Source organism: Watersipora subatra, chromosome 2 (genome assembly GCF_963576615.1).
Source record: "Watersipora subatra chromosome 2, tzWatSuba1.1, whole genome shotgun sequence".
Classification (NCBI taxonomy): Eukaryota; Metazoa; Bryozoa; class Gymnolaemata; order Cheilostomatida; family Watersiporidae; genus Watersipora; species Watersipora subatra.
The window spans coordinates 3,243,651-3,379,443 of record NC_088709.1 but is presented as its reverse complement, the minus strand read 5'-3'; the positions used below and the strand labels follow the sequence as shown (position 1 = coordinate 3,379,443).

The 135,793-nt window shown below is 37.4% G+C and overlaps 7 protein-coding genes and 1 non-coding gene across 9 annotated transcripts; 4 read left to right on the top strand and 4 right to left on the bottom strand.

The window, feature by feature from the left end:
* Positions 1–1,879: 1,879 nt before the first annotated feature.
* Positions 1,880–19,529, bottom strand: LOC137387257 (titin-like). The gene is made up of 8 exons (XM_068073602.1): positions 19,380–19,529; positions 18,861–18,974; positions 14,901–15,083; positions 14,073–14,249; positions 11,140–11,326; positions 10,156–10,731; positions 8,707–10,056; positions 1,880–8,607 (listed from the first exon to the last, which is right to left on the bottom strand). Exons 1-8 carry the CDS (start codon positions 19,527–19,529, stop codon positions 1,880–1,882), a joined length of 9,465 nt encoding a protein of 3,154 aa, XP_067929703.1.
* Positions 19,530–28,562: 9,033 nt separating this feature from the next.
* Positions 28,563–80,563, top strand: LOC137387819 (set1/Ash2 histone methyltransferase complex subunit ASH2-like). 2 transcript variants are annotated; one of them, XM_068074328.1, is made up of 16 exons: positions 28,563–28,658; positions 29,600–29,656; positions 30,431–30,520; positions 30,635–30,723; positions 31,126–31,205; positions 31,823–31,990; positions 33,341–33,486; positions 33,755–33,772; positions 34,810–35,036; positions 37,415–37,492; positions 38,686–38,775; positions 41,920–42,113; positions 70,298–70,390; positions 71,043–71,141; positions 75,565–75,624; positions 80,364–80,563. In XM_068074328.1, the coding sequence occupies exons 2-16, from the start codon at positions 29,628–29,630 to the stop codon at positions 80,451–80,453; spliced, it is 1,551 nt and encodes a 516-aa protein (XP_067930429.1). In that variant the 5' UTR covers positions 28,563–28,658; positions 29,600–29,627; the 3' UTR covers positions 80,454–80,563. The 2 variants fall into 2 exon arrangements, with proteins under 2 accessions (XP_067930429.1, XP_067930430.1); XM_068074329.1 differs by lacking the exon at positions 33,755–33,772.
* On the bottom strand, positions 42,784–63,371 carry LOC137387820 (uncharacterized). The gene is made up of 10 exons (XM_068074330.1): positions 63,323–63,371; positions 59,938–60,415; positions 55,619–55,799; positions 55,172–55,317; positions 54,884–55,073; positions 53,786–53,821; positions 53,533–53,696; positions 43,713–43,760; positions 43,525–43,568; positions 42,784–43,121 (listed from the first exon to the last, which is right to left on the bottom strand). Exons 2-10 carry the CDS (start codon positions 60,372–60,374, stop codon positions 43,033–43,035), a joined length of 1,335 nt encoding a protein of 444 aa, XP_067930431.1. The 5' UTR covers positions 60,375–60,415; positions 63,323–63,371; the 3' UTR covers positions 42,784–43,032.
* A 151-nt stretch (positions 80,564–80,714) lies between the features above and the next one.
* On the bottom strand, positions 80,715–92,868 carry LOC137387821 (ras-related protein Rap-1-like). The gene is made up of 7 exons (XM_068074331.1): positions 92,731–92,868; positions 91,942–92,005; positions 91,731–91,799; positions 89,836–89,892; positions 86,039–86,179; positions 83,084–83,224; positions 80,715–81,128 (listed from the first exon to the last, which is right to left on the bottom strand). The coding sequence occupies exons 1-7, from the start codon at positions 92,739–92,741 to the stop codon at positions 81,033–81,035; spliced, it is 579 nt and encodes a 192-aa protein (XP_067930432.1). The 5' UTR covers positions 92,742–92,868; the 3' UTR covers positions 80,715–81,032.
* Positions 92,869–100,514: 7,646 nt separating this feature from the next.
* LOC137386833 (nicotinamide phosphoribosyltransferase-like) lies at positions 100,515–110,592 on the top strand. The gene is made up of 10 exons (XM_068072996.1): positions 100,515–100,666; positions 102,147–102,323; positions 102,453–102,518; positions 103,354–103,482; positions 104,109–104,267; positions 105,394–105,524; positions 107,435–107,654; positions 108,163–108,423; positions 108,794–108,916; positions 109,833–110,592. The coding sequence occupies exons 1-10, from the start codon at positions 100,607–100,609 to the stop codon at positions 109,944–109,946; spliced, it is 1,440 nt and encodes a 479-aa protein (XP_067929097.1). The 5' UTR covers positions 100,515–100,606; the 3' UTR covers positions 109,947–110,592.
* Positions 110,593–113,014: 2,422 nt separating this feature from the next.
* Positions 113,015–113,086, top strand: Trnad-guc (transfer RNA aspartic acid (anticodon GUC)). Its single transcript has one exon. It is a non-coding gene; the product is annotated as a tRNA-Asp (tRNA).
* Positions 113,087–114,059: 973 nt separating this feature from the next.
* LOC137388919 (proteasome subunit alpha type-5-like) lies at positions 114,060–127,795 on the bottom strand. Its single transcript, XM_068075416.1, has 8 exons — positions 127,724–127,795; positions 121,398–121,632; positions 121,111–121,178; positions 120,875–120,982; positions 118,301–118,359; positions 118,097–118,199; positions 117,207–117,293; positions 114,060–114,447 (listed from the first exon to the last, which is right to left on the bottom strand). Exons 2-8 carry the CDS (start codon positions 121,618–121,620, stop codon positions 114,370–114,372), a joined length of 726 nt encoding a protein of 241 aa, XP_067931517.1. The 5' UTR covers positions 121,621–121,632; positions 127,724–127,795; the 3' UTR covers positions 114,060–114,369.
* Positions 127,796–128,085: 290 nt separating this feature from the next.
* Positions 128,086–135,358, top strand: LOC137388918 (synaptophysin-like). The gene is made up of 8 exons (XM_068075415.1): positions 128,086–128,168; positions 128,494–128,575; positions 129,154–129,216; positions 132,177–132,304; positions 132,585–132,786; positions 133,018–133,209; positions 133,365–133,482; positions 134,526–135,358. The coding sequence occupies exons 2-8, from the start codon at positions 128,561–128,563 to the stop codon at positions 134,654–134,656; spliced, it is 849 nt and encodes a 282-aa protein (XP_067931516.1). The 5' UTR covers positions 128,086–128,168; positions 128,494–128,560; the 3' UTR covers positions 134,657–135,358.
* Positions 135,359–135,793: the final 435 nt, after the last annotated feature.

The window sequence follows — 135,793 nt, the reverse complement described above, 5'->3', positions numbered from 1 at the left end:
TTTGTACATATGTGAATTAAACAAGTTATGAAAAACTATTATAAAAAGGCTTGCCGTTAAAAATGGCTGAGCGATCGAACGAGCAAATTTGGAATACAGAATAGGAAAAGGCAAATGCTGCGAGTCGCCATGCTTTAAAGGTTGACTTGCAACAAAATTCACATTACAGTTATTTGGTATCAAAAGATTTACCATGTCTTACTCTGTTGTGTTGTAGGTGCCAAATACGTGGAAATGTGATTACAAGCTCTTAAAAGTTCAAAAACGAAAAGCCGCCGTAGATTGGAATCTCATTATTTATCTGGCGTATTCATTACAGTTTGGTTATTGTCTTGTCACGTGATGTTCTCACGTGAATTGAAAGGCCAATAAAAAGCTCAATATAAACTTATCATAGCACTAGTTTATGACAAACACTTCGGGTTGTACCGAAGACCCCGTATCAAATATAGATGCTCGCTACTTTACAGTTTTATTTCGGCTTGGACTAATCGTCAAGTCGTAATCTGATCATGTGACCCAATACTTCGAAAATCATTTTTGCAGCACTTTTCGATTATCACAGGTGACCAACAGGCTCGTCATGATTATCAGACAATGATATGTACTCCTTCGAGCTAAGGTTAAAAAGTTTAACGATTTTTTACGGTAAATTAAAAGATATCAGTGCTAAAAGTGACAGCATTACAATGACGATAAAACAGAGGCGTAAGAACAATAGACATGGTTTTATTGAATGCCTGAAGTATATTTGTGAAAATATTTCGACGAATGAGGTTGCATGAAAGTGTTAACAGAAACAATCTTGTAACAAGTACGTCCCATTTGAGCCGTTTTGGAAAGCGAATCCAAACTACGGCGGTCTCGTGTGGCTGCGATTAACTGTTCGTTTTTTAGCTTTAAAGAGTTTGTAATTTTGCACCTACAACACAACAGAGTAAGACATGGTGAATCTTATGATACCAAATAACTGTAATGTGAATTTTGTTGCAAGTCAACCTTTTAGATATGATACATACACTGATGCTATCACTAGTCTGTTCAGCGTGTGTCCATAGTTGCAGCCATACTAGGCCTACCATGTTTTAGAGCATTGTCACACTGTGAACAGAGTTTACAGGTGAGCGTGAGTTTATCAATACAAAAGATTTAACTGAAAATGACTTTCAAACTAAATAGCTCAGATATAATCTGCAAATGCATAAACATTAGCTGTTAATGTATGACAAGCACAAGAACTATTGCTTATTTCTAATTATTATTGATGTAACAAAATCATTAATAGTACGATTATGTGAACACTTTTCTATTGATCACTCGCTCTTAAAGTTGGTAAAAATAAAAAAGAAGTAGAGATGAAAAAATGTCATAAACATCATTAGACAAGATCAAAGAATCAAAGATTCTAAATTGTAAAGATAAAAGAATGTCCAAGTGGCAGCCAAATAAAAGTGGCGTTCAAATGAAGGCGTTGAATTAGAGGTTTTACGGATATAACATATAGATAACATATAGGATATAACATATAGGATATAACATATAGGTAACATATAGGATATAACATATAGGTAACATATAGGATATAACATATGGTTAACATATAGGATATAACATATAGGTGACGTATAAGATATAACATATAGGTAACATTTAGGGTATAACATATAGGTAACATATAAGATATAACATATAGGTAACAAATAGGATATAACATATAGGTGAGCAAAAAATAGTGGGAAGGAAACTTAACAGTTCTGCGCATTAATTTAGGAGCAACCGGACAGTCAGGATCGGCAGGTAATCCGGGAGCGACTGGAGCAACAGGTTCAAGTGGCCGAAGAGGTGAAAGCGGATCCAGCGGGCTTGCAGGATCGCCAGGTCAACTGGGTCCAACTGGTCTCACAGGTGCTTCGGGCTCAACAGGCTCAACTGGTTCAACTGGACCAACTGGCACAACAGGTCTCGCAGGTTCAACAGGAAGAGCGGGAGAAACAGGAGCTACTGGTCTACCAGGATCAACTGGTTTAACAGGATCAACTGGACTGACAGGCTTAACTGGTCTCACAGGCTCAACAGGAATAGCGGGAGAAACAGGAACCATTGGGCTAACAGGTTCAACTGGACTAACTGGTTCGACTGGTTTAACAGGATCAACTGGACTAACAGGTTCAACAGGCCTAACTGGTTCAACAGGTTCACGTGGTCTAACAGGATCAACTGGACTAACAGGATCAACTGGACGAACAGGATCAACTGGACTAACAGGTTCAACCGGTCTAACAGGATCAACTGGTCTAACAGGATCAACTGGACTAACTGGTTCAACGGGTTCCCCTGGTCTAACTGGCTCAACTGGTCTAACAGGATCAACTGGACTAACAGGATCGACTGGTCTAGCAGGATCAACAGGTTTAACGGGATCAACAGGTCTAACTGGCTCAACTGGTCTAACAGGATCAACTGGTTTAACTGGCTCAACAGGTTCATCTGGTCTAATAGGATCAACTGGTCTAACAGGATCAACTGGACTAACAGGATCAACTGGACTAACTGGTGACCCTGGACTAACAGGATCAACAGGTCTAACTGGATCAACAGGTTCACCTGGTCTAACAGGATCAACTGGTCTAACAGGATCAACTGGACTAACAGGATCAACAGGTTTAACGGGATCAACAGGTCTAACTGGTTCAACTGGTCTAACTGGCTCAACTGGTCTAACAGGATCAACTGGTTTAACTGGCTCAACAGGTTCACCTGGTTTAACTGGCTCAACTGGTCTAACAGGATCTACTGGTTTAACTGGTTCAACAGGTTCACCTGGTCTAACAGGATCGACTGGTCTAACAGGTTCAACTGGTCTAACTGGTTCAACTGGTCTAACAGGATCAACTGGTCTAACAGGTTCAACTGGTCTAGCAGGATCAACAGGTCTAACTGGTTCAACTGGACTAACTGGATCAACGGGTCTAACAGGTTCAACTGGTCTAACTGGTTCAACAGGTTCACCTGGTCTAACGGGATCGACTGGTCTAACAGGTTCAACTGGTCTAACTGGTTCAACTGGTCTAGCAGGATCAACAGGTCTGACTGGTTCAACTGGCCTAACTGGTTCAACAGGCCTAATTGGTTCAACTGGTCTTACAGGATCAACAGGCCTAACTGGTTCAACTGGTTCAACAGGTTCATCTGGTTTAACTGGATCAACTGGTCTAACAGGATCAACTGGTCTAACAGGTTCAACAGGTCTAACTGGGTCAACTGGTCTGACAGGATCTACTGGACTAACTGGTGACCCTGGACCAACAGGATCAACTGGTTTAACTGGCTCAACAGGTTCACCTGGTTTAACTGGCTCAACTGGTCTAACAGGATCTACTGGTTTAACTGGTTCAACAGGTTCACCTGGTCTAACAGGATCGACTGGTCTAACAGGTTCAACTGGTCTAACTGGTTCAACTGGTTCACCTGGTCTAACGGGATCGACTGGTCTAACTGGCTCAACTGGTCTAACAGGATCAACTGGTTTAACTGGTTCAACAGGCTCAACTGGTCTAACAGGATCAACTGGTCTAACTGGATCAACAGGTTCACCTGGTTTAACAGGATCAACTGGTCTAACTGGCCCAACTGGTCTAACAGGATCAACTGGTTTAACTGGTTCAACAGGCTCAACTGGTCTAACAGGATCAACTGGTCTAACTGGATCAACAGGTTCACCTGGTTTAACAGGATCAACTGGGCAAACTGGCTCAACTGGTCTAACAGGATCAACTGGTTTAACTGGTTCAACAGGCTCAACTGGTCTAACAGGATCAACTGGTCTAACTGGATCAACGGGTTCACCTGGTTTAACAGGATCAACTGGGCTAACTGGCTCAACTGGTCTAACTGGATCAACTGGTCTAACTGGATCAACAGGTTCACCTGGTTTAACAGGATCAACTGGGCTAACTGGCTCAACTGGTCTAACAGGATCAACTGGTTTAACTGGCTCAACGGGGTTACCTGGTCTAACAGGTTCAACTGGTCTAACTGGATCAACTGGTTTAACTGGTTCAACAGGTGTTCCTGGTCTAACAGGATCAACTGGTCTAACAGGATCTACTGGTTTAACTGGTTCAACAGGTTCACCTGGTCTAACAGGATCAACTGGTCTAACAGGATCAACTGGTCTAACTGGATCAACAGGCTCACCTGGTTTAACAGGATCAACTGGTCTAACTGGCTCAACTGGTCTAACAGGATCAACTGGTTTAACTGGCTCAACAGGGTTACCTGGTCTAACAGGTTCAACTGGTCTAACTGGATCAACTGGTTTAACTGGTTCAACAGGTGTTCCTGGTCTAACAGGATCAACTGGTCTAACAGGATCAACTGGTCTAACTGGATCAGCTGGTTTAACAGGATCAACTGGTCTAACAGGATCAACTGGTTTAACTGGTTCAACAGGTTCAACTGGTCTAACAGGATCTACTGGTCTAACAGGATCAACTGGTTTAACAGGATCAACAGGTCTAATTGGCTCAACTGGTCTAACAGGATCAACTGGTTCAACAGGTGTTTCTGGTCTCACAGGATCAACTGGTTTAACAGGATCAACTGGTCTAACAGGATCAACTGGTCTAACAGGATCAACTGGTTTAATTGGTTCAACAGGTTCAACTGGTCTAACTGGATCAACAGGTTCACCTGGTTTAACAGGATCAACTGGTCTCACTGGATCAACTGGTTTAACAGGATCAACTGGTCTAACAGGATCAACTGGTTTAACTGGACTAACAGGTTCAACAGGTCTAACTGGATCAACAGGCTCACCTGGTTTAACAGGATCAACTGGTCTAACTGGCTCAACTGGTCTAACAGGATCAACTGGGTTAACTGGTTCAACAGGCTCAACTGGTCTAACAGGATCAACTGGTCTAACTGGATCAACAGGTTCACCTGGTTCAACAGGATCAACTGGGCTAACTGGCTCAACTGGTCTAACTGGATCAACTGGTTTAACTGGCTCAACAGGGTCACCTGGTCTAACAGGTTCAACTGGTCTAACTGGATCAACTGGTTTAACTGGTTCAACAGGTGTTCCTGGTCTAACAGGATCAACTGGTCTAACAGGATCAACTGGTCTAACTGGATCAGCTGGTTTAACAGGATCAACTGGTCTAACAGGATCAACTGGTTTAACTGGTTCAACAGGTTCAACTGGTCTAACAGGATCTACTGGTCTAACAGGATCAACTGGTTTAACAGGATCAACAGGTCTAACTGGCTCAACTGGTCTAACAGGATCTACTGGTTTAACTGGTTCAACAGGTTCACCTGGTCTAACAGGATCAACTGGTCTAACAGGATCAACTGGTTTAACAGGTTCAACAGGTCTAACTGGTTCAACAGGCTCACCTGGTTTAACAGGATCAACTGGTCTAACTGGCTCAACTGGTCTAACAGGATCAACTGGTTTAACTGGTTCAACAGGCTCAACTGGTCTAACAGGATCAACTGGTCTAACTGGATCAACAGGTTCACCTGGTTTAACAGGATCAACTGGTCTAACTGGCCCAACTGGTCTAACAGGATCAACTGGTTTAACTGGTTCAACAGGCTCAACTGGTCTAACAGGATCAACTGGTCTAACTGGATCAACAGGTTCACCTGGTTTAACAGGATCAACTGGGCTAACTGGCTCAACTGGTCTAACTGGATCAACTGGTCTAACTGGATCAACAGGTTCACCTGGTTTAACAGGATCAACTGGGCTAACTGGCTCAACTGGTCTAACAGGATCAATTGGTTTAACTGGCTCAACAGGGTTACCTGGTCTAACAGGTTCAACTGGTCTAACTGGATCAACTGGTTTAACTGGTTCAACAGGTGTTCCTGGTCTAACAGGATCAACTGGTCTAACAGGATCAACTGGTCTAACTGGATCAGCTGGTTTAACAGGATCAACTGGTTTAACTGGTTCAACAGGTTCAACTGGTCTAACAGGATCTACTGGTCTAACAGGATCAACTGGTTTAACAGGATCAACAGGTCTAACTGGCTCAACTGGTCTAACAGGATCTACTGGTTTAACTGGTTCAACAGGTTCACCTGGTCTAACAGGATCAACTGGTCTAACAGGATCAACTGGTTTAACAGGTTCAACAGGTCTAACTGGTTCAACAGGCTCACCTGGTTTAACAGGATCAACTGGTCTAACTGGCTCAACTGGTCTAACAGGATCAACTGGTTTAACTGGTTCAACAGGCTCAACTGGTCTAACAGGATCAACTGGTCTAACTGGATCAACAGGTTCACCTGGTTTAACAGGATCAACTGGTCTAACTGGCCCAACTGGTCTAACAGGATCAACTGGTTTAACTGGTTCAACAGGCTCAACTGGTCTAACAGGATCAACTGGTCTAACTGGATCAACAGGTTCACCTGGTTTAACAGGATCAACTGGGCTAACTGGCTCAACTGGTCTAACTGGATCAACTGGTCTAACTGGATCAACAGGTTCACCTGGTTTAACAGGATCAACTGGGCTAACTGGCTCAACTGGTCTAACAGGATCAATTGGTTTAACTGGCTCAACAGGGTTACCTGGTCTAACAGGATCAACTGGTCTAACTGGATCAGCTGGTTTAACAGGATCAACTGGTTTAACTGGTTCAACAGGTTCAACTGGTCTAACAGGATCTACTGGTCTAACAGGATCAACTGGTTTAACAGGATCAACAGGTCTAATTGGCTCAACTGGTCTAACAGGATCAACTGGTTCAACAGGTGTTTCTGGTCTCACAGGATCAACTGGTTTAACAGGATCAACTGGTCTAACAGGATCAACTGGTTTAATTGGTTCATCAGGTTCAACTGGTCTAACTGGATCAACAGGTTCACCTGGTTTAACAGGATCAACTGGTCTAATTGGCTCAACTGGTCTAACAGGATCAACTGGTTTAACTGGATCAACAGGTTCACCTGGTTTAACAGGTTCAACTGGACTAACTGGATCAACTGGTCTAACAGGATCAACTGGACTAACAGGATCAACAGGTCTAACTGGATCAACAGGTTCACCTGGTTTAACAGGATCAACTGGTCTAATTGGCTCAACTGGTCTAACAGGATCAACTGGTTTAACTGGATCAACAGGTTCACCTGGTTTAACAGGATCAACTGGGCTAACTGGCTCAACTGGTCTAACAGGATCAACTGGTTTAACTGGCTCAACAGGGTTACCTGGTCTAACAGGTTCAACTGGTTTAACTGGATCAACTGGTTTAACTGGACTAACAGGTTCAACAGGTCTAACTGGATCAACAGGCTCACCTGGTTTAACAGGATCAACTGGTCTAACTGGCTCAACTGGTCTAACTGGATCAACAGGTTCACCTGGTTTAACAGGATCAACTGGGCTAACTGGCTCAACTGGTCTAACTGGATCAACTGGTCTAACTGGATCAACAGGTTCACCTGGTTTAACAGGATCAACTGGGCTAACAGGATCAACTGGTTTAACTGGACTAACAGGTTCAACAGGCCTAACTGGCTCCACTGGTCTAACAGGATCAACTGGTTTCACTGGAACAACTGGTTTAACAGGATCAACTGGTCTAACAGGATCAACTGGTTTAACTGGACTAACAGGTTCAACAGGCCTAACTGGCTCCACTGGTCTAACAGGATCAACTGGACTAACAGGTTCAACTGGACTAACTGGATCAACTGGTCTAACAGGATCAACTGGACTAACAGGATCAACAGGTCTAACTGGATCAACAGGTTCACCTGGTTTAACAGGATCAACTGGTCTAATTGGCTCAACTGGTCTAACAGGATCAACTGGTTTAACTGGTTCAACAGGTGTTCCTGGTCTAACAGGATCAACTGGTCTAACAGGATCAACTGGTCTCACTGGATCAACTGGTTTAACTGGATCAACTGGTTTAACAGGATCAACTGGTCTAACAGGATCAACTGGTTTAACTGGACTAGCAGGTTCAACAGGCCTAACTGGCTCCACTGGTCTAACAGGATCAACTGGACTAACAGGTTCAACTGGACTAACTGGATCAACTGGTTTAACAGGATCAACTGGCTCAACTGGTCTGACAGGATCAACTGGTCTAACTGGATCAACTGGTCTAACAGGATCAACTGGTTTAACTGGTTCAACAGGTGTTGCTGGTCTAACAGGATCAACTGGTCTAACAGGATCAACTGGTCTCACTGGATCAACTGGTTTAACAGGTTCAACTGGTCTAACAGGAACAACTGGATTAACAGGTTCAACTGGTCTAACAGGATCAACTGGTTCAACTGGTTCAACAGGTTCACTTGGTCTAACAGGTTCAACTGGTCTAACAGGATCAACTGGTTTAACAGGATCAACAGGTCTAACTGGCTCAACTGGTTTAATAGGATCAACAGGTCTAACAGGATCAACTGGTTTAACTGGACTAACAGGTTCAACAGGCCTAACTGGCTCAACTGGTCTAACAGGATCTACAGGTCTAACTGGTTCAACTGGTTTAACTGGCTCAACTGGTCTAACAGGTTCAACTGGTCTAACTGGTTCAACTGGTCTAACAGGATCAACAGGACTAATAGGTTCAACTGGTCAAACAGGATCAACTGGTCTAACAGGTTCAACTGGACTAACTGGTGACCCTGGACTAACAGGATCAACTGGTTTAACTGGTTCAACAGGTTCACCTGGTCTAACTGGTTCAACTGGTCTAACAGGATCAACTGGACTAACAGGATCAACTGGTCTCACTGGATCAATTGGTTTAACAGGATCAACTGGTCTAACAGGATCAACTGGTCTCACTGGATCAACTGGTTTAACAGGATCAACTGGTCTAACAGGATCAACTGGTTTAATTGGACTAACAGGTTCAACAGGCCTAACTGGCTCCACTGGTCTAACAGGATCAACTGGACTAACAGGTTCAACTGGACTAACTGGATCAACTGGTTTAACAGGATCAACTGGTTCAACTGGTCTAACAGGATCAACTGGTTTAATTGGTTCAACAGGTGTTCCTGGTCTAACAGGATCAACTGGTCTCATTGGATCAACTGGTTTAACAGGTTCAACTGGTCTAACAGGATCAACTGGACTAACAGGTTCAACTGGTTTAACAGGATCAACTGGTTTAACTGGTTCAACAGGTTCACTTGGTCTAACAGGTTCAACTGGTCTAACAGGATCAACAGGCCTAACTGGCTCAACTGGTCTAACAGGATCAACTGGTTTAACAGGATCAACTGGTTCAACTGGTCTAACAGGATCAACTGGTCCAACTGGATCAACTGGTCTAACAGGATCAACTGGTTTAACTGGTTCAACAGGTGTTCCTGGTCTAACAGGATCAACTGGTCTAACAGGATCAACTGGTCTCACTGGATCAACTGGTTTAGCAGGTTCAACTGGTCTAACAGGATCAACTGGACTAACAGGTTCAACTGGTCTAACAGGATCAACTGGTTTAACTGGTTCAACAGGTCTAACTGGATCAACTGGTTTAATAGGATCAACTGGTTTAACTGGACTAACAGGTTCAACAGGCCTAACTGGCTCAACTGGTCCAACAGGATCCACAGGTCTAACAGGATCGACTGGTTTAACTGGCTCAACAGGTTCACCTGGTCTAACAGGATCAACTGGTCTAACAGGATCAACTGGTTTAACTGGCTCAACAGGTTCACCTGGTCTAACAGGATCAACTGGTCTAACAGGATCAACTGGTCTAACAGGATCAACTGGTCTAACAGGATCAACTGGTCTAACTGGTTCAACAGGTCTAACTGGTTCAACTGGACTAACAGGTTCAACTGGTCTAACAGGATCAACTGGTTTAACTGGACTAACAGGTTCAACAGGTCTAACTGGCTCAACCGGTCTAACAGGTTCAACTGGTTTAACTGGCTCAACTGGTTTAACAGGATCAACTGGTCTAACTGGTTCAACAGGTCTAACAGGATCAACTGGACTAACAGGTTCAACTGGACTAACTGGTTCAACTGGTTTAACAGGATCAACTGGACTAACAGGTTCAACTGGTTCAACAGGTTCACCAGGTCAAACAGGATCAACTGGTCTAACAGGATCAACTGGACTAACTGGTTCAACTGGTCTAACTGGTTCAACAGGTTCACCTGGTTTGACAGGATCAACTGGTATAACAGGATCAACTGGACTAACAGGATCAACTGGTTTAACAGGATCAACAGGCCTAACTGGCTCCACTGGTCTAACAGGATCAACGGGACTAACAGGATCAACTGGACTAACTGGTGACCCTGGACTAACAGGATCAACTGGTTTAACTGGCTCAACTGGACTAACTGGTTCAACTGGTTTAACAGGATCAACTGGACTAACAGGTTCAACTGGTTTAACTGGTTCAACAGGTTCACCAGGTCTAACAGGATCAACTGGTCTAACAGGATCAACTGGACTAACTGGTTCAACAGGTGTAATTGGTTCAACAGGTTCACCTGGTTTGACAGGATCAACTGGTATAACAGGATCAACTGGACTAACAGGATCAACTGGTTTAACAGGATCAACAGGCCTAACTGGCTCCACTGGTCTAACAGGATCCACTGGACTAACAGGATCAACAGGTCTAACAGGATCAACTGGAATAACAGGTTCTACTGGTTTCAGAGGTTCAACTGGAGCAATGGGTGAAACAGGTTCTACAGGTGTAACTGGTCGCACTGGTTCAACTGGATTTACAGGAGACACTGGTCTCACAGGACTAACTGGTTACACTGGCTCAACAGGACCTAGACTTAAAGGTACAATAACGCTTGTTCATTTATGGTATTTGCGTTGCTCTAACTTAGTTGATCATAAATCACCTGAGCATGTTTATTACGGTCCTCATTAGCTCATAGCATTTCCTATTTATCTCAGCCTTTCATTCACTATTTGAACACATGATTGGCATATAGTTAAGCAGCTCTGAGTGTACTAAGCACCGTTGGTCCTGTTAGACAGCGTCACTTTATATAAACTTAGCTTATCTCATGCTTTTCCCTTTCCCATATTTTAAATGCTTTCACAAACACAGTTCATTTCAAATCATGAAGAACAATAAACATGTAATATTTTGTTTTGGTAATCAGGACAACCAGGAGCAACAGGACCTCGAGGAGCTAGCGGAATTTGGGGTCCAAAAGGAAGTCGGGGAGCACAAGGCCCACCAGGTATGAGCAAAGCTAGAGCTATGTAAACCCGTCTCCATTTTCTATCATCTTGTGTTAGCAGACCAAAGTCGCCAAGCTTGATTGCGTTTTTTGCAATAGCATAAAGCAAGTACTAGCAATAGCATGAAGCAGTTTCTACTCTATATAGTGATACTCTCGGTCCCAGGAAGTTTGAGTTATATTATATTTTATTGATTTATATTATAGTTTGTATATGTACATGTATCTACTGATAAATACATGGACTTCTGACAGTGTTCTGATAACTTGAACGCTCTGATAACTCGAACACGTTCGCTCGGTCCCGTGAAGTTTGAGTTATCCAAGTTTGACTGTATATAGATCTCAGTGTTTGTTTGTCGTCAGCCTGTCATTCGTGCATCGATTATAGAAACGAAAAATCTCCTTCGCACTGAAATTGAACTCAGAACATCCAGTTCTGTAGACAGGCGTACTATCCATTACACTATGCATTCAACTGGCTATACTATAGAATAATTACCGTATATGCATCATGCTTATTACACCCGCTAATATTCAATGCCGATTGGTTAAAATAGCACGCTTCATGCTCAAGCTAGCCTGCTCGAAAATCATGATTTCGTGAGAGATCATGGAGAAATATTTTTTCCTAACGCTGGCTTCAGAGGGATCGACACGGCTTTCACCATAGTAAAGATTTAGACTAGCTTAAGTTACTCAAATTCATTGGGTAAAGAAACTTAGCTAATTAAAAATAAATTTTAAACGGAAAACCTTTCTTATCATTGTGCAACACCGGCCATTCATCTAGTGATATTATAAAGCAAGTCTTAGTGATAGCATAAAGCAAGTCCTAGTGATAGCATAAAGCAAGTCCTAGTGATAGCATAAAGCAAGTCCTAGTGATAGCATAAAGCAAGTCCTAGTGATAGCATAAAGCAAGTCCTAGTGAAAGCATAGAGCAATTCACGTAATACACTGAGATAGCTCAAGTTTTGGGTTTTTTCTGTAGAAAAGTGTTAAACAACTAACTAGTTAGAGTAGAACTGAACTATAGGTGGGCTTATGAGCAGTAGCCAATTGATCACTCCGTATCATAAACTAGTTGGAAAGTAGCCAATCGATTACTCTGTATTATAAACTAGTCAAGCCGTAGCCAATCAATAACTCTGTATAATAAACTAGTCAAGCTGTAGCCAATCAATAACTCTGTATTATAAACTGATCAGGGAGTAGCCATTCAATCCTGTCTCACAAGCAAATTAACAATGTAACTCAACATTTCCATAGATGACCATCCTTTTAAAGTTGTCTACCCATTCTTTAATTCTAACGTTTTTCGGAGTTAGCTTGTATATTCCTAACGGTTAGTCATGTTATAAGAAATCTTTAAAACCCTATAATAATAAATAATATAATAATAATAATAAAAGTATAATAATAAAATTCATCATGATATGCTTGATGCCTAGTATAAAATAATGCTTTAAAGAATTTTATTACCAACTTGCTGTACAATAAAACTCGTCAGGCCGACTATTTAAAGATGTTGAACAGATATTCTCATATTTCAGCAGGAATGTATCACCATGTTTTTATAGGTGAGAGTTTGCAATAGTCACTTAGCGTGTTTGTTATACATGTATATAGTTGCAGAACGTAGCCAGTTTTGAAACACCCCAGAAAAGTTCAGGTTTTAAAGCCTGAGGGATTGAGATGGGTTGGTCAATGCTGATCTTTGTTCAACCTGCTTGTTCATATTATTGACTCCAAATATATAAACTAATTTTGTCATTTTAAAACCAAATATTTTTTGGTTGCAATATCATATCATGCTCATGCAAGATTGTGAAACCAAATGAACAGATTTGATAAACATCTGCTATGCTCGCTTTAGGGCATTGGGGTCCACGTGGCAAGCAAGGACCACCTGGACCAGTTGGGGCTAAAGGATCACGCGGACCAAAAGGACCAGCTGGCCCTCCTGGACCGGCAGCATACCCATCAGCATACTAAGACAGGCAACGCCGTCATTTGGTAGTAGGTCAGTGTTAGGCAATTATTGTTCTTAACAGCTAGAGCAGCAAGTGCTGCCATTGCTGCCGGCATGTCACAAGTCTGTGTCTGCTAGCTGCTGGTGAATTCTTTGAATAATAATATTCGGTGTCTGAGAAAGGACGACTCCATAATCTCTACATGAAGCAATGGGCTGAGATTACACCGTGAATACTTGCATAGTTGCTAGTAATTACTAAAATTATATGAGAGTTAAACCTTCAAAGGGTCATTTAGAGTTCATATAAAGGTCATATAGAGTTGTATCCATTGAAGACAGCAACTGTGAAGCTAATTGTTGACTCATTATTGTGCATAACATTAGATGGAGTTGTTCTCCCTCTACAGCATATTTCTACCGGCACACATGGCTGTGGTTTGTGTTTTTTTTAGACTTACACAACAAGGCGAAAGGAAGATGAAGGAGAATCTATAAAAGTTTTCGTTAGTTAAATAATTAATATATTAACAAAATAGGATGATGTATAGTTGGAAAACATATTCTACAAGACTCTGTCTGATACTATCCAACATGGAATGAAGATACACTATATAATATTTTATGTGAATACGTTAAATCGAGCTTTTTGAAATAGAATTATAGCAAGTCTGATCTTGGTTCTGTACTCAGTAATACCCACCTCTTATAATTCATTTGTTATCTAAATTTCTCCTTTTAGATAGAATAACAAAATAATACATTTTACTGTTAACTGATTGTCAAGTTGATACGCAAGGGAAATTACATTGGGCATACATACTGGGGCCATACAAGCATTTCCATGAAAAGAAAACACTTGTAGCACTAAATCTATACTTACTTGTTCATTGCACGCCAGAAACCATGAAACATCAACTGTCCTCTCTAATAGCGCACCACTGGAGATTGCCTCCCCCGCACCAGACTGCATAACATTGACATACGACATACGGGGAGACATCTTGAGCAGTCCTATGTCTATGTTTAGCTGTTCAGCTAGATCTTTCAACAAAAGCACCTGTGAACAGTAGCAATGCATTACTAGAGTGTGCCAGTCGCATTGGCTAGCGCAGCTGCAATTGATAGCGAGTATTTTATAGAGAACTTAGCAACATTGTTAGCAGCAGGTATTAGAGAACAATTGAAGTCTATTGTGTCAAATCTCAGCTGTTGGATGACTCACCATAAATGAAGGTCAGACAGATCATACAACTGTAGTGAACAGATAAAAAATAAAAGCAATTTTATAAAAGTTCTCCGCTTAGTGTGACGGGACTTGTCAGAATAAAGGTTGACTAACATGCTAAATAGATTGGAATGCGGCACACCTAAGCAGTGCCAAGGCACTATCTACGCGCTGCCTGACCCTGAAACACAAAATAACACAAAATATTTGACACCAAATATGGGTTAGTGAAGACAATTTCTATCTTGTATAATTATGTACTTAGACAAAGATGTTTTGGGCTGACTCTCCTCAACAATTAGTGACATAGGCTAGAAATGCGCAGCAATAAAATAAAAAGCCATCAGTGTAAGTGCGTTGGCATAAGTGGCAGTTATAAGCAAGGACTCGCAGTGAGCAGCTTTAGTGTACAAAGAATAATCATACCCATCAACATAAAGTTATAGCTATAAATGTGAAGTTGATCTCTACACAAACACTTACCCTTTGCTCATTCTTTAAAATTGCTGGAAGACCAAACCGGAGAACAATGGATATAGGGTTGTCTTGTACCTTACACCGGGTATACATAGCTGTTATTACATCTGGGGTATGGTCGGTGCCTGATACCTCCAGAATTAAGGTTAGTGTTTGACAGTGAATGCATTGCCGGTTAGTTGTTATTATCTACAACAGACAAATATTAACCAAATTATAAGGTTGGCCTGAAGTCATCCCAGCCAAGCTAGGTTAGAATATCAGTAACCTTATGTTACTAGCTCTAATGTATACAATGCTATCAATTGATCTGTTACTAGCTCTACGATATACAATGCTATCATTTGATCTGTTACTAGCTTTACTCTGTACAATGTTATCAGTCGATCTGTTACTAGCTCTACTGTATACAATGCTATCAGTTGATCTGTTACTAGCTCTACTCTATACAATGCTATCAGTTGATCTGTTACTAGCTCTACTATATACAATGCTATCATTTGATCTGTTACTAGCTTTACTCTGTACAATGTTATCATTTGGTCTGTTACTAGCTCTACTCTATACAATGCTATCAGTTGATCTGTTACTAGCTCTACTATATACAACGCTATCAATTGATCTGTTACTAGCTCTACTATATACAATGCTATCAGTTGATCTGTTACTAGCTCTACTATATACAATGCTATCATTTGGTCTGTTACTAGCTCTACTCTATACAATGCTATCAGTTGATCTGTTACTAGCTCTACTATATACAACGCTATCAATTGATCTGTTACTAGCTCTACTATATACAATGCTATCAGTTGATCTGTTACTAGCTCTACTATATACAACGCTATCAATTGATCTGTTACTAGCTCTACTATATACAATGCTATCAGTTGATCTGTTACTAGCTCTGCTATATACAATGCTATCATTTGATCTGTTACTAGCTCTACTATATACAATGCTATCAGTTGATCTGTTACTAGCTTTACTCTGTACAATGTTATCAGTTGATCTGTTACTAGCTCTACTATATACAATGCTATCAGTTGATCTGTTACTAACTCTACTCTGTACAATGTTATCATTTGATCTGTTACTAGCTCTACTGTATACAATGCTATCAGTTGATCCGTTACTAGCTCTACTATATACAATGCTATCAGTTGATCTGTTACTAGCTCTACTATATACAATGCTATCAGTTGATCTGTTACTAGCTCTACTTTGTACAATGCTATCAGTTGATCTGTTACTAGCTCTACTCTGTACAATGTTATCAGGTGATCTGTTACTAGCTCTACTATATACAATGCTATCAGTTGATCTGTTACTAGCTCTACTCTGTACAATGTTATCAGTTGATGTGTTACTAGCTCTACTCTGTACAATGCTATCAGTTGATCTGTTACTAGCTCTACTATATACAATGCTATCAATTGATCTGTTACTAACTTTGCTACATACAACGCTATCAGTTGATCTGTTACTAGCTCCACTATATACAATGCTATCAGTTGATCTGTTACTAGCTCCACTATATACAATGCTATCAGTTGATCTGTTGTTAGCTCTACTATATGCAATGCTATCAGTTGATCTGTTACTAGCTCTACTGTATACAATGCTATCAGTTGATCTGTTACTAGCTCCACTATATACAATGCTATCAGTTGATCTGTTGTTAGCTCTACTATATGCAATGCTATCAGTTGATCTGTTACTAGCTCTACTGTATACAATGCTATCAGTTGATCTGTTACTAGCTCTACTTTGTACAATGCTATCAGTTGATCTGTTACTAGCTCTACTCTGTACAATGTTATCAGGTGATCTGTTACTAGCTCTACTATATACAATGCTATCAGTTGATCTGTTACTAGCTCTACTCTGTACAATGTTATCAGTTGATGTGTTACTAGCTCTACTCTGTACAATGCTATCAGTTGATCTGTTACTAGCTCTACTATATACAATGCTATCAATTGATCTGTTACTAACTTTGCTACATACAACGCTATCAGTTGATCTGTTACTAGCTCCACTATATACAATGCTATCAGTTGATCTGTTACTAGCTCCACTATATACAATGCTATCAGTTGATCTGTTGTTAGCTCTACTATATGCAATGCTATCAGTTGATCTGTTACTAGCTCTACTGTATACAATGCTATCAGTTGATCTGTTACTAGCTCCACTATATACAATGCTATCAGTTGATCTGTTACCAGCACCATTCTGTACTAATTCCATAAACTTTACCTCTATTACCTTGTAACTGGAAGAAAAAGAAGGAAAAGTAAAAATGAGATAGTGCTATAAGTTACTAAACTGATAATTATCAAGCGATTGGTTGTTATTCATCATTTTTTTTAAATAAATACAGTGATACAACTGTGCGCAATACACTGCAACACAATATATAATGGACTGCCATTATATAGGTAACTCTGATTACAGTAGAAGCTTCTATAACATAAACCTTCTATAGCATAAACCTATAACATAAAGTCCACCTAACGTAAAGAATTAATGTACAGTTTTTGCTTTGTGTTACATAAGAAATTCTATATATCGCAAAACGCCAAGTCGGCGCAAGTTTTCAAATTTGGGAGCTCCATAATTAGCCTTGAAAATATCGTTTTCTCTTTTAGCTCACCTGGAGATAAAACGGCATATAGAGAAATATCTATTGTATATATTGAGACCATCATAATCTAGCTTGCTGTGAGAGACCTTCAGGTATACAGATAAAGAGAATATGTAGCTAGAAAATTATATATTCAGAAATACTTAGAGCCAGTCAACCAATCCGAATGACACAAATTGAAATCTCATTGAATCTCGTTGAAATCAATCTTTCCTCTAACCTCGGCTTTGGGCAAAATGACGGACAGATGCCGCTCTTACTATAATGAATATATTTTTGTTTTATTTTAGACATACGCAATACTTTTTATTTTTTTCTTTCCATCGTAGACATTGCTGACTAGAAGAATATGAAGAAATTGATCGATTTTAATTAATATTGAAAGTGTCAATTTAAATCTTAAGTTTAAAGGTTCCCTTAACTTAACACAAAATTACCGTAATACTCTAAACCACGAGAAAGTGATAAATAAAGTTTTTGATACAAACCAATAATACCACAGTTACTGTACAGTCATGAAATTAAAACGGTAAGTTTGGTTTTTTTCCTTTTTGAAGGGCGGAAGGGGTGAGTTCGGGAGGATCTTGGAATGAACTACGAAATTTGCATGTATTTCACAGTTCATATAACATAAAATCCCTATAATGTAAATGTTCTCAGACTGGATTATTTATGTTGTAGAAGTATCTACTGTATATTGTCAAGCGCGCGTGACATTGACTGATCAACATCCCTTCATAGCTACAAGCTAGTAGCTGATCTAGTAGTGAGTAGGCATAAAACTATAGTGATAAGTGCTATGCTTAGTGACAAAGGCAACAGCTTGCATTTCGACAATCAGCAGCTGGTTCTCTTCACCGAAGGCTGCCAGGCTAGAATATTACACGCAGTCAATTTCGTTTACCTGACTCCCTGATGGCCTGTGCTAACGCAATATACTTATTGAACTAAAGTCATTAGTTGAACACGAATAGATAAATGAGTGAAATTTTGACTGCACTCGCCTTGATGTTATCATCTTCACAGATATCAATAACTCTCTATAATTTGATGCAACTTTAGCTGCTTCTAAATCCACATTTTATAATCATACTAATGGTTCATTAGACTAAATAGTATTGCGAAAATATATGAGTTGTGCAATAATCATGAGGTTTCAGACAAGACAGAGCACGGCACTAACATATTTTTTTGACTTAGCAATACTATGGTAATATGTTTTCTTATTTTTGTAGTTAGCCAAAAGGACAGTCGGCCACTCGGCTACACTCTACAAATAAGGCTGTAGCATTGAATTGATAACAAATAAGAGAAACCTGAGTGTGATGAGCCAACTCCAAATTATCCAGAGGAACACCTCGCAGGCAATGACATGCCTCGTCATAATAAATCCAAGGAGGCCCTCCTTCAATCCTTTTAACAAATTCCACCTGTAAAGCATTTATAGATGACAACCCTAACACTCTTAGTCACAATCTTAGGCACAAGAACTAGTCCAAGTTTGGGCAAGTTAATAGGAATGCTGAAACTGAAATGACTAACAATATGCTCTGAGGTAAGAAGATACAAGCTTTTGTGATTGTTAAAAAATAAAGATCGCTGCCAGTGTGAACCTCTAAAAAGCAGAATAGATAGAGCCTGTGGTAGAATAATAATTATCCTCCAGTTGTCTACATGTGTCACAGCTATGCGAACATACAAAGGAACATCATAGGGAATATCACAAATTATGTGGAACAACAATGCGGAACTAGCGTCTAACTTTAGCGAAACCCATCACTTTGGCCCATCTCATTTACAGTTACTTAAGCTACAAATTGACAAGTACAACTTACCGTCTCGTTTTTAGCGAGAGAGTATTGGAAATATTTGCCTCTGGGCACCAGCAGATGCCGTCTGTCTACTGTGTCCCGACTAATTTCTCCAGATCCAATCCGTAGAGAAGTGCTCAGAAAGAGCACTAAAGGCAATACTGCTGACCCCATCTCTCTTCATCACTGGCTACAACACATTCTTTGATCAACAGCATATACGGACCAATTATGGCTGCCCTAATTGACAATCTTAGTCAAGTCACACTTTATTAAAAAAGGGATAAAGTGGCGATTTAATAACAAAAAGCTGTAGCACTAATGCTATGAATACCTTAATATCTAAAATTTTAAATGGTTTTTACTGTAAACCACACCTAAAGCAGGATATGGGTACATCACATCACATAAATAGATACCAAAATTTCAACTCCAAAAACGAAAGTTAATTTTACTAGCCAATAAGTTTATTAACTAAAAGCATATAGTTTATTTAAAAAAGGAACCTTAAAACCAACGAGTGTTCTGAAAAAGCATGCAATCAATTAAAAAACAACAATCTTTTCTGTGAAAGCATTATATCAACTAAACTATATTGTAATAGATTCTACTACTATATAAATGATTGAGTACCAAAAAAGATTTTTGTAAAATTTTTAGCAACTCCCATAGACTTTGTAACTCACCATGTTTCTCATATAAAAGACTACCTGTTCAAGAAGGCCAAATGTCACAGCCCTTTGACTATTTAAAACAAAAGGCTGATATATAAGTTGAGAGACCTTTTACCTGCAGTGGCAAATACAGGCAAACCTGGCTATCAACTCAGTCAACTGGCAGCGATTTGCAACCCCTGTTAGTACTTACATTCCGTTTATCTAACCATCTACCAAGAGAGAGAGTTATTTGCTCTCCAACGGTTTGCAGGCTGACATAAAGGTTAATTAGAATGCACAAAACCACAGCACTTGACTCTGGTAAACAACTGCACTTGACTCTGATAAACAACTGCACTTGACTCTGGTAAACAACTGCACTTGACTCTGATAAACAACTGCACTTGACTCTGGTAAACAACTGCACTTGACTCTGATAAACAACTGCACTTGACTCTGATAAACAACTGCACTTGACTCTGGTAAACAACTGCACTTGACTCTGATAAACAACTGTACTTGACTCTGGTAAACACCTGCACTCAACTCTGATAAACAACTGCACTTGACTCTGGTAAACAACTGCACTTGACTCTGATAAACAACTGCACTTGACTCTGGTAAACAACTGCACTTGACTCTGATAAACAACTGCACTTGACTCTGGTAAACAACTGCACTTGACTCTGATAAACAACTGCACTTGACTCTGGTAAACAACTGCACTTGACTCTGATAAACAACTGCACTTGACTCTGATAAACAACTGCACTTGACTCTGATAAACAACTGCACTTGACTCTGGTAAACAACTGCACTTGACTCTGATAAACAACTGCACTTGACTCTGGTAAACAACTGCACTTGACTCTGATAAACAACTGTACTTGACTCTGGTAAACACCTGCACTCAACTCTGATAAACAACTGCACTTGACTCTGGTAAACCACTGCACTTGACTCTGGTAAACAACTGCACTTGACTCTGATAAACAACTGCACTTGACTCTGATAAACAACTGCACTTGACTCTGATAAACAACTGCACTTGACTCTGATAAACAACTGCACTTGACTCTGGTAAACAACTGTACTTGACTCTGGTAAACAACTGCACTTGACACTGGTAAACAACTGCACTTGACTCTGGTAAACAACTGCACTTGACTCTGATAAACAACTGCACTTGACTCTGATAAACAACTGCACTTGACTCTGATAAACAACTGTACTTGACTCTGATAAACAACTGCACTTGACTCTGGTAAACAACTGCACTTGACTCTGATAAACAACTGCACTCGATTCTAGTAAACAACTGCACTCGACTCTGGTAAACAACTGCACTCGACTCTGGTAAACACCTGCACTTGACTCTGGTAAACAACTGCACTCGATTCTAGTAAACAACTGCACTTGACTCTGGTAAACAACTGCACTTGACTCTGGTAAACAACTGCACTTGACTCTGGTAAACAACTGCACTTGACTCTGATAAACAACTGTACTTGACTCTGATAAACAACTGCACTTGACTCTGATAAACAACTGCACTTGACTCTGGTAAACAACTGCACTTGACTCTGATAAACAACTGCACTTGACTCTGATAAACAACTGCACTTGACTCTGATAAACAACTGCACTTGACTCTGATAAACAACTGCACTTGACTCTGATAAACAACTGCACTCGACTCTGATAAACAACTGCACTCGACTCTGGTAAACAACTGCACTTGACTCTGATAAACAACTGCACTTGACTCTGATAAACAACTGCACTTGACTCTGGTAAACAACTGCACTTGACTCTGATAAACCACTGCACTTGACTCTGGTAAACAACTGCACTTGACTCTGGTAAACAACTGCACTTGACTCTGATAAACAACTGTACTTGACTCTGATAAACAACTGCACTCGACTCTGGTAAACAACTGCACTCGACTCTGGTAAACACCTGCACTTGACTCTGGTAAACAACTGCACTCGATTCTAGTAAACAACTGCACTTGACTCTGGTAAACAACTGCACTTGACTCTGGTAAACAACTGCACTTGACTCTGATAAACAACTGCACTTGACTCTGGTAAACAACTGCACTTGACTCTGATAAACAACTGTACTTGACTCTGATAAACAACTGCACTTGACTCTGGTAAACAACTGCACTTGACTCTGGTAAACAACTGTACTTGACTCTGATAAACAACTGCACTTGACTCTGGTAAACAACTGCACTTGACTCTGGTAAACAACTGCACTTGACTCTGATAAACAACTGTACTTGACTCTGATAAACAACTGCACTTGACTCTGATAAACAACTGCACTTGACTCTGGTAAACAACTGTACTTGACTCTGGTAAACAACTGCACTTGACTCTGGTAAACAACTGCACTTGACTCTGGTAAACAACTGCACTTGACTCTGATAAACAACTGCACTTGACTCTGATAAACAACTGCACTTGACTCTGATAAACAACTGTACTTGACTCTGATAAACAACTGCACTTGACTCTGGTAAACAACTGCACTTGACTCTGATAAACAACTGCACTCGATTCTAGTAAACAACTGCACTTGACTCTGGTAAACAACTGCACTTGACTCTGATAAACAACTGCACTTGACTCTGGTAAACAACTGCACTTGACTCTGATAAACCACTGCACTTGACTCTGGTAAACAACTGCACTTGACTCTGGTAAACAACTGCACTTGACTCTGATAAACAACTGTACTTGACTCTGATAAACAACTGCACTCGACTCTGGTAAACAACTGCACTCGACTCTGGTAAACACCTGCACTTGACTCTGGTAAACAACTGCACTCGATTCTAGTAAACAACTGCACTTGACTCTGGTAAACAACTGCACTTGACTCTGGTAAACAACTGCACTTGACTCTGATAAACAACTGCACTTGACTCTGGTAAACAACTGCACTTGACTCTGATAAACAACTGTACTTGACTCTGATAAACAACTGCACTTGACTCTGGTAAACAACTGCACTTGACTCTGGTAAACAACTGTACTTGACTCTGATAAACAACTGCACTTGACTCTGGTAAACAACTGCACTTGACTCTGGTAAACAACTGCACTTGACTCTGATAAACAACTGTACTTGACTCTGATAAACAACTGCACTTGACTCTGATAAACAACTGCACTTGACTCTGGTAAACAACTGTACTTGACTCTGATAAACAACTGCACTTGACTCTGATAAACAACTGCACTTGACTCTGATAAACAACTGCACTTGACTCTGGTAAACAACTGCACTTGACTCTGATAAACAACTGCACTTGACTCTGATAAACAACTGCACTTGACTCTGGTAAACAACTGCACTTGACTCTGGTAAACAACTGCACTTGACTCTGGTAAACAACTGCACTTGACTCTGATAAACAACTGCACTTGACTCTGATAAACAACTGCACTTGACTCTGATAAACAACTGTACTTGACTCTGATAAACAACTGCACTTGACTCTGGTAAACAACTGCACTTGACTCTGATAAACAACTGCACTTGACTCTGATAAACAACTGTACTTGACTCTGATAAACAACTGCACTTGACTCTGATAAACAACTGCACTTGACTCTGGTAAACAACTGTACTTGACTCTGATAAACAACTGCACTCGACTCTGGTGAACAACTGCACTTGACTCTGGTAAACAACTGCACTCGACTCTGGTAAACACCTGCACTTGACTCTGGTAAACAACTGCACTCGATTCTAGTAAACAACTGCACTTGACTCTGGTAAACAACTGCACTTGACTCTGGTAAACAACTGCACTTGACTCTGGTGAACAATTGGACGTAAATCAGCTCGTACCAAAACTAACTCTGATAAATAAACAAACTGGCAATAAGTCATTCCATTGGTATGAGATAAAAAATTGAGAATAGCCAATTTTTAGTAAAAGCTAATAGTAAATGAAATATGCTGGACCTACAATAGTAGCATATACAATCTTTTACAGCAAAAAAAGCACTTACTGTACAATATGACAGTTAAACAGTTAAAGATGAACCTCCCCAATTCGTCCATCATACATAATATGTTTTTATAGGCTCAAATAGAAAAGAACCTTAAAAGGTGGCTCATTGCTTTTTATGTTAATATAAAACCTTGAAAGGTTCAATTTTAAACTACTTACTAGACAAAACAATAGTAGGTGTATTATGGTGTGGGCACACGCATTACAAGTGCAAGCATGCTAGGTGTATTACTGTGTGGGCACACACATTACAAGTGCAAGCATGCTAGGTGTATTACTGTGTGGGCACACGTATTACAAGTGCAAGCATGCTAGGTTTTTCCCAGAACATTGATGGAAAGTGCAAAAAACTTTACTCAGTGAAGTGCAGGCAAATATTCGTAACAATAAGCCAGAAATTATGATGGCATTTTTAGTTTGCTGGTAACTAATGCTTTACAGTTTGCATATACAACAAGATTTTGGCTAACCAATTAAAAGTCGATATAAATCGATAGCTTTATTATGTAAGAGCACTGCAACTTTAGGCCCCACAATAAAATCAACACTCCAAGTCATCTATTGTATCCTAGTAGACAACTAGTAACTTTTCTCCGAGTGTGGTGGCTACATACAACAATTCTAATTTCCATTAAAGCTTTAATATAAATAACAAAACAGATTATTGCTCATACCAAAAAACACTGTTTTTTTCTGAGTTTAATAGGTATTTCAGGCTGATGGTTTTGAGATTCCATTTAGAACAACAAAAATACTTGTATATATAACTGCAACATGTCCTATTAAAACTTAAGTATACTAAAACCCCTACGATTCCAGAAATTGTATGAAGCCATCCAATACTTGAGCAACCTTTAATACAACATGTGATGTAATTTAATGGTTTATAGTCCGAACCTCGACTGGTTTGAAACTCGACGAGTTTGTATATCGACAACGGTTGGTCCAATCTCGACAGCAGTTTTACTATTTTACCATCTACTATTTTCATAGTAAATGAGCGATTTATATGTAAAAGATTTATTTGCGCAAAAATATCTTGTGATCCATTTGATGCAGCACTTCCCAGCTTATGTAGGCCTAACAATATTTTGCCCAACCTAAATATAGAACAAATGCTAAAACAAGTAACAATCATAAATATGGTTGACTGTTGTGCTAGCAAAATGTTTGATTTGAAATCTAAACTTCAGTGAGTAGCTTTGATTTTTATATTTTGAAGTGAGAATAGAACTGCAAAAAGACATTTATTATTTGTTGAAGATTAAATTATTGTAAAACTGCATCAGCCTTTGTCGATGTTCGGACCAACCTTTGTCTAGATTCGGACCAACCTCTGTCGAGATTGGGACTTGTCTAGGTTCGGACTTGTCGATGTTGGGACTGTTTCCCCTTTAATTCATGTTTATAAACGGATTGATTAATATTTATTTAAACCGAAAAACTTGTAAACAAAATATAAAAACCTGAGTATATTACTCTATTGCTAAATCTAATGCTAAGGCTGTTTGTTGAATCAGGCTTTCAAGTGTTGATTAAACTAGTTATTTACAAATGTTGTTGGCAAAAAATTTCAAGCTTGAAAATGTGCTTAAATAGAAAAAAGAACACAAAATATGTTTCCTGCAGTTAATTAATAAAATGAAAAGTAACAGTTTTACAGATCTAATAACTATGAGTGCAAAGCTTACAGGATAGTGCCACACACTATGACGTCGATTCATATAAGTATAGTAAAAAAACAAAAACATTGGTTGAGCTTATCCTTTAATGAAAAGCTTATTGTTACAAAACTACACGCAGCAATATATAACTGCAGACATTTTTTTAAAGTTCTAGACACAGTATTCATGCCGAAATACATTCACTGAATGTAATCTTAATTACCGATACAGGAACAAAAATCAGCAATTCAAAGATTTAGGCGTCCTAGGCAACAATGTTCTGGTCTCTTTACACAAAGAGTTCATAAACTTTTTAAAAATAGTAAGTAATTGTTTAAAACTAAATAAATAAAAATTATTAAATATTTTAATTTAATAAAAAAATGTGCTAAGCAAAAAACCAAAATAAATTGACATTACGAGAATAGCTGTCGGCCTTCACGTTTAGTCAAATCTCTCCAACCAACTTTACTTGGTCGTTTCCATTTAGTGCATTTGTGGATATTTTTAAACATTCTCCCAACGTTTTAGTTTATCATTCGACTATTTTTTTAATCAATTTTACCAGCACTTGATTTTGCTTAGATTGTATAAACCTTTAAAACTTGCAAAAATATTTTTTATGCTGTTTTGGCCAACAACATTAAGATACAGTTCTTGTGACAGCTGTTTTGTGACAATGACACTTGATACTGTACAGCAACATTATAGTAAAGTGTAAGAGGATGTGCCGATTTTCATATTGCAGCCTTAATAAACTTTTCAAGCGCTCAGATTTTATTGACAACATTTTTAACTGGTCTACCTTTTTAACAACACTAAACTCCAATATATGAACTCACCTATTTGCATAACAAACTAAACAATAATTTTGAGTAAGCTAACCGTTTTTACAGTATTTATTTTATGGCTATCAATTTACTAGGGCTGCTTGCAATAGTAATAAAACAGCTGATATCAAAACAATAATTGAGGCTTCTAATACCATTTGCTAAACTTGTCCTTAAGTATGAATGGCAAAGACCTATGCTCAAATCCATCTTTTTAAAGCCAGAATCAAATCTATTGAAAACCAAATTTTTTAAAAATAAAATATAATCATCTATGCATGTAAATTAGCATTTAATATGTTAAATCACTTACCTAATGTTTTCCATTCAAATCCTAAACTAAATTTAAATTATGGTTTGGAAGTATTCGACAAATCATGGAGGAAACCTAAAGAAACCTCTTTGCAGCAAAACCTCTTAGAACATAAGCTAGGGTCATTTCAAGTTTTTTCCATTTTATTTGTCAATTAAACAATGATGTGATAGTAACTCCTTGGTAATTACTTATATTCTTAGCTGACATCTTTTATTATCGTTAAGCTATGCAACTGTAGATTAACAAAAAAAAGTTATCATATAAAATGGTAATGCCAAAATTAGGGAAAATTTAAAAAGTATATGGTTAAATTTCAAGACTTGGCTTTCCTACTGTCTGTTATTTTGCAATTTAAATTCTTCAGGCATGTGTCTACCCTAATCATTGTCTGAGTATGGTATTTAACTTTATGATTAGCCTTACTCAGCGCTTGAAATGTACCAAATTCTTTCAAAGTTCAGGATTTAAAACAATGATCGAGATGTTGGTATATGGGAGGGGTAAGAAAATGAACCCTCCCTCCTGCTCTCCCCTCCCACACCCGCAAGTTGGCACAGCATACTTTTTTAATTTTAGGAGCTATGAGATGCACAAAAAACAGCAATTTCAGTACCTTTTGTTCAGTTATAGGATTTTTAGTTTAGAGATAACTATTCCACATATATGCAGATTTATTTGAACTCGATAAGCCATGATAAAGCCATTCAGAAGCAAACATACAAGATGCTGTGAAATGGGTAAAATTGGTCACTGTATCGATTTTTTTATTTGGTTACTTACTTAGCAGCCATATCATAAAAAAGTAAAAATACATCAAGAGAAAAACCAATAAGATTTCTATAAATTTAAAAAAGAAAGAAAATAAAATAGGGTTATGATCCTTTTTACAATATAAATTATTATTCACTATTGTATTATGTAATCACTTAATATATATATTCAGAAATGAATGGTTGTTTTACTTTTCTCGATTTGAGCATTACATAGATTGCTATTTATGGTGAGAACTAAACTGCAGATATTTTGGTCTATTACATTATTCCAATATAACACAGCTATTAATGTTTGCCTATATAGCAGCACTTATTTTAAACCTTTGTTATGTCGAGTGATGCGAAAAAAAAAATTATTAATATTTTATAACATATAAATGACTTACCGGTTCATTTTTCACTTCAACTAAAAATTGCAGCTTCAAGTTTGTTACCAGACTCATATTATTTTTCTTAGATGTATTCTCATGTGACACATAAACAAATACTTGCTATTTTTAGTGGTTCTCATTATTAGATGGTTCTTATTCAGGTGTACATGCATACATAGATGTACACATAGAATATACATAGGTGCACACATAGAATATACATAGGTGTACACATAGATTGTACATATGTGTACGCTTTAGGTGTACACATGTGGTACACACCTTACAATACTCATCTGGTTCATGCATATATGCATGAACCAGATCAAACCAGAACACCTAGAGCAATGACCTTGTCATTTTATAGCAAGCATAGTACCCAAGCTGTTATTGCTGATAATTTCACAATAATTGGGCTTAGCAGTTGGGGTAATTTTGCTTCTGTTTCAGGACTGTTAGTAAAACAAAACTTCATTGAAAGAATATTTCTAATAGTTAAAGCTGTTTGCATAATCCCTGTATCACTTTGTTTTCAGAATTAATTTTAAATCATTTTTGTATTTGTAGGAATCAAATCGAATGTATATAAACTTGAATCACTACAAAGGAGATTTGTGTTGGCCATTGGAGTATTCCATTTGATCATCACTGGTTTAGGTACAGTCTTGACAGTTTAAGTCATCAGCATATTTAATGTATCTAGATTCTCAAAGTTAAGCGCTACTTTTATTTTTTTTAATGAAAAATGTGGTGAAGTTTGTTTTGCGAGTTTGTATACACACAGATGTTTTTGTTCATTGAGATAAGAAAATTTTAAAAAGCTTTCGCTTGAGTAAAGCCTATGGCAGTGTATCAAAGCATCTCTGTAATACTCTCCGTTTGAATGTAACATTTTCTGATTTGTTTTAGTTTAGATGCGGGCTTGAGATATTTGGATGAAACTAAAAACCTGGTTAGAAAATTCAGTAGCTCAGTTTTTGCAACCAAATACAGGTAGTAAATAAATAGTTGTAAATTAATTGTAGTACTTGAAGCGAAGCAGATTTTCTTTAGCTATACTCTTAAATACTTCACAATATCTAGCAAATTATGATAATAACAACAACTTGAAGTGTTTCTGTGCTTTCTGAAAGTTTGACTGATTATGTTGGTCGTAATTTTGTTATTTCTGAAAAATCAAACTGCTAATGTTTTTTATTTCACCAATGGTTTTCGACTGTAAACATGCTTTTGAGGTGCAGTTTTCAAGTCATAGCGCAATCGTTTGTAATTGCCCTGCACCTTTCATATGTTAGTTACAGGCCACCTTCGCTGCATGTTTAATATATCAAAAGTAACATCGGCACAGATTTTACTCCATATTACTTTCAGTTTAAGGGTTCAACTATTTCCAGTTTATTTGTTAAGGTTTGCGTTTTGATGGCAATTTGTACATTTTTTAAACATCCGGTAAGCATTTGAATATGAAAGAAATAAATAAAAAATATAATGAAAGAACGGTTTATAGAGACTTACCATTACCCACTCTATATTGATTAGCTGTCGTGGAATGTCAGCTATTTGCTGTCTATAAACTATCAACTCTGACACTTTTATAGGTAATTGAACAACCTTTGCTGAGGTTAAATGGAGAAGCAAGAGTCAACCTGTTACTGGTAGGTTTCTGATCTTTCCTGCGCCTATTTAAAGACAATCATTTTGTTTTGAAACTTTAATGTTAATATATAACTTCAATGCGCTTCTCACTATCAAAACATTCATGTAATTAGAACACACCTTTCAACTTGATTGCTGTGTTAATAAATTGAACAATATTTCACTCGCCTACATTCATCCGAATCAGCATCACTTACATAACCAACATCTGGAGATATAAGAATTAATTTATTAAATGTTTTGCTTTTCTGCTACCCTTTAAACTCAGCATGTTTAGTTTTTCAATTCTCTTTGGATTCAGCAAGGAACCAGGATAGTGATGAAGTTATCTCAACTTATTTTTCATTTCTCAGATATCTATAGTCGCCGCGATATCTATAGTCGCCGCGATATCTATAGTCGCCGCGATATCTATAGTCGCCGCGATATCTATAGCCGCCGCGATATCTATAGTCGCCGCGATATCTATAGTCGCCGCGATATCTATAGTCGCCGCGATATCTATAGTCGCCGCGATATCTATAGTCGCCGCGATATCTATAGTCGCCGCGATATCTATAGTCGCCGCGATATCTATAGTCGCCGCGATATCTATAGTCGCCACGATATCTATAGTCACTGTGATGCCTGCTTGAGATGCTCTACTCATCTAAATGCTTTGTACATTTCTAAGTATTCAGTGCAGCTGGCTGGTCTGGTACATCCTTTTGCGCAAAATTAGTAAATATATCTATCATTAATCTCTTGCCTATGCATGCTTCATCATGTTACAGTGGAAAGCCTCGAAATCCAGAGAAAGTCGAGCTGCAGTGCGGTTTGTGCAGTGGTTGGTTTCACGAGCGATGCGCTAGCTGCTATCTCGGGTAACTAATTTTCATATCTTATAGACTGCAGTATAGAAAATGTTATTGTTTTTAAAAAATTTGTTTTAATTATTTGGTTACAACCTTTCAAATGTTGCATTATCTGATTTGCAGAAGTTGTCTTCCATGTATGACAAGCTATGCGTTTGTCTGCAAAAAGTGTCATCCGTCAGGAATAGAAAGTTTTATGAAGAAGCCAGCCAGTTAGTATTGTTGAACATTTGTTGCTGTTCACTGCAGTTGTATCACATTATGTCATGCCTATGGGGCTATGAATGTCTGGTGCCTGTACACCTAATCTTTAAGGTTTTCTTGAAAGTTAAACGTAGCAGTAACATTGAGTAGCATCAACATTGTTGTAAAGCATTTGAACTAATATAAAATCACAAAAAGCTGAAATGATTTAAAATCTGTTTAATTTGACAGTCGGGAAAATTTTTTAATATTTTTTTCAACAGCCATTCATGTTAGGTGGTACTTGAGTGTTAGCATTAGGTGGTACATGAGTGTTGTTAGTATTAGGTAGTACCTGAGTGTTAGTTTCATGCATGTTAATATTATTGAGTTTTTGGAGTTTACAACTTGCCTTTTGTTTTGTCATTTAGCATTCACCCAGATATGCTTGACAGCTGTCGCCAACTTAACGATCCTTCATCCTGATAAAAGGCTTTTCTCCAAAGACAAGGTGAGTCACTATGACTAGATTGTGGACAAAGGTGGGTCGGTACAACTCAAGTGTGGACAGTGTGGGTCAGTATGATTGCGTGGGTCAGTATGAAAAGCGTGGGTTAGTATGACTGAAGTGTGGACATTGTGGGTTAGTCTGACTAAAGTGTGGACAGTGTGGGTCAGTATGGCTGGATTGTGGACCAGGTGAGGACTGAGTAAGGTTAGTTATTCAATTGGCAGTAGCCATACCATAAAGTAGACATGACCGGGTCAACAAATGAAAATATCTTTGTACATAAACTACCATGGTATAGTAGGGCAAGATCTAGTTGCCCATCCCAAGCGTGTTTTTTCTCAGGTGTCTATTTTAGAGTGCGGAGCTCAAGATATTTTGCGCAATAGTGTAAACAAATTATTTTATTGCACTACGAGTTTAGCAGCCACTTGAGCCATCTGCCTGTAGTCGCTATTACTAGCATTCTCCTGTTGCAATAGCTATGACTTATAATTGAGTTGTGTCTTGTGATAGTGTATCTATAAAACGCTATGTACTTTAATCCGTGTAGCAATGCAATGATATAGTGAGAAGGAATAACTAGGGATTAAGGGAGTATTTCTGCTTGTCTGATGCAGGATATTGTGCCGTTCATCGACAAACATTGGGAGTCACTGACAGCGTTGCCTCGTCGCACCAAGACTGCCTGGCATAACACAATCATGAAGACCATGTCTAAGGAGTCCGAGCTGTTCCTGCACATTGAGGAGCTGGCATCGGATCCATGTTATAGTCTTAGAAATAAGGTTGGCATCTGTCAATACTGAGTCTTAAGTTGCAGGTATTGACAGGTGTGTTGTCAGCTGCTTGTCTCGTGTCAAATTCCAACACATGTGCCATTCTATGTTCATCATTTGGTTTTACTAAATCATTGTCGGTAAAATACTTTGAAGTTGTGCACCGCTTGCCTGATATCTATTTTTATAAGCTTTAGTTTATATATTTTAGTCTCTTAAAGATTGACTTGCAATAAAATTCACATTACAGTTATTTGGTATCAAAAGATTCACCATGTCTTACTCTGTTGTGTTGTAGGTGCCAAATATGTGGAAATGTGATTAAAAGCTCTTAAAAGCTCAAAAACGAAAAGCCGCCGCAGATTGGAATCTCTTTATTTCGATGACGTAGCCATGAAATTTGGTTATTGTCTTGTTGCGCGATGTTCTCACGTGAATTGAAAGGCCAATAAAAAGCTCAATATAAAATTTATCGTAGCACTAGTTTATGACAAACACTTCGGGTTTTACCGAAGACCCCGTATCAAATATAGACGCTCGCTACTTTACAGTTTTGTTTCGGTTTGGTCTAATCGGCACGTCGTAATCTGATCATGTGACCCAATACTTCGCAAATAATTTCTGCAGCACTTTTCGATTATCACAAGTGACCAACAGGCTCATCATGATTATCAGACAATGATATGTACTCCTTCAAGCTAAGGCTAAAAAATTAAACGAATCTTTACGGTAAGTTATAGGATATCACTGCTAAAAGTGACAGCATTACGATGACGATAAAACAGGTGCGTAAGAACAATAGACATGGTTTTATTGAATGCGTGAAGTATATTTGTGAAAATATTTTGACGAATAAGGTTGCATGATATTGTAAACAGAAACCATCTCTCACAACTACATCACATTTGAGCCGTTTTGGAAGGAGAATCCAAACTACGGCGGTCTCATGTGGCTGCGATTTTCTGTTCGTTTTTGAGCTTTTAAGGGCTTGTAATCACATTTCCACATATTTTGCACCTACAACACAACAGAGTAAGACATGGTGAATCTCTTCATATCAAATAACTATAGCGTGAATTTTGTTGCAAGTCAACCTTTAACATAGGCTGTAAGTGGGTGCCATGCTTTTCAGAATTGTCTTATCACCTACAAGTAGTCAGAGCTCAACAAAAAACTAGTTTGTATAATGCATGGGAAAACTTCAATGGCTGATTAGCCTTTGCTCCAAGTATGCTACCAGAGTATGCTCCAAACTGAGTTTACCACCCAAACAGCGTGATGTTGCTAAAGTTCTTCTTATACCAATATAGTGTAACTCGTTGAATCACTATGTGGCTCACCCTCTGACTCTCGTTATAGGATTTATCAGTAATTGGCCCTATCTACAAAGATTTTAAGCTTTCGGACATGCAGGCCCAGCCTCAACAGAGCAGACTTAGCAAGAGAAAAGCCGTCAGCGACAAGCAAGCTGAGACGACTCCAGTTGCCGGAAAAACCCGAAACAGGTAATAGAGAATTATTAACTAGAACCTTATGCTTTTCTTTTCTTCCTTTCCTATGACTGCTGAAAAGTTACAAAAACCTTTTGTTATTCTGGGTTCCGTGATCCACACTGGCTGGTGTAAGACATTTTGTTTGTTCTAACCCGCTAAATTAGCATTGGATATCCAGAAAGTTTACTTTTCATTGTATGTAAAAAATGAAGTGAGTCTTATCACTCCATCGGTTTAGCGTTTTCTATTTGACCTTGAACTTATGTGTCATATTTTACAGCAAACTCGAATTGCTCAGGTAGTGGTTTACCGCTTTGTTATTGTTCAGTTGTGGCTGTTGCTCGTGGGTAGTGGTCAGTTATAGCTGTTGTGCTTTTCATTGTGAAGTTTGTATTGATACACGGATGCACCCCTTTGTCTTTCTCATTTCACAACTGCCCTCATCAAGGTCACCCAATGCTTGCTGCCTTCACAATCCGTGTCCAGCTGCCAGAGCTTGTTAAATGCAGCTGCTACGGTCAATCTAACTGCATGTTTCCTGCGCGCCAGTAGTTTGAGATGAGATCTACAGTCGGTTGATAGAGTCGCTTTGAAGTGAGAATGCAATAATAATAACAATAAAGAAATTATTTGGGCGTACTGTTAGAATCAGTTAGAGGTGACTTTTAAAAAAAGGCGGTTAAAATAACTCGTGTTATTAATCTAGTGCAGGGATGGCCACATAATTTTGGTCATGATCCGCTACAGCCAAATCTGACACATTAAAGATCCACAACGAGCTGAAGATGTGCATTTTTCTTTTTACCATATATAAACATGCAATGATTTGTGTACATCTTAAAACAAAGCATCGAATATGATTTGGAAAAACTTTATTTATACACATAATTTGACTAAAAATCACTGAATGAATAAGCTCTAATAAATATGTCTGATATCAGTGAGAAAAACGATGGATTTACAAAAATTCTGAAAGAAGCTTACAAAAATCTTCTATCAACTAAATTAAAAAATGCTTCCAAAAATTTGTTTGACAGACAACTTGAAAGATCCACAAAAAACTACAAAGGTTCGTATCCGGATCTAGATCCACCATTTGGCCATAGCTGATCTATTGTCTCAGGTCATCAGCCACTGCTTATGTTTGTGCTTTTCTCTCAATATAACTAACTTCACAGCGTTTCTACTGTTCAACCTATCTTCTGGCGAGTATAGCGATATCTCTGGACATTTCATAAGTTTATCTGTTGAGACAAAGCATTCCAAAGCTGACCACTCTCATTAGTTTTCTCAAGGTACTCCAGGAGGCTTTTAGCGTCTTCTTTATGCTTTTAGAGACCCTCTGGCCACCAGCAGGTTTGTACCGAGTGGAATGCCGACTGACCACCCGTTCAACAAGGATGGCTACAGGTACATCCTGGTTGAGTCTGACCCTCATACACCAGGCCGGCAAGCCTTTGAGGAGTCGATGGAGTCTCAACTGAACAAGCCGATGATGGTGCCTGCTCAGTTCTACAGACTCTTCATCTGTAACCACGTGATGTTGGCAGTGCAGGACAGAGGTAGGGATGTTGGCAGTGCAGGACAGAGGTAGGGATGTTGGCAGTGCAGGACAGAGGTAGGGATGTTGACAGTGCAGGACAGAGGTAGGGATGTTGGCAGTACAGGACAGAGGTAGAGATGTTGACATTACAGGACAGAGGTAGGGATGTTGGCAGTGCAGGACAGAGGTAGGGATGTTGGCAGTGCAGGACAGAGGTAGGGATGTTGGCAGTACAGGACAGAAATAGGGATGTTGGCAGTACAGGACAGAGGTAGGGATGTTGGCAGTGCAGGACAGAAGTAGGGATGTTGGCAGTGCAAGACAGAGGTAGGGATGTTGGCAGTATAGGACAAAGGTAGTGATGTTGGCAGTGCAGGACAGAGGTAGGGATGTTGGTAGTACAGGACAGAGGTAGGGATGTTGGCAGTACAGGACAGAGGTAGGGATGTTGACAGTGCAGGACAGAAGTAGGGATGTTGGCAGTGCAAGACAGAGGTAGGGATGTTGGCAGTATAGGACAAAGGTAGTGATGTTGGCAGTGCAGGACAGAGGTAGGGATGTTGGCAGTGCAGGACAGAAATAGGGATGTTGGCAGTACAGGACAGAGGTAGGGATGTTGGCAGTACAGGACAGAGGTAGGGATGTTGACAGTGCAGGACAGAGGTAGGGATGTTGGCAGTGCAGGACAGAGGTAGGGATGTTGGTAGTGTAGGACAGAGGTAGGGATGTTGGCAGTGCAGGACAGAGGTAGGGATGTTGGTAGTGTAGGACAGAGGTAGGGATGTTGGCAGTACAGGACAGAGGTAGGGATGTTGACAGTGCAGGACAGAGGTAGGGATGTTGGCAGTACAGGACAGAGGTAGGGATGTTGGCAGTGCAGTACAGAGGTAGGGATGTTGGCAGTGCAGGACAGAGGTAGGGATGTTGGCAGTACAGGACAGAGGTAGGGATGTTGGCAGTGCAGGACAGAGGTAGTGATGTTGGCAGTGCAGAGGTAGGGATGTTGATAGTGCAGGACAGAGGTAGTGATGTTGGCAGTGCAGGACAGAGGTAGGGATGTTGGCAGTGCAGGACAGAGGTAGAGATGTTGACAGTACAGGGCAGAGGTAGTGATGTTGGTAGTGCAGGACAGAGGTAGGGATGTTGGCAGTGCAGGACAGAGGTAGGGATGTTGACAGTGCAGGACAGAGGTAGGGATGTTGGCAGTGCAGGACAGAGGTAGTGATGTTGATAGTGCAGGACAGAGGTAGGGATGTTGGCAGTGCAGGACAGAGGTAGGGATGTTGGTAGTGTAGGACAGAGGTAGGGATGTTGGCAGTGCAGGACAGAGGTAGGGATGTTGGTAGTGTAGGACAGAGGTAGGGATGTTGGCAGTACAGGACAGAGGTAGGGATGTTGGCAGTGCAGTACAGAGGTAGGGATGTTGGCAGTGCAGGACAGAGGTAGGGATGTTGGCAGTACAGGACAGAGGTAGGGATGTTGGCAGTGCAGGACAGAGGTAGGGATGTTGGCAGTGCAGGACAGAGGTAGTGGTGTTGGCAGTGCAGGACAGAGGTAGGGATGTTGGCAGTGCAGGACAGAGGTAGGGATGTTGACAGTGCAGGACAGAGGTAGGGATGTTGGCAGTGCAGGACAGAGGTAGTGATGTTGATAGTGCAGGACAGAGGTAGGGATGTTGGCAGTGCAGGACAGAGGTAGGGATGTTGGTAGTGTAGGACAGAGGTAGGGATGTTGGCAGTGCAGGACAGAGGTAGGGATGTTGGTAGTGTAGGACAGAGGTAGGGATGTTGGCAGTACAGGACAGAGGTAGGGATGTTGACAGTGCAGGACAGAGGTAGGGATGTTGGCAGTACAGGACAGAGGTAGGGATGTTGGCAGTGCAGTACAGAGGTAGGGATGTTGGCAGTGCAGGACAGAGGTAGGGATGTTGGCAGTACAGGACAGAGGTAGGGATGTTGGCAGTGCAGGACAGAGGTAGTGGTGTTGGCAGTGCAGGACAGAGGTAGAGATGTTGACAGTGCAGGACAGAGGTAGTGATGTTGACAGTGCAGTACAGAGGTAGAGATGTTGGCAGTGCAGGACAGAGGTAGGGATGTTGACAGTGCAGTACAGAGGTAGAGATGTTGGCAGTGCAGGACAGAGGTAGGCGCTTGTATTATAAAATGATTGATTGAACAAACTGTTTATGATTATTTCACTTGTTCTGTAGGAATTGTTTATTAAAACATATACATGTATATTTTTTATCATTTGTGATTGTTTGTGATGTTTGAGGGATCTGACTGCCAGGATGATTTAAGATTACAATCGGCGAAACTTGGTTAAAACATTCAAGTTTTGTGTAAAGTTTTATGTAAAAATGTTTTGTGTAAGTTAATTATTAATACTTATTTGTAGCGCCTCAGCTGAAGATCAGTGAAGACAGGCTGAGCGTTACTGGTGAGAAAGGTTACTCTATGGTCAGAGCAACTCACGGTATGTTTTGCAGAAGTCTCTCTATTCTTACCTAGTTTCTTTATGTGTACATGTGGACAGTATCCCGTTTTCTATCCGCCGTCTCGTCTCAGATATCAGATTTGCTTAAAGGTTGACTTGCAACAATATTCACATTACAGTTATTTGATATGAAAAGATTCACCATGTGTTACTCTGTTGTGTTGTAGGTGCAAAATATGTGGGAATGTGAATACAAGCTCTTAAAAGCTCAAAAACGAACAGTTAATCGCAGCCACGCGCGACCGCCGTAGTTTGGATTCTCTTTCTAAAACGGCTCAAATGTGACGTAGTTGTTGTAGATGGTTTCTGTTTTCACTTTCATGCAACCTTATTCGTCGAAATATGTTCACAAATATATTTCACGCATTCAATAAAACCATGTCTATTGTCCTTACGCGTCTGTTTTATTGTCATTGTAATGCTGTCACTTTTAGCACTGATATCTTATAACTTACCGCAAAAATTTGCTTAATTTTTTAGCCTTAGCTTGAAGGAGTACATATCATTGTCTGATAATCAGGACAAGCCTGTTGGTCACTTGTAATAATCGAAAAGTGCTGCAAAAATTATTCTTGATGTATTGGGTCACATGCTCAGATTACGACTTGACGATTAGTTCAAGCCGAAACAAAACTGTTAAGTAGCGAGCATCTATATTTGATACGGGGTCTTAGGTAAAACCCGAAACGTTTGTCATGAACTAGTGCTATGATAAGTTTATATTGAGCTTTTTATTGGCCTTTCAATTCACGTGAGAACATCACGTGACAAGACAATAACCAAAACTGTCATGGCTACGTCAGAGAAATAAATAGATTCCAATCTACGGCAGCTTTTTGTTTTTGAGCTTTTAAGAGCTTGTAATCATCTTTCCACATATTTGGCACTTACATCACAACAGAGTGAGACATGGTGAATCTTTTGATACCAAATAACTGTAATGTGGGTTTTGTTGCAAGTCAACCTTTAAAGCATCTTAGCTAAATCTTTTTATATCATATTCTGGCTCTTTCTATTTTAGATTAAAAATTTTAAGAAGCTATAGTAGACCCCTCTGTATCATTAGATTTTATATGAAACAACGGGCTACAGATGGCATGCTGCTTATACCCTATTCGTTATCCGATTTCCTGTTCCTACATGGGTGATTGTTTGTGGTGTATTATTTTCAGGTGTGAACAGAGGAGGCTGGTACTATGAGGTAACAATAGATGACATGCCTGCAGAGTCAGCCACTAGAATAGGTTGGGCTCAACACTTAGGTGGGTCCTTTAAAATCGGCTACTCTCTTCTGTAGCCTTACTCCAGATGAATTACAAACATTTACCAGTGAATATTGTCATTTAGTGGAGTTCTCTTTTTGTTCAAGGGTAGTGATCATGGAAAGACAACTCTTACCACGTTTATTAAGCTACTACCATTAAATTACTACTCTTGCTAAGTTTATTCTGTAAAGGATGAACTGTACAATGTTTTATACTGTAATTGTGAAGGAAAATACAGTAGGCACTCTTACAACATGAATAACCTTTAGGGAATGTTTACGTTATCGGAATTTTAAGATATAGGAACAGTAAAATAGACGTAAATTGTCTAATCCGTTCCAAGATCTTTCCAAACTCACCCTTTTGGCCATACAAAAACTTGACTTAACTTTTTTAATTTGTAGGCTGTATCGTAGCTGCAGTGTATTTGTTTGCATCGACAACTTTTCTCCTATAGAATGATCAATCTCACTGATTTTATAGACCATGATTGCGGAATTTTACAACAATTTGATGGGGGCGCACATCTTCGACGTTCATTACAAAGATTCACTTAATTTTTCTTAACAGCAAAGTCTTTGTCGCTGAGTACAGCTAATAACAAATATTTTATACGTTTACATTAAATGACAAAATAGTTTTACTATACAAATTGGTACTACCTGTTCGTAATCTATCTGTATTTAAGGGGTCAAAGTTGGGATAAAAGATAACTTTCGACATTACTCCAACTCGTGATTTTTAGATTGGTGGATCGACGCTGTAACACCTGCACCAATTGATTGCCTTTATGTATGAACGATTGCAGAGCTACCTATCTTCTGTTTTTTCGACACACCTGGCAATCAATCGGGACGAACCAGACTGCCATGGAATTTGTGTATATAATAAATATAACGCTACACTATAACTACAACTATAACTACACGCGCGTCGTTTCAAGTGCGGCGAGATAGAGTAGCATTCAACTCGAATTTGAGAACTCGCCCGACTTGACACTTTATATTATGTGGAATTTTTTACATAGTAGGAAGCAAAAACTAACCATAAATTCTTAACGTTATAGGAGGTAAACGTTATAGGAGATGAACGTTATAAGAGGTATATGTTATAGGAGGTATACATTATAAGAGGTATACGTTATAGGAGGTATACGTTATAGGAGGTATAGGTTATAGGAGGTATACGTTATAGGAGGTATACGTTATAGGAGGTATACATTATAGGAGGTATAGGTTATAGGAGGTATACGTTATAGGAGGTATACGTTATAGGTGGTATACGTTATAGGTGGTATACGTTATAGGAGGTATACGTTATAGGAGGTAAACGTCATAGGAGGTATACGTTATAGGAGGTATACGTTATAGGAGGTATACGTTATAGGAGGTATACGTTATAGGAGGTATACGTTATAGGAGGTATACATTATAGGAGGTATAGGTTATAGGAGGTATACGTTATAGGAGGCATACGTTATAGGAGGTATACGTTATAGGTGGTATACGTTATAGGAGGTATACGTTATAGGGGCATCCACTGTACTTTACTATTTGTAGTTGAAGGACTCTGAAGAATTTGTGGGCACTTCGCGTCACTAAGTAGTGAATATTAACCAAACTGTGTTAACAAATACATCAGAAAAGCTGATAGGAAAATGTGACAGTAAAATGACTGGGCTGAGAAACAGGGTTCTCAAAGCAATTATTTAATCTTTTGAGACAAGTTGCTCTCCATACTTTATAGTATTGAAGGCAACATTTTATTGTAGCAAAATAGAACATAAGGCTAGCCTGTGGTACTTTACTGGACCTTTTCTAATGAACACTGAAAGATATTTGAGAACTGGTATTTCTTACTTTCACAGAAGTATTGCCACCAGTTAAAATGCAAGCAAGTCTGAATGCTATACGACTTGTTTCTCATATTACTACTAGTAGTTTTGTGGAAAAAGTGATCAATTGAGTGCTGAAAAGAGGGATTGTTTCAGTCGAGAATCTCCAAACTTCATGGTTATTCGCGCTTGCAAAAATGTCTCCTTTGAAGTTGTCTGGTCTAATTCATATCTGAGGCGTCTGGACATACATAAGCTACAGTTATGCTGAGTATGTACGTATGCACATTTATTTTTTGGCTGTATGACAGTAAAGGTACGACCACACGTAACGATTTTCTCGTTCATTCTGACCGAAATCACGAAATGAACGAATAAAACAGAATTATACGGACAAAATTCACAGAATTGTCGGTGTGCATGCACACCGGAATCGTCGATGAAACGCTTTTAATTGGCTAAACAAATTATTATTCTAGACTTCTAGAATTCTTATTTAATTGCTAAACAAATTATTCGAGCAGCTCTTGCAATTTATGTAGTCCCAGGCACATAGCGCGACATGTAAGAAAATACTAACTCGATCTGTCATAGTAAATACAATGCAACTGAGTTGCTTGGGCTAAAGATGGCAACTCTTGCTACAACGGAACTTTTGCTGCTAAAAAAAATTGTTATTATTAAAAAAAGAAACAATTTGTAGCCAGGTTGTTCAAACAATAAAGAACCAACAATAGCGCAGTCTAGGCAGTTGCATCATACACTATGTACTATGTCGAATTGCGCTGGCACTTTTTATTGTGTGTCGTAATACGTGTCTTGGACTATATAAATTGTAAAAGGTGCTAGAATCGTGGTCACCAATAATTTGTTTAGCCAATTAAAAGCGTTTCGTCGATGATGTCAGTGTGCATGCGCAGCTCAGACAATTCTGTGAATTTTGGCTGAATCATTCTGTTTTATTTGTTATTTCGTGATTTTGGTCAAATTAACAAAAAATTCATTACATTTGGCTGTACCTTAATAGGTGGAAATTACAATTAATTACCTGTACGGCGGAATGGGAAATTTTATCAAGGGCTAAAGAACTTTATCATTGCTCTTGCCGAGTGGAGGCTGCTGAGAGATGATAATCACTAAACAGCTGCCGTGGTTTATAAATACTCCACTTTGAAGGTTTGATAGATGCTTTTATAGTTCGGCATTCCACACTTCCACACCAATAGATTATTCCTTAAGCCTGCGCTGAATCAAAACTATAGAGATGTTAATGCATTAGATTATTTATGTTAATCGTTTTCGTACAGGAAATCTGCAGGCGCCTCTAGGCTATGATAAGTTTGGATACTCTTGGAGGTCACTCAAGGGAAGCAAGTTTCATGAGAGCAGAGGGAAGCACTACGCCGAGGGATACAAGACTGGTGATACAGTTGGTTTCTACATCTACCTCCCTCCTCCTTCTGAGCCAGATAAGCTCATTCCTCCTTCATACAAAGACAGGGTGAGTTGTTCATAGGCTTTCTTGATTTCAGCTTTGCTGATAGGGCGGTTTAAGAAATAGCAGGTAAGAGGCGCAGAAAGGAGGTCGTAACTAGCACGTGTTGGATGAAGGTAATATTTAATAAACAGAGGAAAGCGTGATATAATAAGATGAGTCATATTTATTTACATTCTTTGCAAAGCCACATTTGTTGAGGCAGGCTTTTAGAATCATCTTCTCTTACTTGGGAAAGTATTCCAATGCATCTGGTATGATGAGGAATGCATAGATATGTTTGCGTATGTTTGTTTTGTTTGTGTTGGTATTTCTATTGAGTGTGGAGGAAGACTTGAAGGGTCAGCGAGCTCCGCTGTCAAATGCTCGGTATTTTTGCTGACTATTTTATTGATTTAGTATTTCTAAGGTTTGAACTTGTCTTTCAAACTCATAAATAAGCTTTTGTAAAGTTTGATTATAATTTGCTATAGATTATAGGTTATAGATTATAGATTATAGGTTATAGATTAACTGTATGAAAAGACAAGTATGCTAAAGCAGGCTATATGGTCAGTTACTATGGAGTATGTCTCTCTGTCTGCCAGCCACTGTAACTAGGCTAGAGGCGTGCTTGTTAGTAATTAATAAGTCTGCATGGATGATATGTTTGTTTATTAACAATAGATTCATATGTACATATTTATTTTCTTAAAAGTAGGAGTGAAACATAAATATAAGATTGTACAACTTAAGGTTTACTGTAAAGTATATACTGGCATTATACTATGAGTATTTGGTGAATATGCATAAGCATGGGTATACTAGTCACCTATCATACAGTCTAGGAGGCTGTGAGCCACCGCTAGCCACCTGTAGGAGTAACTAATATAAAAGGTATTTTAGATGAGCATTAATACAAGTACTAGTTAAGTAGTGGAACTGGCTAGAAGACTATGTGCTCTAGAGATTTGCTTGTTGGCCTTGCCTTAGCCATCTGCCTTCCTTCTCTCAACTCTATGTTCCTTTTTAGTGCTAAAATTATACAACAGTTGATGTATTATATATGTGGTGCTATGACATATGACTAGACTGTTTTTATGTAGCTTTGCTACCATATCTGAATATTATCATGTATCAATACATTGACAGCGTGTGGTTCATATATGGTATGTATGTGTTACCGTACATATAGTGGCACTGACTGCAGGTGGTTCAAATACGGTATGTTTATATTACTGTATGTATAGTGACACCGACAGCGGGTTTTTTTAAATGCGGTATGTGTATATTACTGTATGTATATAGTGACACCGAAAGCGGGTTGTTCAAGTACGGTATGTGTACATATAGTGACACTGTCAGCGGATGGTTCTTCACATCTTTTATCCGTAATGCTGCTCATATTAATACTCGGAATAGCAAACTTCATACTTACACATCAAAAACTTGCTTTCTATCTGTGGGCTTACTTCTCCGATTCTGCAATGTAAGTAATGTAAGTATACCCTGGTTAAAGGCTTATGAACAAACATTGCATGCAGATAAATCAGGATATTCTCAGTGCAAGTATCTTCATATTGACTCGCTGCAAACAGCTCTGTCTTTAGTATGGATATTACTTACGGTAACCTCTGTCCTGCCATTTTCTTTCTCACTAGACAATCGTCATCTCTATAAACACACAGAATACTATGGAATTCAAAATAGGAAAGAGTTTAATCGGACAACAAGGTCCAAGCAGGTTATTCAGTGCCTAGTTGATGACAGTGAGCAGCTCATAAGTAACTCAAGTTGATGACAGTGAGCAGTGCATAAGTAACTTAAGTTGATGACAGTGAGCAGTGCATAAGTAACTTAAGTTGATGACAGTGAGCAGCGCATAAGTAACTTAAGTTGATGACAGTGAGCAGTGCATAAGTAACTTAAGTTGATGACAGTGAGCAGCGCATAAGTAACTTAAGTTGATGACAGTGAGCAGCGCATAAGTAACTTAAGTTGATGACAGTGAGCAGTTCATAAGTAACTTAAGTTGATGACAGTGAGCAGCGCATAAGTAACTTAAGTTGATGACAGTGAGCAGTGCATAAGTAACTTAAGTTGATGACAGTGAGCAGTGCATAAGTAACTTAAGTTGATGACAGTGAGCAGCGCATAAGTAACTTAAGTTGATGACAGTGAGCAGTGCATAAGTAACTTAAGTTGATGACAGTGAGCAGTGCATAAGTAACTTAAGTTGATGACAGTGAGCAGCTCATAAGTAACTTAAGTTGATGACAGTGAGCAGTGCATAAGTAACTTAAGTTGATGATAGTGAGCAGCTCATAAGTAACTTAAGTTGATGACAGTGAGCAGTGCATAAGTAACTTAAGTTGATGACAGTGAGCAGTGCATAAGTAACTTAAGTTGATGACAGTGAGCAGCGCATAAGTAACTTAAGTTGATGACAGTGAGCAGTGCATAAGTAACTTAAGTTGATGACAGTGAGCAGCTCATAAGTAACTTAAGTTGATGACAGTGAGCAGTGCATAAGTAACTTAAGTTGATGACAGTGAGCAGCGCATAAGTAACTTAAGTTGATGACAGTGAGCAGTTCATAAGTAACTTAAGTTGATGACAGTGAGCAGCGCATAAGTAACTTAAGTTGATGACAGTGAGCAGTGCATAAGTAACTTAAGTTGATGACAGTGAGCAGCGCATAAGTAACTTAAGTTGATGACAGTGAGCAGTGCATAAGTAACTTAAGTTGATGACAGTGAGCAGCTCATAAGTAACTTAAGTTGATGACAGTGAGCAGTGCATAAGTAACTTAAGTTGATGACAGTGAGCAGCGCATAAGTAACTTAAGTTGATGACAGTGAGCAGTGCATAAGTAACTTAAGTTGATGACAGTGAGCAGTGCATAAGTAACTTAAGTTGATGACAGTGAGCAGTGCATAAGTAACTTAAGTTGATGACAGTGAGCAGCGCATAAGTAACTTAAGTTGATGACAGTGAGCAGTGCATAAGTAACTTAAGTTGATGACAGTGAGCAGCGCATAAGTAACTTAAGTTGATGACAGTGAGCAGTGCATAAGTAACTTAAGTTGATGACAGTGAGCAGCGCATAAGTAACTTAAGTTGATGACAGTGAGCAGTGCATAAGTAACTTAAGTTGATGACAGTGAGCAGCGCATAAGTAACTTAAGTTGATGACAGTGAGCAGTGCATAAGTAACTTAAGTTGATGACAGTGAGCAGTGCATAAGTAACTTAAGTTGATGACAGTGAGCAGCGCATAAGTAACTTAAGTTGATGACAGTGAGCAGCGCATAAGTAACTTAAGTTGATGACAGTGAGCAGTGCATAAGTAACTTAAGTTGATGACAGTGAGCAGCGCATAAGTAACTTAAGTTGATGACAGTGAGCAGTGCATAAGTAACTTAAGTTGATGACAGTGAGCAGCTCATAAGTAACTTAAGTTGATGACAGTGAGCAGTGCATAAGTAACTTAAGTTGATGACAGTGAGCAGCTCATAAGTAACTTAAGTTGATGACAGTGAGCAGCGCATAAGTAACTTAAGTTGATGACAGTGAGCAGTGCATAAGTAACTTAAGTTGATGACAGTGAGCAGCTCATAAGTAACTTAAGTTGATGACAGTGAGCAGCGCATAAGTAACTTAAGTTGATGACAGTGAGCAGTGCATAAGTAACTTAAGTTGATGACAGTGAGCAGCTCATAAGTAACTTAAGTTGATGACAGTGAGCAGCGCATAAGTAACTTAAGTTGATGACAGTGAGCAGTGCATAAGTAACTTAAGTTGATGACAGTGAGCAGCTCATAAGTAACTTAAGTTGATGACAGTGAGCAGCGCATAAGTAACTTAAGTTGATGACAGTGAGCAGTGCATAAGTAACTTAAGTTGATGACAGTGAGCAGCTCATAAGTAACTCAAGTTGATGACAGTGAGCAGCGCATAAGTAACTTAAGTTGATGACAGTGAGCAGTGCATAAGTAACTTAAGTTGATGACAGTGAGCAGTGCATAAGTAACTTAAGTTGATGACAGTGAGCAGTGCATAAGTAACTTAAGTTGATGACAGTGAGCAGTGCATAAGTAACTTAAGTTGATGACAGTGAGCAGCGCATAAGTAACTTAAGTTGATGACAGTGAGCAGTGCATAAGTAACTTAAGTTGATGACAGTGAGCAGCGCCTAAGTAACTTAAGTTGATGACAGTGAGCAGTGCATAAGTAACTTAAGTTGATGACAGTGAGCAGTGCATAAGTAACTCAAGTTGATGACAGTGAGCAGCGCATAAGTAACTTAAGTTGATGACAGTGAGCAGTGCATAAGTAACTTAAGTTGATGACAGTGAGCAGTGCATAAGTAACTTAAGTTGATGACAGTGAGCAGCTCATAAGTAACTCAAGTTGATGACAGTGAGCAGCGCATAAGTAACTCAAGTTGATGACAGTGAGCAGCTCATAAGTAACTTAAGTTGATGACAGTGAGCAGTGCATAAGTAACTTAAGTTGATGACAGTGAGCAGCTCATAAGTAACTTAAGTTGATGACAGTGAGCAGTGCATAAGTAACTCAAGTTGATGACAGTGAGCAGTGCATAAGTAACTTAAGTTGATGACAGTGAGCAGCGCCTAAGTAACTTAAGTTGATGACAGTGAGCAGTGCATAAGTAACTTAAGTTGATGACAGTGAGCAGTGCATAAGTAACTTAAGTTGATGACAGTGAGCAGTGCATAAGTAACTTAAGTTGATGACAGTGAGCAGCTCATAAGTAACTTAAGTTGATGACAGTGAGCAGTGCATAAGTAACTCAAGTTGATGACAGTGAGCAGTGCATAAGTAACTTAAGTTGATGACAGTGAGCAGCGCCTAAGTAACTTAAGTTGATGACAGTGAGCAGTGCATAAGTAACTTAAGTTGATGACAGTGAGCAGTGCATAAGTAACTCAAGTTGATGACAGTGAGCAGCGCATAAGTAACTTAAGTTGATGACAGTGAGCAGTGCATAAGTAACTTAAGTTGATGACAGTGAGCAGTGCATAAGTAACTTAAGTTGATGACAGTGAGCAGCTCATAAGTAACTCAAGTTGATGACAGTGAGCAGCGCATAAGTAACTTAAGTTGATGACAGTGAGCAGTGCATAAGTAACTTAAGTTGATGACAGTGAGCAGTGCATAAGTAACTTAAGTTGATGACAGTGAGCAGCTCATAAGTAACTTAAGTTGATGACAGTGAGCAGTGCATAAGTAACTCAAGTTGATGACAGTGAGCAGTGCATAAGTAACTTAAGTTGATGACAGTGAGCAGTGCATAAGTAACTTAAGTTGATGACAGTGAGCAGCTCATAAGTAACTTAAGTTGATGACAGTGAGCAGTGCATAAGTAACTCAAGTTGATGACAGTGAGCAGTGCATAAGTAACTTAAGTTGATGACAGTGAGCAGTGCATAAGTAACTTAAGTTGATGACAGTGAGCAGCTCATAAGTAACTTAAGTTGATGACAGTGAGCAGTGCATAAGTAACTTAAGTTGATGACAGTGAGCAGTGCATAAGTAACTTAAGTTGATGACAGTGAGCAGCGCCTAAGTAACTTAAGTTGATGACAGTGAGCAGTGCATAAGTAACTTAAGTTGATGACAGTGAGCAGCTCATAAGTAACTTAAGTTGATGACAGTGAGCAGTGCATAAGTAACTCAAGTTGATGACAGTGAGCAGTGCATAAGTAACTTAAGTTGATGACAGTGAGCAGTGCATAAGTAACTTAAGTTGATGACAGTGAGCAGCGCATAAGTAACTTAAGTTGATGACAGTGAGCAGTGCATAAGTAACTCAAGTTGATGACAGTGAGCAGTGCATAAGTAACTTAAGTTGATGACAGTGAGCAGCGCATAAGTAACTCAAGTTGATGACAGTGAGCAGTGCATAAGTAACTTAAGTTGATGACAGTGAGCAGTGCATAAGTAACTTAAGTTGATGACAGTGAGCAGCGCATAAGTAACTTAAGTTGATGACAGTGAGCAGCGCATAAGTAACTTAAGTTGATGACAGTGAGCAGTGCATAAGTAACTTAAGTTGATGACAGTGAGCAGTGCATAAGTAACTTAAGTTGATGACAGTGAGCAGCGCATAAGTAACTTAAGTTGATGACAGTGAGCAGTGCATAAGTAACTTAAGTTGATGACAGTGAGCAGTGCATAAGTAACTTAAGTTGATGACAGTGAGCAGTGCATAAGTAACTTAAGTTGATGACAGTGAGCAGTGCATAAGTAACTTAAGTTGATGACAGTGAGCAGTGCATAAGTAACTTAAGTTGATGACAGTGAGCAGTGCATAAGTAACTTAAGTTGATGACAGTGAGCAGCTCATAAGTAACTTAAGTTGATGACAGTGAGCAGCGCATAAGTAACTTAAGTTGATGACAGTGAGCAGTGCATAAGTAACTTAAGTTGATGACAGTGAGCAGTGCATAAGTAACTTAAGTTGATGACAGTGAGCAGTGCATAAGTAACTTAAGTTGATGACAGTGAGCAGCTCATAAGTAACTTAAGTTTATGACAGTGAGCAGTGCATAAGTAACTTAAGTTGATGACAGTGAGCAGTGCATAAGTAACTTAAGTTGATGACAGTGAGCAGTGCATAAGTAACTCAAGTTGATGACAGTGAGCAGTGCATAAGCAACTTAAGTTGATGACAGTGAGCAGTGCATAAGTAACTTAAGTTGATGACAGTGAGCAGCTCATAAGTAACTTAAGTTGCTGACAGTGAGCAGCTCATAAGTAACTTAAGTTGATGACAGTGAGCAGTGCATAAGTAACTCAAGTTGATGACAGTGAGCAGCGCATAAGTAACTTAAGTTGATGACAGTGAGCAGTGCATAAGTAACTTAAGTTGATGACAGTGAGCAGCGCATAAGTAACTTAAGTTGATGACAGTGAGCAGTGCATAAGTAACTCAAGTTGATGACAGTGAGCAGCTCATAAGTAACTTAAGTTGATGACAGTGAGCAGTGCATAAGTAACTCAAGTTGATGACAGTGAGCAGTGCATAAGTAACTTAAGTTGATGACAGTGAGCAGTGCATAAGTAACTTAAGTTGATGACAGTGAGCAGCTCATAAGTAACTTAAGTTGATGACAGTGAGCAGTGCATAAGTAACTTAAGTTGATGACAGTGAGCAGTGCATAAGTAACTTAAGTTGATGACAGTGAGCAGCGCCTAAGTAACTTAAGTTGATGACAGTGAGCAGTGCATAAGTAACTTAAGTTGATGACAGTGAGCAGCTCATAAGTAACTTAAGTTGATGACAGTGAGCAGTGCATAAGTAACTCAAGTTGATGACAGTGAGCAGTGCATAAGTAACTTAAGTTGATGACAGTGAGCAGTGCATAAGTAACTTAAGTTGATGACAGTGAGCAGCGCATAAGTAACTTAAGTTGATGACAGTGAGCAGTGCATAAGTAACTCAAGTTGATGACAGTGAGCAGTGCATAAGTAACTTAAGTTGATGACAGTGAGCAGCGCATAAGTAACTCAAGTTGATGACAGTGAGCAGTGCATAAGTAACTTAAGTTGATGACAGTGAGCAGTGCATAAGTAACTTAAGTTGATGACAGTGAGCAGCGCATAAGTAACTTAAGTTGATGACAGTGAGCAGCGCATAAGTAACTTAAGTTGATGACAGTGAGCAGTGCATAAGTAACTTAAGTTGATGACAGTGAGCAGTGCATAAGTAACTTAAGTTGATGACAGTGAGCAGTGCATAAGTAACTTAAGTTGATGACAGTGAGCAGTGCATAAGTAACTTAAGTTGATGACAGTGAGCAGTGCATAAGTAACTTAAGTTGATGACAGTGAGCAGTGCATAAGTAACTTAAGTTGATGACAGTGAGCAGCGCATAAGTAACTTAAGTTGATGACAGTGAGCAGTGCATAAGTAACTTAAGTTGATGACAGTGAGCAGTGCATAAGTAACTTAAGTTGATGACAGTGAGCAGTGCATAAGTAACTTAAGTTGATGACAGTGAGCAGTGCATAAGTAACTTAAGTTGATGACAGTGAGCAGTGCATAAGTAACTTAAGTTGATGACAGTGAGCAGTGCATAAGTAACTTAAGTTGATGACAGTGAGCAGTGCATAAGTAACTTAAGTTGATGACAGTGAGCAGCTCATAAGTAACTTAAGTTGATGACAGTGAGCAGTGCATAAGTAACTTAAGTTGATGACAGTGAGCAGTGCATAAGTAACTTAAGTTGATGACAGTGAGCAGTGCATAAGTAACTTAAGTTGATGACAGTGAGCAGTGCATAAGTAACTTAAGTTGATGACAGTGAGCAGCTCATAAGTAACTTAAGTTGATGACAGTGAGCAGTGCATAAGTAACTTAAGTTGATGACAGTGAGCAGTGCATAAGTAACTTAAGTTGATGACAGTGAGCAGTGCATAAGTAACTCAAGTTGATGACAGTGAGCAGTGCATAAGCAACTTAAGTTGATGACAGTGAGCAGTGCATAAGTAACTTAAGTTGATGACAGTGAGCAGTGCATAAGTAACTTAAGTTGATGACAGTGAGCAGCGCATAAGTAACTTAAGTTGATGACAGTGAGCAGTGCATAAGTAACTTAAGTTGATGACAGTGAGCAGTGCATAAGTAACTTAAGTTGATGACAGTGAGCAGTGCATAAGTAACTTAAGTTGATGACAGTGAGCAGTGCATAAGTAACTTAAGTTGATGACAGTGAGCAGTGCATAAGTAACTTAAGTTGATGACAGTGAGCAGCGCATAAGTAACTTAAGTTGATGACAGTGAGCAGTGCATAAGTAACTTAAGTTGATGACAGTGAGCAGTGCATAAGTAACTTAAGTTGATGACAGTGAGCAGTGCATAAGTAACTTAAGTTGATGACAGTGAGCAGTGCATAAGTAACTTAAGTTGATGACAGTGAGCAGTGCATAAGTAACTCAAGTTGATGACAGTGAGCAGTGCATAAGTAACTTAAGTTGATGACAGTGAGCAGTGCATAAGTAACTTAAGTTGATGACAGTGAGCAGTGCATAAGTAACTTAAGTTGATGACAGTGAGCAGTGCATAAGTAACTTAAGTTGATGACAGTGAGCAGCGCATAAGTAACTTAAGTTGATGACAGTGAGCAGCGCATAAGTAACTTAAGTTGATGACAGTGAGCAGTGCATAAGTAACTTAAGTTGATGACAGTGAGCAGTGCATAAGTAACTTAAGTTGATGACAGTGAGCAGCGCATAAGTAACTTAAGTTGATGACAGTGAGCAGTGCATAAGCAACTTAAGTTGATGACAGTGAGCAGTGCATAAGTAACTTAAGTTGATGACAGTGAGCAGTGCATAAGTAACTTAAGTTGATGACAGTGAGCAGTGCATAAGTAACTTAAGTTGATGACAGTGAGCAGTGCCTAAGTAACTTAAGTTGATGACAGTGAGCAGTGCATAAGTAACTTAAGTTGATGACAGTGAGCAGTGCATAAGTAACTTAAGTTGATGACAGTGAGCAGCGCATAAGTAACTTAAGTTGATGACAGTGAGCAGTGCATAAGTAACTCAAGTTGATGACAGTGAGCAGTGCATAAGTAACTTAAGTTGATGACAGTGAGCAGTGCATAAGTAACTTAAGTTGATGACAGTGAGCAGTGCATAAGTAACTTAAGTTGATGACAGTGAGCAGTGCATAAGCAACTTAAGTTGATGACAGTGAGCAGCGCATAAGTAACTTAAGTTGATGACAGTGAGCAGTGCATAAGTAACTTAAGTTGATGACAGTGAGCAGTGCATAAGCAACTTAAGTTGATGACAGTGAGCAGCGCATAAGTAACTTAAGTTGATGACAGTGAGCAGTGCATAAGTAACTCAAGTTGATGACAGTGAGCAGTGCATAAGCAACTTAAGTTGATGACAGTGAGCAGTGCCTAAGTAACTTAAGTTGATGACAGTGAGCAGCGCATAAGCAACTTAAGTTGGTGACAGTGAGCAGCGCATAAGTAACTTAAGTTGATGACAGTGAGCAGCGCATAAGTAACTCAAGTTGATGACAGTGAGCAGTGCATAAGTAACTCAAGTTGATGACAGTGAGCAGTGCCTAAGTAACTTAAGTTGTTGACAGTGAGCAGTGCATAAGCAACTTAAGTTGATGACAGTGAGCAGTGCCTAAGTAACTTAAGTTGATGACAGTGAGCAGCGCATAAGCAACTTAAGTTGGTGACAGTGAGCAGCGCATAAGTAACTTAAGTTGATGACAGTGAGCAGCGCATAAGTAACTCAAGTTGATGACAGTGAGCAGTGCATAAGTAACTTAAGTTGATGACAGTGAGCAGTGCATAAGTAACTTAAGTTGATGACAGTGAGCAGTGCATAAGCAACTTAAGTTGATGACAGTGAGCAGTGCCTAAGTAACTTAAGTTGATGACAGTGAGCAGCGCATAAGTAACTCAAGTTGATGACAGTGAGCAGTGCATAAGTAACTTAAGTTGATGACAGTGAGCAGTGCATAAGCAACTTAAGTTGATGACAGTGAGCAGCGCATAAGTAACTTAAGTTGATGACAGTGAGCAGTGCATAAGCAACTTAAGTTGATGACAGTGAGCAGCTCATAAGTAACTTAAGTTGATGACAGTGAGCAGCGCATAAGTAACTTAAGTTGATGACAGTGAGCTGTGCATAAGTAACTTAAGTTGATGACAGTGAGCAGTGCATAAGTAACTTAAGTTGATGACAGTGAGCAGTGCATAAGCAACTTAAGTTGATGACAGTGAGCAGTGCCTAAGTAACTTAAGTTGATGACAGTGAGCAGCGCATAAGCAACTTAAGTTGGTGACAGTGAGCAGCGCATAAGTAACTTAAGTTGATGACAGTGAGCAGTGCATAAGTAACTTAAGTTGATGACAGTGAGCAGTGCATAAGTAACTTAAGTTGATGACAGTGAGCAGCGCATAAGTAACTTAAGTTGATGACAGTGAGCAGTGCATAAGTAACTTAAGTTGATGACAGTGAGCAGCGCATAAGTAACTTAAGTTGATGACAGTGAGCAGTGCATAAGTAACTTAAGTTGATGACAGTGAGCAGTGCATAAGTAACTTAAGGCAAAATATCGACTTGTTGAGGCATTCATAGTCTCTCTTAGCCAGCCCTTTATAGCTCGTCACGTTTTTTTTACCAGATGCATGCTTAATCGTTAAAATATTTTTATTGTTTTTGTCAAAGTAATAAACTCATTATTTTGACATTATATAGTAGTTGTGCTCCGTTGTGTGAGCATCTGACAAATCAGAGCAAAAGCATCTGAAATTGCTATCTAAGGGGTACCCTCTAAAACAAATTCGTACATATACCGTTCACTCCAAGTCTCATAACAATGTTTCTCTTTTTATTGTTGTTATTAGTATTATTATTATTAATATTATTATTATTGGACATGCCTGTTGAGAGCCTGGCTCAGGTTCTCTGTTGATTGATTCTGAATGCTCGGAATATCTAGGTCACTCTTATAATTGGTCGGAATAAGAAACATGCTCTTCGGTCTCAGTGAGTCCTCTTTCTGCTGTCTCTGCTGATAAGCTCTGCTCGGTGATGGAGAGTTATACTACAATATTGTTGGTTCACATCAATTCCGTTGCCATGGAAACTGATACTCGCAAAAAGATATCGCTCAAATTATGTCTAATTACTTACCTTTTTGTTCACTCTGGCAGGCTTTGCTTTTTCAAACTGAAAAAAATGGGAGTGACTCATTAATTGACAGCAAGGGAGATTTAAACCACAAATGTTGAGTCTAAACGGTCTAGTTTACATGAAAATAACACTTTTACTCGTGATAAACTAACCCAGAAATTCCGCGAACGATCTAGGTGTTTAAACCATAACTGTCACGTACAACTTTTATCGTATTTTCTAGGTAAATCAGCCACGCTGAATCCGATTTTGTACTCAAAATAAAGATTGGTCCACTAACCTTCAAAGTAATTTAGGCTTTTTTTAAAGCGTTTCAATATCCGTTTCGAAAACAACGCAATCGGCATTACAAGCTCCGCCCATAAATATGTGACGAAACCTAGCTTTTTCAGAAACGGAAGTTAGGAATGTTTAGTCCGATTTAGAATAATAGAGATGGGTGTCTTAAAACCCATTATTACCTAAAACCAGCCTGTAAAATAATCTCAGTCGTTTATGAAAGGTATAAAAACTATTTAAAATTGCTCGTAGCTTGTTACATTATGTGTAAATAGGCTGAATGCCGAGAAAAATGAGCTCAAAAAGCGCAGTTTTATCACAAGCTGAAATGTGCAATTTTAAATAGCTTATCTACCTTTCAGAAAAGACTGAGATTATTTTTAAGGCTGAATTTAGATATTAATGGATTTTAAAACGCCCATCTCTATTATTCTAAATCGGTCTAAACATCCCTACGTAACTTCTGTTCCTAAAAAGCTAGGTTACATCATGTATTTATGGGCGGAGCTTGTTGTGCTGATCGTGTTGTTTTCGAGACCGATATTAAAACGCTGTAAAAAAGCCTTCATTACTCTGAAAGTTAGTAGACTAATCTTGATTTTGAATACAAAATCGGAATCAGCGTGTCTGATTTACTTAGTAATTACAATAAAAGTTGTACCGTGACAGTTATGGTTTAAATACGAAATTGTATGCTCAGTACAGAGTCCGGAAAACTGTCTTGCTCTAATGGCAACCTTGAGTCTCTCACGTATGCCAGTGGAGCCAGAAACTCTTCAGGGTCGGTGAGCACTTCTCTGGTACAGCAGCAACGCTTACCTGGTGCAGCGGGGCATGTCCGCTAGTGAGCTTGTCAAAGTACTCCAGTGTGTTGATGCGATGCAAGGGTTTCTGACCATCAATTTTGTCATGCGTGTCTGTTTTTTGGTTATCGTCATAGTCAGGAACAGGTATGACTTCTGTTGTTGTCTTAAAGTCTGAGTTTATAGCTATGGCAGGGGCGGAGCCTCTGTAAAATAAGTTGTAGCCTGAAGATGCCGGCCAGCAGATGTGCAATATTAGAGGTTTCTCAACATAATCATGTCAAATACTAAACTCTAGAATTACCGTCTGAGCTCGCTGCGCTTCCTGGCCTGGTCAGAGGGGTTCACTTTCTTCTCTTCTATTCTCTGGCTAAATTCATGGTTACTAGACTTCTTGTTCTTCGGGTGTCTCAATGCGCTCGCTTCACTTCCTCTCCTCACACTCGGGTCCTGCAACAGTCCAACACTTATTCTCCTGCTTACACGTGATTCTAAGGCTAGATAGTTGCTTTTCGCTTAACTGTATTGCTGCTCTACTCTCATTAATGATAGCATTTTATTGGTGTTAACATTTGGTGTTAGCCTACAAACCCCACATTGCCAAATTTTATTTCACAATTCTCTTTGAAATAGTTTTGACTTTTGGCTGCTCTGCGTTTGTGACAGCTGAAGCTGAGCAGATCGCCAGACCTCGCTTACTCACAGAGAGCTTAGGTTTCGCTCTGACAGCATTGCAACAGAGGTGGCTTACGTATTGCGGAGGGATGGAGAGATGGTGCTGCTTGCTATGATCATACAAGTTTCCATGGCTGCCTCCTCTTGGTTGTTTCTCCTCAGGAGTTGTCAACTCCGTAAACTTGGAAATCCGTTGCTTGACGTTCTTTTTTTCCTTGGTTTGGTTTCTTCTGTCCGATTTATTTAGTTGAGGTTCGCTGTTTTCGGGGAAATTAAAAAGGTTCATATTATAAGGTACATATTAAAAGGTACATATTAAGAGGTACATATTATAAGGTACATATTAAAAGGTACATATTAAGAGGTACATATTAAAAGGTACATATTAAGAGGTACATATTAAGAGGTACATATTATAAGGTACATATTAAAAGGTACATATTAAGAGGTACATATTAAAAGGTACTTATTAAGAGGTACATATTAAGAGGTACATATAAAAAGGTACATGTTAAAAGGTACATATTAAAAAGTACATATTAAAAGGCATATGTTAAAAGGTACATATTAAAAGGTATATATTAAAAGGTATATATTAAAAGGTACATATTAAAATGTACATGTTAAAAGGTACATATTAAAAGGTAACTGTTGGCAGCTATTAGTTAGGGAGGCTTGTTTAAGACGCTCATAGAACAACTTCTACTAGTTGCTCACATGGACTGGCCGCTGCCTTGCAACTGCTTGACATTATTTCAATATATATATTTCCTAGGAGACCTCTGAGAGATATCATATACAAAGTACATGTAAGTCCCCTTGCCTCGTTCAACATTGACTATCACAAAACCGGCGTCTAGTCTGTGCTCTAGTAATCTGGTGTAGCAGCAGCTAGCAGGATTGTATTGCCTGCTTTCTGTGCCGTTCTTACACTACTACAGTTAGCTTCAGTTCTAGCGACTCAACCAAACGCCACATGTCAAGACTCTCTGAGTTGGATACTGTGTATTTTACATTTTCATACTTGATTGTTGAAATGAAATATTTATGAGTTGACAAGAAAGTAACTCTGTGTCGCTCATTGATTATTAATAAAATGTCATACATGCATTAGTAATTTTTTAACAGATTTCTTTTGCTCTCCTTATGGGTTTGGACTTGGGAAATACCATTGGTATTTGGAAAATATGGGGTGGCAGCAATTATTGGAGGGCGTTAATGTGGCAGGGTTTTGCTTTGTCTCTCTAGAAACAAACCGGGCACTGAGATCTTTCTCATATATTGTGAACAACATCTTTTCAATTCTGATGTGACCGAATTGAAGGCTTGAGTCAAGGCAGCAACGATTTTATTGTGCTGGGACTATAATTTCTCTTTATACCACCTGCACAGATGAATCACTTGCTTAGCTATCCTGCACTCCTCAGGGATACCAATGAGGTCTCTTTGTTCAAATATGAGTAATATTCATTGCTGGTCACTCAGGTGTACTGTTGTTAGTCAGACTAAGGGTAGGTATACTGCTAGTTGTTAGACTAGGGGTAGGTATACTGCTAGTAGTTATACTAGAGGTAGGTATTCTGCTAGAAGTTATACTAGGGGTAGGTGCACTGCTAGTAGTTAGACTAGGGGTAGGTATACTGCTAGTAGTCAGACTAGGTTTAGGTATACTGCTAGTAGTCAGACTAAGGGTAGGTGTACTGCTAGTAGTTATACTAGGGGTAGGGTAATCTAGTTGATACAAGGCAGCTAATAAGAAAGTTTAGTATGTAATTTTTTGTCGTAGATTACAGTGACTAATTAGCTGTTACTAATGTCATGGATCCCTTTCACCTACTCCATAGCCTACCATTTCTGTCACCTTATTTGCATAAATAGTCAGCAATTATCTGGCTTTATGATTGCACGGTCTTCAAACAAAGAGTTTTATAACCTTTAATTATACAAATAACACTCCCAGGGTTCATACGCATAGAAGATTAGTAGGCTGGGTGACTACTAATTACTCTAGAAATGCTTTGCCGCACATCGCTGCCTTTCGTGATCCCAAACTAATACTGGCTGAGACCGGTGTAAATGTTCATATTTGAAGAATAGTTCAGTTTCAATTTTATCTTAGTTTAAAATCGGCAGCAATAGGTCGCTACGTCCATGGGTAGTCAAAACTAAATGAGGAAGCCAGATAACCCACAGGTGTCATGCAGATGCATGACACCTGTGGGTTATTGATTTACTGCTCATAAAGTTGACAGGGGTGTTGCAGTACTACTGTACCCTAATTTTCTACCATCATTTTAATAGAGGTATCTCACATATTGAAATATCTTTATTCATACATACATGTAGATTTATCACACTTGAAGCTACATTAACCCGCTAAGGTCATGCATGAAATTCAACTTACCATCGTATCACTCTGAAAAGTTTTTACAAAGTGATTACATTCTATAAATACTTGTAATGTGATTATACTGATTACACTTTGTAAAATATTATTATCAGATTTGCTAAAACTGGATGGTTTCACAATGTTTCAAAAAGTCAACCTTAGTTTTTATCTATTTTCATGAGGTCATTATGTCTTAACTTCTGTTATCCTTATATTTGCAGTGAAGATATAACATATGTGACCCAGGCAGTCAGAATGTACAATCGTGCTAAAACAACATTTTTGAGTTATTTACAGATTCAAAATCAGCAAATTCTGAGGATTTTAATGCAATTTAAATTTTTTAAATCGGATTATATATGCCCAGGTTATGCACGATTTAGTAGAGAAGGTCTCACGATAAACTAAAACTGTTGTTTTGAGTTTAAGCAGGATAAGGTTGACGATTCATGAACCGTAAATCATAGTATTTGTTTACAAATCAAAATGCCATAGCAACAGACCACTTAATCTCAACCTATATTGATGAAACCTGGCATTCTACACATTAAAACCCTGAAAAAGATGATGGTCACATTTTTATTTAAATTTGATTGACGGTTGACCTTTTAAAGGTCAGGGTAAGGTCAGCAATATATGTGGCTAAAAGCTCACCTTCTTGGAGATTTACATTAAAAGGGTATGCTTCCAACTGGGCACTTCTCATCAAGCTATATTGCTATGACTGCATATAATGACAATCCAACGACTTATCAAAATGTTGGAAGTGTATTAAAAATTGTTCATCTATACAGAAGGTAAGGTCAACGAAAGGTGACCACAGAGGGCATCAAGATGCGGAAATATCAACCCAACTCATCAAGTGACCATTCAATCTAGAGCTATTTTTATGTAGTTTACCACTCACACATTGTAACACAGAGTACACTGCAGAGATTTATTGTAGCCCATTCAACGGGTTTGCTTGTTATATTAGTAGCAGTTTGTCCCAACACAACCATGTCAAATATGTCCTTCAGTAATCCTTGATACACAGTTCTAACGAGGCTTATTTGTTTAGATGACATAAAACTAGTGCAAATTCCTTCCAGTTGCATCCACTTATTAGTTTGATGTCAACAGCTATAATGGGAAAGTTATCAGCAGTGATAGGCTGATCGTTTTTCTCTGTAATTTAATTAATTAGGATGATCGCTGTTACTCTCCTTATCGTTAGCAGCCACATATTGCGTAAGCAGCTGTATTTCTAAGGTTGCCCTATTATCACAACCTCCCTCATCATCGCTTTCACTATAATCTGAGGCAGCTGACTCAGATTAAATTAAATACTCATCTAAATTAATAGCAGCAACGAGCCGTAATTTTTGCGATGGTTTATTTTGTTTTAGCTTGAGGCATTGAAACAGAAAATGGCCACACACACACGCCCACCCGCAATTAGAGTCTATACTTAAGATCTTGGGTTATGACAAACTCCTTAGCAACCACCGATATGGGTAGAGTTAAATGGCAATTCTGGCTTTATGATTGGTCAGACACAAAAATAAACAAGACCACGTGAAAGAGCAGGGTTGAATGCACTATAAACCACTGTTTACTAAATTAGTGACGGTGAGTCATATAATAGCATATAGCATGCGTTGCGCTCTATTGTGAACAATCCAATTACCGCACGATTGTACATTCTGACTGCCGGGGTCACATATAAGCATTTGCTGTAGAGGATTGAACATGTGTCTAGTTTGACTATGCTGTAGTGTGTGTTTGAAGATGAGGCTATATTTAATAGTTAGACGCTAGCGGATAGATAGATAGTGGATAGATAGATAGTGGATAGATAGTGGATAGATAGTGGATAGATAGATAGTGGATAGATAGATAGTGGATAGATAGATAGTGGATAGATAGATAGATAGTGGATAGAACCTTTGGACATCTTTGATGCCCAAAGGTACATTTAACCAAACCATTAGCTTATTAAGTATAGCTAATAGGAATCAACCAACCTGCACATGATGACAGGCGATGGTGTAGCTTTATTGTTAGAGTTGTGCTGCCTGTTATCAGTCTGCGCTGATTTGACTGCAGGGCGCGGTGAGGGCTTCTGTTGATCGGGATCTCTTCCCTCATGTGTCGGCCTCTCCTGCTGAGGTGGCTGTCGTTGCTTATGGCCAGGTTGTCTGCTCTGACCCGTACTCTTCTCTTGAGTACTTGGAATATCCGTGTGCACGCTTATTCCAGCGGCGGAGCTAAAGTTATTGTCATATTCACTTGAACGGACTGGGCCCCTGTGGTTGTTAGGTGATTGTCTATATGCATCATCACTGCCCGTTAGTTTGTTTCCTCTAGGAAGGTCGAGTCGCTGGTTGGTTGGGTCTCTGCGACGGTTGTGTTTTGGGCTAGTCTGTGGTGAGGCTTTTGGTGAGGAGCTATGGGCGCCCATCCTAGTGTTTCTGGTTTCTTTCTTCCTCTCAGTATTTCTGTCTGTAATTATTGTAAGATAGACTTCGTGCGAACGCGATCAGCTCTAAAAGGTGTCTAATGCTTGTCATGCTATGAAATGAACTCATGGGCTCAACACAATTACACAATAATATTAGCAGCGGTACTTCCTTCTTGATTGCAAGCTACAGTATTGCATTTGCTTCTCTACTAAGTTGCTACGGGACGATAGCAGGCCACTTCCTCTAGGATTAGTGCTAATCTGAGGTAACTCTCATTCTATTTCCTCATCACCTGTTAGAAACTTTCATCGGCTACATGAGGGCTACTTGAGCCATGACTATTAGATAGGCTTACAATAGGTGACAATTTTAAAGTATAATAAAGCGTGTTGGCAGTTGTCTGCCTACAAGCAAATTATTTCGTCTCATTGCACAGAAGCTATAAGCTTGTAATAGAAAAGTAAAACTTATAATTGAATAATAATTTGTCCATATCATGCTCAACCTTTGTCATAATTTATGTTTAAAGACGCTTTTCTGTCCCGTTGTTACATCAGTCTCTCACCAAACTCCAGTTAAGGTTACATCAGTCTCTCACCAAACTCCAGTTAAGGTTACATCAGTCTCTCACCAAACTCCAGTTAAGGTTACATCAGTCTCTCACCAAACTACAGTTAAGGTTACATCAGTCACTCACCAAACTCCAGTTAAGGTTACATCAGTCTCTCACCAAAATCCAGTTAAGGTTACATCAGTCTCTTACCGAACTCCAGTTAAGGTTACATCAGTCACTCACCAAACTCTAGTTAAGGTTACATCAGTCTCTCACCAAACTCCAGTTAAGGTTACATCAGTCTCTCACCAAACTACAGTTAAGGTTACATCAGTCACTCACCAAACTCCAGTTAAGGTTACATCAGTCTCTCACCAAAATCCAGTTAAGGTTACATCAGTCTCTTACCGAACTCCAGTTAAGGTTACATCAGTCACTCACCAAACTCTAGTTAAGGTTACATCAGTCACTCACCAAACTCTAGTTAAGGTTACATCAGTCTCTCACCAAACTCTAGTTAAGGTTACATCAGTCTCTCACCAAACTCTAGTTAAGGTTACATCAGTCACTCACCAAACTCTAGTTAAGGTTACATCAGTCTCTCACCAAACTCTAGTTAAGGTTACATCAGTCTCTCACCAAACACAAGGTTGGTTTGGGGGAGAGAGCAACTTAAGTTCAGATACCCTTCCTGTCGCTTCCAGGGGCTTTTTCAGGGAATTGAACACTATGCTGTTGTTCACAGATCAGGCACTCTAGTTTACTATGCCCCTGCTGCTTACTGATCGCGCAGGAGTCTCGGTAAACAGAAATATTTGGTTCTCATCCATTTTAGGCGATACTTTTCAAAAATGGCTTTTGGTATGATTATTTATCGATTTTTACCTTTTCAAAGTTGATAGACCTGGAGAACTTGCTGGCTTACCTGAAAGTTCAGCACAGTCACAAAAATTGATTGATTCCGATTTGAAATCATTCAATTATATTAATTGATCATATTGTTATTTATTAGGTGGATAGGCAACCTCATATGTTTAGTAGATTCCCTCTTTCTATACCTTGATGTGTAGGCTGTATATTCCATTATAAAATGGAATAGAATGAACACACTATCCTTCACAAGGCAATGATCTCTAGAACCCAGCATTTTAAAAATACATACTCGTAACATTCTGTTCAATAAGATAATATCAGTTACCAATGGCTATCAAGATCTAAGATGGGGGCAACAAGATGAAGGGGTATGCTAAAAATATTATGCACTGTTTGTTTATAAATGTACATTTCTAAAAATATGTAGATTTTTAGACACTGTTCCATGATTTTTTATTACCCTACAGGATGAAAATATTTGATGGATTTAATAATTCGTGAGTTTGCATACAGTCAAATCCGCGAATTATTAAAATCCGCAAATAAGTAGTTTTATTTTTAACACAAGGGAGAATAACTACTGCCTCAAATAAAAAACTAGCCGCTAGGCAGAGTTAGTAAACGTAGCTGAGTTCTAAACTCTTTTAAAATTTTCGCCGGGGCTTTGAGTTAAGCCCATTGCCAATGCATCACACTTCTTTACGACATTTTTCAAGGTTGTCATAAGTTATTCGGTATTTGACATGGCATCATCATCGAAAAAAAAATCTCCTGCAGTTCTTTACGTTGAAAAAACTCATAACTTACCACAAGTTGTTGGTTCACCAAAGGCCTCCAAGTCGATGAACATTCATGATAACCTCTGGATGCAGCCAAAAATTTATAGCTTAGCATGATCGACATAAAATTCTTAGCTTAACAGAAACCTAAACACATGGTATACGCAAGTGAAGGTTTTACTCTATTGCTAGCTGCTTTCACGGATTAATTTATTCCCAAATGTGTTCATTCGCGAATAATTTGCTCCGCGAATATTCATGAAAAAACAATTTTCACGAAATTTAACTCCGCGACTAATTTCATCCTGTAGGGTATTTCAAACATGGATTCTAGTCGCTATGTTTCTGTTTGACCCCCAATATGAGCATTTGAAAGATAAACTGCTAGCTGAAAGGTATAAATATCTGATCAGCAGCTCATATCAGCTGTATTTATTAACTTATCACTAGAATAAGGATTGCCAATGATTGCATTCAACAAGTTCTAGTAAATTCAAACTTCTATTTGTCATTTCTAACAAGTGATGTTGTCTGATTGTGGAACATCATATTTTCATTTCATATTTTATTCCTAAAATCACCATGAGAAATAATTTCATACCTGCCCGCGCCATTATCCTAGTTTTTACCAAATTGGCATACATACTAAACACATTGCGCTTCTCTACCTCATATAGGTATATCACGGCTTACGTGTCAAGATATATACTCTGTAGTATATAGTCCAATGTGATAAACCTACCTTGTCCTGTTGCTGGCTATAGCTGTGTGTAAAATGCAGAGAGCTAGATGCTCCCTTCTATGATATATGATATGTGATCGGTAAGCAAGAGCTCGTATACATACAATGGCTTTGTAACATCTACCATTCAGTGACCCCGTAGCAGGCCATTCATCTTTGGCAATAACAACAAAGCCAGTCAGAGTTCTCTCACTTGTATCATAAGCTAGGAGTACGGGGCGCTGTCCTTATGAATCACAGGCCATTATACTCTCTCTCCTTATCTCCTTTGTTTACTCCTTAGACATGAGTCCTGGTTGACTTTGGTCGGCTCTACGTCATTGCTGCTGTATTAATTATTCAAGTTTGACGCGCAGCGAGGGCAGTGTATTGCTCCATTCTAATGGTGGTGTTTAGTCATTTAAGGTAAATGCATTGGTAGATCGATGAGTCATCATTTTATGACAGGGCACTTTTCTCTCTTATCATGACTCATATTAGGTTGACACAGAGCCGTATAGTTTCACGGAGTCCCGCGACCAACGGAAGCGTATATGGGAGCACACTCGGTTCCAAACAAACAAACCAGGCCCACTGTTTTTATATGAGTTATAATGGAAAGGACGTAACACTAACCGACAAAAATTACTCCCATTGGCAGTCGCTCTGAAATTGATTGCTGCATTATACACCATTTGAAAGAGGACAAAATTTCCTACAAGAAGCTATTAAGGATTTTTTGTAAAAAAGTAAAGTAAATGCAAAAAAGTGAGGTATTAAAAGCGAGGTGTAAATATTTCGTTAGAGATCAGTATGACGATCGGTTTATTTGGACACAAGCGTTTTTGTTTCCGGTTTTGGTCACCTGTAAAGCTATACGGCTCCGGGTTGACCCAGGAATCTGATTATACAGTGAAACTCGGATAACTCAAACTTCAAGGGACCGAGCGAAAGTGTTCGAATTATCAGAGCGTTCAAGTTATCAGAGCACTGTCACAAGTCCATGTATTTACTTATTTATTAGTAGATACATGTACATATACAAACTATAATATAAATCAAAAGCACAAATGGCTTGTTTCAAATTAAATGCTTCTAATGTAAAGTTTAAAACGTTTTTATCAAAAAGTATAGAGATTTTTCTATCACTTGAGATTGGTTCGTTGTTTGAGGTGATGTTATTGCCAGGACGTTTTTTAGATTGACATTGGCAAAACTTGATCGTTGTTGAAATGCTCAAAAGAAAAGACATCTTTTTCTTTTGAGCGTTTTACCCACGATCAGTTTTGCCGATTTTTCTTGAAGTTTATGCAAAGATTACCTTACATTACCTGGGATCCGTTAAGAGCAACACTCCGAGGCAGTTCAATTAAAAGTTGTACGAGGTTTTACGGTACATTGTATATCACTCATGCTTTTTGAATGGATACTTATTGAATGTACACACGTATTCTGTGTTTAGGTCAAACGATGAATAGTTTTTTTTTAGCTAAGACAACGTATACGTTTAATTACAACAATTTTTAAAACGTTTTAAACATTCAACATTCCGGCGTTGATTCAACACGGAATCAACGTCGGAAAACTATTCATCACGGGCTAGCCGGGTCACGCACTCAAGGATTTTCGCCACGCAAATACAAAACAAAAACAGCATGCTGTTTTTGTTTTGTATGTGCGTGGCGAAAATCCTTGCGCGCGTGACCCGGCTAGCCCGTGCTATTCATCGTATAGCAGTATAAATCAAATTTCACCAAACCTTTAGAAAAGTCGTTGACAAAAATATTTTGCCGATGGAGGTAATAACGATGCTTATGAAATACGAAAAGTTGAGCTTTACCTCTATGGCTTGGAATAAAGTGATTTTCTAAAGCGATAGCAACCGTTTCGGTAGCCTTTGGGCAAAAAACAGTTCGAATTAACAGTGTTGAGTTCGAGTTATATAGAGCCATTTATCATTTCGTGGGAACGTACCAAGCAAATCCATTCGAGTTAACCATGTGTTCGCTATATCCGAGGGCGAGTTATCCATGTTTCACTGTATATCAATATTTAATGAGCTGCTTCTGCTTGTACAAAAACTTTATTTCTTGGCTTTGTCAGCAGCTGCCTCCCCCATGAGGCAACAACTACAGTATTTCCTCGCTACTTGGCAGTTCAGTTTTCATGACTTCAGTACTTCTTGGGGTAGAAATATTCATTAAAAAAAATTAAAGTAAAAGAAAATAACTATGAAATAAAAACTGAAAAACAATCTCTTTCATACTCTTGCCTAAGAAGATCCTCCGCAAGCAAAATTGTGATAGCAGTCATCACGGGTTCGTTCTGTTCCTGTTGTGCGTTAAACGTTTGAAGTTTACTAAAATACATACTGAAACTTCCTGCACGTATGTTTAGTATGCAAGTATGTGTTTAGTAGGTCGAAGGTAAGAACTCTCCTCGTAGTACATTGTAATGTTATATTATCTAGCAGATCATAACCAGTAGGTTATGATAGGTACCTATAGTTACTAAGGTTAACATACTTCCACAATACGCACACTTCGTTGTGCAAAGTGTGGAAGTACAAAGTGCTTGTAACACCTGTTAACACCTGTTAACATCTGTTATCGGGCCTCTTAAATGCCTTCAACCCTCAAAATATTCTACTAAATCGAAAACAAGAGGGAAATTAGATCTAATAACCATATATAGATTAGGTCATCTACACGTGGATTAGGTCATCTACATGTGTTTAGTAATTTCTATTTCACAGCTTTTACTTTTCCCTGGGAAAACTTTTTAGCCAGGGAAAATAAATGATTACTGTACTGTTCCATGAGGCAACAACTACTGCCTATGTCATGAGGGTGGGGCTATGGTCATGCCAGTTTGAGTGAGTTGTTACAAAAGATGTTTACAGTTTAATAGTTTCACTGGTGTTTCATCATCTCTTGATGACACTTCATGACACTCCACTTCTGGGTTGTTCGTAAGAAATACAAAGACAAACATTAGCATTCAGAGTTCAGGACATGATCCCTGTGACTTTCATGTGGCCAGTACATTCAACTGTGAATACACTGTAGAATAATGCTGCATGAGCCACCGTAACAATACGGCGCCTATAATTGACCCAGATGGTCTCTCACATTTCACTGTTTCTCTTTATTTGGCTCGCAGAATCATTGACTTGTATACAAACTTGTTTTTCATAGGTAGAAATGTGTGTCACGGTATCACAATCCAAAGTAAATACGCTAGCATGTGCAAGTGTTGCTACATATATTCTGATATCTAACTCTGATGCTGTAAAACCTGTATTTGAACGCCACTTTTATTTGAACGCCGCTTCTATTTGAGCGCCAAAATGGGAGAAGGGTTGAAAAATAGAGCCTCCACCCTTTAATTGAGCACCTCTTCTATTTGAGCACCTCTTCTATTTGACTGCCACTATTTGACCATTCTTGATCTTCACGAACCCATAGTAGCAAGTGATCAGTAGAAAAGTGTCCACATGGTCATACTAATAATGACTCGAGTACATCAATAACAATCAATTTATTCATTGTTTCTGTTCGTATCAAAGACTTTTTCAAACTCGAAGTCTTTATGGTTTTTTTTCGTTCCAACTGTTAATGCGACATCATAGAAATAAATAAGAACTGTATTAGGCTAATTGCAGTTCCTTTGTCAACACGGTCTTATGCTTCGATGTATATGGATAAGGTTTTGCACAATTGCGATAGAATCTGGGCTACTACATATTTTAAGGCAAAAATTCTGGGGCGATTTTGATGACACGCGGTTTCTCTTGATTCGCGAGGGAAATGTGTAGATGTATTCTCAAGTGCATCACGTAAAAGTTTTTCTCTGCTAAAAAATTGTTCGGATGCTAACATTGACTAGCTCATTTGTGCAGAAGAAGAACTGCAGTCAGAAGACATTGTGGAAGGTATTGAAAAGCCAGAAGTTGAAATGGTTCCAAACGAAAACATTAATCAGAACGCAACTGGCTGAACAAACGATGCTGATATTTTTGTTTGAAAAATGTTAATTTTAGTTTTAAAATGTTAACTTTTGTTTCTGAATGTATTATAAATATGGTTTGTTTGTCACTTGTTCTTAAACATATGTTTGTAGCATTTAATAGATTATTATTATACAACTTATAAATTTTCAGATTTTTAGCATACCAGCTGTACTACTCGGCGTTGTCCGGGTAATAAAAAACTCTTTTGACAGAAAATTTATTTTTATTTAACATACACAACAATTACCATTATAACTTTTAAATTTCATATCTTGAGAAAAGTATTTTGTGCAGCTCAAATAAATTAAGAAAAGAAATAAAACAACTGCAAAGGTTTTTAAACTTTTTCAAACAACTGTAAGTTTTAAATTTCATAGTTTGAAAGAAGTGTTTTGTTGAAAAACTAGGGAGGAAAAATAAAAATGTGAAGGAGTTTAAATATAAATGTGAAATCATTAGCAAGTAATAGCTAAATGTAATCTGTTTTGCTACGATCACAATGATAAATTATTTGGTATACAATTATACAATTTTAGTTCATTTCAGTTTTGGCATGCGAAAATATCGTGGACTATAGACGTACATAGAGCGGTATAGAAACCCATAGTAATTATCTAATGCAATCACCTCCTGGAAAAATCATTAAACATTAATAACAAAATAAAATGTTAACCTTAGTAACTATAGGTACCTACAATGACTAGTGGTTATGATCTGCTAGATAATATAACATTACAATGTACTACATGGAGAGTTCTTACCTTTGACCTACTAAACACATACTTGAAGGAAGTTTCAGGATGTATTTTAGTAAACATCAAACTTTGAACTAAAAGTTTATCATTTATCCGTTTGCGAATCCGTTTTTACCATACCGGATAACGCTGAACTCGCCATGGTGAGTTCAGCAGTTCAGGTATATATCTCTTAATTGATAACTTATATAATCAGCACACAAATCATCAAATGTTTATTTCAAGATAAATTATGGTTGATATCATGTGGCGGAACAAATTAGCCTTAACAACAGAAAATGAAGAAGCATCGTATTGCATTGAGTTAGGCCAAAATTATTTCTTAAAAGGGTTATCGTACTGCGAGGGTGCAACGCTAAAATAATATGCATTTAGCGGGTGCATACGTTATACGGTATATGATAACGTCTGTAATCAATATGCCCTGTATACACTAGCTCAGTGTCAGAGCGCATGGATTTAAAACTTGTGGTTGCAATGCTTGTGAGTTCAAATCCATCGGAAGAGGGAAATTTTAATTCCAAGATTTTAATAGCTATAGCTAGAGACACACGTAAACACACACGCGAACACACAGATGCGAACACACAGATGCGAACACACGCGCGCGAACACACACGCGCGAACACACATACGCGAACACACGCGCGCGAACACACGCGCGCGAACACACGCGCGCGAACACGCGCGCGAACACGCGCGCGCGAACACGCGCGCGCGAACACACACGCGCGAACTTGAGCTGAAACGAGACCAAGGAATGCAGGGTTGGGCCAGACTCAGGGTCAGCAATGAGGGCCAAGATCGAGTCGGGCTGGGTCAGCACGCGCGAATTTCTATTCCTTTAAGGTTAAGAGATAGTTCTATTACAGCCTAATGTTGTGACATCAATAACCTAAGATAAAAGAACCGGTTATCACACCAATAATTATATTTTGTAGCTTGGTTTATAGATGCAATCTACGATTTATGGCTAGACATTGGTGGATCAATGCTATTCAATGTGTGATAGATTAATGGCATGACTTCGGCTGAAGTGTTTTTATTACAGATTTTATTTTCAACTCTGCTATTATAATCAACAAGAAGAGATTAGTTAAGAAATACTTTACAAATATAGAAATAGATAACCCAGCATAGTAGTAAGCAAAAATCCATCACTTCCCTAAAACTTATGGCATTGGTGAAAGAAACTCAAATTAAAACCAATTAGACGCTAGGTTCTTAGACGCCCTTTTAAGTTCCTCAGGATGCCTTCGTTGTAAATGCCTCAATAGTAAGTATTGAGGTGGACCCTTCTTCGTAGCTTAACTTGCTTTACCATATTGTACAAATAACTTGGTCTTTCCCTTTTGTGACTGGCTTCTTCATGAACTCCCAGACCACCGACATGTTGTTTATTTCTTGTCAAAAACGCCGTAAAACCTATAGTCCAAAGACTTATGTCGCAGACGTAAAAATATAGTATTGACTCACCTTGTTTTATTTCGCCTGGTCCTTCCGCGCTATGACGACTCTATTTCAATCGCATTTAAAAAGCGGCATTCAATCGCTTTCGTTTAGCCATAAACCTACCCGTGTCTTTGTAAAGGAAGACCCGAGGGTCGGGTGGCCCGACCCGGGCACCCCTGACCTGGTGGGTCAAGACCAGACGAGCTACCCGTTCCAGCTCTAGCGCGAACGCAGACACGCGCGAACGCAGACACGCGCGAACGCAGACACGCGCGAACGCAGACACGCGCGAACGCAGACACGCGCAAACGCAGACACACACACACTTTGAGAAATACATGTGTATATAAATTATTATTATTTGACAGCATCCTTGCGGTAATATGAACACGGATTACAATGGATCAGCGCTCGTAACTCCTCTTTTATTGCGCATAAAAAGCCAGCTTTGTCTGCAAATTGTAGCAAACATATCAATGAGTTTGCAATGCGTGCTTTCTGGCGTAAAAGGCACTCGTTATCTTGCAAGGGATTTAAGGGATTTTCTTGTATTAAGTTTTTGAAGTTGCATGCTCGTGGATATAATAGTCCTAAGTTGCTTTTAGTCGTTTGCAGAGTTGCGATTTTAAACCATCAGTCTCTATACCACATATGAATTGTCAGTCAGTAATAAGAATATTTAGGTGTGTGCATCATGCGAGCTCAAGTGGCTTTAAGATGAGCCATTCATTGGGTTTATTTATTAACTGCTGTACAATCATAGTTGTTCTCTTGCAGCCTCTTATAACCTTTAAAGGTCACCTGTACTTCGAGGACAAGGATCAGGTCAGCTCGACTGTCAAGAATCTAAAGTCATCTATGGGAAGCAGGGTGAGACAACTATCTTTTGATGACTAATACGCGGAAGTAAAATTTTCATTAATTCATGGGGCAAAGTATATGACCCTTAGATGCTTTTAGAGTCATGGCAAGCCCTCTCTCATCTCTCTCATCTAATTTTGCAAAAAAATTTGAGATTTCTGATAGTGATTTTAATAGGAATTTCAACTATACTGCAGAACTCGGTAAGACCGAGGTAAGACTGAAGTTGTAACACTTTCGTGTAAACATGGCTTGCCTCAGTAGGACTTTTCCCATCAGCTGTGGTCTGCAACCATGAACATCTCAACAACTTCTTGATCTTATAGCAAACTAAAGACTAACTCCTCTCAAAGCTTTTCTAATGACTGTGTATACAAGAGGCTTTGCTGCTGGTTTATTTTAATCATACCTAATATAGTGATATTTTCACAAGAAAGTCAGAGCCTTTTTCTTATTTAAAATTGAAGTTTGTTTGTTTGATCTTTGAAGATTTGAGTTTGAATGAGAGAGAGTTTGAAGTATATGAGTAAATGATGTGAGAATATTGACCTGGCCTGTAGCTGGAACTACTGAGCATAGTTCGCGTTCAATGGCCGCTGTAAAGCTTCCTTAAGCACTCTGTGAATGACTTCTTTAAGTCATTACTCTCACATCTTTGAAGGTAATATTCTACAAGAATGGCGAGTCTCAAGGCGTGGCTTACTCTGATGTATACCAGGGATGGTACTATCCTGCAATCTCTCTATACAAGAACGCATCAGTAGGTTTCTTACTTCCATCTGTATGTAAATCTCAAAGTTTGTGTTTTGGCTTGTTCAGCTATAGCTATTAAAATTTAGGAAGGAAATATTCGTTTTATGCTGGATTCGATCTTAGAACCTCCTGTTGGTCAGGCAAATATCTCACCAGTTAAACTACGCAAGATGCATTGAATTGTGAGGCGATATATGTCGTTATATGGGTGAAAATAAGCATACCGCTTTGCACAATGTCATTTTATGCTTGCTCTTATTAGTAAGTACTCAAAGTACTAGTTTACTCAAATTAGTCATTGGCAAAGTGCCAGGCTAATGGCAAGTGGCAGGCAACAATATTCCCTGTCACTGTTTATAAGCTGATTTTTAATATCCGTGCAACACGGGACATTCTACTAGTTTTCTACATTGTTGAGTCACTAGCAGAACCAAGTTCATTGAATTTTAAAAATTTTAGTTCTCTCTTCGCCATTGAGGTTTGGTATGTTTATTGCTGAGATTTCAGTAAACACTGAATCAATATTTAATTAATTGTGCTCGATCTCTGAGGCATGTGAGTTGAACAGATAAAGGTACAATTACCAGCAACCTGTTCATATGTGTCCATGTTTTTACTCATGTTCATTCACCTTTGTAAAGCTCATCAGAAAACGTTGCACATATCCAACCACAAAAATGACTCAAGTTAATCATGATGGCAAAGGTAGGTGTTGAATCAAGTCTACACTTCGCTACATCCTTTTTTCTTTTTTAAAGAAATTTCAAGTTGGTGATAGTTTTTGAATGAGATTATGGCGAAGGAAACTCCAAGCTAGATCGGGTGATAATTTGCTGAAAATTACGATATTAGAATTCTAGTTTTGCTGCTAGAAAATAAGTGAAGATAGCATGTCTTTCTGAGGTAAAGTTTGGGTGGGTGATTGCAGTCTGATGGTTTCCTTGTTTTATAAGCTACTAGCTGCATTACTCGCCTACAGGAGCAGATTTACGTGCAGCATAAGGTTTATTGAGAGTTGTCTTTCATACTGTAAAACAACTCCAAATATGCAGTCTACTGAAATTGTCCTGATCAGAGTATGTATGCACATATACATGTCAATGTTGGAGAGAACAATGGAAATCTGCAATGTGTCTTACAGCTAGATGCGTGTAAAATCTAGTAAATATTCTAGATTCATATGTCTAGATTCATGCATCCGCTCATACCCGTCTATATTTGCAGTTGACGATCGCGCACTTCTGCCGCTGAGCCCCCGCCTCGGCTGACCAGTCTTTACCTGCCTCGTAGGTGACAATCACGATCTTGCACTCACCTCACAATCAATCGGTTCGCACTCGCAATCAATCGCCTCGCAATCAATCGGCCCGCACCCGCCTCGCAATCAATCACCTTGCACTCTCCTCGCAATCAATCGGCTCGCAATCAATCGCCTCGCACTCGCCTTGCAATCACCTCCCACTCGCCTTGCAATCAATCGCCTCGCACTCGCAATCAATCGCCTAGCACTCAATCGCTTTGCAATCAATCGCCTCGCACTCGCCAACTCATTCATCCGGAAAGTCGTGTCTGGAGACTCTCACTGTACTCGGGGTGAAAAAGGTCTCCTGCGCATCCCCGAGTGACGCCACGGCCCCAAGCCTAGTTGTGCTACCCGGCGTTGCTCGGGTAGTAAAAAAGTCTTTGCACAGAAAATTGATTTGTATTTAACATATAACAACATTTGCCATTCTAACTTTCAAACTACATATCATGAAAGAAGTGTTTTGTGTAGTTGAAATAAATTAAGAGAGAACATAAAACAACTGTAAAGGTTTTCAAACTTTTTCAAACAACTACAACTCCCCTACAACTTTCAAACTTCATATCATGAGGAAAAGGTTTTGTGCAGGACAACTGATTTAAAAAATAAATAAAACAACTGTAAAGGTTTTCAAACCAATGTAAATTTAAAATTTCATAACTTTCAGCGACCTATATCTTTTGATAACGTATAGCGGAACCTCAGTTCTCTAACATAATCAGTTCCAGAAGTTCGAGATCCGAAACAATTTTTCCCATTAAAATAAAATAATGTAAATTTTAATCCGCTTCAAGGCGAGAAAACAACTTCGGTAAAGTATTTTTTCAACATTTTACACCATAAGCTGTACTTGTACCTGGGTAATAAAAAAGTATTTGCACAGAAAATCTATTTGTATTTAACATATATAACAACATTTGCCATTCTAACATTCAAACTACATAGGTAACATGAGAAAACATGATAGGTAACCTATCATGAGAAAAGTGTTTTGTGTAGTTGAAATAATTTAAGAGAAAATAAAAACAACTGTAAAGTTTATCAAACTTTGTCAAACAACTCTAACTTTCAAACTTCATGTCATGAAGAAAAGGTTTTCTGCCAGTCTAATAAATTAAAAAAAATAAAACAATTGTAAAAGGGATTAGATGTGAATTTAAAATAATTAGCAAGTAATAGCTAAATTAAGTCGGTTTTGCTACAATTACAATAAAAGATGATATGGTAATGATACAATTAATACAAACTGAGAAAACAAAATAAAATTCGTGAATATGTTGAATTAATAATAACAATTCTTGCATAGAAGTGTGTGGGTATAAAAAGGTTACTGTCCCACCAGAAACTATTCGTCAATTATTTGAATACGACGATACTAAAAATTATGACAGAATATCATAGTATTTGGTAGTTTAAATTTTATTTGAACAATGTCTGCCAAAAATGGTTGAATAAAAGAATAATATTAATTATAAAGATTGGAAACTAATCAAGTAATAATAACAGTGATAGGAAAACGAATAATGTTTTAACTTCAAACACGATACTCAATTGATGTTTAAAAGTATGCAAGTTGAAATAATAACAACAATGAAACAAACTTTAAAAACCTTACATATTATAAATTCAAAAGTCATAAGAAGTTTATACATGTAATAAGAGAATTTAAATTTATATATCTTCTCTATACATATATTTCTCAAAGTATGTAAATGTATGTAAATATAAGAGAGTGGAGAATAACTGACACTTGCAATTTTACACGATAAATCTTACAGTAATCTTACAAATGTTTGTTGTAAAATGTGAAATTAATTACGAAAAACTAATTGGTTAGGTTTAAAAGGAAAGATGTGTAAGCTAATACATCTAGCTGTACAACCCAGTGTTGCCCGGGTAATAAAAAAAACTGAACAGAAAATTGATTTGTATTTAACATATATCAACATTTGCCATTCTACCTAAAACAACTGTAAAAGTTTTCAAACTTACTTTGTCAAGCAACTTTTAAACTTCATATCATGAGAAAAATGTTTCGCGCAGGTCAAATAAATTTTAAAAATAAAACGACTATAGAAAGGTTTAGATGTAACAGTGAAATAATTAGCAAGTAATAGCTAAATTGAGTCTGTTTTGCTACGATTACAATATGAGATGATTCGATAATGATACAATTAATACGAACTGAGAAAACAAAATAAAATTCGTGAATATGTTGAATTAATAATAACAATTCTTGCATAGAAGTGTGTGTATAAAAAAGTTACAGTTCCACCAACTGCTATCCATAAAAAATCTGAATACGACGATACTGGTACGACGATATGTTATGTAAAAATAAAATATTGTAGTGTCTTTGTCTGATCGAAGGTGAGAGAATCTAGATGCTATTCCTACTCGAGATAATACGATTGTCCGCGTGAAAAGTAGTGACCTTAACAGCGATTTAGCAATTGAACCTTAAGAAAAGCCAGAAATAGAGGTTCACAAAAACGGCATCGTGTTTCATAGAGTTGATAAAAATTAACCGCCAAATTCTAATATCGAGAGAGTCTATTGTCGATATCGTTTTGCCGGAAACAAATTAGCCCTAATACATCGAGGACAAAAAAGCATCGCGTGTCATGAAGCTAAAAGAAAGCCATAGAGTTGTAATTATTACGTCACTTTTGTGTAAAACCGGCAAACGATAAATAGGTTATGTATAATAGAGGCGTGTACTAACCGGAGATTCCCGTTAATGCGCCCTAGATACCTAGTAGCGGCTAATAGCCCGAAAAGTATGGTACTCTATAAGACGGACACATACACAGACAGATAGACAACGATTGCCATTTATATAGTAGATACGTCTGTGCAATCATCAGTATTCTTGCCTCTGTTTCAGCTTTCTATGTTTCACGTGTCTATGTTTCACGTGTCTATGTTTCACGTGTCTATGTTTCACGTGTTTATGTTTCACGTGTCTATGTTTCACATGTCTATGTTTCACGTGTCTATGTTTCACGTGTCTATGTTTCAGGTGTCTATGTTTCAGGTGTGTATGTTTCAGGTGTCTATGTTTCAGCTGTCTATGTTTCAGCTGTCTATGTTTCAGCTGTCTATGTTTCAGCTGTCTATGTTTCAGGTGTCTATTAACTTTGGACCCTACTTTAAGCATCCCCCAACAGATGTACCATTTGAACCGGTGAGTTCCTCCATTGGCAGCCTTCATGTTTTTAATTTGAAAACATTGTATTGCAGCTCCATTGTCAACTCATGTTCCTGATATGATCAGGAATATTAAAAATAGCATTACTTTTATTAAAATAATTTAGCAAGCAGGATCTGATTTGCTATTTCATACTCAGCTCTGCTTGACTGACATCAGAAGTAGAAGATGGTGTAGATTTAAGTTTCTCTTTAATATTTTGAAAGTGGTTTTAGAGCGAAATTCATCAAACCACTTTTCAATCAGTAATGGGATGTTCAGAGTGTTTTCTTTGTTATCATCATGTGGTTGCTGCTATTGGATATCAGAGAGCAAAGGTATGGCCACCCGTAACGAATTTTTCGTTCAGTCTGACCGAAATCACATAATAACGAATTATTCAGCCGAAATTCACAGAATTATCTGAGCTGTGCATACACACCGAAATCGTCGATGAAACGCTTTTAATTGGCTTAACAGGCAAATTATTAGCGAGCACGATTTTAGCAGCTTTTACAATTTATATAGTCCAAGACACGTATAACGACACACGATAAAACTACCAGCGCATTTCGACATAGTACATATGATGCAACTGCCTAGATTGCGCTATCGTTAGGACACTATGGCTACAAATCGTTTCTTTTTCAATAATGACATTTTTTTAGCGCATCTAGGCAGTTGCATCATATGTATCAGGTCATACGATGCAACTGATACATGCGATAACTGTATAACGTGTATTGCACTGATACTTTTATTGTGTGTCGTGGTACGTGTCTTGGACTATACCAATGGCAAAAGCTGCTAAAATTGCGCTCGGGGAGTTTGTTCAACCAATTAAAAGGGTTTCGTCGAGGATTTCGGTGTGCACGCACAGCTCAGACAATTCTGTTCATTTCGTGATTTCGGTCAGAATGAACGAATAATTCGTTACGTGTGGCCGTACCTCAAGAGCGATCTCTGATGTATTGAGTACTGTTCTGTGACTTGGTAAAAACAAATTGGTGGAAAATCTTTGTGTGTCTGTTTTACAGTGTATTCATCAAGCTGGTCAAGCCAATCAAATCTTGAATAACGAACGATCACTTCAACATATGGACTTTATTGACACTTAAACCATAACTGTCACGAACAACTTTTATCGTATTTATTAGGTAAATTAGACACGCTGATTCCGATTTTGTACTCAAAATAAAGATTAGTCCACTAACCTTCAAAGTCATTTAGGCTTTTTTAAAGCGTTTCAATGTCCGTTTCGAAAACAACACAATCAGCATTACAAGCTCCGCCCATAAATATGTGACGAAACCTAGCTTTTTCAGGAACGGAAGTTAGGAATGTTTAGTCCGATGTAGAATAATAGAGATGGGTGTATTAAAACCCATTATTATCTAAATCCAGCCTGTAAAATAATTTCAGTTTTTTATGAAAGGTATATAAACTATTTAAAATTGCTCGTAGCTTGTTACATGACGTTTAAATGGGCTGAACGCCGAGAAAAATGAGCTCAAAAAGCGCGGTTTTATCACAAGCTAGCGTTGTTATCGCGCTTTTTTAAATATGCAATGCTAAATAGCTTATCTACCTTTCAGAAAAGATTGATATTATTTTTAAGGCTGAATTTAGATATTAATGGATTTTAAAACACCCATCTCTATTATTCTATATCGATCTAAACATTCCTATGTAACATCTGTTTCTAAAAAGCTAGGTTACGTCACGTATTTATGGGCGGAGCTTGCTATGCCGATTGTGTTGTTTTCGAGACCGATATTAAAACGCTGTAAAAAAGCCTTCATTACTCTGAAAGTTAGTGGAATAATCTTTATTTTGAGTACAAAATCGGAATCAGTGTGTCTGATTTACCTAGTATATACAATAAAAGTTGGTCGTGACAGTTATGGTTTAACATTGAATTTGAATAAAAATTTTTACTCATTTCAAGTAATTGTTGACGTTCGGCATCCAAAGTTTTTTAAACGTTTTAAATCAGCGCATGCATGTGCAGCTTTCCTTCTACAGTCCTTGAATAGTGATAAAAGGCATTTCCTACCTTTTTAGCCTCTAAATCTTAGATAGCTAGAGGGTTAGTCGAGTGGTACTAGCGGTTAAAAATAAAGAGGCAATGTTTTTGTTACAAACTACAGACTACAAACAATAGAAGAACACGAGCAAACATCTTCCGATCAATCGTTTAAAAGTCTCCGAAGTCCTCTAGTAGTTACTAGGGAGAAAGTGAGATTGTGAAATATAGAGGATGAAACTAGCATTACTAAGGCTAGAGTAATAAGCTATAAAATGCAAAGGATATCTAATCTAAAAAAGAATTGATAGCCAATGTAATCACACGAGCTACATGTATATCTCTACAGCCGCCTCTACTCATTTACTGTCCTTTTCCATAATTGCCAGGAGTACACGTCAAACATGACTAGCGCTTAATATAAAGGCATAGTAACGATCAATATGTCTTTTCATCGGTATTACTTTATCATTACATATTATGTTTTCACATCTATATATATATTTCTCAAAGTTTGTGTGTTTCGTCGTTGTATATGTCCATCTATAGCTATTATTTCAGCATTGCGCCCATGCGTTACTATGCCCCTGTTAAAAATTATTTTGGACCTAAGTGTATGCAACACGATGTTTCTTCGTTTTTTTCCTCAGGGCTAATTTGTTCCGTCCCCACGATATTGACAATAATTTATCTCAAACTTAAAATTTGGCGATTTGCGTACTGATTATATGCGTTATTAAAATACATACGTTGCTCATGAGTTCAGCCGTTATCCATTATGATAACTTTTCTTGAACTTCTATTTTCGGTTTTTCATAAGGTTCAATTGCTATATCGCGGTCAAGGCCAATTCTTTTCACGCAGACAATTGCATTATCTCCGTAGAAAGACCCTCGACACTCTCTCTCTCCATTCGGTCAGAGAAAGCCAGTACGATATCTCATTTTTACATTTGTAATTTTGTACCAGTATCAAGAGGTAGCAGTATCAAGAGGTACCAGTATCAAGAGGTACCGGTATCATCGTATTCAAAAGCTATGAATTGTATTACCTGTGAATTGTATTATTATTATTTTTATGAAACACGATGCTTTTTCGTGTTTTCTTGAACTTCTATTTTCGGTTTTTCATAAGGTTCAATTGCTATATGAGCGGTCAAGGAAAATTCTTTTCACGCGGACAGTTGCATTTTCTCCGTAGAAAGAGCCTCGACACTCTCTTACCGTTCGGTCAGACAAATACAGTGCGATATCTCATTTTTACATTTGTACCAGTATAATTGAGAGGTACCAGTATCGTCGTATTCAAAGTTTTGATGGATAGCTTCTGGTGGAACAGTAACCTTTTTTATACACACACACACTTCTATGCAAGAATTGTTATTATTAATTCAACATATTCAGGATTTTTATTTTGTTTTCTCAGTGCGTATTAATTGTATCATTACCAAATCATTTTTTGTTGTAATCATAGCAAAAAATACTTAATTTAGTTATTACTTGCTAATTATTTCACATTTACATTTAAACCCTTTTATAGTTGTTTTATTTTTTTTAATTTATTTGACCTGCACAAAACATTTTCCTCATGGTATGAAGTTTGAAAGTTAGTTGTTTGACAAAGTTAGAAAACCTTTACGGTTGTTTTTATTTTTTCTCTTAATTTATTTCAATTACACAAAACACTTTTCTCATGGTATGCAGTTTGAAAGTTAGAATGGCAAATGTTGTTATATGTTAAATACAAATCAATTTTCTGTCCAGACTTTATTACCCGGGCAACGCGTGAGTAATAAAAAGTCTTTGGGTAGCACAGCTAGTAATTTTATATAATGCATGTGTTGTGGTACTATATGAAATAATCTGAAGCGTTTATCATTTACTCTCTGAGCTGAAAAACAAATTAAATGAAATACACTTTATTCTTATGTGCTCCAACAAACAACACTTTTATCATACTAAGCAAATGTTGGAATGGATTAACTTCCTATGTTAAGGAGTGTTCAATAATGTAGAGAAGCGTATGATGGTCAACTGCAATGAGGGATAGCTATTTACAGCCTCTCATCATAATAAACTAGAACCCTATAACGTAGGCCAGTTATAGCATTGCCTAACAATATTTGGAGTTATCATCTCGCATTATGCATATCTCTTCAAGAATGGTAACTCTTGTAATAGGAAATCTTAATTCATTGCTGTGAGATCCTTAGATTGTTCTTTTTGCTTATTATGAAATTTACCCTCTGAGAAGTTTTTTTGAAACTTTCAGCATTCTTAGCAAACAAACAATTCTTGGATGTATTTATTAACAAAATATATATCCATACCTAGACGTGTAATCACAAAGAGTAGGCGTTGCGTAGACTCGTTGTTAATTATAACGACCTGTCAACCCATAGTTAACACATATTAACTTTAACATATTGATATGTAACAGATATTAACTTTAACATATTGATATGTTATAGTTAACAAGATGTTAACCATAACATAAATAACTAACAGTTACTGACATTTATCCTCTGACCTAGGTTAAGCTGCTAAATGGTTATTAACTAAAGTTATGTTAACTGTACAAAATGCCTAAAAGTTTTGCCTGCCATGCCATGTAAGATTTGTCACCTCTACTCCATGAATGCAATAAGGCAAAGTTTAACATTTGATGTTAAGTTGTCCCTTGATGAATGCCTGACTTGTCTCACTTGTAGATGAGTGAAGCTGTGTCGGCCTCAACAGTAGAGCACACACTTGCAGATGTACTCTACCATGTCGAGAATGAGGGCAAAGTTGCTGCGTGACAACAACTCCTTAACAATTATACACATGCATTGATTCACTAAGGGTAGCTATCAATATATATTGATTCACTAAGGGTAGCTATCAATATATTGTCAATGATTTGAGAATTGATAACGAATGCTCGACATGGAGAATTTTATGCCGGAAGGTTACTACTGTTTGCGATGGCCTTAAGCAGGATAGCTTTCACTTTTTATTCTTTTGCACTAGCAGACAAGGTTATCATAAAAACATGGTTTTACTTTACGAAGAACCAACCCTTTCTAAATGAATAAATGTATGTATTTACAAATAGTAGTAAACGTGTAGATGGTGATAATGATATAAATATTTGTAGTACATAAATAATACAAGGTCAGATAGTCATAACAGTTTTTCAGTCATTCGATATTTCTTACAAAATACATTCCAATATTAGCAACATGATTGACTGGAAACGTGTGTTATAAAGAAAAGGTGTGCCGGTAAATGTCTTGTTAGCGCGTGAGACTCGGATAGGTCTAGTACACGTGAACTAGAGAGCATATCTCTGCTTTCATGAATTTGGGATTGATATTCTAAAATATTTTATAGCGACCTCACAATATCGTACATTTTTTCTTTCCAGAGCCGCCACTTTTTCGTCCGTGGTCGGGTTGCTTCCTGTTGATTTGACGTACCAAGTCAAAGAAGATCTACAAAATATTGTTTCGCAATCATATATAATATATCTACATTCTTTGCTAAGTTCTAGCTTTCCTGATTAGCCTAAGATAATCAAAAACAATACAGCCTAGCAGCATCCCTTCATTGACTAGAAAGCTGACGTCTGGCTCCCCAAGTTAAGACAACTGGCCAAAATTGTTCCATTATATTTATGAGATGGCAATAGAGGCATGTCAATTGAAGTAGCGTGTGGCAGGTATTCCCACAACACGGAATAGTGATGTTACGCGTTTGTGAAATGATTAAATGTGATGAAATTATGCAAATCACTTTGTTGATTATCTGTAATCATAAATATGGAGATCAAATAGGCTGATACTCTTAGGACTTCGGCTGTACAGCCACTAGCTCCTACGTGTTCTAACTAAAAACATAAGCTAGATCTACTAAACCTTTTTAATGCTTAGTTGGTACACAGTTGCACCAGCCAACTTTCAAGATACATTCATTATTGGGCAACTTCAATATGACCCAAAGTTAACTGTTTACACAAACACAAATATGTCTCTAGATGGCCTGAGGTTGTGTTTGTACAAGTTATGCATGTCTTGCCATTCTAGTTATTAGTACACGGTTAGTCGGAACAAATAAAAGGCGAACCTTCCGTAGCCTGATTAAAAACCCAAATTTATTCAATTCTCTTTAGGTTACGGATATCCGTATTGACTCGGATTACAGAAACGGAACTTCTGATATATATATGTGGAAGCTAAGCAAATCACCGACATCCTGAGTAACTTTAAAGGCAATGATGCAAAACATCAAAGCAATTTTACTAACACAACAATCTTGTATTTTAAATACAAACGGTCAATAGCTGAATTTTTCCCAATGGACACTGGTAGAGTATGTATCATTTTAGCACGTATGAATAACCATGTATGCTATTGCCGTACTATCCTTAAAAAACAGCTTCTCATGCCTTAAACAGAGGGCCTCTAACAAAAATTATTTTATTTTTAAAACACCTCAATCAGCTGAGAGCAGTGAACTGCACCAATTAGAACAACTGTGACAAACCTTTGTCATTGAGATAAAAACAAATGATTCTAACAATCATTTGATAGTATGTTTCTACCTTCAATCATAAGTATTGATCATCAGTTTTCTGGCATGAAACAATTACAAAATGAAACTCACACAGGGCGTCAATGATTCCAGGCATTTAAAAATGAGCATGAAATGGCAACATAAAGCTGTATAGTTAATAAGACAAGATTAGACCTGTTCAACACGTACATTTTTTGGTATATTTAAGCGGCAGTTTGGCGAACAGACTGCCAATATACCACGAACGATTGTGCATGAACAATCCCGCACATTGTGAATAAAGAGTTGTCTTTACTTGCATTATAACTATCATCAAAAATAGAGCAGGCAATTCATTATGATTGTGGTTCATTGAACTTGTGTGTGTGATTATCTGAACACATATTACATTAGTTTTGTAGTACAAGCATTCGGTGAACGAACCCTACTGTCTGGTGAACGAACCCTACTGTCTGTCGGTATAAAATTTAAGCTGCTGTATTCTGTCTGCAATGATAATGCGTAAGTGTCTCTGAGAGAGGAAATTCTCTAAGTTGACAATCGACAATACATGACACTCACTGACAGGTAACAAGATTAATGCAAAGATGAAATCAGGACTTGCCATAAAATATTGAGTATCAAATAGGACACCAATACCTTATATAATTTTTCAAAAATTGATGAGATAATATTTTTGGTAACAAATATATAAGTGGTTATTAAAACTAAAGCAGCACTGCGGTTTTTGTGTGCGGAAGACAGGAATTCGATAAAACACATTTTAATTTTGAGACATTCCTGTTCTATCCAAGGCCATATGTAGTTACAGCTCTTATTACCTAACCCAATCGCTAATATTCTATTTTGTACAACTTGAAGGATTAGAACTCACCTCGTTTACACCAATCTTTTTCTTGGCTGATGTCTCCATAAACCTTATCCTCCATTCATTGGCTAACGATTGACCTTGGTCTTTGTCTACAACTCTCTCATCTTCAAGGTCACATTTGTTGCCCACTACTACCATTGGTACCTGAAAATGTACCAAAGCGTTCTCAGAAGACTAGCAAATGTTAAAATACAGTCTTTTTTTCGAATGTAGGCTAGCAGATGCCTGCGATTAGAAAACTAGATAGATTACACATTGCAATGTTGCTGAAAATGCCAAGCACTAACCAGAGTGAAACAGGAAGGAAGCGTAAAGAAGCAGAAACTTAATCTTAAGACATGAAGCTAAACTTGGTGATCAGCCACATATCTGACTATCATAGAGATTTCAATAGTACTATTAAAAGGTTAAATTTTTCGTCATCTATCAGCAATGACAGAGAGACAGCAATGACGGAGAGACAGCAGTGATAGAGTGACATCAGTGGTAGAATGACAGCAGTGGTAGAGTGACAGCAGTGGCAGAGAGGGAGTAGTGGTAGAGTGACAGCAGTGGCAAAGAGACAGCAATGGTAGAGAGGCAGCAGTGGTAGAGTGACAGCAGTGGTAGAGTGACAGCAGTGGTAGAATGACAGCAGTAGTAGAGAGGTAGCAATAGTAGAGTGACAGCAGTGATTGAGTGACAGTAGTGGCAGAGAGGCAGCAATGGTAGAATGACAGCAGCGAAAGAATGAGAGCAGTAGTAGAGAGGTAGCAGTAGTAGAGAGGTAGTAGTAGTAGAGTGACAGCAGCGGTAGAGTGACAGCAGCGGTAGAGTGACAGCAGCGGTAGAATTACAGCAGTAGTAGAGAGGTAGCAATAGTAGAGTGACAGCAGTGATAAAGTGACAGCAGTGGCAGAGAGGCAGCAGTGGTAGAATGACAGCAGAGGTAGAATGAGAGCAGTAGTAGAAAGGTAGCAGTAGTAGAGAGGTAGTAGTAGTAGAGTGACAGCAGCGGTAGAGTGACAGCAGCGGTAGAATTACAGCAGCGGTAGAATTACAGCAGCGGTAGAGTGACAGCAGCGGTCGAGAGACAGCAGCGGTCGAGAGACAGCAGTGGTAGAGTGACAGCAGTGGTAGAGTGACAGCAGTAGTAGAGTGACAGCAGTAGTAGAGTGACAGCAGTGGTAGAGTGACAGCAGTAGTAGAGTGACAGCAGTGATAGAGTGACAGCAGTGATAGAGTGACAGTAGTGGCAGAGAGGCAGCAGTGGTAGAGTGACAGCAGTGGTAGAATGACAGCAGCGGTAGAATGAGAGCAGTAGTAGAGAGGTAGCAGTAGTAGAGAGGTAGTAGTAGTAGAGTGACAGCAGCGGTCGAGTGACAGCAGCGGTAGAGTGACAGCAGCGGTAGAAAGACAGCAGCGGTAGAGTGACAGCAGTGGTTGAGAGACAGCAGTGGTAGAGTGACAGCAGTGGTAGAGTGACAGCAGTAGTAGAGTGACAGCAGTAGTAGAGTGACAGCAGTAGTAGAATGACAGCAGTGGTAGGGTGACAGCAGTGGTAGAATGACAGCAGTAGTAGAGTGACAGCAGTAGTAGAGTGACAGCAGTAGTAGAGAGGTAGCAATAGTAGAGTGACAGCAGTGGTAGAGTGACAGCAGTGGTAGAGTGACAGCAGTAGTAGAGTGACAGCAGCGGTCGAGAGACAGCAGTGGTAGAGAGGCAGCAGTAGCAGAGACAGCAATGGAGCAAGGTAGAGAGAGCTTTACTAAGCTAGACAGTGCAGCTGCCAATCATCCAAGGTCAGCTTTGAATACTTGCCCAGCAGTGACCATGCTGAGAAGTGGTGATAGTTTCTAAAGATGCTGCAATGGGTGTTGATTAATCACCAGGATTTTGTGCGTTATGCTATGGACAGGCCCTCCATGTTATAGATAAGGAAAATATTGTAGCGCAGTTGCTATGGGCACTGACTTTAGTGAGCTGGCATGTAGATGATAGACACATACACATCAATGGGGCTAAAACATATTCCCATCAGCATAGAGCGCTTTGCTTTGTATATGATAGAGTAAAATTAGATCCTATCTGACCAGCACTACTAAGCCAACAGATTTATGGCCGGACAACTGTAAAAAATAGTCAAGATACAGGAACCACACAACTCTAGAAATAGTCAAGGTACAGGACCCAGCTCATGGCCCCACAACTGAAGAACCAGTCAGAGCGGAGGAACCAGGTAGGCGAGTATGCAAATAGGAATGCAAAGATAAGAATAAGTAAGTTGAACTAGTAATCCCGAGCAGCCCTACGATTATGTAGTCCTTTGTTGTCAGTCAGAGGTAAGAAGGTAAAACATACATCAGATGCGGCCAACAGCGTGCCAGATGGCTAACCAGCGTGGCTTCCTAGATCCCTAATCCGCAACTGGCAGGCAAGCTTAACACTAACGAAATCATTAACAATGTTAACTTAATGATTCTGTCCATGCAAGAGAAATGTCAAATCTAGCCAAAGCTAATCTATAGAATAAATTTAGTGAGTCATTGTTAGCAGAACAAACATCTAGTAGGTAATTACAGGGATGGATCAGCTAAGGGCTCAACTCTCACGAATGCCTGCCTCACATATTAGCATTCTTTTACAATAGAGCCAATAAAGACATCAGACAATGAAATGACAAGGGGCCATGTATCCAAATAGATTGTTATTACTCATAATTGCAAACAGGTGAATGGAGAAATGAAAGCGTGCATTGCAAAGGAGCCTAAACACCTCAAAAGAGAAGCAAAAGCCATCCCACCTTTAGTTGTACTGTGATTCAAAACATTTTAACCTCGTCTGCTGCAGTAATCCCTGTTTAAAAGTGAGCCCAGCTCACGGTGATTGCTAACAGACCAATTGCAAACCATAGTAACATTATGTGCAACTATCTTCCCACAATGTTTTCGTCTATTAACGATAGAAGGCAATACGTACCTCAGTTGCGTCTTTCACTCGTAGTATCTGTTCCCTCAAATCAGCCAGGTCATTGTATGTAGATTGGGCAGTAATGGAGTACACTAAAATAAATCCTTGACCATTCTTCATGTAGAGATCCCTCATGGCTGTGAATTGCTCCTGCAAGAGTTACAGAGCTGAATGGGAGAAGTCAAATTTCGCCAATAACCATGCCCATCTACTTGTATTAACCAGGTCAAATCAGAAGTACAAGTGCTGGCAGACGCTGAACCAGTGTTGGCACTCTACTGGCTGGCTGACTTTACGAGCATATTAATAAAGCAGGAAGAGTATATGCACCTTTTAATTTTAAACCTTCAATTATATTCTATATCTTAAAACATATTTATAAAAAAGAATAATAAATATCATGTATCAAATACGCACTCCACGTGACCCTGAGAACCACCATGTCAGAATTCAATATTTAAACCTAGTATGTGACCCTTTGTCATGGTAGACAAGGTTATATAAAGGATACAGCACATCCCTTATAGAGTTAGGAAATGCCTGGATGACAGCAGTCAGTCAGAGGTTTAAGTATTAAACAATTACTAGTGACGACACTCGTATCAAGCTAGTCTCTAAATTGGCTCCGACACTGAACGCTCCTCTTGAGTTGCTCTCAGGGATACCTTCCACACGGTTAAATTACTAACATTAGGCATGCTCTACTTCGTGTTGGTTTCCATGACTCGTTAGAATGGCTATATGGTCATCCCAAATAAATGGGAACGTATTTTTATAGTTTTATGTTACATGCCATCAGCTCGGAGAAGATCATGCACTGTTGAGAATGGCAGGCTGAGTCTACCAGTGTAATCTGTATATTGCATGAGCATGTATCCTGACTGTTGCTTATAATTTTAAAATTCATATCTGAAAGAACAATTTGAATGAAGATTTAATCGCACGGGACAATGCTCTTGTGGAGTGTGTGCAAAATTTAGTGCGCCCTAGGGTTACGATGTCCCTGTTATACGATTTTTTCACCTAGCGATGTAGAACATAAAGTTTTTTCGTCCCCGCTATACATTTTTTCGCCATACAATATCAACAAAATTTTTTCATAAAATTTAAATTCGGGAGTCAGTATGCTGAATACGTCGAACTAACGAAGATGCTGATATGCTACTCACCAAAATCCCTCTAACAACACCTGAAAAATATACGATGCTCTCTCACTCTCTCAGTTCAGCGTTATTCGTTATAAGTTATAGTGAAAACGAAACCGGAAACAGATAAGAGCTAAAATTTAAGAGGATGACAAAGATAAAGTTTAGTAAAATACATATTAAAACTTAGCTTTAAGTATGTGTTTAGTAAGCTAAATTCATTAAGTTAAACTCAACATTTATGTTATACATCTGTCTCGAAGATGAGAGCTCCTATGGTACGTACTTCTGATACTGATCATAGTATATTGTACTAGTGGGATACTAGCGAAATACTAGTGGGGTACACACAAGGTACACAGCAGGGTACTAGTGATGCGCTAGAAGGGTACTAGTGGAGTATTACTGGGGTACTAGTGGAGTACTAATGGGGTACTAATTTTGTACTAATGAGGTACTAGTGGCTACTAATGAGGTACTAATGGGGTACTAGTGGCATGCTAGTAATGTACTAGGGGGTACTAGTGAGGGATTTATATTCCAATCGCGTACCTCACAATTGTAGGAGAGTTATGATAGTTTATCTTTTGATTGGGTGCACAAGGATAACAATAAAAAAGTTAGTTAACTCTTTCATTACTTCTATTCTGACCAAATTAATTAAATCAGATTTTCGGAAATTCGATATACCGCTAGTATTGATGCAATATCTTGAAAATCAATGCAGATATGTTTTTACTGTAAAATGCATCTTATTCAGAACAAAATTCTTTGCTAGAAAAGTATAAAATTGTTTAGTGAATCCCACTCTCACAAAATTTATGATGCTTCCTTTGCATTGAGCGACCGAGGTGAATTTCTTATTGCCATGACGATAGCGATCTGGTTTTTCAATTTTGAAAAATGATTAGAAATGGAATTGCTCAGCAAAAAGATTTTCGATTTGTTGCACGTGATTGCCAACAAGATTGTTTCGTTGCAGACAAAATTTTATTGGTCTAGCTAATGTGTACGCTTCGTAATGAAAAGAAAAGTGAAACCCTACTGACAAGCCGATGCAACGACTTACGTTCTGTACTTATATTACCGCGATAGCCGATACATCGGCTTATGGTAGCGAAAGAGTTGAGTTCTGTTGGCAGGGAATATATGCATGCGTGGATGACACATCAGCAATACCCATGATCTTTATAAATATTTTGTTGTTTTTAGGCTATAATAATCAAACATTTATCGTACAACACGTTTAGTTTTTGCTAAAAATATTTTGTTGGATTCATTCATGTGTGTTCGAAACCGCATTAATCACACAATGCTGAAAATGATATATAGAAAATAACTTTAAATTTGTGGATTTCGTAGAACTAAACAAACATTTGCCATGTACACCATTTCATGATAGATGTTTTTTTCGATATTCTGGCACAGATATTTCCTATCTGTATGTCTCCAAAATACGTACTATTACTAAAAATTACTCTATTGTTAAGAGGAGGTGCATAAAGCGCAATACTTGTAGCCGATGAGTATCCATCAGCATGGATTTATTCCCCACATACAACTTTCAACAAAAGTAATCAACATAGTACTAGTTCTATTGATTAGAAGATGAACACCCATGCATTTTCAGCATTCGCCAAAAATGTCTGTGATACGACTGTTATTGGAACCCCCAAGTAGCAACTATTTGCAAAGACCTCAGGCTATGCTTACCAACAAAATCTATCTGAGTGAGTGATTGTGTATCCTTGTATACCCTAATCACTACTACAAACTATCCATAATTCTCTAAAAGCGTGCCCCTTACACAATGGTTAACGCTCCCATGTTACGTCAGTCTATAAGTTGCTGGTGTCTAGTAAAACCAGGCTATTGTGTTTTGATTGAACAAATTGAAACAGCCCAACCCACAATCTGGTTCACATAATCACAGGCAGTGATAAGAAGTCTGGTGAACACCAACATAGGCGGCACCTATGCTTAAGTTTCTGTAATCTGCGGTTATCAACAACAGCCATCTAGAATTCTAAGTACTAATCACGGGAGACATAGAGTTACAGCCACTCATTACCCTTGTAGCACCTTTTGATTATCTCTGAATCATCAGACTCGGATGGGCACTAAGTTCAGAGATGACAAAATTTTGTGACAATAAAAGTTTAAAAAACAAAGTAGCTTAATGTCGCAACCAGAGGATGTGACGGACATCAGGCAACGATATTGCTGCTATCTCATAGAGTTACCACAGTAACAAGCTTCCTGTCGAGGCTCAACCAGTTGCTTGTAGTTGACTGGTTACCATTCCTTACATATTTAAGTGAGTAAATCCTTAACTTACAGTGGCTAGCAACTAACAGGAGTTGCTTGTAACTACAAGCAACTAACTAAATGTTGCTTGTAGATAGTAAACAAAGTTTACCATCTACAACTGCGGCTTGCTTTCAATTACTGTTGCTTTGTGTTACCTGATAGCATTATACAGATAACCACAAGCGTATGATGGACACGCTACATAAGACCGGACTGTGAACAACACACAGAAATTATATGCGGTCTACTAGGCAGACAACTCTAGACGAGGTAGAGGTTCCATGTCTCCAGTATAACTAATATGTACATACATTAGCATTACTGGCCTATAAACACTGAAAAAATACTCACTGTTCCTGCTGTATCCAAGATCTCTAGCATACACTGTGAGCCGTCTACTTCCACTTGCTACAATCAGCCACATAAACAAGTTGTTTGCGAATGCAGCCGGAACAATACAACAGCCGTTACAGCTTTGGGCTACCATAACTCGAGTCAGTATTTCATATTAGGGCTAGTGTTGAGTGGCCCTCAAACTAGCTTCCTAATGATTATGCTGAACACATACACGGATAGAAGGAATAGAAGAATTTGTCATTGGCGTATACAGAAGGAGAACATAGGTTTTCTCCCATAAAACATCGTCTTTCATACACATTTCTATATCACTAAATTTGCATAATTCTGGTGTCGTGCATACACTTTCTTATTGTACAATGATATATACCTGCAGTATCAGTCTGTACACACTTTATTACTATATTACTGTAGATACAGTACTATGTATCAGTCTGTTAACAAAAGTTATTATTTTTAATTCATTCATTCAAAAGAAATACATGTAGTTTGAAATGCTGTAGACTATCTCTAAATCCTGATGAGCAACAAAATACCCACAATGCTTGGTTTCATTTCAGAGTGTTACATTGTCCTCCCAAGTATATATAAGAACATTTAAATATTTTTTTGTTTATTATAAATAGAAGAGAGAATAAGAAAGATAGAACAGGAAGAATAAAAGCACTACAGCAGCTACTATTTTGTCCCAAGTTGCAGACCAGTTGCTCGAGAGTCGACCTTATCAAATGTTATCAAAGCATATTAAGACCTATTTAGCAATCATTGCGTTTAAGGTCGATCTTTGCACACGCTCCCTAACTTTCATTTCTAGATCTTTGCATAGCTGAGAAGCAGCCTGGCATGATTCAAGCCTGTCGCTGGAGTACTACCACGATGCAAGCTCCAAGTATGCTAGGAATGTTAATCTAATCCTAACATTGAGAGGGGCTGTCTTACTGAGCATCGCATAGGGTAAAGTATCTAAGAGAGTGAAATATTACGCGCAGCAACTATCTTTGCATAGTTGAAAGGCAGAGGAACATCTACTAGGACTAGACCTAGCTGACTTGATAAGATCACAAGGCTAATAGATGAGAAGTGAGTGACAACCATAGCGAAGTGAGTGAAGTGATGCTATAGATGCAGCTCAGGCAGTTTGAATTCTCTATAGATAAAGCTGTTGAAAGTCCAAACAAGCCCGTGGATACAACAGTTCAATTGAGAGCGGCTCCAAGACACAATGAAGATGATAATGGAATGACTAACCCTATTGTGTGCAAGGCAGAGTAACACAAAAGAATGGCAACATCAATTATCAGTTTTAAAATTTCGCAGTACTGTAATAAAATTTGAACGAGTTTGGTTATTCAACACTCTTGACTGGCACTTAGAACAAGCGTAGGAAAGCTAGAATCAATGAGTAAGCTATGCTATATATAATCTATAAAAGTGCCAACGTCAGCAGAAGTTCAACTGGTCACTATGTTTACTTTACTAATAATACCTAGGAGAGATAATCAATGGCCTCTGCTCCAGAAGCGCATAAAGGTGGAGAGTGGAGAGTGGAGCGTGACCTCCGCTTTAGCTGACATATATACTGATCGGCTGATAGTGGCTGATAGGCGGAAGAGGGTGATTTTCACATAAAATTTTGAGACCAAAATCATAATTCAATGTTGCCATGGAGACAAATCGGTTTTAGATCACAAAGGGCTAAGGCAATAGGCTGAAAGTGCTTGCGGTTTCGATGACTCAAGTTTTCGAGTGCAGCTGATCGCAAAATGCCGCATTGTCTCTTTTCGCGAGACCTCTAAAAGCAGGTCTTATTAGAAACTATCACTGGCATGTTTAACCCTTTAAAAGAAATCCCTGAAAGGATGTACTCCTCTGATTGGCACACAACTTACCTTACGGTAACTGTCTTCAATTGTTGGATCATATTTCTCCACAAAGATGCCTTGAACAAACTGCACCGTCTGCAATAAGACAAACCCTCTGTATTGACCAGCAATAGAAGCAGCACTAACACCGAGTTAGGGATTTTATAAACGAAATAGACATAATGACGAAGATATCAAAACAAGAGTAGAGAGATGAGAGGTCACGCAGATGACTTACCAATGCACTCTTGCCGACTCCACCAGAGCCTAGCACGACCAGCTTGTATTCTCTCATCTTTTTGCTGTAAAGTATGTATAAATTAATAGCAGAATGGCTAGTATCTCTAGCTGAGGGTCAGCTGTCTTCGCTATCTGCTTCGAAAGCTAGACTGAATCACTAGCGACAAATTGGCGTGTCAAAGTACAATGAGTGTATTCATGCAGACCAGCATATGAATGGCACTCTCATTGTTTGCTGTGTGTAGGCAGGCCAATGCGCTGTTATCAATACTACTTGCATGGCCAATGAATAAGCAGGCCATACCCGGCACACGAGATGAGAGAATCAATGGGCCATAGTGTCTGCCATGAGTCAGTATATAGCTCGTGTTCTTTAGACTAATAATGCTGACGAAATCTTAAGCTAGATTTACAAAGCAGACAGTGTTGATAAAGCGAGTGGTATGATGCAAAAATATTAATAGCTCAAGTCTGTTCAGGTATCACAGACATCTATGAGCTGAATATTGAACACCTATTGAGTACTATCCGCCTCTTGGGAATACCACCATAAGTACCTAATACACATAATGTTTAGTGGTTTCCTTACAGAAATGGTCTGCTGTAATAATAGCACATTTATATGAATTGGTTTCACGCGATATAACACTATATTTAGCCACGTTGTCACAAAATTTAACAGAGCTAGGAGGCATTTGATGAAAGAATTACGTTAGTTATTGCTATCAGTCTATCAATAAGACCAGAGTAGTGATATACAAGAGAACCTCTATGAAAAATAACTCACCTAAACTGCATTCTAAAATGTCGATGTTAAGTTTAACTTTGTTAAGGCGGTTCAGAGATTTAGGTCCAACAGATTTGAAGAAGTGAAAGTGTTTCCCTCTGGACACTTATGATATAACTTACAGAGGTCTGATTGCCTAACATACAGATTAAGGTCAGTCACAGCTGAGTGACTCTCCAATTACAGGCATACAACTAGAGATCTGCGTACGCACCATGACATTAGCTGATTTATGTGCAACATTTGTCTTGAATTATCATATGAGAATTACGAAGTAAGAGAAGACAACTTCAGTTTTATTTATTACAAATTGGAAAGGCAATTATAAGTTTGCCAGAATGTTCAACTTATTTCATTATTTTTACAATATAGCTAAGAGATACATGTAGTAGGACAACCTATCATTTCTCTGACAAAATCAAAGAAAATTTTGTTGACATTTACAATATAACAATAAAATATTAATTTACCAACTATTTAAGTTAATGTTAATATGGGTAATAACATGCCATTTGAAAAATACAAAGTGTGATAAGTTGAGTAGCTAACAATATTTGCGTCTATATACAATGCACATAGTTGCACCTTATACCATCCTCTTCAGCACAAAATTGTAAGTCTGCTGATATGTATATTCTAAGGACTAAATTGAAATTTGAGGCTGTAACAGTGATCAAGAGAGACATATGATTTTTGAAAATATTTTACACAGCAATAGTATGTTAACATTTTTCAAGCATCTGCAGTTACACTTTCCTTTTCCCAGACCTACATACACATGAGGCTTGCATGCATAAGAGCTAGAAACTATGATCTCTGGCTCAGTTTTATCATGTTGGTTCAGAGGTAAAGTTGGAGACTTATGATTTGACACAAATGAACTTTTTAACATCTATTAAAATAATTACAGTAAATGAGCCCTTTGTAAATTTGTGTAAATTGTACATGTCTACCTAGTGAGTGATAGTGTGCCAAAAAAATAAAACCATTCACAAGACTTGAATATACAATTATTGATAGGCGAACATGTATATTGATAGGTGAACATGTATATTGATAGGCGAACATGTATATTGATAGGCGAACATGTATATTGATAGGCGAACATGTATATTGATAGGCGAACATGTATATTGATAGGCGAACATGTATATTGATAGGCGAACATGTATATTGATAGGCGAACATGTATATTGATAGGCGAACATGTATATTGATAGGCGAACATGTATATTGATAGGCGAACATGTATATTGATAGGCGAACATGTATATTGATAGGCGAACATGTATATTGATAGGCGAACATGTATATTGATAGGCGAACATGTATATTGATAGGCGAACATGTATATTGATAGGCGAACATGTATATTGATAGGCGAACATGTATATTGATAGGCGAACATGTATATTGATAGGCGAACATGTATATTGATAGGCGAACATGTATATTGATAGGCGAACATGTATATTGATAGGCGAACATGTATATTGATAGGCGAACATGTATATTGATAGGCGAACATGTATATTGATAGGCGAACATGTATATTGGTAGGTGAACATGTATATTGATAGGTGAACATGTATATTGATATGTGAACATGTATATTGATAGGTGAACATGTATATTGATAGGTGAACATGTACAGTATATTGATAGGTGAACATGTATATTGATAGGTGAACATGTATATTGATAGGTGAACATGTATATTGATAGGTGAATATGTATATTGGTAGGTGAACATGTATATTGATAGGTGAACATGTATATTGATATGTGAACATGTATATTGATAGGTGAACATGTATATTGATAGGTGAACATGTACAGTATATTGATAGGTGAACATGTATATTGATAGGTGAACATGTATATTGATAGGTGAACATGTATATTGATAGGTGAATATGTATATTGGTAGGTGAACATGTATATTGATAGGTGAACATGTATATTGATAGGTGAACATGTATATTGATAGGTGAACATGTATATTGATAGGTGAACATGTATATTGATAGGTGAACATGTATATTGATAGGTGAACATGTACATGTATATTGATAAATGAACATGTATATTGATAAATGAACATGTATATTGATAGGTGAACATGTATATTGATAGGTGAACATGTATATTGATAGGTGAATATGTACAGTATATTAATAGGCCACTATCAATGACAATAAACTGTTGATGTTAAAAGCAGGCCGGAGTAAGTACAAGTGCTGCCAACTGTGCTATTATGCTTATTCAGCTTTATGTACAGCTTTGACCTTATATATTGAATACTTGATTTATGAATAATCAGTCTGTTTCTTGTAACTATGTAGTGAAGACACTCATTAAACTGTCTACTCATTACAACTTTATCTCACTAAAGATATTATACCAACTTGTATAACAAGTTGTGACTAAAATAGAGTTCATTTGTTTCGTATGGCATAACAGTGTATAAATATATTATTTTTTGCACTATGTAAATGGTTACTGGAAACATGTTTGCTATACAACATACATGTATGTTGTTGGTTATCATTAATTGCGAACTTGCAAGTCATTTACCTAACTGCTCTTTCAAATCTGGCAACTATGTTCCATTTTAAGTTTACTACTTAGTTCATAGAAAAAAACATGAACAATTTTTATTTTTTAACTCTTTATATTTTGAATATACTATAGCGAGTATGTCTCAGTTTAATGTAAGCCAGTATGACTCAGTTTAATGTAAGCCAGTATGACTCAGTTTAATGTAAGCCAGTATGACTCAGTTTAATGTAAGCCAGTATGACTCAGTTTAATGTAAGCCAGTATGACTCAGTTTAATGTAAGCCAGTATGACTCAGTTTAATGTAAGCCAGTATGACTCAGTTTAATGTAAGCCAGTATGACTCAGTTTAATGTAAGCCAGTATGACTCAGTTTAATGTAAGCCAGTATGACTCAGTTTAATGTAAGCCAGTATGACTCAGTTTAATGTAAGCCAGTATGACTCAGTTTAATGTAAGCCAGTATGACTCAGTTTAATGTAAGCCAGTATGACTCAGTTTAATGTAAGCCAGTATGACTCAGTTTAATGTAAGCCAGTATGACTCAGTTTAATGTAAGCCAGTATGACTCAGTTTAATGTAAGCCAGTATGACTCAGTTTAATGTAAGCCAGTATGACTCAGTTTAATGTAAGCCAGTATGACTCAGTTTAATGTAAGCCAGTATGACTCAGTTTAATGTAAGCCAGTATGACTCAGTTTAATGTAAGCCAGTATGTCTCAGTTTAATGTAAGCCAGTATGACTCAGTTTAATGTAAGCCAGTATGACTCAGTTTAATGTAAGCCAGTATGTCTCAGTTTAATGTAAGCAGTGTTGCATCATATAGCATGAGTATTTATGAAAGCGAGTTAAAAAATATTGCATCAATTCTTCTCTTTATCCAAGAAAACAAAAAAGGCAAATAGAAAAATCCTATGTTGTAGTAAATCCTGGGTCAGTAAAGTAAGTAAGGTCAAACACTCTTACTAACTTACATTCATGACTGTAGATATTGAATGCAAAAGCCTCAAAAAGACTAAATTGGAGTGGAAAAAACCAATCAGAGTTAGTTGATAAACTTGTAAATATAGGTTATAACTAGCTAAAATACCCATCATGGCTTGGCTAAGTTTTACCTTGAAATTGTTCTATCACTATCTTTTCATTTTTCATGTGTCTATCTACAAATCTATTTCATATGATGTATGTATCTATTTCATATGACGTATGTATCTATGTCATATGATGTATGTATCTATGTCATATATGTACGTATCTATGTCATATGATGTATGTATCTATTTCATATGATGTATGTATGTATGTATGTATCTATGTCCTACATGTATGATGTACGTATCTCTTTCATGTGATGTATGTATCTATGTCATATATGTAGTAATTGCTGTGTTTGTGTTACTGAGTTAATTTGTATTCTGGCATATGTATAAATACAACCACTTAAATTAGTGATGATGAAAACTGCGATTACAGAAAAAAAACTAACATCTTTGTAACAGGTATGATATTTAATGCTAAATATTTAATGAATGACTATAAATTATATTTAATGACTTGCATACAAATAAAAGTTAACAAAGAAAAAGCAGTAATCAATAGTGCAGGCAAAGTACAGTCAAAAGTTCATAGCAGGAAATTCATAGAGTATAATACAGATGCAAAACGTTCTGAATCACAAAGCAATTTTATACATTGTGTTGAAATGTGGCAAGAAATTGTATGAGTATTTTAATAGCACAAGCAAAACTAATTAAATAAGTTAAAAATCGGTAAAACTGACAGAGATAGCAACAATAGTATAAAAGAAAAAATCATTTAATTGAAAAATTTTACCAAGTAAAACCAAACTTCAACATACTTTACAATTATATTGAGCACTTTAAATAGCAAATAATCATTTATAAATGAGTATGTAAAATTGCTAAAGTTACGATTGCAGTACATTTTAATTTTATTAAGATTAAACTTTGACGAACTTAAAAAATTTGGAAGATTTATTTGTAAACCATCACTGAAAAGCCAGCAGTTTAATTAATTAATTTAATTATTTAAATTTAGTTTAGATTCCAAGCAATGCTTGAAAGCTTATTTGCCATAAAAACATCGCAGACATACACAAACAGGTTTAGCTCCCATACATACAGAGGTACGAAGAATTAATAAGTTAATATATAAGTTAAATAGGTAAGTTATTAAGTTAATAAGTAAGGTAACAAGTAAGCTAACAAATAAGTCAATAAGTAGTTAAAAAGTAGGTAATATGAAGGTTGATCAGCAAGTTAATAAGTTGAAGCCTCTTTTGAATATGTACATGTAATGAGCAGACAACTTCCTATAACAATGCCCTTAGTTGCATCATTTGATGGAGTTTGATAGAGCTGTCAGTTTGGTAGAGCTTCCAAACTTAGCCGAGTTAATTTTTACAAACACGAGTTCATTTGTGAACAAAATTGATAGTGATTTTGAGATTTCTAAAATTTGCCATAGATTTTAAAATCTGAGTGTAGTTAACATGTCGGTGCAACTAAAGGAAACTATATCTACTGCAGATCAACATTAACACGGCTGAGGAACCTTTTTGCTTTAGTCAAGACATGATCACAAAGTGTGGTATTTTCCGATTATAGCGGTAGAATTTATTGCAGCCAATCATGAACAAAATAACAAAAAAGAAAAACAAGAATGCATTGTGATAATGCTATTTACTAGCATTTCGAAAGTAATTTAAGCAGGCGAGACATAAGGTATCTATCTCTCTCTTCATCCTGACGATACATAGTTTGTTTGTTTCTCGTTTTTTTATATTTATTTACACATTAACTTTTGAAGTTTGTCTAAATAACTATGGCCCTACAGATCATTTGATAAGCTAGTTCTTGTGAATAAATTATTGCAGGTCTTACTATAAATTAAAAACACTGTTCTTTCACAGGTGCTGCTAACGTTGTTGCTGTTTTTGTTGACAACAACAATAAATAAATACAAACAGATAAATACACTAATATTTATATTTCCTACAATAAAATTAATAGTTATCAATGCAACACAAAAGATATGAATCAGTATTTGAATCGGATTATTTTTTAATAAAATAACGGATCTCGGAACAGGAATGTATATCGGATCGGTATCTGAATCGGCTGGTGAATTTAGAATCAGGGCCTCTCTAATAAATATGCTAAAGGATTCCTTCATGGCTAGTATATTTGATACGGTTAGCATAAAAGTCAGTAAAAAAATTGAATGAAACAACCAAATAATAAAGTAGTAAAAATCTGAATGTGGGACTAGAAATTGTAAGTCAAATTGTAAATCATGCATAAAAGAAAGATGAGTTCTAAAAGAAATTTTATGAGAACATTAACATTCTTATAATAATAGTAGGCTGAGCAAAATGTGAGTTTTAATAATACCATATATGGTTATAGAAATGGTGTCTAATATTGAAATAATACCTTTGAGGTTAACTCCGATACTAAGTCAAATAGAAAACAAAAACTAGGGCTAGGGAACAAACCGAGAGGGGAGGAGATGACAAACTGAGAGGGGAAAAGGAGATGACAAACTGAGAGGCAAATGAAAGATAATCTCAGCCTGTTTTTATGAATAAAAACTATCTTTTAACTGACAGAATATTAACTTTCCCTCTCCTTTACACAATAAATTATAATAATTAAATTTCAACAATCATGGCAAGATTTATAGTCTTAGAACAAAACTTTAAGCTTGTTTTTCATCAAAAAGTTTTTAAAAAAACTGATATATACTTACACTAGCTGAATGATATATGGCCGATCAATATATGGCTTGAATAAGTAGGTAGCAACGATGAAAGTTCTGGGAAATAACTGACGTAAAAAAAACATGGAAGCATGGCTCTTTCGATTCTGACATGAGCAACAATGCCAGAAACTGGCAATTTCGTGGTTTGATTCAGATAAGTGGAAAAAGGAACACGTGTTCTATTTCAGCAAATGAGACAATCTTGTTTTTTCTGTTGACAAAAAGTGTGACATTTTCTGATTTTGAACTTAGTAAGCCTTATAATCAAGGTTTTTTACATCTTTTACAGAATACGAGCATCACAAAATGAACACAAAAGACAAACCCTAGCAGTGGTTTCCCAAATGAAATAATTGTACAACCAAAGCACAAAATCAAGTCTAATCTGGCCACTCATCTTTGGGAAGAAGTCACGGCTCATTCAGGTAGTTTGCCAAAGAAGTATACAAAAAAGAGATGTAACATTGCCTAACAAGTGTTATATGCAATCTGTAAAACTACGTTTACATAGAAAGAGTATACATGTAATATGTTAATTTATTATGTATTTATTAATATTTACTATGTAAACCAAAAAAACCGCAACATATTGGAACACTATCAATGAGCATGTCAGTAGCATGCTGTTAAATAGCAGCATTCCACCCAAAGCTAGTCAACCAATGCATCATCTTTCTCCCAACGTTCTCCTTTATCATTTACAAACATGATAAAATGTATAAGCCTAAGTTGTGTGAGAAACTCGCAACTCTAGAGTCTCTTTTTATCTGTCTTTATGTCTAATAGAACATAGTCAGTTTTCGAAAGTAAATAAAAGTTCAATCTAAGCGAGAGTTTGATTGAAATAACTATTCCGCCAAAGCACCGAAAAAGCACTTCACTAAAGCTCAATGCAATCTTCAACTAATTACTATAAAGCTCAGCCAGCCTCGGACAGGTGGTTGTCCTTGAGCTGTGGCCGCAAACTAACAATTACTTCGTAGCTTCTCATAAAGCTATTCGCTTGAATGCCATAAAGGCAATTCTGTATTTGTGAGCAAGGGCTTGCTCACAGTCTATACGCGCTAGTTACCGTATGTATCTCCGCTGTAAACTATTGGCGCAGATGTTAAACATTTTTAGCATTTACATAATTTTTTTGAATGCTGCTTTGCAACTTGTTCAAGTGAAGATCAACAGAATTAGTTTAATAAATTTATTCAACAACTTGTAAAACAAATATAAACTACGCGCAGCTACATAGAATATATGAGTAAATGTTACTATGGCAACCAAAATGCGTTGATTAATTTTAATGTTTATGGTTTTTATTTTATTTTACTTAAATGTTCTCTAAAAGTAAAAAAAAATTGCATCGTGTTACTTTATACTGCCCTACCTCAGCTTTGGTTTTCAGTCTACATAAGCTAAAAACTCCCCGTGCAGCAGATTTGTCGACTAGTCAGTTTCGTTTTGGCATAACTATCAACTACATTTTAATTTCACTTCAAAACAACCTGACTGGTTTCAACGTTCGATACAGACGCACTGTCATGGATAATTGTTGTTTTGATGAAGGAAGTAACATAATTCTGTTATCAGACAGCTATAAGGTACTTATGATTGTATGGGGATGGTGGGGCACGTTGCAACAAAAATGCATTTTTGGCTACAAAGTTTTATTATAAAGTTATATAAAGTTTTAAATAATTACATAGGACGCAGAAATATGTCTTATTTAAGTATGCCAAATTCCAATTCTGCTGGTTGTATACTTTGGAAAATATCACAAAAGTACTGATTGCATAGTTGGTGTGTCAACGTACCCTGGTCGATGGTACGTTGACACACCAATTGAGACATGTTGCAACTTGCCCCTCTATTTTCGTCATTAAAACTTGTTGTAACTTGCACCATACCCGTTGTTTCAACGTGCCCCAAATGACTTTGCGTAACCAAAATGTTCATTCCAACTCAGGATGATGTAACATCAGGAAGTTTGTGGGTGCATTATGAAGAGAACATGTCTTCAGCTGCCTCTACTAACTTTTGTTAACAAGGAATGATGTACAAAAAAGATATGCAATTCTGTAAATTTGAATATGAAAATAAAATGGCAAAATTTACCAATAAATTTTACAAAATCATGGCTTACCTAAAATGCTGTTTTTTTTTCATTTCATGCAATCAAGATATCTCATAAAATGACCTAAAAAGCTCATTAGTTAGTGAGGTAAGAATTCAAAATGATGTAAACAAGCAAGAATTGTGAGGTGTTTCAACGTGCCTCGCGTTGTAGTGTGCCCCACCCTCCCCTACATGACCTGTTCTTTGATTTCTTTCTTAGGGCTTGAAGAATATAAAGGCATAAATGTATCTTACAGGAACTGTTTTATAATATAGCCAACGTTAACTGTTACAAATTTGGTTAATACTAGTTTTTGTGCTGGTTAATGTTTGTAGCAAATGAATTGTATCACGGTTGCAAACAGTTACATTTATTACACGGTCCCACCTTTTATGCATCAATCGAAGATCTGTACTGCTCGTGTAGATCTCAATTGCTTCTACTCACGTCAACTGCTAAGTTTAAGTAAAACAGAATTCTAAGACCTTGCATCAAGTAGGCCTAAGGAAGGGAGATCTACTTTACAGGCGTGTTATTTTTTATTTTAAATGTTATTTGTCTGTCTGTTGCAGTTTTACAAACCTTCTGTAATTATTTGAGTATGTTTGACAATTGACACAAAATGTAAAAAGGTTGGCTATTCTAAGATTGTGGCAAGGTTGGCAGGTAGCTGGTAGTATGGGGCTGTATTTACTTTTGTTGAGTTCTGGAAATAACATGCAACCTTTTTGTGAGATATCATGGGAGCCTGCTACAACCTTTTTTAAATCAACTATTGTGAGCATTTTTAAAGCATTGCTGATTTCTGATTTACTCTTTGTACTTCATTATGACATCATAGATTATGACATCATAGATTATTACAGCAAAGCTCGCATGAAATTGAGACTAGTATCTCATTGTGCAATCTGCTTTTTGCTAGCTATTATTTGTAGTTGTTGTATTTGCGAAAAACTTTACTACAGGTATCTCATCACAGACAATACCCTCCGAACACGACACTCGTTTATTCTTACTTCGAAAGTCGCGGTCACCAAAAAAGAGGTTTCCCTGAAACTTGTTTTTTTGGCTTACAATATTTGATAAAGAAATACCTGCTAGGTCCAGTTGTCACCGAGGCAAAGATCGCTGAGGCCAGAGAGGTAAGGAAAGATATTCAAAAAAGTGATTGACACTTAATCTAAATATATAAATTTATATTTATAAATCAAAAGCAATAACATTCGTTTAAGGAAGTGCAGAATTACTGTAAGTCATTTCATTTTTTTCAGGTATTCAAACTTCATTTCGGAAATGACTCACTCTTCAATGAGGAAGGTTGGACATATATTTTAAAGGTAGATCGCTAAACATATATTATGTTGATCTATTATATTATATTACGCTGTTTGAATCAGTCGCTTTTGCCAATATTTTATTTAACCCACAGTCCCGTTCAAGCTGCTTAAGTGATTAGTAATCTGAAGGTTGTTGTGTTTACTACTTTACAGATGGTGAAGATGAATACTTTTGCGTAGCAAAACTTTCTACTATAATCAATCTTTAATTAGACTAGTTGGGAGGAAAGCAATCGTTAGCCACACACAATATTGCCTATAAGAAGTCTTTTAACTGCTCTCTAGAGGACTGAAAGCGCATTAATTGAATGATCAATTTCAATTCGTCAAGCTGAGAGACTCGTACAGAGTCCCAGTCTTATTCAGTGTTGCCGAGGCAGTCTTATGGCCGTTAGAACTGCTTATGGCCGTTAGAACTGCTTATGGCTAGCTAGAGAGTATGTTTTCATTTATCAGTTTTCCAAGGAAACTTTACAATAAAAATCATTCAGTGCTGTGTGTTAGTAACTCCATTGATTGGCATTTTTGTTTGTTAGTAGAAGACTTTTCTTTGCCTGACTCACTCTAGCATTGCCTTCTCTTATCTGGTTGCTATAATCGTATACGGTTTCATCTTTTCACTACCTATGCAATCGTTGCTCAATTGTTTCATCATCGCTTCTAGTGTTTGCATTCATTGTTTACTATAGAATTACTGAGGAATGCCAGGCCAGTGAGGTCATAAATAAACGTCATTGCAACATCAAATGTTGATAGTATAGTCAGACGCTACTAGTAGGCATGAATATACTAGTGAATAGGAACTATAGCCTCAGGATTTAATCTAACCATACAGGAGCATGATGGGCATTTACCAGTTCGAATCAAGGCTGTCCCTGAGGGCTCAGTTATTCCAGAGAAGAATGTCCTCATCACAGTGGAGAATACAGATCCTAAGTGCTTCTGGTTGACCAATTATTTAGAGGTGAGGTAACCATCTGTTGAGCTTAACTGGAACAGTTCATTATGGCGGTTACAATTAGCGGTACTGTTCTGCTGCTAGTCTCCAACTAACAGACAGTTCATTTTGCCTATAAATTATATGCACCTATAAGTTATATGCAGTAAAACATACACAACACAAACATAATTGAAGGAAACTGAGAGTTAGGAGAAAATGATGACGCTGACATTTCCCAATATTCTTTCTCCATGTTATCCATCTCCACAAAAGTTGCTTTATCAAAGTGAGGATGCTGTTATTTTTAAAGATTGAGATTTATCTGAGCGAGCATTTACCTCTTAGTGTATGAATAAAAAAAACCGTTTGTTCTCGTCAGCTCATTTGTCTGTGACAGTGACTGATGCCCTCTAACAAATATAGCTTGCAACTGCAGTACAAACATTGCTGTCTTGTCTTGCTGTTTACGCACGCCGCTGACTGAAACTTGTTTCTTTCTGAATCCCCAATGCTGATTGATTGTTAAAATCCTCTAAAATGCCTTATAACATTCGGTTCAATTTCAAAAATTGTGTAGAATGGTAATTATAAGAGGGTTCAATATTTAGAAGGTGTGTTTACGAGTTAACACTAGTTCTGTTTCTGTGCAGACGCTGCTCGTTCAAGTTTGGTACCCGATGACTGTATGCACCAACTCCCGCGCCCAGAAAAAGTTGATAGCTCAATATCTGCTAGATACTTCTGACAACCTTGATGGCCTTTCATTTAAGCTCCATGATTTTGGCTTTCGGGGCTCAAGTTCTGTCGAGGTATGTGGTTGTTGCTTGTGGTAATATCTATAAATACTATATATTTATAGTATTTATGGATATTACCATAGTTACTATAATCTAGTGTAATGATATATACGGTAGAACCTAGGTTCTCGTACACTTCGGTTGTCGGCCAACTCAGTTTTCGACCAAAATATTTTAGATTTGTTCGTCTCGGATCTCGACCATAAATTCGGTTCTTGACCAAACCAGAACATGTGCATTTTAATTAAACGTTTGGAACAGCTCCTGAAACAGCATGTTTATACGTTTAACGACGTTGTTATAAGCCACTTGAAGAAGGTTCGCAAAAAAAGGAAGAAGTTTCACATAATTAATTCTTTACAAAAAGGAGCCATCTAGGCGGACGGCGCCTCTGCCGAAGAGATTTTCTAGGGACACAACTCCTCCAGTCGAATAACCCTAAATTATTTTGGAGGAGGATTCTTCTTCAAAGAAAATGTAAACATGAAGTAAACGTGCCATTGCTGTTTCTATTTTCTATTTCACACGATTTTCGATGTAACGATCTGTTGCATTTTTTTGCTATTTCATTACAAATATCTGCAATTTTTGGTATTGTATCGTAACTTTTAACTTTTAATGTTTTTGATGTTTAAGAGCAAAGCATACGAAATGTTTACTTTTTGTTTTTTTCCTCATCACAGATAGAAAACCTTTTATTAAAGTTAAACACGATCTATACCTACCCGTTTTTATTTATAGTATGCAGTATACTGTACGGTTTATTGTGTAAAATATTAAAAAATACCTTAGCGAAGTTGTTAAATCGACTTTGAACGGATTAAAACTTACATATATTATTTCTAATGGGAAAACCTGTTTCTGATCTCGAACAACTCGGTTTTCGACCAACCTTCTGGAACGGATTGTGGTCGAGAACTGAGGTTCCATTGTATATGCATTATATATATAAGGGTAAAGTGCATCTATTACATTGTGGTGAGAGAATACTGTAAATGGCTGCTAGATGCACAGAGGTGGTAATTATAGCTGCTACATATACAGATGAGGGTGAACTATGGCTGCTATGTGTACAGAAACACTGAATTATGGTTGTTATTATATACCGCTATATTTATATAGATATTGTTGGTTATAGTCATCCGGCATAGGCGGCTGTGCCCACTTAGTAAACTTCCGAGGCACGGATACAATTTCTGGAGTTGTCTGCGCAAGGAAGTACTATGGAGCTGAGATGGCAGGCTTTTCCATTCCGGCAGCTGAACATAGGTGGGGCTGTTTGTTTATAATCGTCATTACTGTTATAATAGTTACGGACATGATAACAGTTATTACTGTTATAATAGTTACCTACATGATAACAGAAATCAAATTAGCTTTCGTATTATATATTGTACCTATGTCGAGTCACCTTCAAGTTTCACACACCCAATGGATGACCAGAGGGTGTGTCTGCTTTTCTGTTTTGTTTCATTTTTGGTAACCTTATAGAAATAATATATATCAAGGAGTAAGTATTATACTTCACTGATGCATCGAATGATGGTTTTGCTTGTTAAAACACAAGAAGCAGGAGAGTTGCTCCTGTTGTACCCTAGTTCTGCATCTCTTCAATTTGAGTTTCCTATAGGAGTAACCTATAGCCGAGTAACCGATAGCGGAGTAACCAATAGCCGAGTAACCGATAGCGGAGTAACCAATAGCCGAGTAACCTATAGCCGAGTAACCGATAGCCGAGTAACCGATAGCCGAGTAACCTATAGCCGAGTAACCGATAGCCAAGTAACCGATAGCAGAGTAACCGATAGCCGTACTCCGCTATCGGTTACTCTGCTAGACACTGCTGACTTGCCTGTCTGTTATCTGCTAGATATTTCTGACAACCTTGATGACCTTTTGTTTAATAGTTATTTGACAGGCAACTTTGTGATAGTATCGCAAAGTTGCCGATATAGCGGAGTAACCGATAGCGGTACTCCGCTATCGGTTACTCCGCTAGTCTTGCAAGTCTTACCTCAGTCTTACTTCTTGTAAACAGTCTGCAATAGTTCTTAAACAGATTTTCATTTCAAATCTTTGCTGGGAATATTCAATATTCAGCATTCCTCAAAGGGTTTAGCTGATAGAACAGTGCACATAATTCTTGTATTGTTGGCCCTTGGGAGATGGTGACTTAGTCTCCCTAAATAATGCAATTCTGCTGTAAATATTTTCCTAGCTTAAAAGCTGGTCATTCAGGTAGAAAAGATCTCACATTAATATGGTTTTTTGCTATAAAGAAAAGGTGTTGCATCAGGGTTAGCTGATGCATAACAGTGAAGACAGAAAATAAAGTGAACTGAATGAAGCTCAGGTAGAGGTATGTCTAGTCATAGCACTCAAAAGGGAAGCTCATGAGGCAATGTGTAGTCATTAAAAAAAGTAATATTTAATACGCTGCTATGTGTTGTTTAGAAACAATAGTATTCCATTAGTATTCCAATAGTACAATATAGTATTCCAATAGTCTGTCCGTGGCATCATATAATCGACTGCTATAGACTGCAAGGAGCTGCTGTAGTCTGACCTGCTCAATCAAGCATGCTGTTTGAAGAACAACCAAATATTGCTAGTGCCTGTTTGATGACAAATTACTACAGCATACCATATTTGTATCATCTGTCCAACCAATTGCCAATATAGTTGCTCTGTTTGAAATATAGAAGGTCATGAGGTCAGTGTCTGAATTCCTCATTGCGTGCGAAACGTTCCATCACTGGCCTATCGTGTCGCTGGTGTCATTTTTCTTGTCATTATACAGTCCATGATGCTATTCCGTCCCCTCGAAGATTTCGTCCATGGAATGGTAAGATTATACACGAGGCAGCTCACCAGAGCTGCAGATATATTGCAGAGTTTATAGCAGTGGCTAGTAAAAATAATGTAACGTGATTCAGAGTGTTTATCCAATGGTTATTATCATAAACCATGTCACCTAGTAAAAGCAGATGACTCCAAATTGCATGTATCATCTGAAGGCTGTGAATTTGTCATTTCTGGTGACCGTTAGATGTTAGATTTGACAAAGGCAGGTGTGAAATAAGATACTATGTATGTAGTATGTACTACTACTATGTAGGGCTACTGTTTTAAGCTGTTTCATTACATGCTATGGTTACTATGGTTACTATTGCTTTCAGCACGATAACATCTTGGGGCCGAGAAAACGAAGCTGATGCATTTAGAAACATGTTGACACAGTTTCCTAGCGGAATTGTGGCTGTGGTGTCAGACAGCTATGATGTCTGGCATGCTTGTGAGGATCTCTGGGGTGATCAATTGAAGAGTCAAATTGAAAAGAGAGATGGGACGTTGGTTATACGTCCCGACTCGGGTGTGCCTCATGAAGTAGTCATCAAGGTTAGTGGTTTGGCTTCAGGCCATATTACTATTGTCACCCAGTTATATCTCGCTTTTGCAGCTGTATGACATTGGTTAAGTTTGCCTAGGTGGGTGAGTTCCGTGGGATCGGTTATTGATCACAACAGTTGACGCCAATTGTTCTAATTAGTAGTTAATAAACCATCCGATTAGCAGGAGCAGGCAAATTGCTAGACAAGAATGTTAAAAATGTAATAAAGAAGAAAATAGATATAATAAAGACAACAGCTGTTCCTTGTCATCCTGCACTGTCAGCATTTTACTGTCGGTCCTAAAGGTTTAATCAACCCTAAAGATTATTTTGCTCTTTTATTACCACAGGACTTGTAGGGCAACATTTTGCATTTTTGGTGCTTTAGTCCCATCACCACACCATTCAGGGGGGGGCTTGGCGAGGCCCAATGCCTTACTTTCAGCCCTCCATGCAGCACTGACCTATACCCCTGGCAATGAACTCCTATCGGTGTCCCTTCGTTTGTTTTGGCAGGTACTTGAAATTCTTGGCAAGTGTTTTGGAACAACGCTCAACAGTAAGGGCTACAGACTACTTCCTCCGTGTGTCAGGATTATTCAAGGTGATGGTATAAGCTTTGATAGTCTTGGTGAGATACTGCAGGCTATGAAGGAAGCCAAATGGAGTGCTGATAATGTTGGATACGGAAGCGGTGGGGCCCTGCTCCAACGCATGGACAGAGATACACAAAAATGTGCATTCAAGTGCAGCTACGCTATCATCAACGGTCGAGGAGTAAGTCTTTCCTACCTTTTACAATGCTTACTTTAATTGAGATTGGCCGGGTGGATTTGTGACAAATCGAATGCAAGGTTTTTCTTGTTTGGCGCTTTTCACAGTTGCTACAAATGTTTCAATGCAGTTTTTCGTTTTCAATACGGAAAAAAGTTAAAAGCTATTGTGGATGATGATGATTGCCTTGCCAGGCCTATTATAATACAGTACAGTATTCAAGATGTAGATGAGCAAAAGACTGGCGAGTTTGTCAGTCACTCTACGTTTGATTATACTTTAGCACACCAATATATTATATAGGTATACATATAAATATTTGATACCTTGATTGTTCAAGACTGTCTGGGCAAATCCAGATTTTTGCTCTCAGGTAGACGTTTTCAAGGATCCTGTGACAGATGCTGGTAAACGCTCAAAAAAAGGACAGTTGACCCTAGAAGTGAAGGATGGTCAGTTTGTTACAATGACTGGTGGCACAGGTGATCCAAAGAATGTAAGTCTATGTAGGATATACTGGTAACAGTGTTTAGTGTATGTGGATGGTGTTGTTTGTAGGATATACTAGTAACAGTGTTTAGACTATGTAGAGGGTGTTATGTTTGTAGGATATACTAGTAACAGTGTTTAGACTATGTAGATGGTGTTATGTTTGTAGGATATACTAGTAACAGTGTGTAGACTATGTGGATGATGTTATGTTTGTAGGATGTACTAGTAACAGTGTTTAGACTATGTAGATGGTGTTATGGTTGTAGGATATACTGGTAACAGTGTCTAGACTATGTGGATGATGTTATGTTTGTAAGATATACTAGTAACAGTGTTTAGAATATGTAGATGATGTTGTTTGTAGGATATACTGATAACAGTGTGTAAACTATGTAGATGGTGTTATGTTTGTAGGATATACTAGTAACATTGTTTAGACTATGTGGATGGTGTTATGTTTGTAGGATATACTAGTAACAGTGTTTAGAATATGTAGATGGTGTTATGTTTGTAGGATATACATGTACTAGTAACAGTGTTTAGACTATGTAGATGATGTTATGTTTGTAGGATATATCGGTAACAGTGTGTAGACTATGTGGATAGTGTTATGTTTGTAGGATATACTAGTAACAGTGTTTAGACTATGTGGATGATGTTATGTTTGTAGGATATACTAGTAACAGTGTTTAGACTATGTGGATGATGTTATGTTTGTAGGACATACTAGTAACAGTGTTTAGACTATGCGGATGGTGTTATGTTTATAGGATATACTAGTAACAGTGTGTAGACTATGTAGATGGTGTTATGTTTATAGGATATACTAGAAACAGTGTTTAGACTATGTAGATGGTGTTATGTTTGTAGGATTTACTAGTAACAGTGTTTAGACTATGCAGATGGTGTTATGTTTGTAGGATATACTGGTAACAGTGTTTGAGAATGGCAAACTGCTCAAGGACTATTCTTTCAATGAGGTTCGCGCTAATGCAGAGATTCACCTTGTTCGAAAAGCTAATGAAGCCAAGTAGTGACAATTCGTAGTTATCATAAGTAGTGGCCGTATTATAAGCATAATCGTGAAGAATTCTAGAAAGCTTTGTGCCTTTGCTTTTTAATTCTTTTTACCCTCAGCTCTTGCTATAGTAGAGGCTAGCTGTGTGATGCAGATGTCTGTAGTAAGTACTAATTAGTGCTGTCGACCCGACCCGCTGCCTTCAGATGACCAGCTTCACAAACACATTCCTAATAGTGACCACATTGAATTTTTCACTTTCATTATATATTTTTATTGTTATTTAGATTTTCTAGCCTGCATGCTTGCACTTGTTATTTGGTTATTGAATGCTGTTTAGGGAGTTGCTTTTTCTCTTACTATTCCTCATATTTAATACCATTCCATGCCTGGCTTGTCCAGTTTCATGCTGCTGCTGTCTTGTTCTTTTATGCTGATTACAGTTCAACTTTTTAAACCAACTATATTATAGGTTTGCTCTTTGTTTCAAATCTCTCTGTTATGAGGTTTTAAATATAATTGTTTTCTTTTCACCCATTTTTACATTATCTTGGCATTTACTTCACAGTACATACCATCTTACTTGGCATCATCAAACGGGTGGTGAGATCTGGTAGCGCACTGTTAAGAAATACTTATTATCTTTTAAACCACGAATGTAGAGTGATAAAAATTATTATTTTCATCATATAACATTTATTACTGTTCAGTCTACACTCATAAACCCAATAGAATGCCAGCCAGTGATTTTGCCCATTTCACTGATATCTTCACTGTCATCACTAATCATCTATGGTCAATGCATCTGACTCTCCACTTGGACAGCAATGAGTTATAAACTCCTGGCTAATCACTTCAACGTTTGTTACATCAGAAGGCCAACGTACGTATGCGGTAATTGGATTGATATAGAGAAATTGTCTGCACACTGACCTATCTTAATGAAGACAATTACTAAACCATTATTTTAATATTATGATTGGACCAAGTTGATGGCGAGGCTGACCATTTTTATTCGTTTTGTCTAGTTAGCGGCTCGATTAGGTTATCACAAGAAGTTGATTTGCTTGACGATGTACATATATGCTCACAATCTATGCTCAGCTATGTACACAAGAGCTCACAATTTACATTCAACGATGTACACAAGAGCTCACAATCTATGCTCAGCTATGTACACAAGAGCTCACAATGTATGCTCAGCTATGTACACAAGAGCTCACAATGTATTCTCAGCTATGTACACAAGAGCTCACAATGTATGCTCAGCTATGTACACAAGAGCTCGCAATGTATGCTCAACGATGTACATATATGCTCACAATGTATGCTCAGCTATGTACACAAGAGCTCACAATGTATGCTCAGCTATACACATATTCACTCACAGTGTACATTCAGTGATGTACATATATGCTCAGTGTATGCACAGCTATATACATATGCACTCACCATGTACATTCAGCGATGTACATATATGCTCAGTGTATGCACAGCTATATACATATGCACTCACCATGTACATTCAGCGATGTACATATATGCTCACAATCTATGCTCAGCTGTATACATATGCACTCACAGTGTACATTCAGCCAAGTATATATATGCTCACAGCGTATGCTCAGCTATGTACATGTAGTTTATATTGATAACTATGACTATATATAAAATAACCATTTTATATACAGAGTGGCTATGCAAGAGATGCTTTACTATTGCCCAATATAAACTAGGCGAGTAGAATAGCAAGTAGCTTACCAGACCCAGAGCAGTATAGCTTCAACGAGTCCCACGAGTCCACGACCAATGGAAGTGAAGATGGGAGCTCGTTAGTTGGGAGCCCGTTAGTTTTCACCAAACAGGCCATGCCTACCATTGTATCTATCTGAGTTATAATGGAGAGACCAAAACATTAACAAACAAAAAATAACTTTCATCATCAGTTGCTTCAAAACTGGTTTTGTAGCATACACTATTTGAAGGAGGACAAAATTACAAGATAATGCCAATTATCTTGTAATTTTGCCAAAGTATATAGCTCAAATTATGATAGGTCTTGAATCTGCGACCAGCTTCTGGTTTGGATTTTTAGAGGAACTATATGCTTTGATGCCTGTGTGACAACTCTACGGCTTGCAGCTGCCTAAAAGATATAACAACATGGTGGCTGCCAGAAATATTCATTTGAATACTGTATGTGGATGCCTTTCCTTAAATTGTCCATCTGACAAGAGTGTCAAGATTCTATCAGTTGAAGAAACTAAATTATGCTATGAATTTTATATATGTGCCGTTGTATATAAAATATATTTATACATGTATATGAAATGCATATGTATTAAATATATAACTTATATTATAAACAATATAATAAATAATATATACTGTATATAAAATATAGAATATATATAACACATATATATATATTATTCAATACGTATATATTGAATTATTTATTCATTGTATGCTATTCATGTACATAATATATATATACTGTAATGATATTATTCAACTAATAACATGCATTATTCATTATAACATTGATACAACATCAGCCTCTATTGTCTCTATTAGCAGCAAAACAGTTTGTGCGGATGTGTCTAACTACTTGGTCCATTACCCCCAAACCTGCCTGTACCAGATGTCTATATTCCTCTCTAGGATGTCTTCTCGTCTTGGGCCTTGTTTTACAAATCCTGCCAAATAATAATCTTCTAGTACAAAAGGCTCCCTCTCCCGATTGTCCTACTCGGTTCTTTTTCTGTTACCTCTTGCTCCTGTAGTATTGCTATCCCTCTGGTGGGAAGGCATATGTGAAACGGATTTGGGCCTGTTGGGGCTTTAGAGGAGATATTGTAACATATTTGTATTATTTTATTTGCAACTTTTTGGTATAGGCTCATAAGTGAATCATTATGACTTAATGCCATAAACTGTTATTAATCCTTGGCAGCATGACAAAATGAACAAATACGTAGCAATGTTTGTACGCATTACATTTACGATTCGTTGGTAAGAGGCGATGCAAAGCTTAAGTATTATGCTAATATGTTTCTGCCGAAATGTTCATTGTACAGCAAATCCGTGATAGTATAGTGGTAAGTATCCCCGCCTGTCACGCGGGAGACCGGGGTTCGATTCCCCGTCACGGAGAGCTTGCTTTTTACATAGGAAGTGTGAACATGTATACGTTTTATAATAATTTTATATAAGTAATTTGTATTACATTCACGCAAAAAATGAAAGCTTGTATCTAAGTTCACACTTAATTGTATTCAACCCAATCGTAATTTCCAACAAATATTTTAATGAACAAATAGAAAACGATTCTTACTACAGAACTAAAATAAAGGGCACAATAGAAAGATGGGGGGAGGGGGAGATACGGGCAGATGACAATCAAATTTAGAAAGTTAACAAGGTCACAAGATATGCAAATAACCAAGAATACACAAAATTGTATGTTCAGTGATTGTGCTTCGAGAACACCAATTTGATAAAGCAACCAAGCTAGGTAAATTTTTTGACAGATGGCTAGTCAAGTATTTTTGCTTTTTAAACCTTTTAAATGTGGCAAAAGATTTGGTCGACCAGCTCCATAAAATTATCAATCAGCACAATGAAAGTGAGCTTTAGGAGCATATCGTTAATTATTTGCCAGGAGCACAAACTGGATAGAAAATGCAGCGCACATGGATGGCCATCTGCTTGCTATTTGTCTGGGTATCAGTATTACAAGCTCTTATAAACGGTTCTCATTAGAATTGGTAAAAAACGGGTGAATTTACCGGTACAATTTACTAGTAAATTATACCATATGATCATAGTCAAGAACACTTTCACAACACGAACTCATTCAAGCAGTCCTTTCAACTGTCTATAATTGTATTTTAAAATGTTTAGAATGTTTAATTTTATCTTAGCAAATATAATATTACCCCATTAACAGGGATGGATCACTTTAGCTAAATTGGACAGGAAGGGCTGATCACATCAAGGCTTTTTTTGCCCCATATGAGAGCTATGCTTCTATCACGCCAATGTTCATATTCACATCTACAGAAACAGATTCTGAACACTTTTTGATCGGCATGCAAATCAGCTAACCTGTTGAGCCAAGAGATGATTGAACTACTTCATGTATTTCAACCAAGAAGGAAAAAATCATGCAAAGTTTCACTTCAATGTTTATTGCGAGCAATGCGATCATCTAAGTCCATAGATGTAACATAGAGTATATTCAGAATTGAAACTTGCTCCTATTGGACAGCCTGCCCTAGCTATTACCACAAAGATATTCATAATCACCTTTTAATAGCAAGAAATGAAACAGTGGAAAATCAGCGTATTTGTCTTTTTGTTGATGAATAAATGATGCAAGCACTGCTGAAGATCATCTTTGTCAGAAAATAATGAAATAAAAAACTATAACTTGTCTATAATTCTTTAACCATCTCTTCAAGCTGCTCCTTGGCATATCTGTGGAATCCTTTTTCTTTTGTTAGAACCGCCAACTACAAATGAATATTAACACTTGTGACATCTGCTCAGCATGAATATAAACACTGGTGACATCTGCTCAACATGAATATAAACACTAGTGACGTCTGCTCAACATGAATATAAACACTAGTGACATCTGCTCAACATGAATATAAACACTAGTGACGTCTGCTCAACATGAATATAAACACTAGTGACGTCTGCTCAACAGGAATATAAACACTAGTGACGTCTGCTCAACATGAATATAAACACTAGTGACATCTGCTCAACAAGAATATAAACACTGGTGACGTCAGCTCAACATGAATATAAACACTAGTGACATCTGTTCAACATGAATATAAACACCAGTGACATCTGCTCAACAAGAATATAAACACTAGTGACATCAGCTCAACATGAATATAAACACTAGTGACATCTGTTCAACATGAATATAAACACTAGTGACGTCTGCTCAACATGAATATAAACACTAGTGACGTCTGCTCAACAGGAATATAAACAAACACTAGTGACGTCTGCTCAACATGAATATAAACACTGGTGACATCTGCTCAACATGAATATAAACACCAGTGACATCTGCTCAACATGAATATAAACACTAGTGACGTCTGCTCAACATGAATATTAACACTAGTGACGTCTGCTCAACAAGAATATAAACGCTGGTGACATCTGTTCAACAAGAATATAAACACTAGTGACATCAGCTCAACATGAATATAAACACTAGTGACATCTGCTCAACATGAATATAAACACTAGTGACATCTGCTCAACAGGAATATAAACACTAGTGACGTCTGCTCAACAAGAATATAAACACTAGTGACATCTGCTCAACATGAATATAAACACTAGTGACGTCTGCTCAACATGAATATAAACACTAGTGACGTCTGCTCAACAGGAATATAAACACTAGTGACGTCTGCTCAACAAGAATATAAACACTAGTGCCATCTGCTCAACAGGAATATAAACACTAGTGACATCTGCTCAACATGAATATAAACACTAGTGACGTCTGCTCAACAGGAATATAAACACTAGTGACGTCTGCTCAACAAGAATATAAACACTAGTGACATCAGCTCAACATGAATATAAACACTAGTGACGTCTGCTCAACAGGAATATAAACACTAGTGACATCAGCTCAACACGAATATACACACTAGTGACATCTGCTCAACATGAATATAAACACTAGTGACGTCTGCTCAACAGGAATATAAACACTAGTGACGTCTGCTCAACAAGAATATAAACACTAGTGACATCAGCTCAACATGAATATAAACACTAGTGACGTCTGCTCAACAGGAATATAAACACTAGTGACATCAGCTCAACATGAATATAAACACTAGTGACATCAGCTCAACATGAATATAAACACTAGTGACGTCTGCTCAACATGAATATAAACACTAGTGACATCTGCTCAACATGAATATAAACACTAGTGACGTCTGCTCAACATGAATATAAACACTAGTAACGTGTGCTCAACAAGAATATAAACACTAGTGACATCAGCTCAACATGAATATAAACACTAGTGACGTCTGCTCAACATGAATATAAACACTAGTGACGTCTGCTCAACATGAATATAAACACTAGTGACATCAGCTCAACATGAATATAAACACTAGTGACGTCTGCTCAACATGAATATAAACACTAGTGACGTCTGCTCAACAGGAATATAAACACTAGTGACGTCTGCTCAACAAGAATATAAACACTAGTGACATCAGCTCAACAAGAATATAAACACTAGTGACATCAGCTCAACATGAATATAAACACTAGTGACGTCTGCTCAACAGGAATATAAACACTAGTGACATCTGCTCAACATGAATATAAACACTAGTGACGTCTGCTCAACAGGAATATAAACACTAGTGACGTCTGCTCAACAAGAATATAAACACTAGTGACATCAGCTCAACATGAATATAAACACTAGTGACGTCTGCTCAACAGGAATATAAACACTAGTGACGTCTGCTCAACAAGAATATACACACTAGTGCCATCTGCTCAACAAGAATATAAACACTAGTGACATCTGCTCAACATGAATATAAACACTAGTGACGTCTGCTCAACAGGAATATAAACACTAGTGACGTCTGCTCAACAAGAATATAAACACTAGTGACATCAGCTCAACATGAATATAAACACTAGTGACATCTGCTCAACATGAATATAAACACTAGTGACATCAGCTCAACATGAATATAAACACTAGTGACGTCTGCTCAACAAGAATATAAACACTAGTGACATCAGCTCAACATGAATATAAACACTAGTGACGTCTGCTCAAAAAGAATACTAGATCAGTTTTCAAGTTTATTTGTAGTGAGTAAGTTTAAGTAAAAATAAACGTCACCTAAAATAAGAATTTTGGTTCACCGTATATTACGTTACACGCAAACAAAAATCTAGACTGGTGGATCTAGAATGGTAAAGAAATTGCAGCAAGAGATCTTGCAACTGAAACAATTCTTGTGAAAAACTTTCCTTCGCGAACCAGGAAACGACAGGCTAGTCCAACACTTGTTTGTTTTTAGAATACAGCTGTTAATCTACGATGCTGTTAATCTACGATGCTCGATGACTAACAGCTTATCTCATTAATTGTTCCAACCTTTGATGACTTTATGCTGACTACTACAGCTATTAAAAAGTATTACTTAGCCTACTGTATGTTGAGGTTCAAAAGACAAGTAATACAAACCTCTACATTGTTGCTGGTGAGTTTCTCTTCCATGACCTGTTTAAGTATCTTCATTACCTCTAATGTGGCACTTTGCAGTGTCATGGACTAAAAAGGACGGGTAATAGTTTAAAGGCTATGTACATGTATATACACGCTATATAATCATAGAAACTTTGTACATGTAGGTATATATATTAATAGAGAATTAAATAGATTACTTATCTTGGTTAGTTACTATCAGTTTCGTGCTTGCACAACCATCATGCTGTAGATCTCCGCTCTTTGAGATCTACAGCATGACAGATGATCAAAGAGCTGAGATCTACAGCCTGATGGTTGCACAAGCAGGAAACTGATAGTAACTAACCAAGATAAGTATTCTATTTAATTCTCTAATTTATACTGCTCTTTTCTATGTTGAGCTTTTTACTTCTATTTATGATAAATTTCAATACATACAGCTCTATATAAGTAATCTTATTTATTTAATTTCTTTTACACGTCGAGCATTCTTTTTATTGAACTGAATAATGGATAGTTTAAACATTCTTTACTCAACAGAAAACATCCCGATTGCTAGACCAAGATAAGCATTCTATTCTATCTAATTCTCTACTAATTTATATATATACATTGCATATATATATATCATATATATAAATATATATAATTATATCCACATGCCATAACCTAATGGAAATTTGGTATATGTAGGCATATACTCTTAGAAACTTGGTGTATGTACATGTTGGTATATATATACATGGTATATACTAATAGAAACGTAGTAAGTGTAGTTATATATACATGATATATACTTATAGAAACTTAGTATATGTATGTATATATACGTGGTATGCATTCATAAAAAAATTGTATATGCTATGAATGAAAACAGCACAACAGACCTTGTGAAACACATCCTGTAGTGACTGTTGGGCTCCTTCTGATGCCGAACCTATAGCCTTGGCGTCGTACCTTATGAATGTACCAGATGGGTCCAGATGAAACCTGGAAAAGCAACACTATTTTAGGCTGTTCGCAAACATTTATGTCTTTACATGAATAATACTCCGAATGAAAAGTGTACTAGCAAATATAGATGTACTTACAACTGTGGACCATTTTCGTCTAGACCAGCAAACAAAAGGGCAACTCCGAATGGGCGGCTCTAAAAGATGACAATACATGCACCAATGCTAACAGAGGACCGCATTAAATTTGATTATCCAAATGTCTTGAAGTGTGTCAGTAACAAAGTTTATGCATTTTACAACAATCATGGGCAAACAATTGTATATTTGAGAGTAATTTCCTTGTGAAAGAATTTATAATCGGTCGGTAGACTTGGGCATGAGCAGTAATGCAGGTCAATAATCAATAATAATAATTATTATTATAGTTATGTCAGCAACTATCTACTCAATTACAGTGATTTCTCAATTTTGGTGATTAATAGGGACCAACGCGACCACATTAAGTGACAATCTGCGAACAGTGAAAATAGGCTAAGCTAGATGATTTTCACTTTCACTGTTTTCGTTTCTGAGCATATTTTAGATCTTTAAAGAACAGAAGTACTTTTTTTCATCTTTCTTAATTTACTGCACTGTAGATTAATCAAGTCGACAATGGCATCCCACGGCGACATATTCTTGTCCTTCCTTAAGCATGTTCAACAATTTTACTTTTCCCCTGAGAGTAAGCGTCTTCTTTTTGTTGATCACAAGACGTTCTGATAAATGCTGATCGTTTTACTACCCTTTCCATGGGAATCAAAGGTCATCACAAGCGCTGAATATATGATAAAAAGGCGCAAGCAAGTAACCAAGGAAAGCACTGCGATGAAGGGAGACAGAGACTGAACTGTGCACTACCTTTGCTGTGCCAGAACGCACACATGGGATGTTTAAGTGATGCGTAATTTGTTCCTTTCTAATTAAGTTTCATGGAATCTTTTGACAAAAGAAACTGGAAGAAAAGTTTTTTAGTTACAGTGATCTCTCGCTGATACGAGCTTCACTTTTTTGTGGTTTCCGTTATGCACCCATTTCATAGAAACATTTATCAAGAGTACCTTTGCAGCGCTTGCAAAAATAGCACACTTGGCTCGTAGTTGCATGCTACAATCATGAAATAGGTATTAAACTTTGCCTCCTTTCTCAAGTAACAGTTTCTAAGTTATTTCTTTATCTTAATTGAAACTAATTTTCTTTAGAGCTATTTTTAATCAATTTCATTTAAAACATTGTCGTTTGTATAAATATGAATATTACCAATTTTTAATTTAATATGAATATAGCAGATTTTTATGCAGTTTCTTATTGAGTTCATTACACATGTTCATCACGAAAGCTCATTACAGTATTTGTTTTGTGTGTTTTCTTGCACACGTTTTCCTTTGCACTCCAAGAATTCGTGATTTAAATTCTCTCTCAGCTCGGCCAGACATAGAACATTGCTTATCCTTGCCCGCTTCAGTGATGCATTTAATTCCGATGCCTCATTTTCACATTTATACCAGCTTCACTGCCTTCAATGTTTGATGAATAGCTTCTACAGCAACAGGAATCTTTTTCATACACGCACTTTAATGTACTCTTTATTGTAAAACATATAATAATTACTGTAATTATTTGAATGCCATTTCCAACCCTTCCAACCCTTACCCTAATAATAGTGGCATTTTATTAGAGGTGATGCACAAATAAAGGGTGATGTATCTTTCAAACACTTCGTCAGAATCTTGGGAAGACAAATTTAATCCTTTTTAATTTAATAGGGCGATTAATCCCTATTACGAGCGAAATGAATGTCGCCTACATTTTGCACTCTCCTTCAGGCAGAGTCACAATAACCCTTTTGGATGCAATAAATTTGCTAACTTGCCGGTACCTCCAACATGTCTTGATCTCTAAATAAAAATACATGAGGCAGCTGATACATGTTCATACCAGTTGATTTCTATTGCTTACAATTAACCTATGATGATCTCATAATCTGCCTCGCGATTTGAGTTTTCAAGTTTTTTAATTTCATTCGAAATTGGAAGACGTCTTTTCATTGTTAACTATATTTAACAATGTTGCATAAAAGCTCATTGCACTCATTGATGTTTGCTGCAATTTACAGCCAAAACTGGCTTTTTATGCGCAATAGAAGAGGAATTATGAGCATTTATCCAATTTAAACCAAGTTCAGATTGCCACAATGATGCTATCAAATAATATGCTGTAAATCTGCAAACTTAGAAGTTATGCAATAATAATCTATCAAATGTTTTGTGGTTTTGTGGACACTTTTCTACTGATCACTTGCCATTATGGGTTCATAAAAATCAAGAATGTTAAATAATGGCGGTCAAACTGAAGTGGCCTTCAAATAGAAGTGGCATTCAACTAAATGGTGGCACTCAAATAGAAGTGGCCTTCAAATAGAAGTGGCATTCAATTAAATGGTGGCACTCAAATACAGGTTTTACGTTATATATAGATGTTTTTCATTCAGTAAAAGCTCCAAGGCCTCATTGTTTAGCCTTTTAAAATGATTACTTCTAATTATAACTGACAGGTTACAATTGTTTAAATATCTTCTACTACTGAACACATCAAAACAGGATGCATATGTTATGTAAAAATTAAATAACATTAGCCATATATAATAGTAAAATAGATTCATGGCCTTACCATTGCTCCAGCCTCTGAATCATCATCTCCAAAGGCAAGAGCTAAGTTGCTAACGGACTGTGTTACACTTTCCACTGACATCTTCTCATTATATGTAAACCAGTGGTTCTATAAGAGCATAACAGAGAGAGCGTGAGCGGATGAAATGCACTGCATCCTGCATGTCAATACATTTTTAATTGTAATCTAAAGAGAGTATTTTAGAAAGACTAAAAGAGAGACAGAATAGAGCAGACCTGTGCTTCTACTCTTGCTCTGTCAATCAGAGTTCTACTGTCAGCAATGAGACCGCTCATGGCACAGCCTGTAAGAATACATTGCAGTTCTTCAACAGAGTCACACTATTCTAAAAACTAAATACTGCAAAAACTTAGAATGATCCTTTCAGTTCAACACACCTTTCCTAGTTTATGCCTCATACCTAAAACATTACTGCACAATCCACGAGATGATCATTGTATTATTTAGGGATGCACACTAAAAGACAGCAATGGCAAATAATAGAGTCAAATGTGAGAATTACCAATGTGCGAATCAACTTCAAAAATTTTCTCAATGCTGTCTGCTTCTATCAAGGGTGAAGTGACACGTTTTTCAACAGCTAGTACAACGCCTTCAGATGTTTGTATCCCGATAGCTGTAGAGCCAAGCTTGATGGCCTCGATGGCATATTCCACTTGAAATAGTCGACCCTCTGGAGAGAAGGTATTTACTCCTCTATCGTACTCAGAGCGGGTGAGAAACATTGTAATTCTGATCTGAAAGCAAAAAATATGTGATATATAGCTAATGATTTTGTTTTGTAATAGACAAGATTCTACACAAAATATCTTCCTTCTTAAGGAAAAGACAAAAGATGTTGCGAAGCTCTATAAATATTGAACAAACATAAATACTGAATGAAAGTAGGCAGTTCAGCTATAAATCACTTGAGCATGGTTATTTGTAGAACCTGGGGCATTATTTCATAATTGGACATGGATGCTAAAAGCAATGAGTTGTGACCATGTTGCGGATCACTAAACTTACGTAACACCATGATAGCACAGGATCACCTGAAAGAGTTGTAAAAGTAATCAAGTTTGATGAACCGTGTGCCCATATATAGTAAGGTAAATATAGTGGATAGTAGGATCTGCTTAGAAACATGTCTGCATCGACTACTTCTGTTCAAGCTAGAAATAGAGCTTCTACACAATCTCTAAAAACTCTATATTTCGCGATTGTTTGAGATAAAAGGGCACCTAGAGGAACTTAATCGGCATCCTTCCATACACAACTACCTCTAAGATATGGAGCGTTAAAATGTAAAGACTTTACATCGCTTTTTGTGCTGTGAAGATGTAAGAGAAAATTCACAAGAAAAAACCTCTATTTTGATTTGTTCCACACATTTAACTTCATCAGTTTCAGCTGTTTGATTACTAATCAAACATTGAAATGCTGCTGATCACACAATTTTTAAAGATCAAACAATTATAACAATAAGATATTATTATAAATTATAATAATATATCATTATGATATAATCATTTTGAATAGAAATGAAGCTTTTGTTTTAATGCAATTAGCATTTGCCGTTTCAAGGAAAATAACCAACCCCTCAGAAATCGCATAATTACTTTTGTCTAATAGAGCAAAATAAATTAGTGATTAAACAAGACAAACACAGCAATATTCATAAAATATGCTCACTCAAGCAGCAATTATTTACAATAACTGTTCAGATGATTACACGGACATTGAAAATCTAACTATGTGGAGTCAACAGTCGAAATATACTCCAACTGTTATTGTAGATATCATATCTTGCAATTTGAGTGAGCTCTGTATGTGTGATTCAACTGAAACTTGGAAGCTTCTCCAAGATGTACACAACGGTGAATCATCAGGAAGGGCGATGAAAATTTTCATTATGTGCAAGGAATCAACTTAGCACCATATCACGATGACTTGAGAAACTAAACCCTGCAAAGATCATGTTTATTTATAAACTAGATGAATGCCCCGAGTTGCTCGGGTAATAACAAAAGCTTTTTGCTTAAAAAATTTATTTCTAATTGGCTAAGTTTTTTCAGCCAATGAACTTGAGTAACTTAAGCTAGTCTAAATATTTACTATAATAAGAGCCATTGTTATAACTTAAACCAGCGCTTGAAAAAATATTGCGTTGTGATCTCTCACGCAATCATGATCTTAATGTGTGCTAGATGAAGCGTGAGTTTTTAACCAATCACCATTAAAGATAGGCAGGTGTAATAAGTAGGATAAACAAAATTTTTCCATTGTATAGCATTGTAGATGCTTAGCTTAGTGACTGAGTACACCTGGCTGAAGACCTGGAGGTTTCCCGTTGAAATCCAGTGCGAAGCGCATTCTTCGTCCCTAAAACTTTATCGCTATAACTGGACACACGAATGAACAACACTGAGATTTATATAATGAAAAGTTCATTTCCAAAACCAGTTATTTCCAAATTTTTGGATGTTGGAAAATTCAACAAATATTGTGGCAAGCTACTGAATATTCAAAATCATGTTCTAATGGATTATGTAGAATTATCCTGTGAGTTGTGAACTGTGAATTTCCTCAAGTTTCCAGAAAACACATACCTGTATGTCTAAAACTGTTTTTTATTTAAAAACCAGTTATTTCCATAAATAACTGGTTTTGCAACGAAAGCGTCTGCTGGTGTAATAAACTTAAGAGCTGGCTTATTCATTGGGGTCATTATAAACCAAACTAGAAAGCATCACCATAAATAAACATTTTAGGACTTATATTAAACATGAGAAACCAGTGCAACCCCAAATATCAGTATGAGTACAAGTGATTAGAGTATGGCTAGCAGTAATTTTTACTTTCAGCTCTTCAGCAAATGAACGATGTAGAATGTCATCATAGAAATGAATAGCGCTAGCAGAAGCACTGGGACAGATATGGCAGCTTCCAAACATTTTCAATGTAATTCATAACTTATTTCGAAAAAACATTATTTTCTTAATTTAATTTTTAATGTAAACATTTTTTAAAGCTAATTTGATAACACGATGCATAATTTAGTTTTTACAGAAATTAATTATTCCAATTATTAATACAATTATTTAGAAAACTATTTTGATAACTTAAGGCATAATTTAACTTTATGTAAAATTTAACTAAATATTGTAGTTACAATATTTAGTTAAATTTTGCATAAAGTTGAATCAATGTATTAATTTTTTAGACCAGTTTACTAATACATTAATTTAATTGCAATTTTTGCCATCACATCAACCTTGATAGCAACACAGTGGCTGGCAGCAATATTTATTTGAATACTTATGTAATATGCTTAATGGCTGATGCTTGTAAGCAGTAACGTTTTTGCTATTTTATTTTTAAATCTGTCTGTAAATCTGCTTACCATTATAAAAGAGCCTTATAAAATATGTTTCACAGATAAAAAATGGAGCTAGGCAAAGGAAACAGGTTTTTGTATTTACAATACCAGCCCTGTGCTGTACGTTTCTAGCACGTTTGTAGGCGTGCCTACTGTATTGCTTTTGCTGGTCAAATGCATCGATTCTTGTGTAGAACCTTTTGCTCACTCTATACTAGTTTAAATTAAAGGTATATGACAGAAATGTTTGACATTAATCAATTCTGTCAGAACAAGCAAAATCCTGTGGCGAAAGAGTTACCCCATAAGAACTTTGCATTAAAAAGTTGCTGTGAAAATAATTAGATGTGGAACAAAATATATTTATACATTGTAGATGTATTTTATATTGGCAATAACTTGTTTTGAGCCAAAAGAAATGCTTCATAATAAAGCTGAGACTAAACCATTTTATCAGATGAGGGGATTAGCATTGAATCCAATGAAGAGAACAGGAATCATTAGCAATTAGCCCCGATGGATTCTAACAACCATGCACATACTGTAAGCTGTACAAGTCAAAACTAAATTGGTTACATTGGTAAACAGAGTGCAATTTGTACAACAAATTTGGTGAATAACCTTGAAAACCGCTAGTTGACTGTTCGATCGACCGATTAAAAAGACTCATAGTGGCAAGTCGATGCTTTAATTACCCCAAACAATTTTGGGAACAATATTAGATTACCAACTCTTTAAAGTGACTGACAGATATCGAAACTATAGCTAGTTTTAGCATGACTGAAACAACTGACGTGTCTGAGTGACTAAAAACTGATGCTACTCCAGCAAGTGCCAAGTCTACATTATGGCTGATGAACTAAATATCTAACCACTTTTCAGTATATAAAAGCCACCTTTTACACCATGTTAATTAAGACAGCTGGGTGTGAGAGGTCTTATTTGTAAGAAATATTAAATTCTTCCAAGTGCCATTGCCGCACATTCAAGCACTTGAGGAGAGAGGATGTCTTTAAAAATTATGAGACTCCCTTTGACTATGTTCAATTTCAAGAGCCACATAAAAGCATCGCTGACAAGAGGTAATCATGCTGACTGACCATACCAACGCCGCTAAACAACAATGGGGTGGAGTCAATTATCATTAATAGCCTGAACTGCAACATTTAATAGAAATGGCACTATTCTGTGGCTCATGATAAACATTGCTAGTTATCATGAATAAGTAACTAGCAACGTTGATAGTGTTTGTGAAGCGTTTTGTTTTAGTTTTTCTCTGAATACTGATGTCCATGATACAGAATACACATATGTGTGTTGTTTTGCAAATTTATGTATTCATACATGAATTCGTGTAGATTCATGTAAAAAATTAGTCCTAATAACGTAAACAATCCGCTTTTCCTTCCCATGGTGTGTTGTAAAATAAACAAGCACTGCATGTAAATTTATTTACATGCAGTTTATTTACATTTAAATTTATCTACCTTATTTTATGATCATGCTGACACTAGGCTGGGTTATCTATTTCTATATTTGTAAAATATTTCTTAACTAATCTCTTGTTGATTATAATAGCAGTTGAAAATAAAATCTGTAATAAAAACACTAGCCAAATCATGCCATTAATCTATCATCCATTGAGTAGCATTGATCCACCAATGTCTAGCCAAAAATTGTAGATTGCATCTATAAACCAAGCCACAAAACATAATGATTGGTGTGATAATGGTTTCTTTTATCTTAGTTTATTGATGTCACAACATTAGGCTGTAATAGAACTATCTCTTAACCTTAAATGAACAAAAAATCGCCGCGTGGCGTGCTGACCCGGTCCGACCCAATCTTGGCCCTCATTGCTGACCCTGAGTCTGGTCCGACCCTGCATTCCTTGGTCTCGTTCCAGCTCTAGCTAAGAAAGCCATTGATTCCATTTCCCTGATCAGATCAAAACTTCACAGGCTCATCATATTTAGTCATGTTTAGTTCAACATGATATTAGTCTTTTACCTAGCCAGGGTCTGGCTCTTCGGGTGGGTGGGCTATTTGCCCCCCCCTCTTTTTCCACTTCTCTCTTTTTCCCTTCTCACTTCTTCTTTGGAGAAGGGGAAAAGAGAGAATGGGGATAGGAGAGGGTGGCAAATAAAGCCCTGATAGCTCATGATTTGTGTGCAACATTTCATAGCTTTTATACTTTTAAGCTATGGTGGTTATCAGATATTATCACAGAATTGCTTTAGTTTACTTGATTATGTATACAAGATTTTTATGTGAAAATAAATGTAATTTTGTCAAATTCTCCTCATTAGCTTCATTGTTAACAATTGTGCAGTCAAGCGTGAGGTACAATACAATGACGTTACATCATGCTATTTAAGTCTGACAGGCTTTTCCCTATTGGCCAATCTAGGTTTATATATCTATGGGTAATTCATTTTAGCTGTGCTGATTGATAGCTAGTAAACTTTGCAAGGAATTGTTTTGGCAGAGTTCCTAAATTGTTACAGAGCTATATGTATACAATATATGAAAATGTGTTGATGTATCAGGCTATCGGCTCAGTAAATGAAACAGTAGCCAGAATAATAGCTGTTTTTGCTCAAAAATGCTGTTGATTCTAAATTAATTATTTGTAAGTTAACAACAAAAAAGACAAACCTAAAATACTAGTAAGGATTGTTCAAGCGCCTTTTTGTCTGTTATATATTTCGACCTCAATCAACACGATATAGTGAAAACGGCATGACTCATAGATGTTACATTCATTTTATTGTTATATTAATACATGTTGCCACTAATTCTTTAGTTCCAAATATTTCAAAACATTTGAACTACTTAATGTTGTAAGTCTTTTTCAAAATCTCTGTGTTCTGAAGGAACATCTAACATTTTTTCATTCTTGCTTCAGTCAGTTTGTGACCTTGCCCACCAAATGCTAACATTGATTTCTTTGCATAACAACATCAAACTATTTTTTCTCATTTTGTGTAAAATAAACTTTATCACCTAGTATTTTACATAGGCCAACATTGAAATTAACTAAAATAACATATATGAGCTTAAAATGTACATCATATGTATTTATTATCACACAATGTTATATTGTGTTTTTAACAGATGTTTTTAAGCTATTTTAAGGGAGAGCTTTAATAGCACCAAAAGCTACAGCTTACTAACAGTCCTATGCAACTATCTAGAGGTTCTTCACCCAAATGTTTACACTTTTAACAAAACAAGCATATGCCCACTAAAGTCGCACGAATAGCACGCTACACGACGTCATTTACAGTTCACTGTGCTTCAATATCAAAGAGCACAACCCGCAGGTGGTTAGCTTCTTGATATAAGACAATAATATTACAGTACTTATAGATGGTGACAAAATACGTGCTTTATTTAAAACTTTAACGAAACGTCTAGTAATGTGCTTATATTGCGTAAATGTAACCATACATAAGTACACTAACGTATGAAATGTTGACTATCCAAAAATTATAAGAAAAAACTGCTGGAGTGCAAAAATGAATGGATACAATCCCGCAGCAAATATCACATTGGCGCGTCAAACGAGTAAAAGCCGTGTTTAAAATGTTGCTCTTCCCCGATATCGAAACGAAAACCTTGGTTATGCTGCAAAATATTTTTTGGGTTTATTCACTGCAGATTTGTAATTGATTTTAGCTGCGCGGATTGATCACTAAGAAACATTGCTAGCAAAGTTCCTATAACGTTACAGAACAATATATCATATATAGCAATACGTTGGTGAATAGTGACGGTAACCGCAACAGAAACCCGAACAATAGCTCCGTTTTTGCTCAGAAATGTTGTTGTTTTTAAGCTAATCTTTTGTAAGTCTAGTTAGGCTTCAGGAGCACTGCAACGCCTTCATTTTGCAGTTTTTACCAAATAGTAAGTCGCTTGTCACGAATACGTTGGGGATCGTCAATATAACTGCCTTGTGCTTATAAAAAACATGAGAGTTTCTCTTTTCCTTTACATGCTGGCATGTAGAGGTCCGTCAGCGTAGCATATATTCATAACGCCTCTAAAATAAAATAAAAAGCCAAGGTTATGTCTAGACAATGTAATTCAAAGGCTGTAACGAAAATTAGTTTCAGTTTGCAAAAAGTGTATTACGTAATTTTGCCAAAATAACCTCGATTGATTTGAGGGTTGGTTATACATTGTATATTGCTTGATCTATCGATTAGATAACCGAACGGCTTTCTTTTAGCATTTGGACTCTGAGACGCACGAAGAGGATATTTCTGCACTTCATAAAGAAGCATTGCTATCTTTCAATGGATATTCTTAGAGTAAGCTATTTGTAAATTATTAAAGGCTTTACCGACATAACCATATTACATGACTAAAACAGTTTTTTATACATTGCCTACACTAATGAAACGTGTTAATTTCATTTCTCTGTTTATAGATATGCTTGTGTTTTATTGATTACATCTATACCGTTATTTATTCTCGGCTTTAAAAAAAATCGAACGATTTTAATGTGAAACAATGTGTTAACACTATTTCATTCAGCAATCCGTGACATAATCGCCTACATTGAAGACATTTGGCACTTTTGTCGTTGCTGGTGAAATGTACGCACATTTTTGTTATTGACTTCAAAACATCTAGCATCAACAAGTGAGCTCATGACATGCGTACTCTCAGCCTGTTGTTTACAAAATTCTGAGCAATGCTCCTAAACGGTTTAATCAAAAGGAAGTTATCTTCTGAAATGCTACTCTCTCATCTAACATTAATAGCATTCATCATCATCATCTAGCATTAATATTAACGTGATTACCAGATATTTTCACAACACCATTGTTGAATGAGTAGATAGTTGTTTCTCAAATTCATAACATTTTCATCATTGGCATTGTAGAATGTTAAAGTGGATGTGGAGATACTGCGAGAGCCACGGGGTTTCATGAGGATTGTGCAGTTGGTAAGTGTGGCGTAATAGTAGCAGAGCCTTGAAAGACTGGAGTAGTACGTGGTGGCCAGACAAATGCTAATTAAGTGTCTATCATATCAAACATAACAGATGCATAGAAGGACACTCAAACCTCTACTTACGTTCACCTTTTTATACAGGGACTGATGGCATACCTGTAATAATCTTTACTTGTTTGCCTGACGTAAGTTCAGCATTAGGCAGTCACAGTTTCTTGAAACGTAGTGGTTCTATAATTTAAAATGAAAAGCTGGTAAATATAATAAGGAACACATAAAAATATAAAAAATCTTAAATTATATAGTTTAAGTTGGAGTATATGATGTATCTATCTATATCACCACCTCTACATTGGAACTTATCGCCGCCAAGCCTTTGCCCTGTTCATGTGCCGCAAAGGTACAAAAATAGTGAAAATCTTTATTATTTTAGTTTTCAAATCTACTTTGGATTTTTTATGTTTTGTGTTTTATATAGTTTTACATATTGCCTTTATTTTCATCATATGTGTAATTATCTAAAACATTAAATAAAGGACGAGCTATTGAAGGTTTTTTGAGCTGGTGAGCGAATAAGAGAAGTTGGAATATATTCGTATGCAAATATTGCTGTGTTATACAACAGTTTTCATATGTGAAACGGATCTCAGGATGAATTAGCTTCGGGTGTAGAGGTATATAAAATGTTTTATACTTAGTAAGCATTTGGCTCCTCCATTGGTATTACCAAAAAGATAGCTATAAATTTCGCCCCATTCTGATTAAACTCCCTTTACTGTCTTCTTTCAAGGATTTAGTCATTCACATTATAGTTGTAGTCATTCGTCATGTTTTCTCAAGTAGGTCGTCATCTTTTCTGAAGCAGGTCGGGTCAGTTTTCCAATTATGCACCTTTCAGCTTTCAATGATACACTACACGAAGCTGCAATTAACACAGCTGCATTGAGTGCAGCTTGATGTGCTAATCTATTTTATTGATGGAGTCAAAGTAGTTGAATGCATACATATATTGCCCCGTATGGCATACTTGGAATAAAGAAAGCCTAGCTCTTTGCATATGAGCCAATTGCGCGTGCTGCTTGTCAGTCTAGAGAGATCTGGTACGAAGCTTACAAAAGCTTATGAAGTTTTCACTCTAAAAATTCTTGTCTTGTGTAGAAGAAATATAGATAATTCACAAATTAATTGCTTTGTGGAGCCAGGAGATAATGTCATAAAGCGCGTGACATCACCAGTTCCAAATAAGTGGTTAGTCTTGTTGAACATTGCCAGAAAGCATGCATAAATATCTCCTTAGAATAAAAACACAATTCGGTATTTGTAAATGCTACAAGGCGTGTTCAGCTTTTAAGTTGTTGGGAGCTTGTGAGAGGAAGAGGCGTGAACTTTGTGTTTAATTGATGTTTTTGTGCGGTATAACATTTAAAAGTAGCTGTTCCAGCTTCTTTGTATCATTTTACAAATGAGCTGTTCTGAATCATTTTGGTATTGAAATATAAGAGTGTTGTAAGTACAGTTCTAGTATAAGAGTAAGTTGTAAGTACATTTCTAGTATAAGAGTAAGTTGTAAGTACAATTCTAGTATAAGAGTAAGTTGTAAGTACAGTTCTAGTATAAGAGTAAGTTGTAAGTACAGTTCTAGTATAAGAGTAAGTTGTAAGTACAATTCTAGTATAAGAGTAAGTTGTAAGTACAGTTCTAGTATAAGAGTAAGTTGTAAGTACAGTTCTAGTATAAGAGTAAGTTGTAAGTACATTTCTAGTATAAGAGTAAGTTGTAAGTACAATTCTAGTATAAGAGTAAGTTGTAAGTACAGTTCTAGTATAAGAGTAAGTTGTAAGTACAGTTCTAGTATAAGAGTAAGTTGTAAGTACAGTTCTAGTATAAGAGTAAGTTTTAAGTACAATTCTAGTATAAGAGTAAGTTGTAAGTGCATTTCTAGTATAAGAGTAAGTTGTAAGTACATTTCTAGTATAAGAGTAAGTTGTAAGTACAATTCTAGTATAAGAGTAAGTTGTAAGTACATTTCTAGTATAAGAGTAAGTTGTAAGTACATTTCTAGTATAAGAGTAAGTTGTAAGTACAGTTCTAGTATAAGAGTAAGTTGTAAGTACAGTTCTAGTATAAGAGTAAGTTGTAAGTACAGTTCTAGTTTAAGAGTAAGTTGTAAGTACAGTTCTAGTATAAGAATAAGTTTTAAGTACATTTCTAAAGCAATAGAACTATCTGTAATCCACACTTCTTTCAAAATCAATCAATCGCTTCAATTTTGTGTTTAGTAATATTAACAAAAACTCAACTGAAGTCCTGAGCATTTATCAAATCCTTAAACACCATTGACATCACAAATTATGTCTATGACAATTATACTGATGGGGTTAATAATTACTCCCTTGTGTCTACGTAGTTTCAACAACTACATAGGCACTAGTCATTGGCTGTACACAGAAACTGTAGCTAAGATTAATGTTGGCTGTAGGTAGCAATTATAGCCTCTGCTCCACTGGTTCCACTGCTAAGCTTGTTGTTTTATCTTACTAAAACGGAATGTAAGCTAAGCTTTAGTGAGAGCCAATAGCACACTCTGTAATGTGAATCTGCACACTCCTCTGCAATGTGAATCTGCACACTCCTCTGTATTGTGAATCTGCACACTCCTATGTAATGTGAATCTGCACACTTCTCTGTAATGTGAATCTGCACACTCCTATGTAATGTGAATCTGCACACTCCTATGTAATGTGAATCTGCACACTTCTCTGTAATGTGAATCTGCACACTTCTCTGTAATGTGAATCTGCACACTTCTTTGTAATGTGAATCTGCACACTCCTCTGCAATGTGAATTTGCACACTCCTCTACAGTGTGAATTTGCACACTCATCTGTAATGTGAATCTGCACTCTTTCGTCATGTAAATCTGCACACTTTTCTGTATTGTGAATCTGCTAGGTGCTGGCCATATTTGCATTTGGGACGATCACAAGCGTTAAGACGACCTCTAATATCATTGTCAATTGTGGCGTGGAAAATGTGACACACGAGCTGGTTGTTCCAGTGCAATACGGATACCCATTCAGGTAAATTCTTCCAAAATATTTAAAGAATTGATCTGTGATGTGTAGTAGATTCAAAATTGTTCAAGACACATTTAACTTTCAATTAACTGTATCTGATATTCTAATACATTTGGTGTGATTGCATTGTCTTTTAATTCATTGTACTACTAGTACAGTTGTACTACTAGTACAGTTGTACTACTAGTACAGTTAAGGCCATATTGACAAGTTTTAGTAATACACATAACATTGAAGGACTACTTCACCTAGAAATACCTGTAACTCCATAATTGTTGCGCAGAATAACAAAGACTGCCCATGTGATGCTTCCGTTCTGCTCAGAGGTCAAGGTCGACACAGCCGTATTTAAAGCTAACTACTCTTCAGCTGCAGAGTTCTTTTGTTTCATCGGTGTCATGAGTTTTCTTGCCTACGTTCTCTTGCTGCCAGCCTACGTTCTACTCGGCTCATTCTTTGCCAAGTGTACCCTTGGCGCCAAAGCGGTAAGTGATCATCTTTATCTCTTTCAACTTGCGGTCAGTAAATTTGTCCAACTAATATCGCTGCCTCAGGCTTTTACAATCTCTATACCGTATGGCCAGGAGACGCGAGTAAATGCTCTGAGGTTTTCATACTTTGTCAGTAGAAATTTCAAGTCCCGTTGAAGCAGAAATAATACAAAAACTTGTGCATCCGCAATAATGAGTCTCAAACTATCTCCTTTTATTCTTCAGGACTTTCTAGCATCGGGTGTGTGGACCCTGCTCTGGTTCATTTCATCGACTGCTTGGGCTGACAATCTCAGTAAGATGACCAACTACATGGATCCTGAAAACCTGATTGCTGTGCTGGGTGATTCGTGCAAAGCCCCGCATACATGCAGAGCAGGCCAGGCTGGAGATCATTCTACCCTAGTCGTTTCTGTGGTATGTCCGCTAGCGATCTCTGCACTTCTCCCCAGCAGAATAAAATGTGCGACTTAGCAGCCTATCACATTAGCGTAAGCCTGTTACGGTTATTTGTTCATCGCTGCAACAGGCAAGTGCATATGATGGTACACATTTTATGTGCTCATTTGTAGCTGTTTGGATTTCTCAATACTGGGCTGACTGGGGCGAATCTCTGGTTCCTCTTCAAGGAAACTGAGTGGCATAAAGGCAACGAAGAAGAGTCTGATCCGAGTGCCTATGCAGATCCTGGTTAGTCACATTTTTACTCGTCACTCTGTTTGCTGCAAGTGCTGACTTCATCGACACCGTCTTACCATGTATGGTGGCCTATACTATTTTAGTCCCAAAAGCTATCTCTACCACCTAGTGAAGATCTCTCGACTATTAAACTAGATCAACTGAACGATATATTGATTCAACTTGTGGCAGTATTCTTGACGTCATGTACTTTAAACATACATTAAACGTGCGTGATGCGTGAATAAAATCGTTATATTTTACGATACGTTTTATTTTATTAAATTATCATCATGGTGGCTTTTTAGTAGAATGTATTTTGAAGATGAACTCATACAAAACTTTAGTAGATTTTATCGAAATTATTGATATTGTTTTATCATTTGCGATTGTTTTTTGTTTGAAGTGATCTGACTGTCAGGACGCTTTAAGATTTAAGTCGACAAAACTTGATCGCTATTAAAATTTTCAGCAGAAAAATTTGTGCGAAATGACATCACTAGTTGCTATCGTTGCGATAGGTGATATCAGCTATTCCGTTAAATTTGCAGCATTACGTAAATCTATTCTATCGGTCTCTTTGCCGAATTGCAACTATAGACGTCATGATCGCACTTTCGCTTGATTTGAGCGTTTAACCACGATCAAGTTTTGGCTGATTTTAATCTTGCAACATCCTTGCAGTCAGATGACATGATGATATGTGAATCAGATATATAAATATCTATAGGTAGATATTTATATATATCTATAAATACATATTTATCTGGATATATATATGTAGCAATTGACAGAAAAATATTGATAATTTCTGATAGTCTACTAAAATTCTGTGTAAGCTCATCTTTAACGAGACCTCATTTTTCTTGCATCTTTACTTCTGTGTTGGGGGGGGGGTGTTTATCCCCACCCATTCTTTGGTATATAAAATGTAAATCAAAGCTTTAGAATTATTCCTGCTGGTGTATTTCTTTGGTACCTCCATTGGGTGACCAAACTGCTTGAAGATAAATTACTTCATATCCTTAGGCTAGTTTTTGATACTCTGCTCACAGGCTATCAGACTACAGAGTATGAGCAGGATCCTACTATGCCAGATGCAGCATCCGACGTTCACTCATCCTTCAACAATCAGCAGGGAATGAGCGCCAATGACTACTACAGCCCAGCACAGTCCGCGTACTAGAGTTGTCTTCTCATATACGTGTTCTTATGTCTCTCTTAGTGTTGTACTTGTGATCTTCCTGTGTCGACTAGAGGAGACTGCTATTGATGTTATTATTGTGAAAGACGTTTACGTAAACACTGCCTATCTATGTTTGCAGAAGACGTTTATGAACCGGGCTCGCGACGTGATGCTCGCAATTTTATTTGGTTTTAGGCTTCCTATTGTACTCACTTTACATTCTCTCTAGTTCCTGCCGAGGTGGCAATTTACCAAAGAATCTAACAAACACCTTTTTGTTGTATAGTGCTGGATAATTTACATATCATAACAGCCTAGTTCTAGTTGTATAGCTAATGTATTTTGTTATTTTAAATCATTTTGTTTTGTATTGCACTTACTCTTCATTCCGGTGTTAGTTTTGTATTTATGGTTTTATGAATATTATTTTTGTCTTCAGTTCTCTATTTTTATATGTTGTTTTTATACACGTTGTTCCTTTTTAGTTTATTAGCAATCAAGTTTTTTGTATTATCTTAGACAATCTGAAATTTAGCCTGTAATGTTACTTGGTTACTTTTTATTTTTTATCGTAGCAGTGATAAGAATTCCGCATGCAATGCCAATTTTGTTGTTTACCAGAAAATTAATCACGTTTTCTATGTGGCAATCAGTCAGTGTGATTGTTAAAAATATTTTGCAAATGAATATTCTACGAGTGTACACCTCTAATTCATATTATACTATGTTTTGTAGTAACTGAATGGTTGCCAGAGTAATTAGTGGAAAGTCTATAGGTATTGTACATCATAGCATCAGTTAGTGTAATCTATATTTGAAACATTCTCATGTTCTAGTTGGAGGTAGTGGAGCGATAGAAGCCTTTTCGTTGTAATACACATAGTCATTGATTCTCCCTTTTATAATTATTGCATCCATTGGTTATCGTCTTACAATGTTAGATTCTCACCAAGGCTTACTTCCCTTCTTAAATCACAAGCTGCAGTCTCAATAATATAGTGCATTAACCAGAGCTGAAAAAAAGACTCGCTGTCAGGTGGTATCTAAATGTCTAATATCGCCATACATGTAGGCAAACTAAATTAAAAACACGGCTCCAAAAATATGGCCGTTAAATGTATGCAAGAATAACTTAAT

What these genes read in the sequence shown, in the direction of transcription:
- LOC137387257 (XM_068073602.1), bottom strand. Translation starts at nt 19,529, where the DNA reads ATGGGGTCAGCAGTATTGCCTTTAGTGCTCTTTCTGAGCACTTCTCTA. An exon ending in AGTTGGCTCATCACACTCAG is followed by an intron (nt 15,084 to 18,860) that starts GTTTCTCTTATT and finishes TGTCTGTTGTAG; the next exon opens with ATAATAACAACTAACCGGCA. An exon ending in TTTTAAAGAATGAGCAAAGG is followed by an intron (nt 14,250 to 14,900) that starts GTAAGTGTTTGT and finishes TACTGTTCACAG; the next exon opens with GTGCTTTTGTTGAAAGATCT.
- LOC137387819 (XM_068074328.1), top strand. Translation starts at nt 29,628, where the DNA reads ATGGAGAAGCAAGAGTCAACCTGTTACTG. An exon ending in CTCTATACAAGAACGCATCA is followed by an intron (nt 71,142 to 75,564) that starts GTAGGTTTCTTA and finishes TCTATGTTTCAG; the next exon opens with GTGTCTATTAACTTTGGACC. An exon ending in CAGATGTACCATTTGAACCG is followed by an intron (nt 75,625 to 80,363) that starts GTGAGTTCCTCC and finishes TCTCACTTGTAG; the next exon opens with ATGAGTGAAGCTGTGTCGGC.
- LOC137387820 (XM_068074330.1), bottom strand. Translation starts at nt 60,374, where the DNA reads ATGGGCGCCCATAGCTCCTCACCAAAAGCCTCACCACAGACTAGCCCA. An exon ending in TCGCCTGTCATCATGTGCAG is followed by an intron (nt 55,800 to 59,937) that starts GTTGGTTGATTC and finishes CCCCGAAAACAG; the next exon opens with CGAACCTCAACTAAATAAAT. An exon ending in CTGAGCCAGGCTCTCAACAG is followed by an intron (nt 43,761 to 53,532) that starts GCATGTCCAATA and finishes GTGTGTTTATAG; the next exon opens with AGATGACGATTGTCTAGTGA.
- LOC137387821 (XM_068074331.1), bottom strand. An exon ending in TTGAAGACAGTTACCGTAAG is followed by an intron (nt 89,893 to 91,730) that starts GTAAGTTGTGTG and finishes GGCTGATTGTAG; the next exon opens with CAAGTGGAAGTAGACGGCTC. An exon ending in AAAAGATTGGTGTAAACGAG is followed by an intron (nt 81,129 to 83,083) that starts GTGAGTTCTAAT and finishes AATATTTTGTAG; the next exon opens with ATCTTCTTTGACTTGGTACG.
- LOC137386833 (XM_068072996.1), top strand. Translation starts at nt 100,607, where the DNA reads ATGGATAATTGTTGTTTTGATGAAGGAAGTAACATAATTCTGTTATCA. An exon ending in CTCATGAAGTAGTCATCAAG is followed by an intron (nt 107,655 to 108,162) that starts GTTAGTGGTTTG and finishes TTGTTTTGGCAG; the next exon opens with GTACTTGAAATTCTTGGCAA. An exon ending in CTATCATCAACGGTCGAGGA is followed by an intron (nt 108,424 to 108,793) that starts GTAAGTCTTTCC and finishes TTTTGCTCTCAG; the next exon opens with GTAGACGTTTTCAAGGATCC.
- LOC137388919 (XM_068075416.1), bottom strand. Translation starts at nt 121,620, where the DNA reads ATGTTTCTCACCCGCTCTGAGTACGATAGAGGAGTAAATACCTTCTCT. An exon ending in ATTCAGAGGCTGGAGCAATG is followed by an intron (nt 118,360 to 120,874) that starts GTAAGGCCATGA and finishes GTCATCTTTTAG; the next exon opens with AGCCGCCCATTCGGAGTTGC. An exon ending in TACAGGATGTGTTTCACAAG is followed by an intron (nt 117,294 to 118,096) that starts GTCTGTTGTGCT and finishes CGTCCTTTTTAG; the next exon opens with TCCATGACACTGCAAAGTGC.
- LOC137388918 (XM_068075415.1), top strand. An exon ending in TCATGAGGATTGTGCAGTTG is followed by an intron (nt 129,217 to 132,176) that starts GTAAGTGTGGCG and finishes TGAATCTGCTAG; the next exon opens with GTGCTGGCCATATTTGCATT. An exon ending in CTACCCTAGTCGTTTCTGTG is followed by an intron (nt 133,210 to 133,364) that starts GTATGTCCGCTA and finishes GCTCATTTGTAG; the next exon opens with CTGTTTGGATTTCTCAATAC.